Raw genomic sequence first — 134,986 nt, 5'->3', positions numbered from 1 at the left:
TAAATTTGATTCTAAGTTTATGAGCAAACCACACAAAGAAGAAAGCACTACTAGTTACAAAATTCACAGCATTCTGAAAGTTAAGAAAAAATGTTTAGTAAAAGCCTAATTAACACTGTTTCCAAGATGAGCTCAGAGAACAGTTTCTATTGATTCTGAGGACACAGGTTAATAAATAGAAAAGATCCTTTGGACCAGTGATATTCAAACTTCATTGTTCATAATAATTATCTACCTTTTTGCATTAATAAACTTTTTTAGAGCAGTTTTAGGCTCACAATAAAATGGAACAGAATGTCCATTTTACTTTTTCCAGAAGGTCATGTAGTTGAAATCATACATTATGTAGCCTTTCAGATTGGCTTCTTTCACTTAGTTATATGTATTTAAATTTCCTCTGCATTAATCAAATAATTTTATGTATAGAATTCCAGGCTTCACTACCAGAAATTATGCTTTGGTAAGTTTGAGATAAGGCCAAGAAATGTGCATTCCAGAGGATTCTAATACAAAGGTACATTTATCAGTTTTTGAGAAACACTGTTCTAAATGTCCTAATAATAAACACATGATGCTCTTTCCTATAGAGTCAGTCATGCTCATGGCAATATGCCAAATGCAATCAAGCAAAATAAATGATGTGTTACATTTATATATAATATAATACAGTTTCAGGGCATAATTTTCTGATAATGTGGCTATTAAGATAGACTTGTGGATCATGAGGTCAGGAGATCGAGACCATCCTGGCTAACAAGGTGAAACCCCGTCTCTACTAAAAATACAAAAAATTAGCCGGGCGCGGTGGCGGGCGCCTGTAGTCCCAGCTACTGGGGAGGCTGAGGCAGGAGAATGGCGTGAACCCGGGAAGCGGAGCTTGCAGTGAGCCGAGATTGCGCCACTGCAGTCCGCAGTCCGGCCTGGGCGACAGAGCGAGACTCCGTCTCAAAAAAAAAAAAAAAAAAAAAAACAAAACAAGATAGACTTTAGAGTATCTGGGTGTGGAAACTAGGGCCCAAAGGATAAAATGAGAAGGGCACATGTGCCTTGTGTGGCCAGCACAGTGTTTTACAAACAAACAAATCACATTTGATAAATGCCCTTGGGAATTATTCATGCTCTTGATATATATTTTGTGTGTATATGTATATGTACATGTATTTGTATATGTATAGAAATATGTATATGTATAGAAATACAGACTAATCTACCTTTACTTGAGTGGGCCCCTAAAGGCCTTTGGGCTTGCAACCTCAATTATAGCAATGGTTTTCAGATTGTTCATTGCACAGCTGGGGGTCCCACTAAAGACAACATGGTTCAATAGGAGTCCCTGGGGTAAACTCTTCTTTAAATCCATTTTATTTACTGGACTGTGTGAAAAGTCCCATTTGATAAAAAGGTTCTGCTACTTTAAAAGATGTTTGAAAAATATAGATTTAGTTGAAAGAATGGATGATACAATCTTTATGCAGTCTTCTATAACTACTGTTTATCTCAGCCAAGTTTTTGGAAGCTATTGACAGATAACAAGGTCAAGAGTATATTCTTAGGAAGGACCTTCATATAGTCACTTTTACTGTGGGAGTTGAGCGCAGTGCTGTATGCTTCAACAGGCAGTTTTGCTGGGAGTAGGCTGCCATCCTCTTGTAAAAATTAAGAATCCGGAAAAGGATATGTAGCTGACTAGGTGAGGGCTGCTCACCTTTAAGGTGAGCCAGGTAATACCTATTGATAAGAATAAAGTTATTATCAAGCAGCAATTCCAAGTGTGCTCTTACATAGCAACAAGTGAGCAAACAAGCCTTCACAATTCCAAGCTATGAAGCATGACTGCAACTTAAATCATATAAAAATGCCCAATAAGCCATGAATAGTACAAGATGAACCTCCAGGTAGTAACTGCTGCCTGCTAAAAGTTAAATAAAAATCTTGCCTGATATGATAATTTTCATTTTGGAATATTTTAATTGTAGCTCCTCTTTCTGCCAGGGAACAGGTAGTAGGAGCTACTTTCTCTTAAGACCCCCTATTCTGTCCTGGTAATAAACTAATTCATTTTCATACAAGAAAATGCTTATCTTTCAATTATCTCTATCTGGGGATATTCACTTAAAGATGTAAAATATTTGTAGAGTGTGTCAAAAAGAGGGGAAGAGAGAAAGAGACTGACCAGGACACATCTCTATTTTCTTTCCTCTGGAAGGCATTAATAGGCTATTCCAATTGACTTTGATTTCCTTAGTAGTTCTGTATTACAATGTAAATCTTTATACATTGTAAATCAGTTGATACTAATCAGTGAGATATAATCCTTAATAATCTTTATCCACAGATTTAAAGGCTGAAAAAACATCAGTGAAGGCTATAGTCTTGGATTACTATGGAAATGTTTGGCGATAAAGTGATATAAAATGTAACAGAGGTTAGTCCTGGAATAGCAATACATACACACAGCCTATCGTTCCTACAAAATGTTGGCCTGAGATATCCAGAGGTTTACTAAGCAAGAAAATAGCATATATTTTACATTGAAATCTTAATGGATCCATAACTTGTGTGAAATAAAGAGCTACCTTTTAAAAAACTAGGACGATTTACATTCAGAGTTATACCAAATAAGAGAAATAGTGATAAAAGCAACACAGTTATGAAACATCCTTAAATAGTCATTAAAGAAAGAACACCACCACCACCACCAGCACCTCCCCCACGCCGCACATATGAAATGCTACTTGGCTCAATCTTATTGTTTCTACTCAGCTACTATGTAAGTAACAATCAGAGTGCAGCCAAGAATCTGGCAATTGGTATATTATACTGAGAAAATTAAATCACTCCTGTGTGAATTTGTATCTGAGCTTCAACAGCTTACTCACCAAGTTCGTGTTTGGATGACACGAATCCTTATCTGTCTTCCTAACTAGATATAGCCACTAAGTTTGGGTTTTTTCCTACAAAACTATTTGTAACTAAATTACATAGTAAACATGTACATTTTTACATTTAATCAGACCCTGAATGATTGCTTCCAGTTTTTATCTTTCTCCAGAGTTTACCAATCTGGTTGGAAGTTTTTCAGCTGCCAAGTGTTCGTCAAAAGCAAATACTAAACAAAAATTTCCTAGTTTCCGGGATATTGAACAGATAAAATGAGTTTAGGTTATTGACTCTCTATAGTGGTGAAAGAAGGGAATCTACCTCAAGTTCCTAGTTTTCAGTGGTCTTCACCGAAGAGTAGCAGTAAATCTCAAATATGACCTGAAAGCACTTGTCCCTGTTAGTATTTTCTGTGCCCCATCCCTGTCTTTCTCAATTCAAATCTGTATACAGAGAGACCCAAGACTTTGAAAAAAATGTGCTAATTAAAATTATGCTTAAAACCACCCAAACCCCTTCATCTGTTCTGTCTCAAATAGGTCAGTGTCAATATTTTTTGTTTTTCAAAATAATAGAAGAATATTCTTGCCAAGTGTTTAGCACACCGTTGTTATTCAATAACTATGTGTTGATTAATTAAGTTGCTGAATACATGAAAAAACTGCAGTTAATCTGATTATCCACATTCCAGTGTATGCAAGATTTTCTTATATTTTAGGGAAAAAAAGACAAATTTATATTCCTAAACTTCACAAAACCCAAAACATTGTTTGAAAAGCAAAAGGCAAAACTAAGAACAAATGAGTAAACTCTTTGGTGTAGGTGTTTTTGTAAAAAGAAAACAAAAGTGTAAACAGATTTCCTAAGGGTATTAAAGCCTCGTACATACATTTTGTTTCCAGTTTTATGTTTGTTAGTGATTTCTTTTTTGTTTGTTTTTGTTTTTGTATTTTTCCTGATTCGCTTTGTGTTGGAGACTATCTGACATTGGAAGATATAGTCTTTCTGCCGTCATAATAGTCAGGTATTCAGTATGAGCTAGATTTATGTTATGGAGTTTAACTCCTGCATCAAACATATAAGGAAATTAAAAATGTAAGAAAGTGATTTGTTCCAGATCACTGAATTTATTAGTAAGAAAATTATTGATTTATTCCACCCTATCAATAGTTTAGTGCTTTCTATTTTTTAGTGATTTTTAAACTTTTTAATAAAACTATTTTTATTAAAACCATTTTTTCCCTTCATGGTTAATAGAGAAGTTTCACTTGATTTAACCTCTTAGTGCAATGACTGTGTGAAATAGTGATATGTTCTGGTAGCATAAATCTATTGTTGCAGAGAATTATATTATAATTTATTTCAAAATTTTCATGCCAGTCACCAGTATTGTGTTCACTGCATTGCTCAGGGTTCTTTCCCTTATAAACAACAATCATAATAATAATAACAACAACAACAATCATAAGCCTATCTTAAACTAACTTAAGTACACAAATGAATGGATTAACTCATGCACCTAATAAAGCCAGATCAGGTGCAGCTGGATCCAGGGAACCAGAGCCATTGAGTCTAAAGCTCCTGTCCTATAACTTTAGCAATCCTAGCAGAATCTGAAAAAATAGCTCCTGCTTGGTTTGTGTTCTGATCCCTGCACTTGTCACTGTGGGCAGGAGATGAATTACTCAGACTAACCAGTCATGGGTCACATGCAAATCCCTGTCACTGGAGGAAAGAATTTAACCCACCCAAACTACATAGAACCCCCCAATAAGGAGGTGCTTCATTGTCAAAAGATTGAGGAGGTGTGCTGAGTAGGAAAACACACACACGTGTGCACACACATACATACACACACAAAGGTGTCTATCCCGGTCCCTTTTCAAATTTTTTCAATATGGCTTAGTCTAAATTATCAAACTTATTTGGGTTTTGAATAAGAATGCAGTCAATATTCCTCGGCAGAATACACACTGTCTTCTGCTGACAGAAAAACTACAGGCCCGAGGTTCTAATTTCCACTGACATTAATGACTTTTTACAAACATTCATTTACACTGGCTATGATTTACTATACCAGCACTAATAGCTCTTTAAGATTCTTTTAATTGTTAAAATACATCTAATTATGCAATATTAGAAAATCAACCAAACGTTGACTCAGCTAAACTCTAAAATATTATGGGGAAATATCTGCAATAACTGGTTATCTTTACTATGAACAACATATCTTTTATGTTCATTTTAAGGTCCTAAATATAGTTATGTATAAGCAAATGATATTTATTTACTTAGTGATTATATCCTGATGAATTAAGAAACAAATATTTTCTTGCAGGGAGAAACCTGCAACCAAACAAGCAACTACAACAAAAAGATTACAACTGAAAATTTTTGGCATATTTATACAACTATGTTGAAAATTATAATACTGTTTTGAAGGGACGATACAGAGATACAAATTTACATGTCTTAAAATTGAATGAATTCTTCAATGTGAAAGATCTCTTAGAAACAGCATAAATAATAACTCTTTTTTAGCTCTTCAAAGGAAATAAGATTTAATTTGTCTCTCCATTGGATGTCAGTATTGTACCACTAAAATATCACTGCCAGCTTTACCTTGCCAAAAAAAAAAAAAAATGAACTGGACACCTTACTGATGAACTCAAAAGTCAAGCTGTTTTACATAATTTTACCTACAACTCAATTAATTATATCATTGTTGCTGCCTGGTGTATATGACTTTGTGATACTCTCTTTCAGCAGCTACAAAGTCCCGCTGGTTCAAAAATGAATGCATTTGAAAAACGACTTGAAAATGTCACTACCACTTTGAATAACCTTCAAAACTGCTTACAAGAGGTCAGTACTCTCTCTAGGTTGGTGTACAAGTGAGGATGATTAATTTTTTTAAAAGGATAATAATCAATTTTAAAAGATACACAGTTACTCACCTTGTATGCAATAGCCTATTTGTACATTTTGGAGGTGGTTGGCAGGAAGTTACACAATGATTTCTAAAGCTGCAAACTGACGTATATAGCATATCATAATATATTTATTAAGGACTAATGCAAACCACATTGAGTTATAGGAAGGAAAATGTATTCCCCAGTGCTTAGAATTTACCGAACATGAAGAATTCGAATGAGATTGTTTAGTGAGAAGGGGAGGAATTTCCATGCCTACCTCCCCAAACAAATAAATCACTGCTTATATCCTGGGAATGTTTCCAAATAGTCTATGTTTAATGATATAAAGAGTATTTATAACCGAGTTTATATTCACATGTCTTTTCTGTCTTACTTTTCAAATGTATACTTCAGACTGAGGCTGCGAATATCAAATATATGTTCAAGATAGAATACTAGGGTACCAAGGTCAGTTGTCCTTGCATTGTTCTTTTACGTTTTAAGCCAACAGCAACATTGCTCCACTGAATGGTTACCTTGTATTCATCCATAAACAGCCCAGAATAATCCATAGAACAGCATAAGAGTAACTTTGAAATCATCCTTATTCCACTGCAGAATAAAAAGGATCAGTGGACTAAACAGAAAAAAGAAGACTTCCTGTCTTAGATCGGCCATCTGTTCAGGCCATTTCATTGAACACTTTTTTTGTTGTTTTTGTTTCTGAGTCAGTGTCTAGTTGCTAATTGATAAATGTTAAAAGCCTCACAAAATATGCACTTGGAAAAAGTGCTACATTGTAAAAGTGAAGCTGGATTTTCAGAAGTCCTTGCATGGTACATCTGAGATCAAACATATTTAGGAGAGATTTGAACACAATTACATTGAAATGAGAAAAGGAATAAGTAAAATGTAAAAAAAGCAGATACCTAAACTTGATGACAGGAGGTTTGAATGTCAATTAGTTTATCAGGTGATAAAACATATTAAAAATTATAGCCATTCATTCAACTAATATTCATCAAAGTCAGGATGGGGAAAGCATGCAAAAGTGTAAAACCTAAGCAAGAAGAAAAATGTCGCCCTAAACAAGATAAGGGTCCTGCTGAACATAAAACTTTATGTGACAAAGAAAATATCACCATGATAGAGTGAAGAAAGCATTATATAATAAGCAGTACTGGGACAATTATTTAAAATTTGGGAGCAAATTAATTCAGGTAAATATTTTACATCAAACACAAGTAAATGTAAGTGGATTAAAAGGTAAAGCTTTAAAAATGAAATAGCATACAACTAAAAGAAACTAGACCCAAATATTTTCAATATCCTGGAAGAGACAGAGGTGCCTTTGTACATTTGAAAACAAGGGGAGAACTCATAAAAGAAAAGACAGATAAGAAAAAAATTAAACTACCATGCAAAAACAGTAAAAGGCAAATAATACAGTAGGAGATATATCTGCCAAAATTTTCAAAGTTTATATACATTCTGAAGACAAATTTTAAATAGCAACAGAAAGTACAGACAGATATCTTTTTCTATTAAAGAAATGAAAATTCAAATCAAAATGAGATACAGACTTCACTTAGCAAACAAGCAAAACAAGAAAAAACAAGTTTACTTCGTAATAATGATGCATGGTAGAAAAACAAGTACTAGTGATATTGTAAACTATTAAGTCTTTTTGGAAAGCAGTTTGGCAATGCCTACCGAAAGCTATAAAGTACTCTTATACTTTCATCAATTCAATTTCAGTTCAGGACTCTATCTTAATAAAACAATGTGAATATTGCAGAATTAACAAACACAAAGATATTCCTGAAAGCATGTTTTCAAAACAGTCAACAATTATGTTTAGCTGATGTGATTATGCTCCATTTCTGTGTATAAGCACCACACTTGTTCTGATTAGGTGAATTTCAGTAATATATGAAAATATATTACATATAGTAATATATGGTAACATATATAGTAATATATAGTAAATATATACACATAGTAATATATGGAAATATATTTGGAAATATATAAGAATATTTAAATGAAATTCAAGAGAAAACTTGTGTATATATTTTCCATTTATGATAATCTATCATTATTTATATTTTTAAATGACTGAATAGACATGTCCTTATAATTACTAGCAGCAAATTTTGTTAACCTAGGCTTATTTTATATGTGTTTTAAGCAAAATAACATCACAAACAATGAAGTCTGATCTTTGCTAGGTTTGCAGGAGCAAAATTATCTATACTTTTAACAAATCAACTCAGATCTTTAGTCAGCATGTTTCAGTGGCACAAACGTGCTGGAGACTGCTAGGGAAAAGATACCACAAAACAAATTTTATCAATATAAAATTTTTTGCTGAGCACATAATCGGTACTCAGTAAATATTTTTTGAATTAATAAAAATAACTGACTATAACATTTTGATCATGTATGTCAAATATTTTATTGCTCATTTGCAGTGTGATTAACACAACGGAGCTTATCTAGTGTAAAGAAAACATATTTCCCCTGAGAAACTATACTAGTTTACATTGTTATGTACTCTCTTATTTCTCTGTCAGTTTACAGGCTAAGTCAACATAGCAAAGTGCAGGCTAAACATTTAATTTAGTCAATATAGACACAATAATGTAGGTAAATTAGGCTATGACAAATTGAGTCTGAATTTAAACACTAATTAAATTAACTGGATAATTAACAAAATTCCAATTTCACTTGTAATTTGTAAACAGAGTCTTAGAAATATAATTGTGACACTTTCCCCCTACTCCTTGGTAGAACTTTGTTCCAAAGAGTAAATAAAGCATATAGATGATCATATAAAAATCAAAGAATGTTTGGATTCAAAGAGAGACTGGGGTTTAATCCAATATATTCATTCTGAAAATAAGTTTCAGGCTTAATGATATCAAATAATTTGCCCCAATTTCTGCTAGTATATATATGTCTGAAGACAAAATTTGACAGTCTCCAGCATGTTTGTGCTGCTGAAACATGCTGATTAAAGGTCTGAGTTGATTTGTTAAAAGTATAAATAATTTTGCTCCTGAAAACCTAGCAAAAATTAGAATTCATTGCTTGTGATGTTATTTTGCTTAAAACACATATAAAATAAGCCTAGGTCAACAAAATTTGCTGCTACTAAGTATAAGGACATGTCTATTCAGTCATTTAAAAATATAAATAATGATAGATTATCATAAATGGAAAATATATACACAGGTTGTCTTTTGGCTTTCTTTTAAATTTTCTTAAAAGTCCATATATTACTGAAATTCACCTAATCAGAACAAGTGTGGTGCTTATACACATAAATGGAGCATATTCACATCAGCTAAACATAATTGCACGAAGAAATATATTTATATTATAAGCTACAGTTTTAAATTTTATTCTCTACACAAATTTCTCAGAATTAAAATGTAAAAATGTTTACTAAAGGTTGTTTATCTCTTTTCTGCCTACCCCTTTGTTCTTAACCATTTTAAGGTATCTTTGCTGAAGACAAAAATTACCAAATTTCTCCATTTTATTCAATCTCCAACTTATCTCAATGTCTCTCAAGATATATACAACATTGACATCTTAAAACTTTGAGAACAGTGAATAAATAAATCTACATTTCACCACTAGATGTCATCAAAGATCTGTTCATCAGAACATCAGCCATCCAGCTTTTGGCCATTTGACCTCTGCCAGAAAAATTATTGTATTTCTCAGCATAATCAGGAAACGATAATTTTAGTAAAATAGTCTATCTAATTCCTCAATGTTTAAATAATGAGTTTCCATATGCAGCAATATCTTAAAAATACATAAAAATAACCCAAATGTATATTAATAGAGAAGTTACTTTATCATTTCAAAACTCCCAATAGATCTAATTAATAGGCATTGCCAGTGTGAGAGTAATTTTATAATTTATATATATATTTATCAGAAATATACATGCATGTAATTTCTCTGCCATTTTTATTGGAAAATAAGTACAAGTTGTCCTCTTTCACTCTAAGATAACTCACCAGTTGGGAGGATTATAACACCATTAGCAGTTGAAACTGTTCATATCATTTGTAACTATTATTATCAGCCCCAAGATGGAGAATCTGATAATTGAGTTTACATGTTTAATTAGCTTAAATAATTTTAATATATACTTTTCATTCATTGTATTTATTCCCACAAGAAATAATAATGAAATAATTTGCTTCATATAGTTTTATGGTAGAATTCCTTTAAAAAGCAAACTTTCATGCAACATGTATAATTTTATCTGAAAAACCCAATCTAATAATCTACTTTTATTGCTTAGAGTAAGTTGATGTTCATCTGAATTGGCATACTTCCAAACTGAAAGAGAGCAGGAAGGAAACATTCATAATAAAATAAATAATGAATACATTCTCTTCAATGTAGACTTTTTCTTCATAATGTGCTATCAAATATCACTTTGGGTATTAAATATTTTCCCTGAATGTGCTTTGTAGTATCTTTTTTTTCAAGATAAAATGTAATATAATTGGAACCATTTTGATTAAGCATTTTTATTCTTTTTTTGAACACTCATTAATTATACTTTGTTTTCTAGGACCTGAATAATGTTTTTATTGCAAATTTCCCAACTTAAAGATAATCTCTATGTTTTGGAGAATACATTGACTATGACCAGGATGGAAAATTTAAATTCATATACTAAATCACCAACTCAATCCTTCCAAGAAAAAGAAAAGAAATCATATATTCCAAGGCTGTCATATATAATGCCGACTCAAAATTATGATATTTCTGATAGGTCGATCATACTAATAATTTACTTTAGTATGATATTCAGAAAAGAGTGAGCATGGTATATATTTAGTTCACTGCATATCTTCAGGTATATTTCCTGGCACACATTAGATATTCTGTATGTATCTGTTGAAGAAATGAATAAATGCATGAATAACACATGGCAGTAATCATGAGAAGAGAGACTTTGGCTTTTTCTGTACTAATCTCTAATTCTGCAAGTAATACCTATGCCACTTGTAATATTAATGATAGTAATATATTGGCAAATTTTAACGTAGAGACATATCTTATTTTTGCAGCTTATACTTGCAGGTAAGCAGAGATTATTATAAACAATTCAGGAGTGAAGAAAATAAGACAATTGACCAACTAGTCATAGCAACCGGAGATAAATTGAGAAAATAAGTTACTGTTTTTAACAAACCTTTCTTAGAAACTTTCATATGATATTCCATATTCCTTATAACCCAAATATTTTATAGTATTCAAGTCCATGTTGACAAAATGTAGGGGATGGCAGAAATTGTCATGCTTTTATATTGTTAACTTATATTTAAGGAAAGGATATCTATAAAATTCAGTTTTACCGACAGAGAGGATATATGAATTGCCCTGGCTTGCTCTCACACTTTATTGGGAATATGCCTTCTTAAACATTTACTTATTCAACAATATTTACTTACCAAGTACCATGTGCCAGGCATTGCTCTGGTCACTGAGGACTCAGCATTCAAAGATCTCTGCCTTCGTGGAGATTGCCTTCTCATTGAGAGAAGTAAACACAAAACAAGTAAAGAAAGAAATACATAAGTAACATGATTTTAGATAATAGTGAGAGTTATTAAGAAAGGGTGATCCGATCATAAACCACTGGAGAAGACCAATTTAAATTGGTTGATCAGGAAAGGCCTCTCTGAACAAAAGGCATTTAGACAGAGGCCTGAAGGAGAAGAAAGGGCATCCACATGAAAAACTGAAGAAAAAGTATTCCAGGAAAAGTGAACATGCACTGCAAAGACCTCTCAAAGGAAACTGGCTTAGCATATTTGAGAAAGAAAAAAGGTGCAGTAAGGCTGAAGTTTAGTGAGTAAAGACAAATGTGGTAGAATATCAGATTGAAAATACAGACAGTGGCAAGAACAGGTAGACACCCGTAGGCCTTGGTGGGATGCTTAGAAAACCCAAGCTTTTTGAGAGAGAAGTGAAACGACAGGTTTTACGGTTTTTGAAGAGGGCTTTGGTTGTTGAGTAGAAACTTAATATTAGAAAGCCAAGGATGGAAGGTGGAAGATCCTCCAGGAGCTTTGTGCAGTAGGCCAGGCAAGAGATGAGCATGGCTGGAGGTGGCAAGAGATGAAGTGTTTTAGGAAAACTTATAGGGGTAAAACCAATAGGACTTAATTATTTGATTGTATGTGAAGACTGAGAAAAATACAGCAGTTGAGATGTTTAAGTAACTGGAAAAATATTGGTATCATTTACAACGTGGAAAAATCTTGGGGGAAATTATGGATTCTGTTATGGTATTTTAAATTTGAAATCCTTATTACACTTAAAAAAGAGATGACAAGTAGTTAAGTTGGGAACTCGAGAGATAGATGAGAGGTAGAGATATAAATCTGGGATGTTAATGTACATATAATAATCAAAAACATGAGGCTCTGTGAGATTATACAGGGAGGAAATTAAGACAGACAAGAGAAGAGGGCCCAGCCCTGAGCCCTGCTCCATTTATAGGTCAGGCAGCAGAGGCACAGCCAGAAATCAAAACTGAAACAGTCACTGAAATATCAAAATAGGAGAGGGAACAGGAGAGTACCTATTTTAAAAACAGTAACAGCTTTCATTTTTTGAGAAATATCATGTGCTAGGCACATTTAATACTGTTTATGTGTTAGTATTAACTCCTCCATCCTCACAACAGCCACATGATATAGGTAAACATAAGTACTTAACTCCTTTTATAGAAGAGGAGACCAAGAAAGAGAAAAATTAAAAGCATTTTAAGAAAGGAAACTATGTCAAATATGCTGCAAGCTTGAGCTTGACTAAGACAAAGACATAAAAATGAACCTTTTATTTAGCAAGAGAGGTCATTGGTGATTTCAGAAAAAACAGGCTCAATAGGATGAATGTGTGAGTTCCACAAAAATGTGCTTTATAAAAAGTAGTAGTACCTTATTGAGAAGTTTTGCTATAAAAGAGAAAGAGAAAACATAAATTTGTTGGAAGGAGACACTATATTAAGAATTTAAGATATGAGAGATACCAAGAAATATTTTTATTCTTCTATTATCCTATATATGGAGATAAATTACATAGGAAAGATAGTGATTAATTACTGTAGCAAAACCTTGAAAAATCAGAATGTGATCCAAACTATAAATGGAGAGGAACTAACTTTTTGTGGGTGCTGAGACATTGTGTATTTTAACAGGAATCCGGGCAAAAAGAATATAAATACTGAAGCAGGGAAGGTGGGTAGGTTTGATGGTGAGTGTAAGAGGATGTTCATGACTATTTCTATTGTCTGAAAGAAATATGATGGTCATCATTTGAATATGAGAGGGAAGAGTGTAGAAAGATTAATGGAAAATGTTGGGTGCAGTGGCTCACACCTGTTATCTCAGCACTTTGTGAGGCTGAGGTGGAGAATTGCTTGAGGACAGCAGTTCGAGATTAGCCTAAGCAACATAATGAGACCCTCATCTCTAAAAATGGTTAAAAAAAAAAAAGTTGGCCATGGTAGCACATGCTGGTAGTACCAGCTATTCAGGAGGCTGAAGCAGGAGGATCACTTGAGACCAGGAGGTTAAAGCTGCAGTGCACTGATTGCACCACTTTATTCCAGCCTGGAAGACTCTGTCTCAACAACAACAATTTAAAAAAAGATTAATGAATTAATGAAAGAGAATTTAAAAATAGCAAATCTATTAAGAAAAGGTAAACAGATGGATAGCAGTGTTGAGAGGCCATTTAAGATTGCAGTCATAGGTATAATGAGCAAACCAGTCAGCACTGTAGTGTTCTCCAGCAGTATTCAGCTGTTCTGGTGCAGATGTACAGTAGGCAGATAGTTGGGTTTTCCCAGGGAATTTTGATGAAGAGCCACACCTGGGAGTTGGTGCAGTGATTAGCCCAATGTATAACATCTAGAAGTGTGCCTCTGCTGAACTAAAGTGAGATTTTCTTGTCTTCACTACCTGATTCTGAGCAGGAAAAATTACATTTTGTATGCATGATGCTTATAGAGCCATGACTTTCCCAAAGTCTGGCATTAGAGCAGTGTTGTATTTAACAAAGTTTGGGATTTCAATTTTAACTCATATTACATGAAATGAACCACAGCAAATTGTTCTTATTCTCTACCACTCTTAAACTCCAGGGGTCTTCCTTTCTTCTGGCCTAATAGGACTCTTTCGTTCATGCCACACGGTATTTTATATTTAGTCAAAATTTATCTTAGGCTTCTCAAATGATTACCTGTTGCTTGATTTCTTGAGTACTTAAGGTAATTATTTTTATGTTTTTCATTGTTACCATGGCTCTTTTATCAGAGAATTGGATGAAACTACCTTTGAGAATATTAATTGTACTAGAAATCTCAGCCTGGGCATTTCCCACACATCACACCTTCAAAAACCTCTTGTTTTCAAACTTACCATTAGACAGTAGGGTCTTTGTGCCAAAGACCATGTCTTTTTCAGCTTGGTCTCCCACAACACATAGTCCTGTGCCTAGCACAGAGTGGGTGCTCAGTACATGTTTCTCTGAATGAACAAATAAGTGTATTATCCTGCTGAGAAGTCTAAATAACATACACAGACAAGCACTAAGCAAGAAGAGAGAAGAAAATGAAACATTAACATGTGAAAATAGGTAGGTTTTTAATTGTGTTTACGACAAAAAGAGCATGGAATTAAACATTCTGTTCCAGATTACTTGGTGAGATGATTATAAAGTGATAATGTAGACCTACAATTGTTTGCATGGATATACTATACCAAAAATGTGACTATTCATTTTCTCACATCTCTTGGACCAGGGTTACTGATCGTGTTGTTTTCTTTATAAAAGCTCTTCCAGAACCAGCATCATAAGATACTAAAGACATAGATTCTGCAATATTGAAAGAGAAATCCAAGATAATTGTTTCATTCATAAAGAATCTTACAGGTAAATTTCACGATTTAGTAACAAAGCGGAATGTCCAAGCATATCATCTGAAAATGATTTAATAAGTATGAAGTAGTGTTTCCACATGACTTGCCTTATTCTAAATAATATTTATCCTTTAAATATTATCAAATACTATTATTATATAATGACTGTATGTTGCCTGCTTTTGACAGGGATACAGGTTATTATTTTGAGCTTTCTCCACTGCGTTAAAATAACATGTTTGTATGTGTTTCTGGTTTGGTTTTTAAAAATAACATCCTTGTTGAACTCTAATTCATATCCCATATATTTTAGCACATAGGTTATATATATCATATAAAATCAGTGAATTTATGCTTTAATTTATAAGGGCAACAAGAAAGGCAACTACTTGACAAAGATTCAGAAATAAGTTTATCTACGAAGGATCGAGAACAACTATTCCACTAGACATTCTCCAGAGGAGAATCAATTATTTAGTAAATCTCACAGCCTCTATTGAAAATATCCTGTGCCAGACACTAAGGATAGGTCACTGAGCCTGACAGATGTGGTTCCTGATGTGGAAGAATTTAAAGCCCAGAAGGGGAGGGGGGAAATACATGCATATGCTTAGTACTCAGAGAAAGCTAGCAAGGGGCTCTTATTTGGGTCAGAGTGGCCAAGAGTTAACAGTTAAATATATTTTGTCTCATCTTACATAAATTTAGCTTTATTTCTACCATAAATTCTCATCCTAAATCCTAACATACACAGATATAGAAGCAGTAGGATAAATAATGAATCAAAATGCTTCTTTTGTTCATTCAGCAAACATTTTATGTGGGCTTCCCATATCTGAGGTCTCTACTAGGTGCTGGGAATTAAAATTAAAAAGTCACTGACATGGTTTCTTCATGGTTAGTGGAGAAACTAACGTGTGAGCAATTATAACAACGAGCCATGAGCATAGAAAACCAGAAGAAAACTTGGGAGCAGGGAGCATAACTCAGACTGAGAAGTCTTTCTCTAAAAGATAATATTAGGGTTATGATTTGAAGAGGAAACATTTGGTCAAGGAAAGGGTGACGACAGAAGTGGGAAGAGGTGAGGAAAAAGATGGCAGGTAGTGGGAACTCAAGAAGGAAACAGAGATACTAAAGCTTATGTTTATTAAAAATAGCATAATACATATGAGAAATTGCAAATGACTATATCGAGCAGGTAGGAAGTGTAGAAAGTAAAAAGAAATGAGTTTGGAGATGCAATTAAGCACCAAATAATGAAGGGTGTTATGTGTCAGCCTAGGTTTTATCTTACTGTGACTAGGGAACTACTTGAAGACCTTGAGTAATTATAAATAGAATGACCACATTTGCATGTGTACACAGATAATTCAGTAAGTGGAAGGAAAATAGGTTGCAAGAAAGACAGCCTGGAAGCAGAGCAAACCATTAGGGAACAGTGGCAATAAGCCAGGAAAACATGCTAACCAGCTGCGTGAAGGCAACAGCAACAGAGAAGATACTCAAAAGATATCAGGGAGGTAAACTAACAAGACTTCGCTACTAGTCGAAGATGGTGGGTGTGGAAGGCATCTAAGGTGACACAAGGATTTACTGGCTTGAGTGGTGGTATTAATTCTGGTGTCACTATTTAAGAAAGGAAATGAGGAAGAGGATGAGATTAGGGAAACAGGGACAAGAATAGACTGATATTATTGAGTATATGTGCCAGCCACTGTTCTTCTGCCACAGTTTTAATTCATCTTTATTTGCTGCTGAATTTCAAACATGAATCTCCAACCAGGCTTTCTTTCTTGAGTTCCAGATTTGTATATCAAAATGCCTCCTAGATATTTTCACTTGGATAGCTTGATAAAGAACTACAGAGTAGAATCTGAAAAATGAGATTAGATTTAGGCACTAGAAGAGAATGTGTGTTGTTAATTTTTTGCTATATTATTATTTTTCACTGAAACTATAGAAAATAAGAAAAATAGAGGTATGGATACAAATAAGTTAGGAGAAGTGGCAGCAAGATGAAGAAACATCTTTGGGAATTATTTCTTTCAGTAAGTAAAAAAAGATAATCTGCTGAAACCAATGGAGGTAAATTGGCAAACTAAAAAAAACAAAAAAACTGAGGGGAAAATGGTGAAGGTTTGAAATAGCTACGGACAATAAGAGAGGGAGCCAAAATGGAACATATAAAATGGTGTGCAGGTATCATTGACAGTTCAACTAAGATGAGGACCTTGACCTGTGGGATTTCAATTTTAGTAGCACCAATCCACGTGGCTATTTGATTTCGGTAAAATTTCTGATGAGTCCAGGTACAGGAGTGGAGAACACAGGTGGTTATCCAGGATTGGACTTTTGCTTCATTGAGTGTAGCAGGAAAGTAGAGTCAAGTTTTGTGGGTGTAGACAATAGAACTGCTTAAGTTAGAGATCAAAGGCCCAGAGAGATTATCAAATAAAATGTAACCAGGAGGAATCTTTTAGATTGACAGGGAAAAAAAAAGGAGCAGTTATGAGCTGAACATTAATAGAGTGTAGTGGGAATGGGAACTGGAATGTTAAGAGGCTAAGAACAGAGAGGAAATCTTAGAGCAGAGTATTTCAGAAGTGGGGAGACCCTGGGTGATGCAAAGACCTAGGTTTGGAATGGAGTTGCTGACTGAAGAGGAAGGAAGGAAAAGTCAAGGGCTTGGACAAAACCGTGGGAACTTGATATTAATTTGTCAGATGGCCCACCCAGTATTGGAAGGACTTTCAAGGCCACTAGTCCAACCTCCTTAAACAGAAAAGTATATTAAGGTGTGACCTTCAATAAATGTTGGCCACAGAGCAGGCATCCTGAGCATGAAATAGTCACCCATCATAGAACATCCTATGCAAATGATTTAGCTTAAGTTCTCTAAAGCAAGTATAAAATAAGTCAGTGATAACTTTCTGATTTTTTATTTAAATATTATTTGTGTGCAGTAGTTTGTATTTCTTACTTTTGTTTTTAGAAGAAAATGGTTGACATGATTTGAAGGGAAGGAGCTTTTGATTCCCTCTTGGACAAAAGAACTTCAGCAAAAATCCTAGAGGGAGAAGCAATAGGGGATGTAACAAATGTTCTCTTAGAGTTGACATCTAAATGACTTCTCATTGTAGAGGCATGGAACCAATCTAAATTCTCCCACTTCATCTTGTGTTACCTATCAGTTAAATCCTATTTTTTTAATCCTCATATAAATGTAGCTCTGGGCTTAATATGGAAACATTTTTTGAATATGGATTAAAAAAAAATCTATGTTTGCAGTTTTTAATTTATTTGATTATACCATCATCTGCCTCTAGTGGAAGAAAATTCAAGGTTGTTTGCTTTCCTGGCCTCCTTTTCTCACTTTCTCTCCAAAATGAATCAGGATCAAGGAAGAAAAATCATTTTCTTTCATCCCTAAGGAGGAGGAGTATTGATTATTGCCAGCTCCTAGGATATAATAGACTCAATGAGCTAGAACAATCTAATCAAATCTTTGTAAAAGGGGTTAGAAGGTACTGTATCTGTAGGGGCTCCACACACAAACCTGAAACTTTTCCTAATTCTATTACTTTACAGTCTGTGTTATTTACCTGTTGGTAGAGAAAAGATAATGAATCTGAAAAGAGAGCTATTAAATTAATAGTCAAATGTCATGATTACTTATTTTACCACACTTCATTATTGCTCTCAGTTCCTTCAGCCATACAAAAGTTTGGTTTACCCATCCCTTTCCTTTCAAACATTTGGGAAGCTTTAGAAACCACATTTGATATAATTCTGGGATGTGGGTTTGGTATTTGGAATGCATACTTTTGTGAAATGGAGATTAATAAAAATAGAGTAATAACTACTCAAGCAAAACCAAAAATTGCAGGAAGAAGCAAGTGCTAATTGAATAATGTGTATGGCTAGAGTTAAAATCTCTAAAAAATATATGACATTTGGTTATTATATTTCTTGTATAGTAACTCCTTAATGTAGTAATTTCTCTTTCTATACCAGAGACAACATTATATAGTAACCCATGCACACCTATTTAATTCATGACTGCCTAGATAATTATAATATTATACTTACTCTGTCACAGTTATTTCTTTTTCTTTTCTGTTTATTTTATTTTATTTTATTTTTTGAGATAGAGTCTGACTTTGTTGCCCAGGCTGGAGTGCAGTGGTGGGATCTCAGCTCACCACAACCTCTGCCTCCCAGGTTCAAGAGATTCTCCTGTCTCAGCCTCCCAAGTAGCTGGGATCACAGGCATCCACCACCATGCCCAGCTAATTTTGTATTTTTAGTAGAGACGGAGGTTTCACCATGTTGGCCAGCCTGGACTCAAACTCCCAACCTCAGGTGATCAGCCCGCTTCGGCCTCCCAAAGTGCTGGGATTACAGGCGTGAGCCACTGCACCCGGCCTGTCACTGTTATCTTGAACACGCTGTCAGTCAGTACTCCTAGGCATTTATATTTATTTACTATGTTAAGTAAAAAATGGTTTATAAATTGTTGCAATTGCTGGATTCTTTTATTACCAGATCATATTCCTTTTCATATTTTAAGATGAAAAAATTATCATTTCTCTTCTGCAAACTAGCTAAGAAGAAGCTGTACACACTAAAACTGTTTTGCAGATTTCCTAAGCCAAGCATAAGTAAACTTGAGTGCTATCCTTTTGTCTATCTACAATTTAGCTTCAATAGAGAGCCTTTACATTACATCAAATCATCTGTAACACAAGAAGCTTAACACCAGCTGTTTTGAAAGTTGTGCCATATGGCCAGGTATCGAACACTCAGGAACATAAACAGGTATCTTGGGGAAAGTTACTGAATAGTTAATGCAAAGCAGATTGTGTTACAGTAATAAAGAGCCAAAAGTAAGTAAGACTGAGGTCAGTTAGAAAAGTTTTTTGTTGGTTTGTTTGTTTTTGCTTAGCATAGTGGTCACATCTGTTCATCATGTATACTCCTATCAGAGCAAACTACCTGCAGTTCCCCAATGTACCACACTCTTCCATAACTCAATGCCTTTGACCATAGGGTCATGCCTTCCAAAAATTATCTCTATGTATTTCTTTACCTGGTGAGCTTCTATTTTTTCTTTTTGACTCAACTGAAACAATCCCCAGGTGGAAACTTCTCTCACTTTCCTCTGTTTCAATGGCACATTGTCTGTACCTATATTACAATATATATTCCTTCGCTTATTGAAACTGCTTACTTGCTGGTTTTGTCCCCTGGAAGTCAGAAACTATGGCTTCTTCATCCCAGCATTTCCAGTATTACGTACAGAGCCTGGCACTTCGGAAACAGAAAACAATGTTTGTTTGTGTTTTAATAAAGGCAGTACTTAAAGCAATGAGATCAAGAGAATAATAAGAATACTGACAAAGGAATATTATTTGGTGGTGTTACAAATGAAGAAACATATGATTTTGTATAAACTAATAAATTTTACTAACTTAGGAGTGTAAGAGATATCAGTATGTTCAGAATTGTTAGCCAAATAAGTAGGTATCTTTTGATGTAATATTAAGAAATATTAGACAGAAGGTAGCAAATGAATGTAAACAAGGGAACTGCAAAGACTGTGATAAAAAGGCCATTAAAATGTAGCCAGATGGAAGTTTTTAAACAGTTTTAGGAGAGAAAGAAGATCCAATGAATATATCAAAAACTAGACTACCAGTGAAGAAGAATATTCCATTACAGTGCTTATGTTAAGGAATGAGGCAAACAGAAAACGAAAACACTAGATTAGATATAAAACATCATGAGGATACAGATCACAGAAGAAAAATTATTAAAGTAAATGATCAGATAGTTCAAGTAGAATGAAGAAAAGAGGTAAACTGGATGTTGAAAGAAAGGAAAGGAGCAACTGAAGTGGTAAAGTGATGTGCAATGAAAGCCAAGGTGGAAGCAAAAAATGATCTAGGTATGTTTGAGGACCGGAAAGAAGACCAGCCCCAGGAGGACAAAATGCTGTTCTGAAAGGTGTAGATGTTTGGGTTAACATTGAAAATTTGAGTTGAAATATACCAAACTTTTTTATTTTCATAGACCTTCAAGTCTTTTTCTATGGGCTGACAACAAAGCAAATGGTTATTTAACTTACAGTGAAATCCAGAGCCCTCTAGGAGCAGAGACACCCCAACAAGAACAACTGGAGCTATTTGATGCTGATAATAACAAGATGTACTCCTACTTGGAACTAATAAGAGCATTTGGGCTGACTGGTAAGAGGATTCAAGGGCCGGAATATCAATAATGGTCAAGTGACAAATAGTCTTGAACAATGTTCTGCATTACAGCCCAAAATTAACAGGCAACCCACATTTTCAATTGTTAGTTTATAATTGAAATCCAAAACAAAAGTTTATAGAAAAACCTGAAAAGTAGCAATAAACATGGCATCTCAAGCCATACACAAGGATAATTAGAGTTTTAAAAACTGACAATCATTGCTTAATTGCACGAATAAATGGGTTATTTATTTGCAGGCTATGGAAAGGCACATTATTTAGTCTCCTTTTGTACTTGATAATAGGATTTTAGGATGACACTCTTAATACTGTTAAACTTTTTTTTTTTTTTGAGACGGAGTCTTACTCTGTTGCCCAGGCTGGAGTGCAGTGGTGCGATCTTGGCTCACTGCAAACTCTGCCTCCTGGGTTCACGCCATTCTCCTGTCTCAGCCTCCCGAGTAGCTGGGACTACAGGTGTCCGCGACCACGCCCAGCTAATTTCTTTTTGTATTTTTTTAGTAGAGACGGGGTTTCACCATGTTAGCCAGGATGGTCTCGATCTCCTGACCTTGTGATCTGCCTGCCTCGGCCTCCCAAAGTGCTGGGATTACAGGCGTGAGCCACCACGCCCAGCCAATACTGTTAAACTTTAAAGCCTGAGTATTATAAAGTGGTGATGTAAGGCTACTACTCATTTAACAGAAATAAGAAATTAAAGCAACATAAATTGGATGAAATTTTAAGGAATCTAAAATACCTTTTAAAATTGTACTATTTCCCCCATCTGCTTTTTTTCTATTTAGTTTTCACAGAATATGTTGTAATTTGAACAGATTTACTGTACATATCTAGGGGCAGTTTCTTAACCAGTGAGGAACAGCAAACATACTAGACCTGGCATCTGAAAGCTGGTAGATAAATAGAACACACAACTATAAAATAAAATTCCATGTCACCTAATGCTAAATTTATTTATGATTGGAGAACAAAAAAATATTTAAATTTCTGTCATTTACCTCTGATATAAGAAATGATAGCCAGCAGAGAGATGTTCTGCACCTTCTGTCTTGATATGCACAAACATGTGAGTTGATGCCACCTACACTTCCAGTGGTATAGCCACATTCTCAGGTAGGACACCCATTTATCTTGAAATCTGCATCAATAGAACATGTATGACATAATGTGGCCCATATGCCTATAGATGCCTAGATATTGCCAAAGTCTTGCACTTGCCAAATTCCACTGACATCTTTATGTCTTACATTCAAGACCTTTAAAGGTCTTTGCTTGATTTTTGCTCCTTCCCACCTTATCTCTGATGAAATAATAATTTTAAAAAAGATGGATGACCATTCCAAAACATAGATTGCATAGTTGAGGGACCCACCTATCCAATTCAGATAAGCTTCCCCAGAACATCACTGAAATATACCAGGTGGAATAAAAATACATTTTGAAAAGTATGAGAGGAATTCTGGGTAGTGTTTGATCTGTAACCACTCACTGCTGCTTCCTTCCCAGGTCGTCCTTGCCTTTGCTATCCACACCTTTCTGTTCATTGTTACAGGAAAGACAATTACTGCTGCAATCCTAGCTTCAGATACATTTTTGAGTACCTGCCACCTCTCTGTCTTGGGCTTTTCTCGTGCTCTAGCAGACAGGTGGCTGCAGTTCTAGCACATTTTAACATTAGAGATATGAGTGATGTTACAGAACCAGAGACAGTACTCATTTTCTGGTACAAAAGGATCCTGTTAGGAGCACCAAGAATGAATGTTTGAGACAGGCTTCCACAGGGGAAAACCAACGTCTCTATCTGTACAAGGTAGTTGTCTAAAAATTTTAGCTGACCAAGTTGGGGATAAGAAGATTGTATGTGGCTTGATAGTTTAGTGATCATTGAGCTATGCCCCAAACAGTTCATTCAGTGCCATATCCAGAGCGTCACACAGTGCCCTGAGGGAGTGCAAACTCATTCAGTGGTAGCCCTCCTCCCAATACCCATAAGAAGCACCATATGCACATCCACTGTTTTTGATCTTACATCCTAAATGGCATTCATCTAGTACAGATCAAACATTTTTTTAAAAAAACAGCTAGATATTTTCTTAGTTCGCCTTTGTAAATTACAGTGTTGGAATTTATTTTATTTCCACGTTGTTAAAAAACAAAGGCATCTGGCTGGGCATGGTGGTTCACAGCGGTAATCCCAGCACTTTGGGAGGCTGAGGCAGGTAGATCACTGGAGGTGAGGAATTTGAGAAGAGCCTGGGCCTGGCCAACATGGTGAAACCCCATCTCTACTAAAAATACAAAAATTAGCTGGGCGTGGTGGTGCATGTCTGTAGTCCCAGCTACTCAGGAGGCTGAGGCAGGAAAATCACTTGAACCTGGGAGGGAGGAGGTTGCAGTGAGCTGAGATTGTGCCCTCCAGCCCGGGTAACAGAGTGAGACTCTGTCTCAAAAAAAAAAAAAAAAAAAAAAAAAAATCATTAGATACACATTAGATAGACAGGCACAATCTATGCACCATAAACTTGAAAAGGATAGGGCAGCTTGGAAAATACCTAAGGGTAATAGAAAACCCAAGAGAGGAAACTGAAAGCTTGGAAGCAAGAAGATGGGAGAGAACAGGTAAGGAAGGTTGTGTCATGTCAGTAGTATGAAATCTGGACCTGGAGTATGGCATATTCAAACTCGAAATTAATTGCACTTTCTCAAATGGTGCAACTGGTGTATCCATTCTCTTGGATTCATAAAATTTATTCAGAGGTACCCAAAGTAAATTTCTTTCTTGCCTTCATCTTTGAGATTGCAAATGAGAAGTCATTTGTCAGTTGTAAGAAAAATGTTATTTATACTATAAGTGTAGTTTAAATTGCTAAATCTCAAAATGTTTTCCATTTTAGAGTAAGAAGATGGAAGTACAAGAAAGAATACATTCAAAGCAGTGACTTGATTTTATTTTGTAACAATTTCATCCTATTTATTCCTAATATTTTAGTAAGAAGTGTTACAGAGGGTACATCTGACCAAGTTTCTAAACTTACTAGTCCTTTTGAATTTTATTTAGTTTAAAAAAGATAGTTTTTGTTTCTTAAAAGACTTCAAAAAGTTCATAATACTGTCATTCTTTTAAAAAAATTGAGAGACCATTTTAAATTTTTTAAAAATCAAATTTCGAAAGAATTACGAGGATAATTTAAATGCTAACTACACATATAAATATATATAAATGCTATTAATAATACATATTTTTGTTCAACTTAATATATGTCTTTAGCATTTGTTTTTTCTACTAAAAATACAAAAATTAGCTGGGCGTGGTAGCACATGCCTGTAATCCCAGCTACTCGGGAGACCGAGGCAGGAGAATTGCTTGAACCCGGGAGGCGGAGGTTGCAGTGAGCTGGGATTGTGCCACTGCGCTCCAGCCTGGGCTACTGAGCGAGCCTCTGTCTCCAAATAAATTAATTAAGTAAGTAAATATTAAATTGACACAGTGGAACTGGTCACCTCTGCTCTCAGGAATATGGAATAATCACTGCACAAAATAGGGTTACTGAAAAGTAAAACTAATTATAGATAGAAACTAACACAGAAATAAAATGCTTTCAATTCTATAAAATTCAGCAAGAACTTCAGATTTTATTGGTTAATAAATGAAAAACCTGAGATAATATATTACCTGAGATTAATGTTGATGTTGGACTTCTTTGAGTAGATGGACATTATTATAATTGTTTTATTTGAATAACATAATTCTACAAGTAGTTCTGATTTTTCAGAGTCTGAACTTGGATTATATACTACTCTATTGAAAATAATCTGCTGGTTTTATGTATAATAAGGAAGATCACTAATCTTGCAGGATACAATATAAATGAATTCTCTCTTACATCATGTCTGCCTTACCCAAAAGTGAAGATATGAGTCATAAAAGTATTGTGTGCCTTTGGTTTCCATATTTTAAAAGTTAGGAGTCTTGGTACCAATACTCCTTACCTGCCCTGCTAACCCCAACTCAGCAACCCAAACACCCAAGTGATCGGGGATTTTTAACACTTTGCAGGACTTGTAGAAAAATGACAATATGAATACTTTAATTGTGTGGACATCTAAGACCCTTCTAATTAAATTTGTTGGAAAAATGTTTTTGCTGTCAAAAATATCAATAGTATCTTCACATGAAATACATGTCTTCAAAAGCTGGCTAAAATGTTACCATCTTGGAAGCATGATAAGCAGCTCTTTAATGCATATTTTGGAGAAGTTTCAATAATAGGACTCCTATAATTCTCAAACTTCATCATATGAAATGTAAAATTTTTCTATTTCAGACTGTTTTTGATTATATCAACTGCAAATAACCATTCTTTAATGTGATTTAATATTTACAAGCTGGTTGAATTACTTAGAAGCTAGAATGAAATATGAATTATACTTTCAGTAAAACAGATTGTTGGATTATCCCTTGAGGTTTTTCTTCAACTTATTTTGGTTCTTTCATTTATAAACCTTTTATTTTTGAAGTGGAGTCGTTCAGTTTTAGTAGCATTTGGGACTGAGTAAGTAGCTGAGTTTTGAAGAGAATCTCTAGCTTCAATCATAAACTATTACTTTAACCCAAACATTAGCTCTTTTCAACCCTGGACATCCAAATCCTGCCCCTATGTGTATGTGGAGGGATATTAGAAGCTGCCACTCTAGAGGAAAAATGTCTTAATTCTCATTTGTGTTTGACATGATGATAACCAGTTATGGGAATATTTTAATAGTTGCAGAAACTCTTTCTAAATAATAAATGAATAAATACTTTCTTGAAAACTTTATTATAGAATCTAGCCCAAGTGTGGAAAATTTAAAAATCACCCTATTTACCAAAACTGTCTAACAATAATCTTACTAGAAAAAAAAAAAAAACAACAATGATCAGTAAATACCTACACTTAACATTCTGAATTCTGGAACAGAATTTTAAGATCCATGTCGATGTCCTTGTAAGGTAACTCCCTCTGTTTAACAATAAAAAAAAAAGTCTCACATTTAACACGTGTTTCCACACTCATAAATACATACAAAAGTTGGGAGACCTGTCTTAGAAACATGTTTAAAATGAATATATATAATATTATGAAATAAAATCTGAATAAAAATTTTATTCCAACAACACTTCTCTATTTTAAATCATGTTTATTATTTAAGTTTTTATCACAGTGGAGATTAACTTATGTTTAATCATCCAATCAGTGCCTACTGTCAACTTAATCAAATTCCAAAAAAGTAAAATCAACTCATTCATACACTCTAAGTCCTCTTACTATCCCACCATTCATTGCCTGTGTCTTTTTTCCCTTTTAACGGCAACATCGTAATAAGATTGTGAAAAGGTATAACTAATAAGTTTCTATGTATGTATAATACCATTTCTTCAAGTATTCAGAGAGCAGTACATTTGTCTGCATTGTACATTAGAAAACTACTTGTGACATTATTTCTAAGTGCAGGAGAGCAGCTCCTGGTGGGAGAGTAATGAAGTTGTTTGTCATAGTGTATGCCAAGGATTTACAGCACTCTAGAATTTTCACAACTCTTCCATGTTAGTGAATGACATTAGGTAAATGTTGTATTTGCCTACTCTCAGCTATCAGATGTGGGATTTCAAACTAGAAACAAATAAAGCATACACTCAACCAACAAGGGTAGTGCAAGTGCTAAGTAAACAGAATGACATGGAATAAATTCATAGTTGCCAACTAGTGAATGCTTCAGCAGGGAGACCCTGATTTTATGATGTCTGTGACTTGCATCCCTGTTCTCAAATGAATACTGTCACTGCTCCATGTCAGCTACAATGACCGGAAAAGGCTGCTGGGGTGAGGGCTGAGTGAATGAGGAAGATGACAGGAACTCATTTTCACAAACAAGTGGTTCAATTTATCTGTCACATCTGTATATAGTGTAAAGTCTGATTTGTTAACAAGATCTCAAACCTCTCCAGAAAAAGCAGGTACCAATATGGAAAACTGCAAATGTTCCATTTAAAAGAATTAAATGTTGGCACCTATGTAATATAGATTGTATGGCCCAGACAATAAAAGGGATCAGAAGATGGTTTTTTAAAAGTTAAACTTTGGAAATGTAACACCTGAACATTCAAAAATTACATTATAGAAAAGCCATCAGTTACATAAACATTCAACAATACAATGGTGCTGTTTAAAAATGCCCTAGAAGCAATAATCTTCAGTACTTTGAATAAAGTCAGAATTTCATTGCTTTGTCTTAATTATGCATTTAACATATTGTTACTCATTAAAATGAAATAGAAAAAACTATAAAATTCTTCCAGAGGAAAATTATTGGTAGTGGGAAAACAAAAGTAAAACGTGAAAACCAATGTATACATTTACTTAATTACATGTTTTTCCCCCAGAAGTGGCCATACTCTATCAGAAAAGAAAAACAATACAAACAACAACAACAAAAAATAACTAAAAAAAAAAATACAAAAAACTGTGCCATTTCTTTTTTTTTTTTCTTCCTCTGCATCCAGTTTTGGGGGGAAGTGTTCTTTCATGGTAGTGTTCTGAGTTCACACACATTAAATGCTAGAAAAGAAACATCTGGATCCTGACTATCCTTTTACTTTATTCTTGAGTGTGTTGTACCCTCAACAAATGTAACAAGCAGCCAGTAAAAATTCTCTTAATTAGGACACACACACACACACACAAACACACACACACACACACACACATACACACACACACATTATTAAGAAAAATGAAACCATTCCTGATCCGGGACACGCACATATCAAGATTTAAAACTAAGGTCTGACACAGTCACTGAATTGATTTAAATAATTAAGGCTTCTAAAAGGTTCAGTGCCAAAACTCTCTACATCAGTATTTGAATAAAATACATTTCTGCATTTTAGGTTTGTGCTTTTTACAGCCATCTTAATTCCACAGAATTTCATTAGTAGATCTCATAAGGGCATGTTAGAATTGTTTACTGATGTTTTACTTTTAGTAGCTGTTAGACTAAATAATAGCAATAAAAATTCAATGAGTGAACCAATTTATTTCTATCACCTGGGCTGTTGGCTCATTTCACTTTCTTTTCATGTTTAATATGGCCATTTCTTTTGTACTTGCCATTGAGGATTCCATTGTGGTAATGTCCATTAACTGTGCTATGCTTATTTCTAGACCACAGACTTTTGATTTTTCTGTAGATAAATTTTGTCACCCAAGACAAGAGAAAGTATAACAAGGCAGCACCAAGCAAAAGCACAAAGGCAATATCCAGTAAAAAATACTGACAAAAGGAGATCTGATGGACAGCGGCACGTAGGTGATGGGCTCCATTGTGACGAATAATATAATCTATCCAATAGATAGTTCGATTGACAGGGTGACCAGGTTGATCCTTGTGAATTTCCGAAAGCTTCTGAGCCCTCTGACGGTAGCTATGGAGAGGGGACAAAACACAGAATGATGATGCTTATAATAAAGTTCTATATTTATGCATATCTTCATTTAAAAAGGGGAAATAATTAAAACAACTATTCTTTAGTAAGTACCTTGCATGTACAAGCACTGTGTTAAGTGCTTTAAACACATTATCTTTTTTTTTTTTTTTTTTTTTTTTTTTGAGACGGAGTCTCGCTCTGTCGCCCAGGCTGGAGTGCAGTGGCGGGATCTCGGCTCACTGCAAGCTCCGCCTCCCGGGTTCACGCCATTCTCCTGCCTCAGCCTCCCAAGTAGCTGGGACTACAGGCGCCCGCCACTACGCCCGGCTAATTTTTTGTATTTTTAGTAGAGACGGGGTTTCACCGTTTTAGCTGGGATGGTCTCAATCTCCTGACCTCGTGATCCGCCTGCCTCGGCCTCCCAAAGTGCTGGGATTACAGGCGTGAGCCACCGCGCCCGGCCTAAACACATTATCTTATGTTAACCCAATAAAATGTATTTTAAATTGGTGAGAAAAATGAAAATCGGAGACTAACTTGATTATGTTACAAAGTTGAGACCCAGAATTTTCTGACTCCAAACCCTATGCTGTTTCCACACTACATTACATGTAGTTCTTCTCTCCACATACTTTTAAATAGTATAAATCAACAAGTTTCAACCAGGATGGAAACTAAATTTATTAGATTCTAAAAGAAAGATGGAGAAAAAGATACAGAACTTCATTCTATCACTTTTTAAGCAATAATATTTAATTTTGTTTTAATTTAAAATAACATTAAATATGGGGTGAAGATATATTATTAAAGAGATAAAAAAGAGTTGGGAAACACCATGAAGTCAGATTTGATGTTATATGCAGTATATATGTATAGGTAATGTATGCATGTATATATGTATAAAGAAAACACCCTCTTAAATGATTAAAAGACCAAGGAAAATGGGGAATCACAAAGTGATAAAATATAAGCATTTTATTTTAATCTAAAAACATGTGACTGCACATTCATGTGCCAATCTTTGACAAATGGCTAAATCCCCCTTGCATGAATTCATGACTGAAGTTTGTATTGTTTAGACATAAGAAATAATTTCCACCTCAAGAGATACAAAATCTATCATGGAGGATATAGCACTACTGAGTTGTGCATTATAGAGGAACAAAAGATTGGACATGTGTGAAGACTTGATAAATCAAGAGAAGAGTGTAAACTAAATCATAAAAGTGGGAGACTGAGAATATGCCCAGAACAAATTCATTTGGAAAAAGTATGAAGTTTAGTTAGAAATTAGATTGGAAGAAGATGAGTCTTCCCCATGGGTATTCTGAATGACAAGATATAATAGCTTCTTTCTTAGAACCAAAGAGCCATTATATCAGGGAGACAGGCTGTTAAAGCAGAGGGAAGATACTCGTGATGGAAAGTCCATTAAAAAGACCTCAATAATGACCAATGAGAGACTGACTAAAAAAATGGTGGTGGGATTAGACAGATAAAGGGAAGGGAAATGGTGTAGTAGAAGAGTTGGCAGGAGTTGGTAAAAGTGTGGATTAAATGTGAAGGGAAAGGGAGAGATCATATGTAATTGCAATGTTTCCAGCTTGAATGACTCACATGGCAGAGTTAATTAACAGGACACAGTAACACAGAACACGGGACATGCTGCTGGAAATGATTACAGTTTGGGATGTAATGAAAGGAAAGGTCGAGAGAGCCACTAGAAATGTGAGGATGGAGCTATAAGATTACAAAGCCCAGTGAAAAATCTACTCAGATATTTATGAGTTGATTTGATGAGCCTTTATTTTTTATGATTTCACTCTAGACCTAAACATTAAGTTTTAACAATTATGCAAAAAAATTGAGAGGCAGTGAACAGAAGGTTGTTAGGAGTGAGAGAAAAAACAAATGAAGGCTATTACATAAAAGTATGTAATTAACAGGCACGTTTTCTCTCTCATCAATGCCTCATAAGAAAATTACAACCAAATAATAAATCTAGTTGTATTAAAAGTACAAAAACCTCACCAAATATTAAAAGGCCATCCTCAGTTGCTTTGTAATTTATCATAATTTCTAACTGATGGCAAAAGGGAAACTAGAAAGTTTCTACTACTCCATTTTATGAGAAAATGCTTATGGGGCAAAGGAGTATCTTTAAAATACAAAAATGAAACGTGACATCTTAGAAAATAAAATCCAATCTTTTATTTTAACAAAGATGGAAAAGAAGGATAAAAACAATCTTAAGTCTTCAGGTACCTTAATGTCACTGTGTATATAACCCTTTCTCTAGTGATGATTAAACAGATTAAACAGATGCTTTAATGGAAAATCTCACTTCTTGTACTCTTGAATAAATTATTAACTCATATGGAACTCCAATATGTTTACTTGGTCCTAGATCACTAATTATCAGAAAAGCTCTTGACATCTGACTCAGCTTATCTGAACAGGGACTTTCATCGGTCAGACTCTTAGTCCCACCTAGGAGTAGACTTATAAAGCTGGATTGCTAACTAACCGATTTCATTTTGTATGACTATTCTGTTCAGAGGAGGTCCATGGATCAACTGGAAAGGAATATTGGAGAACTCACAGATAAATTTTTGAGGGGCAGGTATTTTCCATGCTGAAACTGGTCTCAAATTTAATGTAGTGGCATTGTCCCATGAGCATAGTTTATTTTACAACTCAAAATTCCTTCCAGTAAGAATATGAATATTGCAAAAAAATAGTGTGATTAAAAATGGTCACTCCAGACACCTCTAAGTTATTCCAAGAGATCTCTTAGATAAAGCCCCTTTTAATAAAACAATTACCTTGTAAGGGGCTCACATGTACATTAAATTTTACAAAAGTATAAATATCTTCTATTAAAAGTTGACCACAGGTTGGATATGTGCGAAGTTAATAATGATCGATTCTCCATCTTTCTTTCTAACTTATTTTGTAATAATAAAAGCTCCAGACTCAAAGGAATCCTCCCAAACAAACAAAAAAGCAATAGGCCTTTATTAAATGAATCCAAAGCATTAGGAAACAGAGACGTAAGATGTGTAATTTTACTTAAGTTGTGGATTAATAAAAGGAATACTTTTGGGGGGTTTTGTTGTTCTTGTTATTTCTTCTAAAAGAAAATGGAATACATGTGCAGAATGTGCAGGTTTGTTACATAGGTATACATGTGCCATGGTGGTTTGCTGTACCTATTGACCCATCCGCTAAGTTCCCTCCCCTCACCCTCTACCCCCAACAGGCCCTGGTGTGTGTTCTTCCCCCTCTCTGTGTCCATACGTTCTCATTGTTCAAGTCCCACTTATGAGTGAGAACACGCAGTATTTGGTTTTCTGTTCCTGTGTTATGTGCTGAGGATGATGGCTTCCAGCTTCATCCATGTCCCTGGAAAGCACGTTACCTCTTTCCTTTTTAATGCTATATACTATTCCATGGTATATATACCACATTTTATTTATCCAGTCTATCACTGATGGGCATTTGGGTTGGTTCTATGTGTTTGCTATTATAATTGTATTGCAATAAACATACGTGTGCTTGTGTCTTTATAGCAGAACGATTTATATTCCTTTGAGTATATACCCAGTACTGGGATTGCTGGGTCAAATGGTACTTCTGGTTCTAGATCCTTGAGGAATAGCCATACTGTCTTCCACAATGGCTAAACTAATTTACATTCCCACCAACAGCATAAAGCGTTCCTATTTCTCCACAGCCTCACCAGCACCTATTGTTTCCTGACTTTTTAATAATCACCATTCTGACTGGCATGAGATGATATCTCACTGTGGTTTTGATTTGCATTTCTCTGATGATCAGTGATGTTAACCTTTTTTACATATGTTTGTTGGCCACATAAGTGTCTTCTTTTGAGAAGTGTCTGTTCATATCCTTTGCCCATTTTTTGATGGGGTTGTTTACTTCTTGTAAATATGTTTAAGTTCCCTGTAAATTCTGGATATTAGACCTTTGTCAGATGGGTAGATTGCAAAAATTTTCTCCCATTCTGTAGGTTGCCTTTCACTCTGATGATAGTTTCTTTTGCTGTGCAGAAACTTTAGTTTAATGAAATCCCATTTGTCAATTTTGGCTTTTGTTGCAACTGCTTTTGGTGTTTTAGTCATGAAGTCTTTGCCCATGCCTATGTCCTGAATGGTATTGCTTAGGTTTTCTTCTAGGGTTTTTATGGTTTGGAGTTTTACATTTAAGTCTTTAATCCATCTTGAGTTAATTTTTGTATAAAGTGTAAGGAAGGGGTCCAGTTTCAGTTTTCTGCATATGGCTAGCCAGTTTTCTCAGCACCATTTACTGAATAGGAGATCCTTTCCCCATTGCTTGTTTTTGGCAGGTTTGTAGAAGATCAGATGGTTGTAGATGTGTGGTGTAATTTCTGAGGTCTCTGTTCTGCTCCATTGGTCTATATGTCTGTTTTGGTACCAGTACCATGCTATTTTAGTTACTGCAATCTTGTAGTATAGTTTGAAGTCAGGTAGCGTAATGCCTCCAGCTTTGTTTTTTTGTTTTTGGTTGGTTGTTTTTGCTTAGGATTGTCTTGGCTATAGGGGGTCTTCTTTGATTCCATATGAAATTTAAAATAGTATTCTCTAATTCTGTGAATAATGTAAATGGTAGTTTGATGGGAATAGCATTCAATCTATAAATTACTTTGGGCAGTATAGCCATTTTCACAATATTCATTTTTCCTATCCATGAGGATGGAATGTTTTCAATTTGTTTGTGTCCTCTCATTTCCTTGAGCAGTGGTTTGTAGTTCTCCTTGAAGAGGTCCTTCACATCCCGATAGCTGTATTCCTAGGTATTTTATTCTATTTGTAGTGATTGCTGAATGGGACTTCATTCACGATTTGGCTCTCTGCTTGCCTATTGTTGGTGTAAAAGAATGCTTGCGATTTTTGCACAGTGATTTTGTATCCTGAGACTTTGCTGAAGTTCCTTTCAGTTCAATTTTGGGGCTGAGACAATGCGGTTTTCTAAATATAAAACCATGTCATCTGCAAACAGAGACAATTTGACTTCCTCTCTTCCTATTTGAATACCCTTTATTTCTTTCTCTTGCCTGACTGCCCTGGCCAGAACTTGCAATACTATGTTGAATAGGAGTGGTGAGAGAGGGCATCCTTGTCTTGTGCTGGTTTCCAAAGGGAATGCTTCCAGCCTTTGCCCATTCAGTATGATACTGGCTGTAGGTTTGTCATAAATACCTCTTATTGTTTTGAGATATGTTCCATCAATACCTAGTTTATTAAGAGTTTTTTACATGAAGGGATACTGAATTTTATCAAAGGCTTTTCTGCATCTATTGAGATAATCATGTGTTTTTTTGTCTTTGGTTCTGTTTATGTGATAGATTACCTTATAGATTTACATATGTTGAACCAGCCTTGCATCCCAGGGATGAAACCAACTTGATCATAGTGGATAAGCTTTTTTTTTTTTTTTTTTTTTTTTTGAGACAGAGTCTTGCTCTGTCACCCAGGCTGGAGTGCAGTGGTGCAATCTCGGCTCACTGTAAGTTCCGCCTCCCAGGTTCACGCCATTCTCCTGCCTCAGCCTCCCCAGTAGCTGGGACTACAGGTGCCCATCACCATGCCCGGCTAATTTTTTGTATTTTTAGTAGAGATGGGGTTTCACCATGTTAGCCAGGATGGTCTCGATCTCCTGACCTTGTGATCCACCCGCCTCATGCTGCTGGATTCGGTTTGCCAGTATTTTATTGAAGATTTTCACATTGATGTTCATCAGCGATATTGGCCTGAAGTTTTCTTTTTTGTGTGTGTCTCTTCCCAGTTCTAGTATCAGGATAATGCTGGCTTCATAAAAGGAATACTTCTTTTACAGTATTAGTTACTTGGTTTAAACTAGAATATCTCGGACACAATATTAGTGAGGCAAACTAATATTTTCAATAATTATCACCTGTTAAATGTGGAATATTATCACATTGGAAACAAAGATAAGTGACTTCAGTTTATATAATGACTTTTAGCAAAGGACATGCTACACAAATCACTGGCATTTTTACATTGACTAAGACATCTTTCTATGCACAAAATCCTTTCAGTTAAATATTTAAGGTTTTCAAGTTACATGCAGTTAACTCATTATCTGATGTGCATACTTTTGGGAATGATATAAATTTATTCACTGCATTGAATAATCCTTAAATTAAGCACTTACATGTCTTCAATATTCTATAGCTGGAATTTAATTGCCATGTGACCTAAGATTGCAACCTGTTCTTGCTCTGATTCAGCCTGGTTCATGCCTCGCAAAACACAGCTGGACTAACTTCCTGTGAATAACCTAGATTTTTGCTCTTTCCTTTTCATCTGAGCCAATTTCAGCAGTTCTGCAACTGTTTCCCCATAATTCTACTTAGGGCTATATTTTACAAACTTTCCTGAAAGATTGAAGATAGATACATACATACACACACATATATGATACATGCATGATGTATATGTATGTGTGCATATATATATATATATATATATATATGTATATGAAATAACATCATGTTTTGAAAAGCACACCTTTAAAGAAAAACTATAGATAACAGAAGAAGGGATATACTTAGGCAACCCTAGTTATGGAACACATTGCTCCAATGGCAGAGCTGTATCCGACACTGGATCCTTTAAGAGTCCAGAGCATGAAGGTCACCCCTGAGCTCACATAAAGGCAGCATAATGAACTTCAGTTGAATTCAGCATTTTATATGCAAGCTGCATCCTTTTATATGAAATAATTTTTCTTATTATTGGTTGTTCCTTAGAATGTGGCAGTGTTTCTCAAGTGTTTCTCAGTGTTAAGCCATATCCCCTAGGCATAAAAAGAAAAAGCTTATACGCTTCTAATATTTAATGCTATTGGAAATGCAAGGTAAATTAAATATAATATCTACAAATGAAGAAAACTGCTGCTTTGTTTTAAAACTACACAGGCCAGTTCTTCACCCTTTGAGACTCATTGGTGAACTAGCTTAACTCAGGACCCATCAATAATTTAAAAAGCAAAATAAAGATTCTGCTTCATCATTCACCTGAGTAAATAAATCTCCGTATTTCTGCAATACTCAGTGCTAGGGAAACCCAGCAACACCAGGCTTACCATGCAGTACAAAGAACACTGTCTTGGGAATCAGACAGTCCTGGCTTCTAATTTCAACTACAATTGCTGTGTAAGCCAAATTACTCAAGTTCCATGAATATCAAGTGCCTTGCCTCTATAATGTGGATAATAAAAACTGTGATATACAGCTGTTATAAGTATGAAAATGAAATAAAGCACATAACATTTGACACAATGTAGATATCCAAAGATTGTTCCCATTGCAGTTTCTCCCTGTTTGGAAGATCCTTGCAGAATATTATCTGGTGTCATAACATGGCTGGTCAAATGACTGCTGTTTTCATTTTCTAAATAATAGAAAACATGCACAAAGCATTATCACAGGAATCTAAAGGATATTTCCATAATTTGATAATTTATTGACAATCTATTGAAAATAATTGGCTACTGACAATATACTGTGGTATGTAAGTTCATCAGCTTTAATGTTAATTGAAACCTTACCTGGGATTATTGATAACCTTCACTAGTGCTTCATAGAGCTCTTTTTCAGTAACTGTCTTCCATTCTAGCAATATCCCCATGCCTTTTGCCTGTACTCTGGTCATAGTATCATAATGGTCTCCAAAGAGTGGAATTCCCACTACAGGCACACCATGATATATAGTTTCAAAAATACTGTTCAAACCACCATGGCTCAGGAAGGCTTTAATCTTTGAATGCCCTGAAGAAAGATGAAAAAGAAAACAACTTACAACATTATTACTCTACAGAAGAGATTTTCCCAGAAATTCATTAAAAATCGGCACTACAGTAAACATGCATTTCAGATAAAGGATTCCTAAAGGTGTAATTTCACTGATTCCTGCTCTACACCAATTAAAATATTTGTTATATACCTAATTGTCAGATTTTGATATATCAATTAAAAGCCATTTTTAAGTAGTTGAAATGTATATTACTATTTTTAACACAAATATTGCATGACTAACAACACATATTTAAATGGCCAATAATTATTATGAAGCCAATGAAAGCAAGAAATGCCAAACAATACCAGAGTGAAAAAACAGACATCTACTTTCTGGCTACTCAAATGTTTATCAATATTAAAGTCAAAAACACTTTTTAAAAAAAATGTAAAAAAGGGCTGGATTCCAGAAGTCCATGAAGAGTTTGTGTGCTTCTCCAAAAAGAAATGTTGTAATCACTATTCACAACATTCAAGTTCTATCAGCATTAATATTTCACAATTTTAAGGTTTAATTTTACATTTATGTGCTCAAACATGTAGAGGTAAACATTTATAATCATTTGTAAGACATGAGACATCACATAACATTTAGTTGTTATGGGAATAAAAAAGATAATTTGTCAAAATTAATATGGAAGTTCAAAACCTAGATTTACTCTCCTGGTAAATGGCCTACATTTCTATAAAAGGGATCAAAAGTTGGCATAAGAGTTGTAAAAACAAAACAAAACAAAAACATTGTACTTAGGATATATGTTATTGGCCAGAAAGAAATTATAGCTAGCTGAAATGTCGATCTTTTAAAATACACATGTGCCAGGTACAAAATTAATATGTATGGGAACCATGGTCTCAATGGTGCTCCCAGAGCTCTTCCATTCTGAAGACTGGTGGAATTGGTTAGTCAGTGTCTCTAGCCCTTACCCACAAGTGGCTTTTCTGACTCTTAGGTCCAACTAAAGGATCTGCCCTAGAAGTGGATTTCAAACTTTATTTTTAGCAAAAACCCCTCTCTTTGAACAAAACCTACCACCAAACCCAACAGTTAAATAAAGCAGAGCTGCTGTGTAAAGAGGAGGGGCGGCTACGAGGGGAGGGGAAAGACATTGATTTGGTTCCTACTTCTCATCCCGGAAGAATCTTTTGATCATAGTTAGAAGCTATTAGAGGACTCACAAGGATAGTGCCTATTGTTAAAAAAGATACTAATCTTGAAAAAGTCAGAGTTCTCACACTGAGAAGCCTAGAGCAGCTATGGACTTGAGGAGAGTTTTCAGGCATGGACCTTGCAGTAGAGCCTCACAGTCAAAAAAAAGAAAAAAAGAAAAACAATAAGAAATGGAAAACCCACACACAATAAAAGTTTAGATGTTCATACATAACAGTGTCACACTGTCGCACTGAAATAGTTGATAGTCAGGTTATCTCACTTAAACTTCCTGCTTCTTTCCTATCTTCTAAGGAATCTAAGTCATAACAGTAAAGCCATAAAAGATTTAAAAATAAAAAAATACAAGGATCAAGAAAGGTAAATTGCCTTGTATTCTTTTTTCTTTAGTTTTAGCATTTATAGAATAGTATTATAATAAGCTAGATGAAAATAAATTATATACATAAATAAAATTCTTTACTGGTTTTTAGTTAAATTTAGTTAAAAAACTAATTTAGTTAAAAAACACACTTAAAAGATACGCATATACTAATTACTATTTTAATTTTGAGAATCAAAATCCCCAAGATTAAATAATATAAAATGCTTCAAAAATGCCCAATGATTTAGGACTAAACAGAGCAGATAATCCAGTTAAAGTTAAAATAAATTGACTGTTCCCATGGTCTTCTGCTTCTCTTTGGTTTCAGACAAATGAATAACTTCTAATTTCTCTTGGTTCTCAGACCATCTGTAACAAACCTGTAACCTAAATCTACATTCTTATTGTTTTAACTGTTCTACTTTCATCTGATTACTCTAATTAGGTATAATCTTATTCACTACTAATTTATATAGTTCATTAAGTACATAATTTCCAGATAATTAAAATTGATGGCTGGTCTAAAAATTTTAATATAGAGGCCCAAAGGTTTACATTTTACAAACTGTTTTCCAATAAATAAAGACTTAAAATTTTGGCCTCAAATTTAAGATTTGAGATACTGGATAAAAAACATAATAACTCTACCATATACTACATACATACCGTATACCGTATGAACCTCTGAAGTAAAAAAAAAAAAAAAGTCACATTTATGTAATTAAAACCTAACAGCCAAGTAAGTAACCACACATCATTGACTTACCAAGCAGGTCATTTTGTGGTAACCATTCTATGAGTTTAGTGTTGTTTCCTAGATTCTTTGGTTTGGGTCCAGAAAACCTAAAATGTACACCAGACAATTAGTCTTTTAAAAATCAAACCTTACTCATAGTATGGGCTCTCTGATTAAATTATGAGATTTAAAATAAATGTTTGATGATCTTTTGTTGATATTCTTAAGAATGAAACCATGCTTTGGTAACAGCAAATATTTGATTAAGTTTCTTTTTAATAAAAACTTTCACTGGTTGGAGGAAAAACAAGAAATAATTTGCTTACATAGAGATCTATTTTCCATTGGTTCCTCACGCCTATACACATACAGAGATGGGAAAAACAAACAAACAAACAAACAACAAACAAATAAACCTACACTAGAAGTTATTCCCCACAAACAGCCAGAAGCTGGAACAAGAAGGAGCAGGGAGAGCTGCCACTGCTATGGCAGTCAATATCCCTAAATCCTTAACACCCTGAGTCTGAGGGAAGGCAGAAGTATTGAAAAAAATCAGTAAGTTCTCTTCTTTAGCTTCACCAGAAATAAAAGTTTTGTGGGGTGAAGCACATAATTAGGTTGTTTCCTGCCTGATCTTTAAAAGATAAAACAGAAATATGCTTAACAACTAAGAGGGTGACAAAAGAGTCTGAATGGAATAGACATAAACTGTCCTAAATGAAGCAGAAGAGGTACTTTCTGGGGTTAAGCCTAACAGAGGAAACCCAATGGGACTCGAATCTGAAGGGAAAAGTCCTGAACAGTTAGAATAAAATAAATATCACTGCATAGTTCAGCCAGGAGAAGTGGGAGCTAATCCTTACTCATTTGCTATAAAGGGAAAATCTCTATTACTCAAAGCCTACTTGCAATGGCTTAAGGGGCACTTTCTTCCACTCATGGTAGTAACTATGGGACCGACGTTGTATCCCTAGAGTTCAACAGTGGTAGTACGTGCTCAATAAATACACGCTAAATAAAGTGTTCACGTCTGATTTTTCAGCATTGGGCTGGAAATTCCAAAGACAGTCATGTGCTGGCAATGCCTTCCAAAAGAAGCTGGGGTCAATCTATGGTTCTGTCTTAAACCGTGTTAAATGGTACGTGATTGTGTTTTTAAAGGCCAGGTTTCTTAAATAAAATAAATCAAAAACATAATGTAAAGGAGACAAAGTGGGAGCCCAAAAGAGTCCACGGTATTTTAGGTATTCGTTAATCCATCATTTTCTTCCTCATTTCAAAACTGATTTGAAGGAGTATATAAAAAGGCATGCAATTAAAACTAATTTTTAAAATCATAATAAATAATAAAAGAGTAAACGAGGGTAGAACTCTGAGGGAAATGTAAGTATGCATCTGACACAAGGAAAAGTCATTCTGAATCATATCTTCTTTCTGTGCTATATAGGTCAGAGGTTTCTTTAACCATCATAGAGCCTTATGAATTAATTCCTAGATTTCAACAAGCTAAGAAACAAAATGAAAGTCAAGGGCATCTTGCTAATCTTGTCAGGGAAACAATGTGCTGTGCTTTACTGGGACCTGTGCACTAAACAAGGAGATATTGATTGTCAATAGCAAAGAAACAATCTACATTATTACCTTACCTCCAAATCACTTTTTGAGGCAATCTCCCCAGAGCTCCTGCCAGTTTGTTAGCAATGTCTTCTGACAGATACTTGACACCAGCTCCAAAAGACACCAAGACAAAGCCATGTTCATTAGCACCATTTACCCATCTTTGGAGATCCTGTAAATCAAAACATGGCAGTAAGTTTTACGAAGACCAATGTAGTTTATAATTGGTGTTATTAACAGCCCAGTTAAAAAAAAACCTTTTAAGTAATTTTCTTAAACAATTAGAAAGTAAAGGATATGATATTTTCTTCTAAATAACTGCTTTTGTTTACAACATTTCATCTGATAATGCTAACTGAAATGAGGACATGTGGTTTATTTGGTAAGATCTGTAAGTAACAAAAACAACTTAAAAAATCAGTTGCTAAAGGCTTAAAATCTCAGAAAAAGGTCAAAAATTGGAAATGACAACTGATGCATGTTCAGAAAAAAATTTGTATGCAGACACAAACAAAAGATGTGGATTAAACATATGAAAAATCAATCATACTGGCAAAAATTTGTTAATGTATCATTTACAAATTTTTGCCAGTATGATTGATTTGTGTTGAAAATCAAAGCAGTTCATTTTAAGAAATACCATCCTTACTTCATTTTGTTCTATAGGCACAAGCTTGTTTTTAATGATGCCATCCTTTTGAATAAATCTTTGCCAAAGACACCCAGCTTCAGTTTCCCATAGGAAAATAAATAGAGCCACGGCACGTTGAGGAACACATTAATTCCACTGTAAGAATGACACACTTGCTGTGCATTGATGACTCCTATGCCATAATGCAGTCATGAAAGCAGAAGCCTGACCCATTCTGTGTTCATAATGTGTAGAGTGAGCTGCCACAGTTATATCTCATAGACCCTGCAGGTCTCTAGCTCAGGAAGAGTTATTGCCATGCCTGTGTCAGCCATGCTTCTGCATTTGGCACCACTTTGTAGCATAACGTGATTTGTAGCTAAGGAGTACTGCACAATAAGAAGTATCATCACGGCCAGGCATGGTGGCTCACGCCTGTAATCCCAGCACTTTGGGAGGCCAAGGCAGGTGCATCATGAGGTCAGGAGATGGAGACTATCCTGGCTAACATGGTGAAACCCCGTCTCTGCTAAAAATACAAAAAAAAAAAAATTAGCTGGGCATGGTGGCGGGCACCTGTAGTCCCAGCTACTCGAGAGGCTGAGGCAGGAGAACCTGGGAGGCGGAGCTTGCAATGAGCCAAGACTGTGCCACTGCACTCCAGCCTGGGCGACAGAGTGAGATTCTGTCTCAAAAAAAAAAAAAAAAAAAAAAAAAAAGCATGGTCACAATGGCATCACTGCACCCCTTAATTAAGTATTTAATGGAACATTAAGCCTAAGTTTTCCTTCCTTTCCCTTTTTCCCTTTTCTATTCATTTTATCACCTAAAGAGATCTGTATTAACTTTCTCTATTGTACTCAGCAGGGGACAGAGAGACCACATTTTGTCTCTCAAAAATTAGCGAATAATGTCACTGCATGACCGAGACTGATGACAGAAAGGAGGTACATCCTTCTAGCTACTGAGTAAGTAAAATAGGCTACCATTATCTGGTAGGGAAGAAAACCTTACCAAAACATTGTATTTTCCAGGAAGCTCTATTTATAAATACAGATAATCCTTGACTTATGATTTTTCAACTTTATGATGCTGTGAAAGCGATACTCCTTCAGTAGAGACTGTACTTCAAATTTTGCATTTTGATCTTTTCCAAGGCTTGTCACATGCCTGGGACAGTGACAGTGAGCTGTAGCTCTTACTCTGCAATGTAATCATGAGGTTGAATGGCCAAAACACAACTGTGTACTGTCTTGGCAGATGATTTTCTCCAAGTGTAGGCTAATGGAAGTGTTCTGAGTACGTTTCAGGTAGGCTAGGCTATGACGTTGGTATGTTAGGTGTATTAAACACATTTTGACTTAAAATATTTTCAACTTATGATAGTTTTATCACGACAGAACCCCACTGTAAGTCAAAGAACATATGTATATAAAAGAAATAGAGACTATATCAATTTTGAATTAAAACTTTTATATTCTGCTACATTTACCAAGTATATGTAAGATGCTGAAAATTTAAATGTTATCCGTAGATTGAAATAAACAAGAGCAGAATGATTTAAAATTTTATGTACAGTCCTAAGTTAGATGTACTTAAACATAAATGCTACACGGTAAAATCATATGAATACACATGGTGTATGTAAGCACCATATATAGCCTTTACTGATACGTGAAAGAGTAGAAAAAATTATATTCATCATGTTTCCTTCAGGAAAAAATCTCAGTACTTTTAGAAGATATTATTCCACTTGGCTTAGAAGGAAGAGTGGGAACCAAGGTGACATGCAAACTCCTATTTCCTGAGTTAGAGATGAAAGGCTGGAGCAGAGACAGTGAGCAAGTGGATGCCTTACTGTCCCTCAATGTAACCCCTCCCCATGATCTCTAATCTTCAGCCTAAATTCACAGAACATTTGGTGTGATGGATGCTTTATGAGAACATTGAAGGGGTTGGATTTTGGATTCGGTTGACAAGCAGGTGGTTCTGGAGTCATGAACAGATGCAAGAGCCAGAAGTTGAAGCAATCTTAAATTTGCTGAACTCACGGCAAAACTTTGAAATTGGAACTTCACGATAAGAATACTGATATCGTCCAGTGGTTTGGGAGGCCCTCAGGATATCTTAGCCATATATAAACATACAGGATTTTTTGGAATTTAAGACCCAGTTATAAAAAGCAAATTTATTTAATAACAGCTCTTAGAAAACAAACTCCATGGTAAATGTGTTCAACACACACACACGCACACACACACAAATCCTAACTCCAGAAATGTAACATTTTTACAAGTAAAAGTACTTCTACTCCTGGTCAAATATCTTCTGCTCCTGGTCAAATACCAAATTTTAAAACTGGACTAAATAATTCATTTATAATAGCAACAAAATTCATAAAGACCTACAAATAAACCTAACAGAAATATACCAAATATACCAAATATACATGAAGAAAACATGAAAACTTTTCTAAAGGACAAAGAAGGAAGGAAATCTGAATAAATGGGGACAATGGAACATGATGACAGAGACAATCAGCTACTGATTGAAGAAAAAAATATGAGGTTCTATCCCTCCGCTAGTAGAAGTCAAAGAGCGATTAAAAGTTAAATTGAATTATAATTTTTTTTTTTTTTTTTTTTGAGACAGAGTCTCGCTCAGTCACCCAGGCTGGAGTGCAGTGGTGCGATCTCGGCTTACTGCAGGCTCCACCTCCTGGGTTCACGCCTTTCTCCTGGCTCAGCCTCCCGAGTAGCTGGGACTACAGGTGCCCCCACTACGCCCGGCTAATTTTTTGTATTTTTACTAGAGATGGGGTTTCACCGTGTTAGCCAGGATGGTCTTGATCTCCTGACCTCGTGATCTGCCCGTCTTGGCCTCCCAAAGTGCTGTGATTACAAGCACAAGCCACCACGCCCAGCCTAAAAGTTAAACTGAATTATAATTTTAAAAAGACATTTTAAAAATCAACAAAATAATTAATAGACTGGCAGAAATATTACAATACACATAATAAAGGATTAACACTAAAATAAAATAGGGGGAATAAAACCACAAACACCACCAGAAAACCAGAAAGCACCCAATTCACAGAAGACAACTTAATGGCATAAACATGAAAAGAACCTTTGTTTCACATGAATAATCAGAGAAACAAATTCAAATTGTTTTCATATTGTCTATATAGTCTGTTTTCATATTGTCTATATCGACTCTGTCGATATTTAATATTTCATTAATATTTAATTCATTTTAAAGAATAGAACCTAGAATTTACCCTTTAGATATTATTTTTTTGTAATTTTCTTATAACTGTTTTTGTTTGTTTGCTGGAAGGATAAATGTCTTTTTTTAAATGGCCTCTGGGTTTACTGTTATTAGCAAGCTTTTCTCACTTCAAGATTATCTTTGAAATGGTCCATATTTTCTTTTCATAATTTTACAGCATCATTTCTTTAATGTTTTAATCTTTTATCCAATGAGAATTTATTCTGAAGGAAAGAGTAACAGTGACATCCATCTTTATTTTTAACCAAATGGTTAGCCAGTCTTGTCAACATTAGTTATTTAATATCTCATCATCTCAATTATTTGAAATGCCACCCTCACAGTCTGTTTCTGAATTCTATTCTGTTCCAATGATCTATCCATCTCTGTGCCAATACCAAAGAGTTTTATTTTACATTTTTATATTTGCAATGTTAGATTTTATTACTTTTCATTTTGGGGATTCTGTTACTCTTATACTTAGCATATTTTTAAGGACCCATCTTTTTTGGTAACTCATCAATGGCCATTTACTACCAGTACTACTACTTCTTAAGTAAGTTATGAATATTTGTGGATAAGGTACAGAATAAGCCTTCCATTTCACTCAATACAGGAATTTAGAAATTGCATCGTCTTGTACGTAGACCAGCACTGCATGCACATTTCTCCACTAGATGGCAGGACAGGAATGGAGCGACATCTGGGCTCAACCTGCTTACATGCCCAATCCCGGACTACTTCTATGGGTATAGGGGAAAAACTGACATCTTCAAATTGAAAAGAAAATGATCACAATAAGGGACCAAATACTGAACCAGAAATCAGCAACACTCATAGGCACTCCCCTCACTATATCAGAATGAATAATTCCATTCCTATGCAACTTAAGTAACAGATATCTATAAAGTAATTTTGTTTATAGCTATAAAGTAATTTTCTATGTCTTTTGAAAAGACAACCTTACAATAAAAATAATCATTTTATCTTCTTGTAGGATTAAGTCATCTGTTTGAAGTCTTTTATGGGAAAAGGTAGCATAATAAGGAAATATGGATAATATACATTCTATTTCCTATAATCAGATGCTATATGTTAAGTATTTGCATTTATTTTAATGATCGTGATCCGGATAGACACTGATTTGTTTCTAGTATTGCCAGATTTCTTATCCTAGAGTAATTATATACCAAATGCCTTGACTGGACCACAGGAAGAATGTAGTGAGGGGCTTGTTGTCCTCCCATGTCCCTCCATGTGGTACTGTCCAGCTTAAGCCGGTAAAGCAGCCTGGCTCTGTGAGGCTGGAGATGGGGCAGAACAGAAGCTAAGCAATGTACCAGAGTCAGACTCGGGGAGCAACTACTCCCAAAGTATAAAATTTTCATTATTTTCAGGTAATGTTTTGATATTAGGGATGTCAAACAATGGAAGATGGTGAAAAAATATTCAAAGAAGTGGAAAGCAAGATCTTGAAACTTTTAAAGAAGACACTCATTGGGTAATGCCTTCTTAAAAATATACTCATCCCCCTATCCGAAAATAAACAATTTTTTTTTATTCATTGTGGCCAATGTAAAACACATCCCAATGCAAGAAAATTGTAAGTAGCTTCTTAAAAAATGAGCTTCAGAAACAGTGCAAGTATAATTAAAAGTTGAACGGTGCAAGCCCACCTCCATCCTTGCTATCCTGGATTCTGAGGACATCAGAGTCTTTTAGACCTCTAGAGAGGATAACAGGTCTGAGGTGTGGGGACACACTAGGCTGTCATGTTTGCACTCCAGATCTCTCCTGATACCAGCCTGCAACCCAAACCCACTCTTTTCTCTCCTCCAAGAATGGGAGCCTTGAGAAGGGGCCAGCACAGTAGAGAAACCTATAACACTGCATCCTTTGTTGGCCCCATCCATTCTGAGGAAAAGAATGCCTGGACTGTGAGAGAATCCTACACAGAGATGATAATGGGAGATGAGGGGGGTGGGTGTTGGAGTTCCTTTTCTTATTCCCAACACCAACATCAATAGGCCTCTTTTCCCATTTAATATTTCTGATACAAAGAATGCTCTGCTTTGGTCAGGTGGGTTGCAAAGAATTTCATTCTGCAAAATTTAGTAGGTAAAATGATAGTGAACATTTTGATAGCAAATGCTCTTAAAAAAATCTTGGGATATCAAATGTGATCTCTGACTACTGCTAATATAGTTAACCAAGACTTATTAAACAACAACAACAAACAACACTGAAAATATAAAGGTCACCATTCAAAATAAAAATGCACCAATCATTGTTTTCACTGATTTGTTTGGCAAGAGGCTTGCTTCAAACCCCAATTCCACAATTTGCTGTATGATCTTAATGATGCCACCTATTCTCTCTGAGGCCCAGCTTCCTCATCTCTAAAAACACTTACGATACTTTACAAGCACACTGCAGAGATTAAATGAGATTAAATATATAAAAGTGCTTTGTCAACTAAAAATTATGCTGTTCTCTTCCCTGGCCATGATATCTGATAAGTAATACACAGATTATGGACTGAAATGATATCCACATTGAGAAAAGGAAAAAAAAAAAGGTCATTCTGCACCAAGATATTTTCTCTCAGTTGTATTTGTTCACTATGTTTTGGACTTTTCAGAATAAAGTTGTTTAAAATACATAAATGAAAAGTAGTACCAAAAATGTTCACATGCAGCATCAAATCTAGTTTTCAGTTTTTCAGAAAACTCAAATGATTTCCCAGATCATCTAGAAGGGTATAAACTACAATTACGCTACAGAAGCAATAGAGAGATCAATGTCAAGGCAATGGTTCTATTTTTAAAATCTCAAAAGATGCCTTCAACACAGTGAAAGTTCAGGAGAATGAAATAAGCACCCAGAAGGGTGTATTCATTTCCACTGAGATTCTGCAGTATCGGTTTTTCTTCATTGTGAGCTTGATTAATTTTGCCAGTACAGTTACAATTAAAATAAGTAAGCAAAATTTGAAACCCTGATTTGACTTTGAAAAGTTAAATTTTCAAGGTTCTTAAGACCTTCAAGGAACTGAACACAAGCAGCAGGGACATCCCGAGGATATGATGATGGCAAGGTACTGAGGAGATATGGAAAGTAACCACGAGATAGAAAAAAAGGACAAAAATAATAAACGGAGGTGAAACTCTCACCAGAAAAAAAAAATCACTACGGAAATGATATCTAAATCTTTCTTACGTTACAAAAGAAATTTGATTAATGGACTTGGAAACCCACCTAATTTCTGGGTCACTATTTGATAAATGATTATTTGATAGCCATGACCAGCTGCTATGTACCATATCTGACACTTGGGACATATCAAAGAATAAATAAACAAAATGTTCTGTCTTCAGAGAGTTTATATTTTTTAATGAGGCCGTACCTACAGTAAGTAGATATGGGGAAATGAAGAGCAGATAAAGTATTGAAACCTGGCCTCAGATTCATCAGGTACCAATATTTTATCTACTCTTCACTCCCCCAAATACAGCCTGCCTTGGGTGCCTGAAACTTCCCCCTCAGGTCACAGTTATTTACCAAGATCACAACAAAGTATCTCCTCTATTGTTCTCCCCTGTGAGACCTGTTCTTTCAACAGGGCACCTACCACACTTCTTGTAGCATGTGAGTTTATTCACAAGACTTTTCTTCTCCTAGGTGTAAGATGCAGTAGGTGCTCAATACTTATTTCTTTTAATAAATCAAGAAAGCTAATAGTAATCTAAGTCTTTGAAAGGATAAACAGCAAGTACACTGCTTTATTTTGCCATTCAGTTAACAGGATAAATAACACTGTCGTTTCCCTAGAACTTTAAACAAATTATTGAGCACTTTAAAGAAATGTCTCCTTTCAAAAATCAAGCTTAGCTACTAAATTATGTGACCTACATAAACAAAAGAAAGGCAGTCTTGCTAGCTAATCTGTCTGCCTCCTTTCTTTCCAGAAAAAAAAACAAAAACAAAAAGAAAACACTCAATTTTTTTCATGATAATCAGTATTATGCCATAAAGACACAGAGACTGATGAGAAATATTTACATAGCTTCCAATTCTGACTACCAAGTAAAATTAGTAATGTGACAGCAAAGAAGTCTTGTAAGTAACACCTTAATCAAACGATTAAAGTGGACATCATCAATAATGAAGCAAGTCAAAATCACGTACCACCTAATCAGATGCAACATGCAGAATATAGCATCCCTTCTGTGATATTCCTGTAAGGATGCAAAACCTGAATCCAATTATGAGGAACAAATGATAAACCCAAATTGAGGGACATTCTATACAACAGGCCGATATCCTTCAACAACATCAAAACAATGAGAATCTAAGAAACACTGAGTAAGTGTTCAAGAAGGAGCCTAAAGACATAGCAAATAAAGGCCACTGATAATTCTGAACTGGATCCTTTCCTTATTAAGGACATTATTAGTGGCTCTCACAAAACTTCATTGAGGTGTAAAACTTAGATGGTAGTAATATATCATTGTTAATTTCCTTATTTTTATGGTTTGTATTGTGATTATGCAGAAAAATGCCCTCATGTGCACAAAATATATATCAATGTTTTGGAGGGTGACAGGGTATCATATAGAAATCTTATTGTCAGATGGTTCTGGTAAAAAAAATAACTTTGAACTGAGTTTGCAAATTTCCTGCAGACTTAATATTGTTTTAAAAATAATGTAGTTGGGGATTGTTATATTACAAAAGAAAAATTAAATAAAAAAAGACAGCTTTCAATTTAACAATTCCACATGAGAAACATGGTTTACTATCAACAAGCATTACCACCAAGTAACAAACACCACCACCTAGAATAAGCCCCTGTAACCAATAATCTTTGTTTCAAAACAACTTATGTGGACTTCTTTTTGTCTCTAAAAGCTTCCCCTTACTCCAAACCCCTCACAGATGCATCCATGGTCTGCAATGGCATGCATATCCAGCATTGCAGACCCTTGCTATTCCCAAATAAACTGTTTTAGAGAAAAAACACACAAAACAAACAAAAACAAATATCCCAGGATTCTGGATGATGCAAACTAAATAAATAAAAGTTTATTGTGGAAAAATCTAGATAATCGATTTTTATTTTTAAATTTAAACTTCCCTCCATCAATTTCAGCATCTAAATAACATAATAAGCTGCAAATTACTTTACAAAAAAAAAAACAAAAAACAAAAAACTAGGTACCGGGAATTGGTAAGTGGTCTATTTTGTAAAAACAATGTAGGGAAATATAAGTTATCAGTCATACTTGAAAATTATAAAGCCATTGCAAAAGACATAGGAATTATATTGTGTGGCAGACTGTATGTTCCCATAAACAGCTAAATTAGTATTTCCAGTCCCACATGTGTTTTCAGAAAGTCCCCATCAAGAGGTGCTACGTCCACACTGTATAAACTTGGGCAGGTAAGCTTTGGCTGACTCGTGACTTCTCTGGTCAACTGATTACAGAAGAAGTAATCCTATGTGAGTTCTAAGGTTAGATAACAAAAGATACACTTGACACCTACTTCTCTCTCTCTTGCAAAATGCACCCTTCTTTTCCAAACACTATGCCATATCAGTAAAGAAGGCAACATGAAGACAAGGGAAGGTGTTGTAGCTACTAGCTCAACTAAAGTCTCAGCCAACAGCTAATTTTAACTGTCAAACATGAGACTGAACAAGCCTGAGGATGATTCCAGCCTCTAGCTCTCAAGTGTTCTAGCTGATTCCCCAGACAGTATAGAGCACAGAAAAGTTGTTCCTGCTATTCTGTCTGAATTCCTCAACTATAGGTATAATAGGTGGTTGCTTAAACGTTACTAGGGTAGATTTTGCAGCTCTAGGGGCTGAAATGTCTCTAATGCATCTTCATTTGGTTTCTTTCTCAAGAGTCATAAATGGAATCTGAAAAACAGCACTAAGAGATCCACATGAGGTCCCTAACATTTTTTTTTTCTCATAAAGATCAGGGAGAATAGAACATAACCAACAGTCACTGAATACCTACTTTGTGACTTTAAACACATTAAGTTATCTCTTCTAAGAAAATACGAGAGTGGATAAAGTTGAGGCCAATAATACCAAATAACCTACTTCTAATCCATTAACCTATGGTCTTCATTAATACTCCAGCAAAGAAAATGTAATACTTACTACATTTCCAAATTAATTTCCAAAATAATTCTGGTAGCTATATTCCCTTTTGAAGTCCACTGATATTACCAACAAAGACAGAGCGCAGTGCAGATCTTGTTTAACCTGCATGCATATTCATTTCATCAATAATTCAATATCAGTTAACAAACTTTTGCTGGTCACCTTCTATGTGCCAGGCACCAGGTGTCAGGAATATAAGAGAGCAAGATATGGTTTCCTCCTCAGAAGTTCATAGTCCATTTCAGATTCATGAGCTTCATTAACAGCACATTAATACTGCCTCTGCCCTACTTCCTCCCTGAAGACTGGGGAAATAAAGAGCCTAAAAATAAATAATAAATTTTCCAAAAATGCACTTATATTAAATCTCTGTAAATTGTAGCCCAGTTTTCTCTTGATTTCAGAGTTGAATTTCTAAAGGAACAGTTTAGTGACAGGCAATTAAAGGTTGCACACCAACATTTCCAAACCAATTAGAAATACATTTATAATCAGTTAAATTATATGTCAAAAATTCATTGGCAACTAAAGAATCCCTTCTTAAAGAAAATTTCTCTTTTTCTAATGTAATACTGATATTTAGCATTTCTAGATTATACATCTATATAGAGAAAGACAGTAAGTGCAGGACTTGGCTAAAACAGGTCAAATTCACATAATTTCCAGGGTAAATCACTCAAATAGATCCTTCCAGGTCAATGACAATATCAAAGTATACTTGAGTCAGCTTCTCTTAAATGCCTAGTGTAGTATGTATAAAGCTAGGCAAAGGCCACAATATGCAATAAGGTCATATTCTACGACTATAACGTCATGGATATTTTCATTAGCTCTAGTGTTTCTATCTTATGAGCATGAATAGCATATATGTTCAAGGGAAGAGAAGTCTTTAACTTTTATGGGGTAAGTGATTATATAGACTAGAAAACTAGGAACTTGATCACCCTTTCTCCTTCATCTCACTCCCCACTTTTCATAATCTATTTCTACAACTATTCAGGAAGTAAACTCGTTTGCAACAAAGTCAACGATCCAGAACGGTATGGGCAATGGTACATTAATCCTGGGATGAGTGGCTTGGTCATCTCAAGGAAAGATTTTGTACCTTGGGCAGAAACATGTAGAGCCATGATACAGTGCCTTCTAGACTGTGTACTCTTCCATGTACTACCTTACATAAAAACAATTTAAAAATATATCTTATTCTTTTCCTGCATAAACAATGAGATCAGAATAAGATAAAAATCCTAACTGGACCCAGCAAAGACTCCAACGTTAGAATAAACATCAGTTATCAAACATAGCTATTTGGGGTTGCTATGACCCTCAGCCTCCCCTAAAGGAACTGACCTGCCAAGAGCACTCTTTCATCTCATTATATTCTATACAGCCAATTCTGTGGAACTAAAATTTGGATTTATGTGCTCTTCTAATCCTTCAATACCATGACTTTTTTCCATTAATACAATTTATCACTATGCTCACAGAGAAGTCTGTAATAGAGGTATGTCTTTGAATAAGCAGCCCAAAATGTACTTTCTCACCAATTTCTTTTTATCTTAACTCCTAGACCCATCATAAAAGTGCACTTCCCAATGCCAACCAGTTTATTTTAAAAGACCTATTAAAATACTCTCCACTCAATGCCAATGCTCAAGTTCTCTACACTAGTTACTTAAAAAAAAAAAAAATACCCATGAGAAAAATCTTGAAATTTTCATTGGTCCAACTACCAGCTGACATCCAAGGTCCTTCTGTTTCTTACTTCCTCCTTTGATCAACACTACATGGTTCTACATTCCCTTAGCTTATCCCATCCCTGACCACTCTGGTGACTTTACTCTCTCTGATTTCCTTTGTTAGAAGTACTTCCATCTATTGAAATTCAACAGGTCCTTCAAGCTCAGCTCAAATGCTAACTTCAACAGATCCTTCCAGGTCAGTTGAAATGTCACTTACTATATCAATTCATGTCTAATTATGCCAAATTTAAGAATTTATCTTCTTTGAGAGTACTTTATAGCTTCTTTGGTTCTGTTCATATTTGAACGTGTGATAAAATTATTTGTATACATATGTCATTTTTTTTTTGCAGACTATAAATTCCTTTAATTTCAAGGCATCCCAAATAGTGTATTCCCCATAATTTGTGTACACTCAATAGTCATCTGATAGCTTATAATTTTCATTGTTTGCTAAATCAAATCCATAAAAAATCCATCAACTCATAAGAGTTTATTCCAATAACTCATTTGTAAATCTTTTCAGAAATCTATGCACATTTTCCCAAAATGTTATTGTTATACATGATAATTTAGGATAAAGTTACACTTCAGTATTTCAGGTATATTTTGGATTAATGATTACTTCAAAAGACTTCTGGAAGATAACTTAAGGTCCTGGGTACCACAAATTAATATTCTCTACTTCTAATCCTGGGTGTCAGAGAATGACAGATTCTCTGCATATGCTTAACAGTGAGCATGTTAAAGAGCTTATGAATCTAAGATATGTTTGTAACAGAGAGGGCAGGAGGAAAACCCTTATCAGTGTATTTCAGCAAGAAGGCAGAAGTGGTGTATATATGGAAAACTAGTTTGTTCTTGCTTTTAATCTTGAAATTGCCTTAAATTTCACATAAAATTAAAATGACATGTGAGACTTCTACATTTATAAAAGAGAAACATGTATAAAGAAAAAAGCTTAAGTAATGCTTACTAGAAAAGAACACTTGAAGTATTCCCAATTGTGGAAAAATGGAAAGAGCCAATCGTAACTTGTCAAGTCTTTTCAAGTCAAACTGCATATTTTCTTGGTGTACTTTATTTTACTATGTAACTTCACAGGAAAATTGGTAAGAGACACTACTCAATAGAATGAAAATTGAAAAAAATGAGGAAGTAATTTTTCCCCGCTAAGTTAACAGCTACAAGGAAAAACTATGCTGGCAAAGGTCTCAAATATCTTGTCAAGTTCTAAAAACCTGAGTCTAAGATTAGGCAATTGGAGAACACAAGTACAGAAGGAATGTTAAGTAAAGTAGAGATAAGATCTTTCCAGGATCAATCAAGTAAGGAGTTTCTGAAAAGGTGAGTTTCAGGTAGGAAAGTCTATATCAGAGACAGGAAATGGCAGGATGAAAAAGGATGTTTTGGGCAACGGAAATGACATGTTCTATGAAAAAAAAAAGGTGTTGCAGGATAGAAAAAAACTTGCATATCTGCAGAATCAAAACCTTTGTATGAAAAAGCAAGAAAGAAATATATCAGTGAAAGAGTAGGCGCAAAAGTTTTGTTTTTGTTTTGTTTTGTTGTTGTTGTTTTTAAACAAAGCCCTGAATTTATGAGTTCTTCTGGATTCCTGTAACCTGAAGACTGATTGTGACAAACTGAATATGCCACAAAATAGATTAAAAACCAATGACCAAAAGTCAGAAACATCCCCAGGAAAACAATTCTTTCTAAGGAATGGGAAATCGTAGTCATGATATTGGACTAAGTATCTCATAAAATATAAGAATACATATATTATACTTTAAATAAAAATTGACAAATCAACTTTAATATATTTGTTAGTTGCAGTAATAGACTGCTTCAAAAGATATGAGGCTTTAAAAAATAGCTCACACCCACTTATGGCTAGTGTTCCATTATTGGAATGCTATGCATGTGGGAGTTATTTATATCCTACTGCTCAAGTCATCACCAAGTTCTGATTTTCCAATCATGCAAAAATTCAAAAAATTGCAACCTCCGGCATAAATGGGTTAAATAGATACAAATGTGGAAAAATTCTTTAATAAGTGCTATTTGCAAAAGGTTCCAGGAAGATAACATGCAGATAAGATGCTTGGAAAAGGTCTCCAAGGCAAGCCAATTGCCAGGCATTCTGAAATAATGCAACTCCAAAGGCAACAAATGTGACTACACAGCTGGAGTCACCCCAAAAGATTTAGCACCTGAAGAGAGGAGAATCAATGATCCTAATACACTTCAAGTCCTCAGGGCAATTGCAGAATCGCCATGTGAGCTCAGGGTGGGTAAAATCTCTGCATACCAATGAAAGTGGTTAAAAAACCCACTGATCCAAAACATTGCTGCTTTTAATTAGCAGCTCACATATAATTTTATATCAGTGTTTATTGAATTTAAATAATCACATAAAAATCAGTACTTCTCAAAGTGAAAAAACACAAAAGTGTACCAAGGAGTTAATACTATAAAAGACATAAGATGAAATTTTAATTTTAATTCATAAAGTTTAAGGGTTTTTTTTTAAAATAAGAAAACAAACATAGGTAGATCATTGTGGAAGACACTTCCTCCACTTCCTTAGTAACAACTTCCAACTTTTAGCCGGGCATACTGCAGCCCAGCTAAAGACTACATTTTCTAGTCTTAGCTGAACGTAAGTGTGGACACATAGCTAGCCAATGTTCTGGTCAATGAGATGTAACAAAAATGCACCATTTGATGGCCAGAATGCAGCAGCCAAGCAGCCATCTTGACCGTGGGGTTGAGGGTTGCACAGGAGGATGGTAGAGCAGAGTGTTGAAGCAGCTTGGGTCCCTACTGATTCTCAGCATTGTCATACCACCCTGGACTGCTTATCTCAGAACTTCCTTTATGTGACACAAAAATAAACTTCCACTGTGTATAGCTACTTAATTTTTTTCAATTATGTGTGTTAAAACATAATCTTAATTGACGCAACCACAAAGAAGAATACAAAACAGGAGACTTCAAATAAATCAATAAATGTTCACGCTTCTGATTGACTGTAAATATGGCTAGGCCAGTATCACTCAAATAGGCAAACTGATTCCTCTGTGGTGTGCAGGTTTGAGAAGGACTGCAATGTAAATTATTAGTATAATACTAATCTCTGTGTCATTTGAGTTGCTTTAAAACTAGAATACTCTACCCACACTACATTGGCAACCTCTAGTACCCTAGGGATCAGAAATTACATATCCAATATGCTATCCAATATTATCCCCAGCATCGTTAATTTTAAAGAAAAGCTAAAATCATATTGCGTTAGTAATTTATTTTCCAGCTGAAGAAACTGAAGAAAGATATTAACTGCTAGGAGGTAATCAGAAGCAGAGTTAGAATTAAGCTCCAGTTCTATGTTCTAGTCCAGTGCCCTCCATCCTAAAATATTAGCATGGCCTTATTATACTCTGTGAAATAATCTAGGCTATTTAAAGTTCCTCAGAAGGATAAAGTTAATAAATTGAAGCAATTCATATGTTTTTACAAATTTGCTCAATGGTAAGAAATTACTTTATATTATATTCCCCAAAGTTACATTTCTTTTTCTTCCCTTATGCCATATATTTGAAGGGACAAACAATGATATACATAAAGAAATCTTAACCAATTTCGCAACTGGTAAACACTTTGTAGTTGCTGGTCATTCTTTTCTTTCCTTTAAAAGAATTTGTTTTATTGCATAGGCATTAATCTACCCTAAGCTCTGCAACTGAAGTTTTAAAAACATGTCAACAGCTTGTTCCTCATAAATATATTCTTATTTAATTATAATCCATGACAAAATTGAAATAAATTATATATACCTGAAGTCTCATTTTTGTGCCATAATGGCAAGATTTAAAAAATAATGCCTTTCCCAAAACTATTACAATACAGCCTAAATACCATTCATTAAGTATCCTGAATCCGATTTGACTAAAAAAAAAAAAAAAAAAAAACCAGATTTTCTGTGTGTCTGAGATCACATATTAATGATACTACTGAACATACATGCTCATGCTCACAGCATTTACAACCCCTCCTTCCTCACCACAGGCAAGAAGTGCATACTGCTCATTTCTCATATGCTTTTGAGTATTAATAAAGCACATAAATGTTATCACATACTGATCTGCTCTGAGTAAGCTGAAATATGTTGGAATGGCATTCTATCCTATACAATGAAGAGAAATAAAGGGAATCAAAACAAGGAATCTTTTATTATATATGAAAAGTCAACTAGGCAAAGGACCTCAGAAGGCAGGCTGAATTAAGTGGATTTTAGAGTCTTCAGGAAATAAGAAAATCTCTCTGGCAAACAGTGCACCGAACTGACATCCACTAAACATAAAAATAAGCAAGAACATGACATTGTCCATGAATTGGAATATCTATCTATGTTCACAAAATTTCTTCCACAGTTATGTCAATTAACCGTCAAGAACAAGGACAAAGCAATAAGAGGATATAAGGGACAGAGGCAAGGTGATGCCTAAGAGCCAGCAGCCTGAGTTCAAATTCTGTCTTCTGCCCCTCACTGGCTGTGTAATCTTTGCAAATTCCAGTACCCTAGAGTCACTTAGCCTCCTTGGACCTCATGCTCCTAATCTGAAAATGGAGATACAAGCAGTCCTTACCTTCTAGGGATATTATGAGGCTTGAAAGAGCTAATTCTGGTGGCTCATGCCTGTAATCCCAACACTTTGGGAGACTGAGGTGGACTGATCATTTGAGATCAAGAGTTCGAGACCAGTCTGGCCAATGTGGTGAAACCCCGCCTCTACTAAAAATACAAAAAAATTAGCTGGGCATGGTGGCAGCTGAGTAGTCCCAGCTACTCAGGAGGCTGAGGCAGGAGAATCGTTTGAACCTGGGAGACTGAGGCTGCAGTGAGCTGAGATAGCGCCACTGCACTCCAGCCTGGGTGACAGAGTGAGACACACACACACACACACACACACACACACACACACAAAAGAGCTAATTCATGTAAATTGTTTAGAATGGTAACTGGTATATAAAAGCATTCAACGAGCATTGGTTGTTATTATTTAACTGTCATTGTAAGTAATGACATAAAAGAAAATCACAAATTATTACTATAGATCCTCAGGAAGGAAGCAGTTGACATCTTTTATAACATCTCAGGCAATACTACTGGAGACTACTTACAAATTAAAGTTATAATTGATATATTTTATAAAATCTCTACAGGTGTCAATATGACTTTCTAAAAAGAATAAATTATTTACCACTGAAATTGTCAATCTGTTTCTAGTTGTGTATACTTCTACAAACAGAATCAAACTGCTTTAGAATGAAGAGTTCAGACTAAATCCGAGTGACGGAAACATGCTTCTTTCCCTAGATCAATAGTCATGTTTCTGAATTCCAAAAGATTTAGCTCTGTCTCAATCTCTGAAACTTCACAAAAGCCTGTCCCCAGTGATTGTGGAAGTGCATTTCTGCAGGACTATGACTCCAACATGAACGTGGCAGTGGCCTCAACAATTTGACCAAATTGAAACAAAAAATATTGTCATTTCTAGGCATATCAAAAAACACTACATCATAATCATGAATTATTAGCATCACATAGCATGGAAATCTATTTCAAGAGACTTGCCAATTTGCTTTCTCATCTCTGGTTTTGTGAGAGAATTAGAACTAATGCCCTATCCAAGGTGTCCATTGTGTACAATGAATTAACTTCTCTTGAATGCATCTGGAAATGGTACTATCTGTGTGTCTTTCTGCAGGGCTTAATTCTCCTGTGAAACCCCAGTAGTGAAATGCTACTTTTGGAAAATAATTTTTTTCATTAAAACAGAAATTATGCCCATGATACTCTTGATGATTATTATCATAATGATGACAACTTCACTGTTTATCACATTGTTTCTATGACATTAAGGCTGAAGTGTTTTATTATGCATATATATATAGATATAGATATAGATATATGTATGTATATACAGATATATATATATAATGTTCATCTGATATACCTTAAATTAGCAGCTTTTTTCACATTGAATTTCAAACAAATAGTTTATGTTGCTCTTTTGTTCAAATAAAGATATCTGATTCGGGGTTCTTTTAATTGGCAATGAAAACAAACTAGAATTTTTTCCCTGAAAGGCACTTTTATTTTGTCACTAATCAATCCTGTGGAAGTTCTTCTTTAAGTATCATATCAGACATAAATCTTGCAAAACAGTATATCTAAGTATATCTCCTGAGCTAATTCACTTTGAAAGATCAATAAATAGATACTCTGCAATACTTCTTATTACATATACTACATAATATGGAAAAAGATATTCCGTCTCTGTGCAGTTATCTATTTAATTGCTTACATCTGACTTCCTGCTTAAAAATGTACATTATTGTTTCATTCTCTCTTCTGTCCCTTCAACCTAGACAAGCTCTATCTCACAGTATGCACTCAGTAAACATTTGCTAAATCAACAGAGTCCTGAAATGTGTAAAATCTACCTATTTCACTAATCTATCCCTATACAACTCAGATAAATAGAAGCCATACATGTGTATCATATCAAGGCACAAATCTAACAAATCTACCTTTGTGAAATTGTCTTTTCCCAGATGACATGTCAACTTAAGGTCATTGGTATATATTCGATGACTACTTCTTTAGTATAAGCAGGTTTTTCTATGATGACCATAAGAGAATTTTCCTTCTTGTCTCTATTTCTCTTTTCATCTTGTATAAAATATTAGAAATGTTAGTACACAGTTACCATTTGTGGTATTTTTCTAACAATGTGATATAGAAGCACAAAAAAATATTATGTGTAATATGGCGTGATGAAAAAAAATTAACTCTATAGTGTCCAAAAACAGTGGTTAGAAATACAGGCATTCAAAAAGACCTGAGCTTGATATCTCGCTATGCGACTTGAATGATATTACTCATCTTCTCTTACCTGATAAGGAAAATGGGGTTGTCAATACTTCTTACACCTCATAGGATATCATGAGGATAAAATGAAATAGTACATGTAAAGAACTCAACACTACACTTCTTCATGGTAAGCACTCACCAACCAATCACCACTGGGATTGTTTTAAAGAGAACTTGGTAGTGAAACTCTTGATGCTTATCCTCATTCACGTTCCCATGGCTTGCTAACAACTTTTAACCAATATTTGGATTTGTTAATTTTTTTGCTCATTGAATGTTCTTCAACATAAACACAGCCTGAATTCCCCCTCAAAGTTTCCTTATATTTTCCAAACCTTGAAGATGGTTAGGAAGTCTGTCTGTGAACTGCATGTGTAGAGTGTTATAATTAATTATAGTAGAAGAATATAGCAGAATTAATTATAGTAGAAGAAGCTGAAAGTAGCTTTAAGGAGCTAATAACCAGATTAGGAATATTAAGACATAAAGATTTGAATGTATAACTACATGTGAAAGTAGTGCCTAAGAATGATAACTTAAGAGGCAAGTGGGCCACTTTCAGCTGTAGAGGGACCATGCAGAGATGTATGTTGACAACTCCATGCTCAACACACCCTGCAGATATGAGGCACTCAATAAGCATTAACTGAAAGAGAGGAAGGATAGGTGTGATTTTAATAGGCATAAAGCAAGGGATAGAACATTTTAGGCAGCAAAAGGCTTGAAAGGCATAGATCACAAATTATAAATTGTATCAATTCATCCATTCAGTTTATGATTATGAAAGGACTATAATATACCAGCCTCAGGGAGACAATGAGTGCCTACCTCAAGAGGTCCAAATGAGGGGCCAAGAACTCATCACAGTCCAAGCAGGGAAAGGTGAGTAAAAGAATCATTGCATTTCAATGTGATATGCTAAAATAGGTTATGGGATTCAGATAAAAACATCAAAGGGTCCAGGAAGCCTTCCAAATGAAGTGATGTTAAAAATGGGAAACAGATCAGTTTACCTGAAGTGAATAACTGTGAGGCATAAAATGAGAAGGATACCAATGAACAGGTAGGTCTGACTGCCAGCATCAGATATTCCTAATCTGGTTATTAGCTCCTTAAACCTACTTTCAGCTTCTTCTGCTATAATTAATTATAGCACTCTACACATGCAATTCACAGACAGACTTCCTAACCATCTTCAAGGTTTGAAAAATATAAGGAAACTTTGAGAGGGAATTCAGGCTGTGTTTATCATCATTTACACATGGGGCCCCAAAAGAACTATTTCTCAAGAGAGAAATGGCATAACAAGTGCTGTGTTATTTGCAGATTATTCAGTCACTGTTTTCAGTGTAGATTAGATTCAGAGAAGAAAGGCACCATGGCTGAAGGGTAAAGCCTGGAAAACAGGGTAGTAGGCGCTGCAATTGTTCACACGCGAGGTCACAGCAATTTGCAGAAAATGGGAGTAGAAATAAAATGGAACAGAAAAATATAGATGACATTTCTAAGGAGGAACCACCAGTATTTCTTGAAACCAGAAAGAAAGAAGCATTGAGAGTTTGAGAAATGTGTATTTCATGTTTGATGTGTTGTGGCTTTTAAGGGATCCAAATAGCATATTAAAAAAAAAAATGCCTATGTTAGCCAAAGTGATTCCCTTTCTCTAACTCTTATGTAATATGCTTAGTGTCTTAGTTTTTCCACCACCTGAGAAACTGATGTAAAAACTACAAATGCATTTATTTGTCCAACAGATTCACTGAGTACCTACTGTGCATAATGCCAAATACATACTGTGCTCAGCACTATCAGAAGGAAATACAGTTGGAGTGATTTATCTTTTGTTTGTGAAATACTATCTAAAACAATGCCCTGAAGCTATTTAAAGGTTAACTAGTATTAGCTTCACTCAGAAAAATGTGATAATATAACATTTTTTCTAATCCCCATAAGTTTCTCTTTATCAGTACCAAATGGAAAAGCACAAAACAAGAACAACTTCTTCTGGTTACTATATGGCTCGGTGCTATTTTTTTAAAGGACAGTCCTGCCTAATTATTAGTCCCAACTGTAATTCAAGTGGCTTATTTAGGTGCACTATCATTCTCCAAACCTGTGTAACTATTAAAATTTAAACTTCTGTTTATAGTATTTCTTTCTGTTCTCCTGAATATGACTGCCTAATTACCCAGAAGCCACTGCCATTGACCCGCATCCAGACATTGTTTTTATAACTTAATACAAACAAAAAAGTCAGAGAGTATGTGACTGTGCATCTTAAGTCCTGGGCACTACTGTTTCATAGTTTTTACCTTGGACCTTCACCTACAATTATACAAACTAAAACAACATTAAAATAATAAGAACCAAAAAAGCCTTTGTTCTTCTTTCAAATATCTAAAAAAGCTATGTCCCATTGTGGACAAAAATAATCCTTTAAAGGAGTAGTTGTTTCTAATTTTGTTCTGATTGAGGTATGATACTAATCAGAGATCACATAGTTGATCTCAGAGACCCACAGATAATAATTCACAAAATAAAAATACCATATTCTGCATTAAAAAGAATTTTTCTAAAATATTGTCATTAAACAATTCCACCCTATTTATTTTCTATCACTTTCCCCTTAAGGGCCTTTAAAACAACAATTTTTTTGAAATACATTTTTCTCATACACCAAAAGAAAGCCAAATGACAAGCGAACAAATCCTATTGCTTACAAACTAAAACAGCTACAAGAAAGATGAAATAAATAAAATGAGCTTTTATTTACTGCAGTGATGAGGGCTAGTTTATTCAGCTGTCCATGCTGGGTGATTCAATATACAGCTGCTCATTCAAGTGAAAATATAGGAGGATTCAGGAAGCAAAATAGTCACAGCCTGAGAAGTTAGCTGGTAAAAAATATCAGGTTTAGCTGAGCAGTCTCATATTGGAAGAACACATCAATAAAACTCTACCCCCAAAAATTGTAATCATATGTTAATCTTGCTACAAGCTAAGTAATACCTACTGCTCATTGAGGGCCTAATATGTGCTGAGCATGGCAGAAAATGGTGCTTTCTCACTTTATTATCCCATTTAAACTGCAAAACAACACTATAAAATAGATCGTTTCCCTTAAAAATGAGAACAGAAGACTCAGAAAGTCCCACTATCTCAAAGATATAAATCGCTAAAAAAAAAAAGTCAACAAAGGTTAATATACGTTGAAAAAGCTCATCATCTTTCAGCTACACGTTGCTGCATCTGACCTTACAATTCTATTACATACATAAGGGTCCTGTTAACAATTTTAACAAGAGGAGGCTGTTAAGCATCTAGGTAGCACTAATTCCCATCTCAACTACTTTACAAGGATAATAAGCCCCCTTTCCTCTTTTTATTGATATTTATTTATATCCCTTTAATGTAAATTTCCAACTTATAAACTATTGCATGTCATCTTGTAACATCTCAAATTCACTTTTGAAACTATCAGTCACGTTGATTTTATTTTCAGTACACAGCTATATCGAAAAATATAATGTCTACCAACTTTTCCTTTTTCTGTCAAAGTGTAAAAGAAAATGAGAAGATTAATTCAGGCAATAAAGAAATTTTGATCTTATAATTTATTCAAGTTTGTTTCTGTTTCAGGTTCCAAAAATCTAATAAATTTTTTTTCTGTTCCATTCTCCTCTCTCGTTTTTCTCCAGTTTACTACAGTGGTTTACTACATGGGTTACTACAGTCACTTTACTACAATGGTTAATCTCTCGCTTTATGAATCAATAAATATCATCAATAGATTAGAGGTCTTCATATCACTGTAACCCTGGCCAGATAAACGTATATGAATAAACCTGTGTCTAGCATCCAGCATCCATTAGGGTTTACAGACGCCACAGTTTTTTAAAAAACTAACGTATTATGAAAATTTTCTAGGTCTAACATTTTAAATTATGAAATAACTCTCTCATAGCTTCCGTGAATTGGAGTCTATGATTGGGTCATCCAGGGCAGTTACCAAACTCAAATTTAATATAATCAAAATTCCAAGTATTGCTTTGATTGTGGGAATAAAAACAAAGTGAGACTGAACAAAGAGGAACAGATTTCTCCCACGGATGAAAGGGAAGGAATAAGCTCCTAATGATGCTCTTATTTTAGGGTAACCTTGTCTATGAAGATAGTAATGCCACCAATAGTAGAGCTTTTGTGGTTCTTTTAGCAGCAATTGATTATCAGTTGATAAAGATTCATTACAAATTATTAATTCAGGCTTTAGCTTTAGCTTTTCTTAAGGCTATTAATTTTAACTATTACATTTACATATTGCCTGCCAGCTTTTTTTGAACACAGCACATGCAAAAGTTTAGTAGAACTTCTCCACAGAAATACTCTATGACCGATAACAATGACTAAAATGCCACAAAGATCAGAGATTCACATAAGGTAAGACTAGCCTGTCCTTTTGGTGATATTTTCTAAGATAGATCCTGATATGGTTTGGCTGTGTCCCCACCCAAATCTCACCTTGAATTCTCATGTGTTATGAGAAGGACCCGGTGGGAGGTAATTGAATCATGGGGGCAAGTCTTTCCCGTGCTGTTCTCATGATAGTGAATAAGTCTCACAAGATCTGATGATTTTTAAAACAGGAATTTTTCTGCACAATCTCTCTCTTTGCCTGCCACCATTCATGTAAGATGTGACTTGCCCTTCTTTGCCTTCCACCATGGTGGAAGTTTCCACATTTCCCCAGCCAAATGGAACTGTGGGCTCTCCATTAAACCACTTTCCTTTGTAAACAGCCTAGTCTCAGGTATGTCTTTATCAGCAGTGTGAAAACGAACTAATACAGGTCCTTTGGTGAGATCTCCTAGCATATGTCTTTGAATTAAATAAAATCCAGCTACCTTAGGGTATATCATACATATTTTTTAACTTTAACACTTAAAAAAATCTCTTATTTTATTTTGGATGTCAGCTAGGGCCTACTTGAGTCAATACCTATAAATGTATTCCTCCTGGAAAATATAATAGAAGTAGAAACCTGAGAAACTTTTTTCTTCTAAAAAACATATTTTTGGCCGGGCGCGGTGGCTCACGCCTGTAATCCCAGCACTTTGGGAGGCCGAGGCGGGCGGATCACAAGGTCAGGAGATCGAGACCATCCTGGCTAACACGGTGAAACCCCGTCTCTACTAAAAATACAAAAAATTAGCCAGGCGTGGTGGCGGGCGCCTGTAGTCCCAGCTACTCGGGAGGCTGAGGCAGGAGAATGGCGTGAACCCGGGAGGCGGAGCTTGCAGTGAGCCGAGATCGCGCCACTGCACTCCAGCCTGGGCGACAGAGCGAGACTCCGTCTCAAAAAAAAAAAAAAACAAACAAACATATTTTTACATGAAACTATCAATCTATAAGATCTTAACAGTAAAAAGGAAAATGCACTAAATATGACACTAAACTGAAGTCAACAATTGATGTTCCCTGCACCCAATAAGGCATCCATCATCCTGATTCCAGTTCATTGCTTTCATATGATCCCCTTCTCCTCCAGGCAAGCTCTGTTTCAGGAAGACAACACTAGGCAACTAAGGAGAAGTAGGTTTACTGTGTGCCAAGTACTTAACACAATTTATTTTGTTTATTGTTTTACATTTCATGGATAAGTTGAAGTTCTGAGAAATTAAATCATTTTCCCAATGACTTAAAACTAGTAATAGTAAACCCAGGATTACAACACAGGTTTGCCTTGTGTTAAAACCTGTGCTCATTCTAGTACCAACCAACCTCCTTAGGTCATCTCAAAGATGGTTTCCAAAAGGCACCATGCTCAGTTGTTATGGAAAAGTCAAGAGACAATAAAAGAAGAAAAGGCAAAGCAAAGTAATGGGAAAGATTACAAAACACAGATTCTTCATTACAAATTAACTAAAGGCCAGTAAGGCTACCTTTCATGGCACCACTTTCTGGATACATAATCCCATTCCAACTCTTGGCTTCAACTACACCTAGGTTTAATGAGAATGTGAATGTTCTTATGTTAAACAAGAGAACCAGGGACATCAGAACACCTAGAAGATGAGGCTTGTAGTGGCAGGTTCTTCGAGTATCTGACTGGAATAGGTCCTGATACTGAATATATATTTGCTGAGAGAATTGATGAATGACTGAGTGAATGGAGTCTGATAATGAGTGTGGAAGAGAGTCAGAGACTGCTATTCTTTATTTCCATTTGGGTGTTCTTTCACAAATGGAAAGGACATTGGAATCACAGTGAGCTAGAAAACTTATAGATTGCCTGAAAGATCTTTGAGGGCTTTAAGGTTTACGGCATTTTATTTTGTATCTCCAGCATCTAATGGAGTCTCTTGCAGTTGACAGGTACTCAATAAATATTTTCCAATAAGTAATAGAATAAGCCAACGATATAGGTATGAAGGGCTGGGCATTTTCTTTTACAAGGATAAATATTCTCTACTAAGATCCCCACCATATTAGGAAAGTCTGTGAGAAATCCTCAGTGAGCTTGGAATGGAAGCTAGAAAATCTTCTGCAGTAAGAGATATGTAAAAATACCAGTCAGGCCTGAGTATAAATGGGCCACAACAGACCTACAAAACTTAGTGGAATCACAAAATGATGTAGAGAATTCATAACCCAAACAAGTAGCCAGTGGGAGGAATTAAACTTTCCAATAAAGTAGAGAACATTCAGCATAACCAAAGATCAGAATGACCTAAAATGTCAGTCATGTTAGGAGGAAGGAGCTCCTTGCTCTCTGTCACAGGAGATGAGTTTAAAAGTGACAGTGTACAGTGTCTCACACGTGGTGACCTTCAATAAAATACTATGGAAAGAAATGAAATGAGCAAGGAAAACAGATGGAGGGAGGACAGATGAATGCTCCTAAAATTTGCCTCGTCTGTTAATGAGCTTTAGTTACTGGGCTCTCCAGAGGGTCTTGATGTCAGTTACCTAGTAAACATTTTCTTAGCACAGATCCAAAAGTCAGGGATGGAAAAACTACAGTGGAACACCCTTGGAACCCTCATGTAAAAAGCTCATAATGACCCTGTTCCTTACTCCCAGGCCCTAATGTCATACTCTTCAGCACCCTATGCTTTCCTTCATAGCACTTCTAAATGTTGAATAATGGGATTCGTAGTTCAATGAGGGCAAAAATCAACTGTGTTCTGCTAAATCTTGTCTTCTCAGGAGCTAACACAGTCACTGGATTTAAATGAATACATGATTTACTATTTTTAAGTGTCATTTTCCGGTCTGATCATAATGATAAAAGGGTATTTTTTGCTGTTTTAAGTAAATAAAACAAGCACCACATGTCATTCTAAATGTATATCATATATGTATTCTATGGTAAAGTTAATTTCAAAAAAATCTGCCAGAGGTTTAAAATATATTAATCTGGTAGAAAACAAGTATGAGGTTACGTATTTTAGCCTGTAATTCTGAAGGTTCGTTTAGCCCAAACTCTTTATTTTGCAAATGAATAAAGTGGGCCTATCATGATGAAGTAGTTCTGGATCTCTCTGTTCTGTCAGGTTATTAAATTGTCAGTATTCATTGCTTTCAGCATGCCTGCCTCAAAAATGTACTTGCTGTTTTTAACCTTCATAGGCTTGGAAATAAAATAACCAAGCTGTTTAGCAGGTATATAATTGGAATAAATTAACTCTGCGTGATGAAGGCCTAAGGGCAGCTACTGTGAGTCAAGTAAATAAATGTTAGTTCCTGGACATTTTGGCATTTATTTTGGCCTCTCAAATGTCTTTGTGACTTTCTTTCTAGCTCTTGGTGTCGTTCAGGTAAATGAGACCTCCAGAAAAAGTCTGTTTATTACTGGAGTTAGTAGAAGAAATGACACCAAAACTCTAGATCTTTGGTTTTCCATTAAATGTTCTCTTAAAAATGCAGCTCATTTAAAACTAAGTGTGTACTTACTGAATTTCAGGAAATCGCAACTTCATTACTTCCTAAAATGTATATTTCTAAACAAGAACACATACTCAACAAAATATGTACAGTCTAAACAGCAACATGGGATGTGTCCGGCCTATTTTATTCTCAAATCAGAAAAGAAATAATTAAACCTACAGGAGGATGTTAAGCACCATGCCAGGCACTGTAGCATTGTAGAACTCACAAAGACCGTGAGATGTGAGATGCAGATGAAAATGCTGCCTTACCTCCTTCCTCAAAGTTTGAGCCATAATCGCCCGTAGGAGTGGACCATAAAACTGGTATTAGGGGCATTCATATTGTGTCCTCCTAATCCTCTGGAACCATTACCTCTCTGACTTTTACTAACCAGATTATGCTGCTGGTATTGATTCTTTTGACTAATGCCTCACTGTTACTAGACCTCCAATTTCAGTATAAAATATTCACTACTGCTTGAAAGGTAATATGTTAAATTGCTATCAGCCATTAACACATAGTGTTGAATGAATGTCTTTTCCCTCATTCTTTGCTGCAGCTAAGTGTATCTGAGGTTTAGAAACAAAGCGGTTTAAATTTAAGAAAATAAAAACACAGAGAGAGAGAAGGGAATAGGGAATTTTGGAGCCTGAGCCACAATAAGGTTAACTGAGGATGCTACAGTTGGTTTGTGGCCACAGGGTTCCAATGTAGGGTAAAACAAAGCAGAGTGGAGAAGGCAGCGGGAAGTTTGGGGGAAGGGAGAGGGGGCAGCAGAATGCTGAAATGGAGCAGAATAGAAGAAAGTAAAAAAAGAGAAATCAAAGGCTAAATAGAAACTTAATTTTGATAAGGCTGGCTATATTTTAAAGAGATTACGGATTTCTGTGAAAGGATAATATCAAGAAATTATTTCTAGTGAGTTAAAACATTTTGTTAAATATTGCCACATTCAGCACAAATGCTTATAATGAAACACTAATGCGTAAAGATTATTTATTTATGGTTCTCAAACAGAAATGGTATTGTATCAACTCCACTGGGTATGCTTTGTCCGGTTTGATTTTCTAATTAGCAATTCTTAGCATGATTAAATGCTAAATACACAGCTGTGTAAGGCTTCAGCTGGTAGTAACCAGTAGTGCCTAATACTGACTTTTTAAAGAGAATAACAAAAGTACTCAAATACTGGATATAAACCTTTTGAGGCCTTATTCCCTATTCAGCTGAAAGAAGTAATCAACATAAGCACTGATTGTATACAATATGTGAATAAAGCTTGTATCTATGTATTATTTGACATTTCTGTTAAAAAGTTATGTGGACTAGATGGAAAATAAGCCTAGCTTAAATAATGTATTCAGCTGAAATCACATATATATTACCATGATTTCCATTAAACCGTAATTTTAAAAGACTAAAGTTATTACTAAGCAAGTCTAGAGGGATAAACTATACCATCCATATCAAAACATTATCAGAATCCCATATGTTCTGAAAAATGAGCTTTTTTGTATTCATATGAAAAGTTGTATATAATCTAGTACATAAATAATTTCTCTTTTCATTCTTACATTATCTCTTCTTGTAACATCTAATGCTTCTAAAAATTGGAAACAATGGAGACTTTTCTGTCTTCATAACAGGAAACTGATTCAAATTACACATCAGAATACATTTCTGCTCTTTAAATTTGTAAAGATCTGGTAAACAAGCCTCATTTGAAGTTTTATTTACAAAGCGATATACTTAAAACTTAACTGAAATAAATGGATCTTTTTTATGAGGGGGGAAAGCATTTGAACTTTACCAAAATAAATTTGCAAAAGCTTGAAGCATTTTTCTATAATTTCAATTTTTTCCTTAAAATGTTTCTAAATAAATATTTTACAAAATCTTTTCCACAAATTCTCTATCACAAAAAGCTGAAAGGTATAATTCTTAAAAGGTAAGAAAATTATGTATATGGCTTGATGCATTTCAAAATTCTCTTTAAGATTATAGTTGAAGAAAAAAAGTCTTTCAATAAAAATGGTAATTCAATTATATTCACTGGGGAAAAATATGTACTTTCTGTATTGTACAAAATCAAATAATATGGTGGCTTGAATTTTTTTTTTTTTGAGACAGAATCTCACTCTGTCACCCAGGCTGGAGTGCAGTGGCACAATCTCAGCTCACTGCAACCTCTGCCTCCGGGCTTCAAGTGATTCTCCTGCCTCAGCCTCCTCAGTAGCTGGTATTACAAGTGCGTGCCACCATGCTCAGCTAATTTTTGTATTGTGAGTAGAGATGGGGTTTGATCATGATGGCCAGGCTGGTCTCGAACTCCTGACCTCAAGTGATGGTGGCCTGAATTTTTAATCATTGGTTTTTAAAAAACAAATATTACTTGTCTTAAGTCTATTTCTAATTATTGTTCATGGTTTACTAAAAAAAAAAAAAGCTTCACTAGTACACAAATTGTAAAACTGATCCTTTTCTATGCCTCTCACTTGTCCATCCTCTGCAAGACTCCAGCTTTATGAATTATCAGAGATCTGCCAACTGCACTAGAAATAAGAACGATTTAAGAATGGAAGTCTGTATTTTAATGTATGTATAAGGCTCAAAATTTTCTCTTTCACACCATCACTGAAGTGGAAGCCACTTTAAAGACCGTCCAAGCCCTATCACTGACCCACTCACAATTTAGTGATAAAAAAAGGTAAAGTGATCTTGTCAAGGACTAGATATTCACCTGGTTCCCAGTGAGTACTCTGTCACCTCTACCAATGGTCTGATGCCACAAATGTAAGAAGATTGTTAAAGGAGAGTATAAGTTTAGTCATTTATTACTATATATCTACTTAGCAACAACTAAAATTGTCCAGTGACTCAGGACCACAGGTATACATACCCAACTAACTCATGGAAACATCCAATTCACCAACACCAATAAAGGATGGACCTATGATATCACTTTTTCTAGTTATCCTTTATCCTTTCCTAGTCATGACTTCTCAGAATTCTTGGAGACTCCTCTTCCCTCCTCCTCTTCCTTGGAGAGTCGATAAGCCACTGCATTTATTTCCATGGCTTTACTATAATCTCTTGGAAGGTAACTCCCACAACTGAATACCCAGCATTGACCTTTCCTATCAACTCCATGCTCACATGTTCAAACATCAATTTGACTTTTGAATCCACTCATATACCCACAGGTTTCTCAAATTCAATATGCCCCCAACTAAACAATGTATTTTCCTAAAGAACTTCTTCATCCCTTACTCTTTCGCATCAAGGAAATGCCATCCACCAGTTGCTCAAGCAAGAAAACTGGGTTTTTTAGAACCGCCCATCACTCAACTTCACCCCATTCAATTCTACCTCCCAAATATACTTGGAATTATCCCACTTCTCACCATCTCTGCAGCCATCAATGCACCTCTGAGCTACTGCAACATTCACCCAATTGATCCTGCCTGTCTCCTCTCTTCCCCTTTTATTGTTCTTTTTCCACAAAGCAACCAGAGTGATCCTTTTTTTTTTTTAGACAGTCTCACTCTGTCCTCCAGGCTGGAGTGCAGTGGCGCCATCTGGGCTCACTGCAACCTCTGCCTCCTGGCTTCAAGTGATTCTCCTGCCTCAGTCTCCCGAGTAGCTGGGATTACAGGCACACACCACCACGCTTGGCTAATTTTTGTATTTTTAGTAGAGACGGGGTTTCACCAAGTTGGTCAGGCTGGTCTCGAACTCCTGACCTCTTGATCTGCCCACTTTGGCTTTCCAAAGTGCTGGGATGACAGGCGAAAGCCACCATACCTGGCCCAGAGTGTGGATTTTCTAAAAGTAAATCCAATCATGTTAAAGCCCATCTAAAGCCTCAGAAGGAAATCCAAACCTTGGACAGTGAACAAGGCTTTGCATGATATCATCTCTGTTCATCTCTCTAAGGTCACCTCAGTCACTCTACCCTAGCTCCATGCCATCAGCTTCTCAGCCCCCACTGATCTTTCTCAGTTCTTCAAAATGTAAAGTCCTTCCCACTTTGGGGTGGGTGTTGGTTGCCTGGAATACTCTCCTTCCATCAGCTCTCTCCACTTTCTCAGGAGGCATTACTCTGATTGTCTGAGAAGACTCCTTATTTTCTATCACTGCATTCTTTTGGCTTCTGTTACAGCAGTTTAGCTTTGGAAATATGCATCATATTAATTTGTTTACATCTTTATTATTTCCCCTATTAGACTAGAAGCAACACAAACAAAAAAACCATGAACTGCACTTAACATTGCTAGCTCAGTGCCTGGCACATATTAGGTACCCAATAAATCTGCACTCAATGTATAACTAAATGGCCATCTATCCTTTTTAAGTGTGGCCATCTCTTTGTGATTTGTAAAACCTTTTCAATGTTATACATGTGAAAAAGTTCTAAGAGGACTTTGTAGTGAAAAAAAAGTCAAGTCGGTTTATCTGTTTCTCATCATGGCCTGAAAATGGTAGTCAAGGAATTTAGTTAGCCCCAAGGTTTTAACAATATTTATCAAGTCAATTAAGTTGCTTTTCACTGATAAAAAGTCTGGAAATGCATAGTGTAATAAAAGTTTTATTCCATTTTTGCAAAATAAATTAGGCAACTGTATTGACTTTTGCAACTTCGGATTACGTTAATTCAAAACATATGTATTAAAGCCCATACTGTGCAAGTACTGTCGTACTAGGAATGAAAGTGGGTGGGACATAAAAGTTGACTGACCTGAGATCCCTCAGTATTGCTTCCTCCATTATTTGTTTCTGAAATATTTAAAATTCCTTAGAACCTAATGTTTTTCTTAAAGATCTGTGCAAATCAAATCTTTTTAAATGCTATCAGAAGACCTTTTCTCTAAATCTAATTCAGTATAAAATGATTCAATAGACATTCATTAAGTAGTTACTATATTCAATGAAGTAGAACCAAGTCAGCTTACTTTGTAAAGTTTATTTTTACTCTATCACATATCAAGGAAGGAAAAAAGCAGAAGAAAATCAAGGGAAGTTAGTATCCACCACGTGGTCTTAAGTTTCCCCTCCTGCATTTGAACACCATAATTTTTCTGAAAATCCACCCTGTCAAAAGCCACCCAAATGAAATACTATATGTAAATGACCACTTTTATAGGAACTTCTTTGAAGTTTTAGGACAAAGGAAGACATGCTTGTCTGTCTCTTTTTCTCTCTCCTATCTAATAGCATTTTCATCTCTCACAGCTCTTTCTAGAATGGATGCTCTGTTAACCAGCTAATTAACTCTCTATGTTTATATTAATCAGAATTCTTGAATCTTCTCCTAGAAGTGGTTCCTACAAACAGCAATAAATGCTGCTTTACCAAAATATACTCGAAGGCCAAAAGCAAATGGTGAAGATGAATTAAAACAGGGAGAAGAGTTGAAAGTTATTAGTTCTGAGGCCCTTACCTATTACTGACATGGCTGTACATGGCCACTCTATTTAGATCTATATCTTAAAGCAAGAACTGATCATTCAACAGCATCATCTTAGTTTCACAAAGTGGAACTGTAAGGTAATGAGCTGTTCAGATCTACAGTGTAATCCAGGGCTTTTCTAGTTCTTGAAATCTAGATACATATCCATTTGTTTGGGTGCAATTTACACTGAAAATAACTTTCTAAAACAGAGAAAATCTTTAATTACCAGAAAAAAGATTCTCATACAAAATACATTACGCAATGCTATTAAAATTTATGGATCACATGGATTGTATGAGTTTAAATTAATGGTTCTCAAATAGTGGCTGGTCATCTGACCAACAGTATCAGCATGACCAGGTAACATGGTACAAATTATTAGACCCACCCCAGATCTACTAAGTGGCCTACAATCACGTGCCGACAGGAATTTCATGGAATTCTGATCTAAGCAATACTGAAAGAGAATACAATACTGAAGGAAAATACAAAGGATACAATGGGACATTACTTTTCTTTTATTGTTGTTTTTGTTGAGATGGAGTCTCACTCTGTCGCCCAGGCTGGCGTGCAGTGGCACGATCTCAGCTCACTGTGACCTCTGCCTCACGGGTTCAAGCGATTCTCCTGTTTCAGCCTCCCGAGTAGCTGGCACTATAGGCATGCACCACAACAACGCCCTGCTAATTTTTTTGTATTTTTAGTAGAGATGGGGTTACATCATGTTGGCCAGGCTGGTCTAGAACTCCTGACCTCAGGTGATCCACCTGCCTCAGCCTCCCAAAGTGCTGGGATTACAGGTGTGAGCCACTGAGCCCTGCTGGGATATTACTTTTAATGACAAAAACCACAATTACTTTTGCACCAACCTAATAAATAATATAGGAAGAAGTCAGTATAAATATTGGGGTTGGTTGCCGAGTCTGAACCTTAGATCTTAGAAGAAACTACTAAGGCTTTTTTGGCATTTCTAGGTTACTGAGTCTAGTTCTTCAGGGTCTGAGTGTGGAGGAGATTCAGTACAATGCTGGGCTAGAAGGAAGGCAATCATTTATTTGCCTAGAGTTCTCCCTTAAACTCCCTCAAAAATGAGAATCACAGAGTCAGGAGAATGGATAGGTGTGGAGCCAGCAGAAGAGGGGCTGGAGTCCCAGTTCCTCCACTGAAAGGCCTGAAAAATCAGTGTCCCAGAGGTTAAAGAAGCCAGCATTCTGATGAAGCTACTCCCTTAATTCTTCTTTCTACCCTAGAGAAGATATATCTATCAATTTCTGTTCATTTCTTAAGAAACTCCAGGTGATCTAAGAACCACGTATCTCACACAATTGTCATCGTCCTTCTACTTCACTAAGAAAAATAATGGAAGAAAGAAAAAAAAAAAATCCCCAAGATGGAAACAGAAGTACCAGTGTCAACAGCCCGAATGAAGAGAGGTGAAACCATAGATGCTCCACATCCCTCCTACATCTCTATCCACTCTCCTGAGAACCATTCTTCTCCTCAGCATGTGGAAAATAAGAAATGATCAGTGATTCCATACTCTTGGCTCACTGTAAGTTACAAGGGTTATTACAGTAATAATAAGAGTAATAGAGTAATAACTGCCACCACCAGGTATTGTCGTGGCTCTCATATACCAAAAGTCCTCTGAAGTAAGTACTGACATGCTATCCTCATTTTAATTAGGCTGATTCCTTTAACCAAAAGAGTCGTATGAAGATAAGACTAAAAGTCAGGGCCATTTGACTAAAAAAGCCCCTGTTTTTCCATTTTGGTATTTTGTACAAGGAACAATACCTGGAAAGGTGAAATACAATTTTTCATATACAAAGCCAGAAAATAGGTAGTTTGTCTTCAGTGCCACTGATTTGTCACAAGCTCATGCTTACACCACAAAATCTGAGCTCAGAAATAGATCTGACAAACCCTTTGGCAGTAGCAATTTAAATTTCATAAATAGACCTGTTTGGCTTAGAATAAGAGTATTTGTGAAGAATATCATCCCCCAAAACTGGTGTCAACAGTAATTTAATTGAGAAATTTGTCATTTCTAAAAATTATCAGTTAAAAATATTTCCCTTAAAAATATTGCCAGTATTTGACTTAATACCTAAATGAACAATTCTCTAGGGCTTATTAAAGCTTAAAAACTTAACAATGTGTGCTGGAGTTAAAATCATGTCAGATCTTGCAATATCAATTCAAAACAAGTTTGTTTGATTCCGTTCATATATTGGATCTCCTATCATATCAGGAAATCCTTGTAAGCCCATAATGCTTACAGAAGCAGATGACAAGCTATTAAAAACTACAATGTTGCTTAGAAAATTTTTGTATCAGTGAACTGAACAGTTAAGTCATTGATAGTTTCAACAGTGCTTGATTTACTTACTTCCTGGATAGATTTCTTTAACAAGAAATTTGGTTACTTACTATAAATTTGGTTTCTTACTACAAAATAATAAGAAAATACATGATTAACCTATAAAGCATCTGCAAAAACATTTTACATTAATGAGTTCCCTTAGAGAATTTATTTTTTCTGCCAAACTATCATTTAACAGTTCATTAAATATTAAACTTTTATTGAGTGCCAACCACTTTTCAGGCATTCAGGGTATAGAGTACCAACCTTTTGAGGTACTCACATTCTAGTTAAGAGAGCCATCCAACAAACAAACAAACAGTAGTTAAAGTACTAACATTTCTGAACTCAGAATTAGTAACTGGAATGAAATTATTAGTCTCTTCTAAACATTGTCATCCTCAATTTTCTGACCCCCACATAGCTAACAACATAGCATAGTACTACTATATAGATGAAGCTTTACATCTCCAGCTTTAAATTTCATAAGATAACAAATTGCATATGTAATTATTAATAAAAATGGCCTTAATTTTCCACATCTGCTGCAACCCTGGATCAAGTCTTTTACCCCCAAGGACCCTGGTCTCATATCCAAGCCTAGAGACTTCATTCATTAATGGTGAAACCAGCTTTCAATCACCATATGTAATAGGAAGTAATGGCTTCTATGTTAATCAGGAATACCAAGTATGGAAAGTCACTATTTTGTTTCTTCATTTCATTTTTCTTCTCATAAACTTACCTGCTCACAAGTGGCTAATCTAATAACTCTGTTGCTCAATCTCTCATTGTCCCCAAGATCATTCTCTGAGGGAGTTCCAGCAAATAACAAAATGACAAACAGTGAATATCTCCTGGTCTAGTCCCTGGTCCCATGTGCTTTCTTATCTCTGTTTATCTCTTATCTCTCCCCAAGACTATGCTTCCTTAAATAAAAATGTCTCCACAACTGGTGAACTTAAGATGCCATAAATACTCCTAATGTGGAAATATAGTATCTCTGAAGAGCACCAAATGAGTGCCATGCTGCCTCAAATCATCTTTCAAGACAGCAATAGCTGGCCTGACTTTCAGCACTGCCCCTGTTTATATGCATATTTGGAAGAGAGAAAAGACTATTTTAGTTCACAATTGGGTAATGGTATGGTTATCTTCTTTCCTCACTATCAGTAACATTAGAATAGTTATTCTAATTCATTAAAATAACTTAGTACCAGCTGGGGCAGTGGCTCATGCCTGTAATCCCAGCACTTTGAGAAGCCAAGGTGGCTGAATCACTTGAGGTCAGGAGTTTGAGACCATCCTGGCCAACATATCGAAACCCTGTCTCTACTGAAAATATAAAAATTAACTAGGCGTGGTGACATACACCTCTAATCCCAGCTACTTGGGAGGGTGAGGCAGGAGAATTGCTTGAACCCAAGAGGCAGAGGCTACAGTGAGCCAAGATCATGCCACTGCACTTCAGCCTGGGTGACAGAGTGAGACTCCATCTCAAAAAATAAAAATTAAAAAAAAAACTCAACAACTTAGCATGGATTTTTGGGTTGCTTAATGGCTAGGACAGTATACAGACACAAATTTAGAACAAACAGATGATAGTTATAATATTAACATTGTTGCACTAACTGAATCACCTATTTTTGGCAACTATTTCTATTTGATACAGTTCATTAAATATTAAAGTTTTATTGAGTACCAACCATTTTTCAGGCACTCAGGTTATAGAGTATCAACCTTTTGAGGTACTCACATTCTAGTTAAGAGAGCCATGTAAAACAAACAAACAACAACAAAAACAGTACAACAACAGCAAACAGTAGTTAAAGTGCTATTAGGTGCTATAAGAGTTCAAGGCTGTAGAAGTTGAAAAGTGGCAGAGAGCAACTGCCTGGCAGCGTAGGCCATTTCAGCCAATGGGAAATCATCTAAAAAGTATCACTTGAAACATTTATTTTTAATAACTATTAGATTCCCTAAGTAAACATGTACTATTCTTTGGTGGATTATCTGCTAATAAAATTAATAAAAATTAAAATCACTTTCCAATTAGATGTCATTATTTCATTCACATTTAATATTTAAAGGATCTATTTGGCCAGGCGCGGTGGCTCACACCTGTAATCCCAGCACTTTGGGAGGCCGAGACGGGCAGATCACAAGGTCAGGAGATCGAGACCATCCTGGCTAACACGGTGAAACTCCATCTCTACTAAAAATACGAAAAATTAGCTGGGTATGGTAGCACTAGTCTGTAGTCCCAGCTACCTGGGAGGCTGAGGCAGGAGAATCACTTGAACCTGGGAGGCAGAGGTTGTAGTGAGCTGAGATCATGCCACTGCACTCCAGCCTGGGTGACAGAGCAAGAGATTCCATCTCAAAAAAAAAAAAAAAAAAAGAATCTATTCAAATAGGGACCTGTCTACAGACCTCCTTCTTGATCAAAGCATTTTTATTTTTTAATCTTTATCCATGTTCTCTACTGGCCTGCAATGATAGAGTAGGTAAACCACTATATGAATGTGATCCAACTCAGAATTCTTCCCCTTAGTCCACATTGTTTAAAGACTCCTATTAGAGGCAGCCAGGTAGTAGATGATAAGTTGTCTTTCCAGGCACATTTCTAACATGGATTTTAAAATGATTTCTACTATCAAGGCACACAATTTCTTCACTCTACACTGACACAACATTTTGTAATCAAAAGCATTTGAACTTAGGCTGATTTAGTTTATCAAATCTCTAAAGCATAAATAAGAGTCCATATGGTTTCATTTGACTTGAGTATTAAGCCCTGACAATCTTTGAGAGACATAAAATAAATAAGATTCAAAAAACTGCTGTCTCTGCATGGTTTTATACACAATTGTAAGTAAGTAAATGACTAAAATTAGTGACAAGAGATGCAATCACCTTGAAAAAACACCTAATAAATAGCAAAACAATCCACATTACACCTGACTTTGCCACAGACTATCTGTGTGGCTTTTGATGAAGTCTTTGTATCTACTATGTGAGAAATGGATGGACTATTCCCTATCTCTATTCTACCTACTTTAAAGGAAAGAATAAATAAAAGGAATGGAGCCGAACTATATGCTCTCTACAGGATTTCTTTAGGATCAAACATTGTGAAAGCTTATTTAAAATGTCCTTTATAAATTTTCTCTGCCCTTTCATCCCAGGTTGTGAAATTCAGTCCCACTGTAAAATCATTTACAGACATCTGGAAAACCTAATCTATGCCCAGTGTAAGATACCAGGGCAATTAACAATTAAGCTGCTATATGTGAATCATGTGTTCTACGCAGCTACTTTCTGGGCCTTCCTGTGTTACTGTCACAACAATGCCCTGTAAATAATACAGGCATTTGAGAAACTCATTAACTTTTAGAATGAAAAGGTACAGTTTATTATCTCAAATAAATCTACTAGAAAAATCTCAGTGGGAACATGTGTTCATAAGCATATAAAACCACACCAGAATAAGGAATACCTGAAAGAGTACTGCACATCATTCTTCAAAATACTCCCTGCTCAAAAACTATAAATAACATTCTGAAATGAAAACAGCCCTTCACAATGATAATCTAATAGACTTCCAATAATAATAATATACTTATCTATGTCCACATACTATATATAACACATGCACACATGCCATGTCTGTGCATGCAACCAAACTAACTGGCACAAAGCAAACTTTGTAAACAAAAAACGCATTTCAAAAGAACCACTACAAATAGCCCAGAGGAAAAAGAACTCCACAAAGAAAGTCAAGCCAGTGTCAAATGAGAAATTATGGCAAATTAAAGGATATTTTGAGTAATACCTTATGTCGAGCACCAAAAACCACTAAAAAGATGTTTTTCATGTAAAACAAAATAGTGACACTAGTAAGGACATCTGTGTGCAGAGGAATCCATGACAGAAAAAAATGCTTGGATGGTAGAAAAAAAATTATCACATGCTATGCATCTTTTTGAAAGGTAGAGTATTGAAAATAAAACATAAAATATTTTCCTACACTTATACTGTGTCATTCAAGTTGCTGCAACTCAAGACAAATATACAGCAGGAACTGGAAGGAAAGAAAAGGCAATCAGGACAGGACATTCCTTTTTTTTTTTTTTTTTTTTTTTTTAGACAGGGTCTCACTCTGACACCTAGGCTGGAGTGTAGTGGTGTGATCTCAGCTCACTGCGGCCTCGACCTCCTGAACTCAAGTGATCCTCCCACCTCAGCCTCCTGAGTAGCTGGGACTATAGACATGCATCACCATACCCAGCTAATTTTTATTTTTTGTAGAGACAAGGTTTCACTATGTTGTCCAGGCTGGTCTCGAACTCCTGGACTCAAGTGATCCTCCTGCCTTGGCCTCCCAAAGTGCTGGGATTACAGGCATGGGACACCGCGTCCAGCTCCTTTTCATCATATACTTCTTCTTCAATCAAGTGACTGAAGAAGAGAGACATCACCCAGATGAAAACCAAAGGGAGCTGGCAGAAGGGGAGTGTTCTAGCTCGGAAAAGATGATGACCTAGAGAGAACAAGGATGATTTGTGTAACATTTTAAATGACTCAGTTAAGGTAAAGACACACCTTGATTACCAAATCTTTTAGAAGCTACTTCTAAAATCTGATTTTAGCTACCTTTAGGAAGGTGACTCTGCCAGAGAAGATCTGAGGATTCAAAATGAGCTTGGATAAATTCAAGAATGGCTAAGATAAGCTGAGATTAATCCCTATCCTTTACAGTTGACGTCAGAGAGAACAAGTGTGCCCTCATGGCCTCCAGTGGCTGTATATATTTGAAATGCTGTGGGTGTACAGGCCATTTCTGTTTCCATGTTATATGAAATATATCGATATATTATTTATTAATTATAACTCTAATGGCCATATTAGAAAAGCCTACAGGTCGTATATTTCTAATCACCTTATTGCCTCACGACAAAATTCAGCCATGTGATTGTCCTCATCTATACGAGAAAATCTGGATTTACTCTTCATCAAGGCCCTGATAGAATTTTTAATATGTAGTACCAGAACTAGAAATCAACAATTTAGCAAAATTGTTTTGAGTGGCTATTTCCAGAGGTAGGATTAAAAGTAACTTGAATAAAGTCCTGCAACAAGCCCTACACTTCCTAGTAAATGGGATCTGATGTTGAGGTTAAATTGAGAGATTCAATCTGAGGTTAGAAAACTCACTACAACAATAGGTATGTGTATGGCTTCTGCTAATGTGGGATACCTAATAAAAAACAAGGATGGTGAACAGAATACCAAGGGATTTACTGTTGGCTCAATCAATAAAAAGAATTTAAGTTTCACATAGAGAACAGAGTTTCTTAAAGTGCCATTGATTCCATCATTGAAATGAAATTGCAATAGAGCATGCTTTCCTTAAAACCATTACATTTACTTACTAGCTTAAATTAACCAACTCCCTACTTTGATGGAAGTTACCACCTCACTTTCATTATTGGACATAAACTAGTGGTAATAACCTCCCAGAGAAGAACCTCTGTTCACTGACCTGAAGCTAAACATATATACCTGTTAATTGTGCTATTTGGGGCAGAACAGAGGGGATTCTGTGTGTAATTAAAGATAAAATCACTTATACTCATTAAAATTAACCATTTAACTATATTCTCCTCACATACTATAACTATTACTTAATCAGAAAACTACTTCCCAGGCAGTCTATTGACCATATGGCATAGTGGTCTTTTCAGTATTACAGAAATGCTCATTCAAAGCAGGAATGTTTCCCAGGGAAGTGGTGGACCCACATAAAGGGACTTTGGAGGCCCCATGTCCTAATCACCTTTTAGTGTACTGTATATATACAATATATATAAATAACAAATCATATCTCTTCCAAAAATCAAAATTGACTTTTACATTAAAAAAGAATTACCAAGGAATTCGGCAAACCTTACTTCTGGTAGTGGGCTGGCTGGTTTGGTTAGGATTCCTCCTACATAAACAACATTAGGCAGAGTGGGTCTTGGGAATTCCAGTGCTACGTCAGTACACAGCATCCACAGGCTGGACCCATGAACCAAATCATACATGGACTTCTCTGGCAGCAGGTTGTACTTCTGCATTATCCTTTCATATTTGGGAAGAACCAGAAAGCTGACCCCTAATCTGGAAATGAGGTAAACACCGGTATTTTTCATCCTTTGCAGCAAGTTCATGCGGTCTGTGAGGAGTGAGTTAAACTCTGGGACGTATGCTAATGGAGCAGGAGCACCCACTTCAGCAGGATACCAAAGGCCAGTTGAAAATACAGCATATTTAACCCCTAAAAGATGAGCTATCACAAATCCACACATATCATTAGGGTCCACCAGCAGCAGGTCAAATTTTTCTTTCTTCAGACCCTGGATCAGGGCATGGTTGCCAACCATCAGGTCACAGTTCTTAGTATAGTGATCCAGTATGTCAAACAGTTCGATTGCTGTCAATCTCCCAGAGAAAATATTCCGCATCTTGGACTGTAGGAAAGCATCTGAGGTGGTACTGTTAAAGATCCCTGGGTAGCGCTGGAGGCTGTAATGATTAGATGGGGCGATGTCTCTGCCTTCAGAGAGGAGGAACACTGTATGGTGGCCTCTCTCGTGCAAGGCTGAGGCTAGCGTCTTGAAAATGTACATATGGCTTTCAAACATAATTGGCGGCACGATGATGATTTTGGCAGCCTTCGCTATCCCAACAGCACTCCACAGGAGAATGAAATATGGAGTGTAAGACTTCATAGCTGTAATAACAACCAGAAAACAACTTAAAACAAAATACAATGCTCACCATTCAAAACAAGCAATCACAAAGCATTTTTCCCCAAAAATATCTGATCTAATACTTTGTCTAAAAAAAAAATCATGAACAGACACTTCTCAAAAGAAGACATTTATGCAGCCAAAAAACACATGAAAAAATGCTCACCATCACTGGCCATCAGAGAAATGCAAATCAAAACCACAATGAGATATCATCTCACACCAGTTAGAATGGCAATCATTAAAAAGTCAGGAAACAACAGGTGCCGGAGAGGATGTGGAGAAATAGGAACACTTTTACACTGTTGGTGGGACTGTAAACTAGTTCAACCATTGTGCAAGTCAATGTGGCGATTCCTCAGGGATCTAGAACCCAGCCATCCCATTACTGGGTATATACCCAAAGGACTATAAATCATGCTGCTATAAAGACACATGCACACGTATGTTTATTGCGGCACTATTCACAATAGCAAAGACTTGGAACCAACCCAAATGTCCAACAATGATAGACTGGATTAAGAAAATGTGGCACATATACACCATGGAATACTATGCAGCCATAAAAAATGATGAGTTCATGTCCTTTGTAGGGACATGGATGAAATTGGAAATCATCATTCTCAGTAAACCATCGCAAGAACAAAAAACCAAACACCGCATATTCTCACTCATAGGTGGGAATTGAACAATGGGAACACATGGACACAGGAGGGGGAACATCACACTCTGGGGACTGTTGTGGGGTGGGGGGAGGGGGGAGGGATAGCATTGGGATATATACCTAATGCTAGATGACAAGTTAGTGGGCGCAGCACACCAGTATGTCACATGTATACATATGTAACTAACCTGCACATTGTGCACATGTACCCTAAAACTTAAAGTATAATAATAAAAAAAAAGAATGCATTCTATAGTATTATACACTAACATACAAAAAAAATCACTATTAAAAATTATCCTGATATTTGTTCTAATTACCTCTTTATTTTTGAAAGATCAATTATGTTTAAGTATAGAATTGAAAGCAAAGTTGACATAAACTGAAATATATTAAAAATGGATCTGTTTGGGAAGAAAATTGAATCAGTAAACTATTTTCAAACATTTGAAATAACATTTTGATAAGGCTGAATGACACATAATATATCTTTTTGGAAGAATATCTATGAAATATCTATGGAACATCTGTTCATCTTCTAATTGAATGTCAATGTTAATCCCAGGAAGAAGAGCTGACCTTTTTAATTTCCAGGTATATCAGCACGTGTCTCTTATTTAAATCATTTTAATTCAATGGTTACATTTGCAGTTATAATCAAAGCATACCAAAGAAAGATTGTTTTAGAAAATAATTATTTTGAATGGTAGTTTGGTAATTCTGCAGAAAAGACTTTTTTCCAGAGGAAAAATGATCTTTAACATATATTTTCCCTTTACCTAAATACCATAGTTGTCCTAGCAATCTATATTTATGTAATCTATGTCAATTTGCTGATGCATTTCAGGGCATTATGTAAAAGAGAAACTTTTAATAGAAAAGCTCAAGAGGGTTAATGGATCTCAGTAAATACTTATTGAAAAAGGACTGATGAATGATTATGTCTCAGACCACACTTCTATGTTGTACCTTTAACTCAGGTGCAAATGTCAAGTCAGAGGATGCCTGTACACTTGAGGGCCAGTACTTCTCCTACCTTTTCATGTTAACAGATATGTGTAATAAAGTTGTCTTTTATTGTTTTTAGAGATAAATATACTATACGTGGGGACCATATAGTGTGCAAATACACCCACCAACCTATTCAATATAATGAATTCTTAGACTCTAAATTAGACCCCCAAATAGAAAAAAGATCTAAACAATTGCTCATGCAAACTGGACACATTTCAAAAATCTCAAAATAGATTTATACACACATCACCAACACACATATAACCAAATTGATATCTATTTTTACTCCTTAGAATACATTAACCCTCCTATTTGTATAAATTCCCAACATCTAAACGCAGTTTTAACAACTATACCTTCTAAACATTCAAACACTACAAGCAATGTAAAGAAATCAATAGCAGGCAACTAATAGATTCTTCCAATAACAAGATTGAACTCTAAAATACATATATTTCCAGATGCTTTTTTCCTCTCCTACTCTAAGGGAAGTTTCAAACTATTTGAAAGTTGAAATTATACCATTAAGAATAAGTAAAAGTAATGCACATTACAAACATATAATATAAATGTCACTTACATTATTATAAGGCTTTAAAAATAATTAACTTTGGAGAAGATACTGATTCTATAGTAAAGTTGACTACAATTACAAGATCAGTGAAGAAAGAAAATTAAGGAGCTGATCTTAGAAAAACCTTCCAAATGTTTATTCTACTGTACTGCCTCACCTATGTGTCTCTCCAATGTTGCCTTCTCACAAATCTGAAGAAGGAAAAATGAGATATTTTACAAGGAAATATGAACTCCAGGGATAAGACTAATGCCAAAACAGGTAGGTATTCCAGCAGCTACTGCTCACTGCTGTCACTTCTTGCATATTCGAGAGGTGAGTACTTGATGATGGAACAATGGTAGAAAACTGGTCTCTCCACTGGGTTCTGGATCTAGCTGAGCAGACCATAGGTACACTCTGTTCAGTTACAGTTAAAACTACTTTATCTATCATAAATAACTTAAAACAAAAATGATCATAGAGAACAAATGCTTTCACTGTGCTTTTGTTTAATTCTTCCTTTTTAATTTTAATATTTTATTTCAGTAATTACTACAAAGTAAAAAGAAATCACATAATTTTTAATGAACTGCTTATATTTTAGAATAGCATTGTCAAGATATAATTATCTTATATTTTAATATAATTATGTTATTATAATAGCCAATATTATTTATATTAAAGAAACCTGAAAAATACTCAATAGAAAACAAACTAAGCAATACAAATAAAATATGCAGACATATCAAATGCACCATAAACAAATATAATGACAAATGATATCTCAGAAATACAACCTGCAACATACATAATAGATATTTCACTTCCCTAAGTATTCTCCTGATTTCATTTAGTGCAGGAGAGGATTATTACCATCTGCAAATCTTGAAGTTATGTTAAATTCTCAACAACTGGGGATTGGTTAAATACACTGTCATTCATTCATATAATGCAGCCACTAGAAAAATCTTATAAAAAGAATATGGCATAAGATATTCAAGATTAAATGTTGACTGAAAATTAGGATACTAAACATTATAAACATCATGTAGCACTTTGCAAAATATATACATGTGTACACATATGGGAATGATACTTGCCAAAATAGTATTGTTTTTCTCTGGATAGTGTGAATTATAAGAGTTTTAACTTTTCCTTTTATGTATTCACAAAGGAATCCACAGTGCGCATGTGTTACTCTCACTGAAATAAAAATAAATATTATTTTAAAGTAACATATGATGAAAAAATACTTCATTCACAATAACAATAAAGTGTACAATATACCTTTTACATTACCAACATAGAATATTTGTTGCCTGTAACATGGCCAGACTTCCCCTGAAGATATATACACAGGAATATTTTCTAAATGTATAGAAACACTTTTGTTTTCACAAAAGAAAATATTCTAAAAGTTAATCCTTCCCATGTTATAAATAGACTGATACATTTCTTCCAAATCCCACTGGATGATTGTTGGGTTTTGTTCGAAATTTAATCAAAATTATACCTATGTTCATTGGAAAAATATAAAAAGAAGAGAGAATACATTTTTGAAAAAGAAACAGTAATGATTTGGGATATCCATATAAATCTTAAAACATATTTTAAAACCCAATAATTAAAAACTGGAATTAGCCCAAGAATTCTACATGAAATCAATGCATCAGTGTAGGAAGCCTATTGGAATTCCCTGAATAAATATAAGCCTAATAGATGACGAAGGAAGTACCACAAATAGATGAGGAAAGAAAAACTTATTCAATAGTGTTAAAAATTTGCTTTATATTTGAAAAATAAAATCACTATATTTTTTACCTTAAACCTTCCTTAAAGTAAATTGAATAGCACAGTGTTAAAAGTTTTTAGATAAATCCATTAAAAATGTTTAGCTTTAAAGGATTATCTGGAAAGAGAAAAAAATAAGCATAAAGCAAAGCAAACAATTGCTTTTACAAATATTAGATTTAAATGCACAATCATTAATATTTTTGGAATGTTTAGAACATCTGGAGCAAGCAGAGGTTTCCAGTTTAAAATGGCAGATTAAAACAAGTGTTTCCATTCCTTTTCTCCCGAAGCTCCACTGGAAATTTGAGTGAAGAATATAAAAGAAAATAAATACACATGAGTTCTGAAAAGTGGTATGAGGCATTGACAGGGCTACAGTGGAATGACTGAACAAATGAACAAATTAGACTTGTCTCTTATAAAACCGGCAAGGATGTTATTTTTAGTGATAATGCTCAACTCTTGCAAAGGCACAGTGTAGTCTTAAGAAGTTGGTGAAAATGTAAACTGGTGTAAATGTTATGAAATACAACTGGCATATTATTTTATAACACTACAGAGATACCAATACTTATGTAGAAAAATGTCCATTGCATTCATAGCCAACAGCAAACAGCCAGAAACCACTATAAAGCCAACAGTAGATTAATTTAATTACACTATATTTTTATCATGGAAAATTATAGAACTTCAAAAATAATGTTTGAAAATAATTTTAATATCAGAAAATACTTGTAACATAACACTAAGAAGATCAGAAATAAAATTATGTATATGATATATATGTATATATAAAGTGATTATAATGATAACAAAGTAAAGATGAAACTGATAACAATTTTAAGGTTATGGACTTGAACAATTTTCTTTCCTTTTCTTATATTTTTCAGGATTTTCAAAGATTTCTACCAAAAGTAGGTAATTCTACAGCTTTCAGCTGGCACATCCCTGGAGCTGGAGCCTTACTCTCATCCTTCCTTTGGAGTTAAGCATCTTAAAACATCAGTCTCTATTTGCTGGTCTCCACTTACTCCCCAGATGTTTACTGTCAGCCTTTGAATCCACCACAATTCTAACCAAATTCTTACTGTTAAGGGCACTAACGCTTCCCAAAATTCATACAAATGCCCATTTTCCACTTATCTGTTTGGACTTCCATTTAACAGTAGCCACTAGTGATTCTCTCTTTCTCTAAATTCTCTTTTGGCTTCTAGGATACTACTACTATTTGACTACAAGATTCTGGCAGTGGAGTAACATGCTGCCAGAATCTTGAAGAAAATCCAAAATTCAAAGAATGTACAAATATTTGAAGACTCTACACAAACTGCATTATCAGTCTACCCTTTTTTCTTTCTATTAAAAATTATTTCTATGCTTGCTTTCAAGAGAGGAAGCCAAAAGCATTTTAATAGGTGTGTCTACCACTCACCACAGGGAAGTCATTTAACATTTCAGTGTGAATTAATTTGGGTGAAACAGTAAGATATCAGGATATTGGGGTGCACATCCAAAACGTTCATCTGTAAAAGTGATTTCTCCAAGGCCAAAGGAAGGGTTTGTCTGTTTGTTTTGTTTGAGATGGAGTCTTGCTCTGTAGCTCAGGCTAGAGTGCAATGGCACAATCTCAGCTCACTACAACCTTCACCTCCCAGGTTCAAGCAATTCTCCTGCCTCAGCCTCCTGAGTAGCTGGGATTACAGGCACATACCACCGTGCCCAACTAATTTTTGTATTTTTTTTAGTAGAGACAGGGTTTCACCATGTTGGTCAAACTGGTCTCGAACTCCTGACCGTGTGATCTGCCTGCCTCAGCCTACCAAAGTGCTGGGATTACAGGCATGAGCCACCATGCACAGCACAAAGGAAAGGTTTTAAACCCTTAGAGCTCCAGAAAACAAGTTAGATTAGCTACAATGCTTCTGTGCCTAGGTATCAATGGTTCATATATGCTGAAATTTGATACAGGAACACCCCAATATACTACTGAAATATTTTAAAGATGAAAATAGAATTTTATAAATCCCCTGTATTTCCCATTTTTCCAAAGAGACTAAAGCTAAAATACCAGAGTTTAATACCATACATGGGAGCCAAGATGGCCGAATAGGAACAGCTCCAGCCTACAGCTCCCAGCATGAGTGACGCAGAAGACGGGTGATTTCTGCATTTCCAACTGAGGTACTGGGTTCATCTCACTGGGGAGTGTTGGACAGTGGGTGCAGGACAGTGGGTGCAACACACCGAGCATGAGCCGAAGTAGGGTGAGGCATCGCCTCACCTGGGAAGCACAGGGGGTCAGGGAATTCCCTTTCCTAGTCAAAGAAAGGGGTGACAGAAGGCACCTGGAAAATCGGGTCACTCCCACCCTAATACTGCACTTTTCCAACGGTCTTAGCAAACAGCACACCAGGAGATTATATCCCCCGCATGGCTCAGAGGGTCCTACGCCCATGGAGCCTCACTCATTGCTAGCACAGCAGTCTGAGATCAAACTGCAAGGCGGCCATGAGGCTAGGGGAGGGGCGCCCGCCACTGCCGAGGCTTGAGTAGGTAAACAAGGCGGCCGGGAAGCTCGAACTGGGTGGAGCCCACTGCAGCTCAAGGAGGCCTGCCTGCCTCTGTAGACTCCACCTCTGGGGGCAGGGCATAGCCCCAAAAAAGGCAGCAGAAACCTCTGCAGACTTAAATGTCCCTGTCTGACAGCTTTGAAGAGAGTAGTGGTTCTCCCAGAACGCAGCTGGAGATCTGAGAACGGGCAGACTGCCTCCTCAACTGGGTCCCTGACCCCCGACTAGCCTAACTGGGAGGCACCCCCCAGTAAGGGCAGACTGACACCTCACATGGCCAGGTACTCCTCTGAGACAAAACTTCCAGAGGAACAATCAGGCAGCAACATTTGCTGTTCACCAATATCCGCTGTTCTGCAGCCTCTGCTGCCTGATACCCAGGCAAAAAGGGTCTGGAGTACTTCAGTTTGGCATATAGCCAAAAAGACGAAAGACAATTTTTCTCTACCTCTCTAATAGCTTGTTTTAGTCACATAAATAAGTTCTACTTAATGAGAGTGAAACGGAAGCAGAATTGCTATGTGCAATTTCTAATGTATGCCCTTGGAGTTTCACTTTTCACCTTCCTGCCAGCTGGAATGAGACATGGTAATGATTAACATCCTAGACCATACAGGCAGAATTATAAACCAGAAAAGGTGTAACAACAAAGACACTTGGGTCCTGAGACTGCAAAACCATAACACCAGCCCTGCCTGCTTATGCCCAAATTATTGTGTGTGAAGCAACTAAGCTACCTTTCCTAAGTCACGGAAGCCCTAGGGGGACTCAGGATCCTGGTTTGCCTAGAACTGGGTGGGGAGGGGGGAAGTTTCCCAGGATGTGGGATTTTCAGTGCTAAAACTAGGAAAGTCTTGGGCACACGGGGACGAGCTGGTCACCCTATTGCTTTGACTTAACATACAAGTATCAATAAACAGCAGCTGTTTTTAATTGCTACATGCCTTCCCCCTGCATTACCAGCTTTCTAAACATTATCTCATTTCATATTGAGATCACATGAAGGCAAGAAAGTGGCTCCCACTTTACAGATAATAAGACTGAGAGTATAAAAACTTGACAAAGATCTAGTATCTAGTAAATTAATGTACTCATATCCCACCATGTGAAGAGAGAAAAAAAAGAAAGCTTAAAAAAAGTTGTTAACTGTGGACAAACTGGGAAAAACTAAGCTTTATATCTACTTGGTTGTTAAATAGCCCTCGTTTTAAACATGTATCTTTCATCTGTAGGCAATTCTTGGTAATCTTAAGTTATTTATGGTGGCTATTAGCAAGTAAACTACTAAAAGCAAAGAATCCCCTAAAATCACTAGAATGGGAACATACTGATTTGAGGTAGGAGAAGAAAGAATTCAGAAAATTGAGGCCACCTGTTGTTGGTTAAAACTTCCACCTGCCCAAAAAAAAAAAAAAAAAAAAGTCTGGCACCTTTAAGAGTACAATCTGAGTGAAAACCTTACACAGAGAGAACTCAGTTTGGCTGTCAGCAGTTAATAAATATAAGTAACTCTAGATTTTCAAAATCCTCCACATTACTAAATTAATGTTTTTCATTCCATCAGAAAAATTATATTTATTTGTATAGAAGCCCACGGCTTAACTGCAGAAATAAAACTGAAAAATGCTGAATGCAAAGGAAGAAGGAATTTGGTTCCATTTCACAAACTTAATGAAATAAATTAATCCAAAGTTCCCTGTCAGAAGCTTTTGGTCAAAATTTCTAACACAATCACTTTTGCTTTTAAAATATTGCTTTGCCTGATAACAAACTCATTTAAAAGAGCATAAAGAAAAATATTGTGTTACTATTCCATTCCTTAAACTAGTATGCCATCTTATGAAAAATAAGATTAATAGAAATCTCTACGAGTATTACAGAGGCAGACCTTTCTTTACACACATGAAATATGAAAGGAAGAGACCATTAGGAATACCACTCAAAAAATTCAGTTTTGCACCTGGAACATTCATGAGTGCCAAGAGAAATACAAAAGAACCTCTTCTTGAAGGAGAGGTTATAAAGACAGTTGTTGTTGCTGTTGTACCATTCCAAGCTAGTTGCACTTACCACTTCTTCAACACAAGTATCTGCAGTTATCTCTTTTCAGACATCTACAGTACAGGTGGTGAAGCTGTAATGAGAAACTCAACCCTATTCGCTTATCAGTGATAGCTGGCTTAGGCCCACCTGGGGAGTTTCTCTGAAAACATTAAGCAGGAAGGTAAGATAAAAACAAAAATATAGTGAGAAAATAAAAATAAGATAATACGAATATCAACAGACTGCACTCAGTACCTTGTACACAGTATGTATCCAATTAATGCCTGATGATGGTGATTAAATTTAACTATTTAAAACACAAAGATATAATCACCTAATGAAGTTGTTTTCAAATTCTGGCGTCCAGAAGAATCACCTCAAGTACTTACTAAAAATACAGGTTCCAAAGTCACCTCAGCAAATAAGCTGTTATGGAGTCTAGGGAGAAACCCAAGAATCTGCATATTTAGTAAGCAGCTGGGGATATTTATGCAATTCTCCCACCGAACTGACAGATAGGGATCTAGCACTCGTTACTTATGTGCATAAGAGAAATACAGGTAATACAATGAAGGTAATGTGGATCCAACTATCGAGACCTGAATTAAAGCTCAATTATCTTGGGAATTTAGAAAAATATAATGCACATAGCCCCAGATTCCCAGGAACTCAGAACAAACAATTCCAAACAACTTTCTGTTTAAATTTCTATATACAAAGTACCAGCAGTCTCTCAGAAGCACATGACTATTTTTAGTACTTAATAAGTAGTAAACACATATAGTAGTTCCTTTCATTTTCATGTTGTTTAATAGTCAACTTCCCCATTATTACTTAATTAATTAAATTCTAAACTAATTTGAAGTAGTATGTTAGAAAAGCATTATCAAGATCAATTTAGACAGATAATTAAAATAATTGTTAATGTATATATAAAATGTTGAGGTTTTTTGGACATGTATGGTACTTGGTAATCTAAGACTATCTTTTCAGTTAGCTCACAGTTCAAGTAGTTTAAATTACAAAGATATCATTTTAAGTGACACATAATGAAAAGAAAAATAAAATGATTGCAGCATGCATCTATGGATCCCCAAATCAGTACCCTTTGTAATTTAGTCCAAGTCATTTAATTTATGTCCCTAATTTTCTTCACCTGTCAGGTGGGGCTATGAAATTTGATAATTTAAAATATCCCTTACTATTCTAAAACTTACTGGGAAAAAAAGGGTTTAAGAATAGGTTTAATGAGATTGATATCTTTGGTTCATAAAAAGCAGTTAAGATCAAACCAATGAATTCTAAGAAACAAAATGAAAAGAAAAAGAATTTACCTTGATTTTAAATTTTAAGTTATAGAGGATCATTAATGTGAAGACACATTTTATAGGGACACTATTAAAATGTAAATTGTGGTTCAGTAGACGTAGGGTAGGGCCCCATCATACTTATTTATGAAACAAGCTCTCTAGTAATATGGGACTACTGGTGCTTGGAGTGCATTTTGAATAAGCAAGGACTTACAGCAAAACCAGGAGGCTGAATAAAGAGTAATAAAATGATCAATAACATGGTTAAGCAAATCAACAATACCAATAACGTACTGGAAAAGAAAATATTTTTAAATTAAACATAGATGAAAGGACAATTTGCTTAAAATAATAAAAGAACCTAATAGATCTAATGTGCAATTTTTTTAATGGACCTATACGTGGTAGATGGGCCAATCTTTGAACGTATGGCTATAGTCCAACTGCACATAATAATCACCTGGGAAGCTTTGGAAAAATAGAGATGCCTGAAAACCTGCCATCTACAATGTAGTTCAATCAAATCAGAATTTCTGGGGATGAGGCCTAGGACTAAGGGTTTTTGGCTTTTTTAAACCCTCCTCCCCTTTATTCCCTGTGATTAAAAATTAAGAAAATCTAGGCTACACTTGTACAATGTCATAGCAAAGTATACCAAAATAAACAACTAATTCAACCCTGTTTTTTTTTAATAAACTGAGAAATGTGTGGGTTTATCTGAACTAAGAATATTTGTTGATGCCTCAATAACCAATTAGTAAGTAAAATAAGATACGAGTTTAGGTTATAAAACTTACCTGGAAAGCATTTTAAAATCTAAACTAAATTTTTCTTTTGTCCTTAAGATGATCAGAATTTTTTCATTATGTGAGAAAAGTGAATTGATGAGATATCTGGTATCATAGATAAGTGGGTCTCAAACTTCAGCAGGCATCACAATCACCTGGAGGTCTTGTTCAAACACACATGTGGGGCCTGCCCTCATGGTTTCTGATTTTACAGATCTGGGATGAGCCCAAGAATTTCCATTCCTAACAAGTCACCAGGTAACACTGATGCTTCTGTTCCAGAAACCAAATTTAGACAATAAGGATAAAAGTTTGTAATTTTTAAAAAATGCAATTTTCCTTTTTAATAAAGAAAACAGTGGTATTAAAACTTTCGTCTTGATCACATACCTCATTTTAAAAATATATATGTATACATATTTATATATATGTAAATATGTGTCTTCCAAGTATCTATGATTATACAGGTAAGAATCTATGTCTTCCAAGTATCTACAATATATGTCTTCCAAGTATCTATGATTATACAGGTAAGAATGTAAAGTTTTGTGTCTTCTAACATCTGTGTGTGTGTATATATATATATATATATGGATATATACGGCTATCTTATATATAGATATCTAATATATAATATAGATATTATATATATCTAATATCTCTGTGTGTGTGTGTATATATATATATATATATATATATATATATATATATATATATGGATATATATGGCTATGTTATCCTACAGAAAAAGATGTGGGTTTCTATTTCTGAAATTCCCCAAGACTAGCCTGGTACAGTTATCTCCACGCATCTGCAGCATGTGATAAACATTCAGCAAACAATATGGAAATTAATTGTTTTGATTCTGATCCCATCTTTACACAAGTGAGAAAAGTTTCACAAATCATACAACTGAGATTAAGGCTTTACAGTCTAACGTGTATACGTTTTATTTTTAAAAAATACAAAAACAATGATTGACATTTTAAAATGTTTTGTTAGGACTCTTCATAATTCTCTTTTATTGGGATTTTAATTAGTAGAATACAGCAAGTGAATCTGGAGAATATCCAGATCAAACTTTCATCTTCTCCTGCAATGAAACATATTCACATGTAGGAGAAACAGCTTTTCAATACAACATTAGTAGAGATTCTTAAGGCTACAGTAATGTTGTAGAATCACAAAAGATCATGGGATTATTTCCCCCACTAATTAAGATATTCTTTCTTTACTATCACTAGTTTAAATGTATTTTTAACATTTATATTAAGAGTCACAAAATAAATTTTCATGTAATCTCTCAAACATATTTTCAGGACAAAACTGGCCAAATATAAACAAGCAAATCAGAACAAGAAACAAAACTCTAGGTATTTTCCTATTCAATTCCTTGAAGGTCTTCACAGGTGAACAAATAACAAACTTCCCTATTTTATAAAATTCTACCATCATCACTAGGACAAGGTTGTATTAGATAGGTTGAGTATTAGATAAAAAACAGAAGTTATCTTAATCCCCAGAAGTGGAAAAATTTTGATAGTTTCTGCAGAAAAACAGAATGAATTTCTTTGATGTTCCTTTACTAACAGGTAAGAATGTATAATTTTGTGTCTTCTAAGTATCTATGATTATAACCGATATTCACCACAATGAGGCAAGTCCAGAGAAAGTCTTTTGTATATCATTGCCATTGTCTTGTGAAAATAAGATAAATATATTTAAACATTGACACAATATATTTGTACCAAAATGATATCAAAATTTTAAAAACCATATATTTTCATTAAATAAATGAGTCACAATTTAAAAACTAAAGATAGGTGATTTCAAACCCCTCATTTGTAGAGAAAGGGGCAAAGTCTCTATGGGGTGGTTGTCTTTGCATTACACAGCTAGTTCAGTTATTCGCTGGCAGAGTCGGAACCAGCATTCAGGTTTCCTAGGTCCTAATCCAGCATCTTCTATTTGTACCATATAAACACCCTCCAAAGTTGTCACTGCCATATGTCAGATAATAGTTTGACTTTTTATTGAATTCTGTGATACATGAATCAAAATAGCAGTCTTTGTAAAGCCTTGGTCATGACTTTATTAAACTTTTATACTGTAAAGCCTTAGATACTTAGACCATGAAAAAATTACAATATATTTTGGCTCTAAGACAGAAGATTTCTAGCATATATTAGGTTACTTATTAAATGAATGACTGAATTAATTCTAAATGTTACAAAATACTCACTGTACAGGCCACCAGGAAATCAACATGTCTGGTTCAAAATGTCTCCCCTTCAGTCTCCCTTTGGATGGAGTAGTAGGGGTAGAATAAGGACAGGACTGCATTTAAGTAGTATCAAAATAAGCTACATCATTTTTGCTGGCAAAAATAATGGTCAGAAAGTATAAAGCATTTAAAGCCCATATAGAGGCTGGACAAACAACCAAATCCTACTGATGGGCAGATGCCTATCCCATCTCCACTCTATCCAATCCCTCCCCCACACAAATTTGTAAAGCCAATCACTAGGATCCCTCCTCTGAATTCCCTACAAGAGGCAGAAAAATTATCTCCAGAAAAGTGAAAGGGAGAGAAAAAAAGCAAGCAGAAAGCAGGACAGCCAGAGGACCTTGTTTCTGTATATTGCACATAGTTTAGAAGTTTGAAGAAAAAGTATATTCCAAAGCATATATTCAGATAAAGTCTAACTGATTAAAAGAATATAATGACCTCTCAAATGCCTTCAAGAATTATTTAAAACTGGCAAATTAAACAGACAAGCATTACTTCTGATTAATAATCTTACCTAGCTTATCTCTCTTTTCTTTTTACTTTAGCTGAGGAATTTTCTTAAAATATATTCTTTTTTTAAGAGACAAGGTCTCACTATGTTGCCCAGGCTGGAGTGCAATGGCTATTCATAGGCACGATCTCCACAGCACACTACAGCCTGAGCCTCAACTCCTGACCTCAAGCAATCCTCCCATCTCAGCCACCAGAGTAGCTGGACCTCAGACCTGCACCACTTCACCTGGCTTAAAATATATTCCTATTCCTATTGCTCTGCTCAGAGGGAGATGGAAAGGGAGATATTCTGACCAGAAGAATTCAGCAATTATCAAAGGAGGAAATAGGCACAAAGAATGGAAAAAAGAATTATTCCTGGGCTGGTGCTTTGATTTAATTGTTATAAAAGGTCTATGGGGAAGTGGGGAGTTGGACAATTAGAATGCTTCCTAAGTTATCTTCCTCATGCATATAATCATTATTTTCTCCAACTATGGTTTCATGACATTAGGCATACTTACATTGAAATGTAAATACAAAATAAAAACTAAATACAGTTAATTATCACCGTGATTATTTTCTTTTATTAGCATTACCTAGAATTAGTTGTGAATGCACATCCACCTATAGAAGCCCCAGGTAAATTTAAAAAAGAAAACCCACTAAACCATTATAATTTTATAGTAGAGTTCCATGTAACTATTATATAATCTTTCTATATATCAAACTTTTTTTTCCATTGTGACTAAATAATGTAGCAATCCCTATAAGATATGTTGTTCCTATATAGAACACCTTGTTAAAAAAAAATAGGGGAATGTTTCAAGTTTGAATGATGCAGTTCTGGAAAAAACAACAGGAAAAAATCAAAATACGTATAGAAAATTAGGAAACTTACCCTTATTGCCTCATGACAAACTAAAGATACCATTCAATCATGTTTGAATATCTTCTCTCTGATCAATAGTGTTTGTCCAAGGTGTATGAGGAGACAAGAGACTCCACCCTCTAAGAGTTCATACTCTCCTTAGAGGGAGAATGAAACCTAATTGCTAACATCAATATATGTACAAATCAAAGTCACAGAAAAGTGACAGAGACTGGGAAGCCACAGTCTGAGGTGGGACTTGAGTGTCAAAACCTTGGGTGAGAATTTGGAAGTGCAGAAGAAAAAAAAGGCAGGACATCTCAAGCGGGGGGATATCCTGAAATGAATGCCCCAGTGGGTAAACAGGATAGAATCCTATTGAGCAATATGAGAAAATAAATAAGTCTGATCAGAAAGCAGCTAGACAATAGACAGCCTCGAAAGCCATGCTAAAAATTTTGGATCCCCATGTGAAAATAAACGCATAGTCAAATCACACTCAAAGAAGGCAAGTGGGTCAGTAAGGACAAGTGACTGATGGTTGTGGGCAGTAGGAGGTGATGGAAGGCCCAGGTAATGGTGAAAATGAGTCATTTAGTACCACTGGTGAAGAAGTGATGTGGGACTACACCAAGACATCAGGAGGTGAATGGAAAGACTCAGGCAAGGGAAGAAGGTCTTCATGAAGGACATAGTGATCAATTAGGAATAGATTAGATATAAAGGGTAAAAAAGTGAATTCCACAACACCAAAATCTGTCTTCGAAGACTGAGGCAAATGGGGATGTCAGATCTGAGTTAGGAAGTTGAGCTGGGAACTCTAAGCTCTTGAGAGTATAGAAGAAATCACAATTAGAAATACAGCTTTTTGAATCATCTATATATAAATAAAAATCCAGTCTATGGGCATGAATAACTACACCAAAGGAGTGAGAATAGAGAAGAGGAGAGGTGCTGGGACAAAAGATGTTAATAAAAATGCCAGGAAGGAAGAAGAGGCACAACCAAAGATCAGATGGGGAGTTACCATTACAGATGAGAAAGGAGAAGGAACTCTCAAGGAGCAGGGAAGAAGCATGGAGCAAAGGAGGAGATTACTGAGGACTACAGAAAGACTACTTAAAGGTAATTTCAGTGGGATCAAGGTTCAGCATTCCCAGAACATGAGGCAGGTGGTGAGCTATAGTTCCAAAACTTGTTCTAGGCAAGAAGCTTTAGTTTTAACATCAAATTCCCCAGACTGGATTGTCATTTTGACTTCCAAAGGTTACTTGGGACTCTACCAAGTTATGAGCTGTAAAATGCTACTACCTATAGGGCTATGCTTCAGGGGCAGAATGAGAACTAAACAGTAGAAATATATGTGTAATAGATTTGCAAACTACAATAAAGCTGTATGACTCTAACACTTTACTAGGGGAAACCAAGTATTATCTCTAATATAAGATTAGTATCAGAGATGGTTAACTATAACATTTTCCCACCAATATTCCTAGTAAACTTCAGCCCTGCCCTGGCAAGACGCTCCCTATTTTGGACATTGAGGATCACAGGCATGTGGGGGTTTTTTGTTTGTTTTAATTAAATTCATTCTCAGATCAATACCATGGTTTCCTGCTATAACACACCCAGTTTACATAAAGCCCAGATATGACACTGAAACACTATTCTTTCCTTCTTGAGCTTATTTTGCCTCCATTGTTTTTCCCTTCCTTCTCCCCATCTTGTCCTTATCCCCTGCTTCTAAACTACTTCCCCTTCCAGTTTCTCTCTTACTTTATCTCCATTAAGATACATTCTCACAAATGTCTACAAAGTATTTTCAAAACCAACAGTCAGTGATTAGCATGAATATTACTTAAAACAGTTTTACTCTTGGCCTTTATCCATACATTTCACCGTTCTTCCCTCCTTTTGAATAGACAGGCAAACCTGTTTGACTAGTTTTCCCCTAAGAGCTACTCCCCAGATTGGCTTGGTGAGAACAACTCAATAGGGACAGCAGCACAAATGCAAAATCTATGTAAAACACAAAGGCCTTCTTCATAAAGAGAACCCAGAGGAAGGGCCTGCTGTGGAGCCCCTAGACTAACTGCCTAGTCTTAGGCCTAAGACTAACTGCCTAGTCTTAGAACAGCTCTCTCAAAGCAGGAAGACACCACCACTGAATCACTCATTCCGTTGCTAGTAAAAAATTTTTATTTAAGTAAAATTGAATTCTTCCTGTTGATGCCTCTCCTCTGAATAATGAATATTATGAGGATGAGGGAGAATCAGATTAAGACTTAAGTGTAGAAGTTTAAAAAATTCCAACAGATGAGACTATATTCAAGATGTGTTACAGAAGTGTGTCCAAGTTTTTTGTTGTTGTTGTTGTTGTGTGTGTATCTGCTTAATTAAACCCATTAAAAATTCTGAATTTGCAAAACAGGTATTAATAAAATCAGAATAGGATTTTTTCTATGGTAAATTGTATGTTGATATTGCTTTAAATTTCAAAGTCCCTGAGTATATTTAATATATAATGTGCTTTAATGTCACTAACCACAATTTTTTTCTGTAAACTATTTCTAACATACAGAAAAATATAAAGATTAACATAACAAACATCTGTATGCCCATCACTTAATATTTAAGAAGTGTTAAATGTTTGCCCTATTTTCTTATTCTATAAATATGACTCAACTTATAAAAGCTGAGTTTATATACAGCTTTTCAAGAACCTATTACAGAACATATAGCATATTTGCACACTTGATTCTACTTTGTAAATTCATGTGCACATTATTTAAACTTGATGTTTCACTTGGAAGAAAATTAGCCCCACAGTTTTTACTCATTAAAGCAAGTTATAGCTTAATGTAATAACTAAAAAGTCATGATTTGGTGTCTTGAAATATTTTGAGTATTAAATTTCTTCAAAACAATTAAAAAGTACAAAATGATTTCACAAATATTTTGTTATATAATATTCCCAAATCAAGCACATATTTACCAAATCAGATACGAATGTAAATTTCTTTAATGAACTGGATTCCTTGCAGATGCATTTCTGTTATTTATATCAAGTCAATGGAAATAAATTATATCTTCAAAATAAAATCAATATAGTGATTATTCCAAATTAACAATTCAGATAAATAGTACAATGCTACAAGGAAACAGTATCTCTGAAATGTTCCTACTATACATCTTTCCATCTAATCTAAATGTTTTAATATTTACATAAATGTCCATCCAGAGAATACGAACTGACCTACACTGTCCTAGATGCCCTGCCATTCATAAACCAAAGGTACCATTTTTATTTTGGCTATGCACTCCTAAACACTTACCTAAGTGTGGCATTCTGTATAAGTCAATTTCAACTTGGCATCTGTTATCTCTGTAAGGGAGTGCTGAGCATGACAATATATAGTCTAAAACTGACTTGGTGAATATACAACATGGAACTAGAAGAAATCCTAAACTGAAAATCACCTGCTTAGATTACTATGCTTTACAAATAACAGGGCCATAAATCGTGAAGGACTAAGCACAGTGGGAAAAAAAAAAGCACTGAAACACAACTGCAAAATAGAGAAGTGCTGAAAACGAAAAGTATGGCTAGCGATTTTCAGGTAAAGAATATGATTAAATATTAAAACTACAGATATAAAATTCATTTCATCTTAAAAATATGGAATATCTAATTTTGTTTTATTCAACAAACATGTATTGGGACAACAAATATTTATTATATGCCTTATAACCAATTAGTAAACAATATGTACTATGTGCAATTGTTGGTTGACTTCCAAACCACTGCATAGATGTAAACATTTTCTCAAATTATGCAGTAATTACAGAGTAAAAAACTTATACACATATTAAAATAGAAATCTAATTTAAAATGTTTATTAATCTCTAATATAAAGCATCACTTCATCCAAACAGAAAATCCTAGGAAAAAAGTAGGTATATTTAAATATTACCATAGTAGTCTTAATTGGGGGAAAAAAAAAAAAAAAGCAAACAAACCTCTACAAATCAGTCCTTCCCCTATTACACAGGCTAATAATTATTTTTCACATGTTGATTTTTAAGACCCTATGAGGTATAGAGGTGCCTTTGGAATCATCAAATATTAAATTACATTTTGTTAAATTTTGAAATCATCTGTATTGTTTTCTGAGTTTATTTTCAGCTAATACTAAAATGTATAATCAATGTCCTTATAGATTATCTAAGGAACTAGAACACACTTAAAATACTAAGAGTACTTTAAACAAGACATTAGAAACCTGGAGGTTTAATTACCAGGTGCTTTTTAAACACAATGCATATGCCACCAGACCCTCCTGACTGGCGGAAGCATGGATTGTCCTGAGAAACCCAACATCTCTGCAACGCTCTTGAGGCAACTTCCACTCTCTCTTCAAGGACTTTTGTTCAGTTGGCTCCCTCTGCTCCCTTCAAAACTTTCAATGGCTGCTATTCTACTGGCCTCTAACCAAAAAAGTTAAAAGTATGATCAAATTTTCATCTTAAAAATATATTTTCAATCACTCTCTGTGAATTCTGAGAGCGAGTACTTGTGAAAGCAAAAATGACTACGGACCTTCTAATCACAAATCCAAGTCCTGGTTTCCATAAAACAGGTAGCATTTGTTAAACACAAAGGAGTAACCTCCCAGGCATTGTGCTTGATAGATTTTATCTCATCTGATCCTCACAGTAGCCCTATAAAGTAGGTGCTTCTCCCCTCATTTGCTAAATGAGGAAATGAAACTAAATTGTGAGCTCAAGGTCACAGAGCTATTCGGGGCTCGAGAGGGGGTGGGAACCGAGACTGTCTAACACCCCCTCATTTCAGTACCTGACCTTCTCACTTTCTGAAATTTTCTCAGTTTTCAGCTGCTTTTAAAAGTTACACCCTCCTAACTCTCCTCTTGCCTCTCTTGTTCTGTACCTTCTCGTTTTTCTTTATTGCTTCCTATTTCTCTACCCAACTCTTAAATTTTAGGATCTCCCCAGGCCTCTGTTTCCCTATTAACTTTTGGTACTTGCCCTGGAAAACCTATCAACTTTCACGGTTTATAATTACCTATACACTGAAAACTCCTAAATGTTTCTGTGTGTCTATCCATTTATCTACCTACCATTTATCTACCTGCCTATCTAGCCCAGGACCTCTGTGCTCAGAACTCACATACAATGATTCACTGGACACACATCTCCAGTTCGATTTTCTATAAGCACTTCAAGTTCTACATGTCTAAAACTGAACTCTATCACTCTTGCTCTCAAATCTGGATCTCCTTTTAAGTTCCCATCCCATCCTCCTATACCACCCACTCCCAATCCTCCAACCAAATTGGTCACCTAATCTTAGAGGTTCTACCACCTGAATATCGTTGTAACCAAACCCCTTTTTTTCATCCCACTGCCAACACTTTGGTACAAGGACCTCAACCTCTCTTACCAAAGCCACCCCAATATCTTCTAAACTACCATCCAAATCTCACATTCCTCAGATCCATCCTTCTAGATTGCTTGCTGTAAGAGCTGTTTTCTCATCACATAGCTCCTCTGTTTAAAACAACCTTAAACTGAAAATAGTCCATACTCCTGAGAATGGCAAACAGCCCTCCATGATCTTGCTCCTGCCTCCAGTGATTCATCTTTTATGTCACCCTCTAAGAAACCCTCAAATCTCCTGTCCCCACACAGAATTGACCACTTCCAAATTTCTGCTCAGGGTACTGTGTGTGTATCTCTATCACGGCACTTACAGAACAGCCAGCACTATACTGTAGATATTGAAAATAGCCTGTTTCCTCCTTGTCTCCCCCTTTTAAACCTAGAGCCCTCCCAGGGCCTTAATTGTATGCACATCCCCAGAGCACAGTGCTTGGCACACAGTATGCTTTTAACAAATATTTGTTGAATAAAAGAATGAATGTTTGTGAAATGCTTCAGATTAAGGAGATATGATTACCACTGTTTTCAAGATCAAATTAAACCATTTTAATCATATGTATTTGATTATGTACCTCCTCCATAAGTAGATTTGCAAAATAATATTTAAATAATTCATGTAGCCTCAAGTATGGTTAGCAGGATTCTCAAATCATACTTCTTATTCTGGACTTCCGGGGTAGAAAAATATTAACTACACTACATTATAGTTAGTAAGTTTCAATGGCAGAAAGTAATATGTAAAATATTCTAGTATACATATTCCTAAACAAAGACGATCTGGGCCTATCATAAGAAAGTAAACTTTTTTTTAAAGGCTGCTTCAGTTTCTCAGAAACACCAAGATATTCCAGAAGACTGAATTGTCTGAAATTAATACACCCTCCTAAAGATCTCATACACAAATTTTTTCTATAAAAGGTACATTAAAACCTTTTATATAGAGGTCACCCTTCTGGAAACCTAAACATTTCAGTTCACAGTCCAAACCACAAATAAAGCACGTAAACTGAAAGTGTCTGTCACAAAGTCTACAGGATTTACACTCGGGCAATAGCCCACATCATTTGATGGAAAAAAAGACAACAGATAATAGAGCAGCAGGGCCCACTCACAGTCTGACAGCAGCAGAAAGTGATAGCCAATAACAGAAAGAGGACCCAGAAAAAAAAAAAAAACATAAAAAGAAGAATGGTACTTCTGTCTCTATTCTAGTATTTCAACCCAGCAGGCTGAGACCATTTACTATAAACAAAAACAGCTCTATACACCTCAGCGAATAGCACTATTCAATTCTTTATGAATTCATAAAGACAACCCAACAAGAAAGAATAACTTATATCCAATATTCTCCAAGGGAACAAGGAAGACAGTAAGATTTAGAAATTGCTTGTGGGTTATAATGGCTCTTTTTTTTTAAGTTTCAGTAATAAACGGTGTGAAGAGTCAGCTACCGAGAAAATGTGCTTATGTAAATAAGTACCAATGCAGATGAGGTCAAATAAATGAGATACTATATCTTGCATAAATAATCAAAGTTCTCACTCTCCAAGGATATCTTAGAAATTCCCAGGTGTATGTTGGAAAATCCTAGTATGAATTAAAAAGCAACAAATTGATATTATTTGATAAACAGGTGCATGATTTTAAAAAGGATTTGAGGATTGAAGATGGGATTTTTAGCAATATTTAAATGGTAATGAAGCTGATAGTTGTTCATAAGGTGCAATAAAATGTTTTAATTTAAATTATTGGGAAATGTAAACTGTCAAAATCTTTAAACGAAAAGTAGTTTTTATCCAAAAAAATTGTCATAAGCATCTTTATTTACTGCATTGGTTTATTTATTCTAAGACGCGTACCAAGCTTAAATACAACAAGCATAGTCCTCTGGAAATCTTAGATTTAAAAAGAGTTTGAACCTGTATAGTAGTATTACCTGGAAAAAGTCAGAAGTATAGTTTCTGTTCAGTTATGCCCAACCTCCTAATAGAGTATCAAGCCTTTACTAAATATCGGGGCACTATGCTTTATTGTAGTTTTTAAAGACTTGTATAATACTAAGTCACACAACACTAGATGTCAACTTAACCTTGTAGGTGGCAGGCAAATCATACAATACTAGAGTGTTTTTCTCTGGCATTATCTAGAAGAGTTGCTGAACACAGACACATTCCTAAAGCAAAACCTCAAACCACCAAGAGACAGTTTCTATAGGAGAAAACTAAGCTGGCTAAGATTTAATTCAAGTAACACAAAGTTCTGGTCTCCTTTACCATATAATATTAAGATGCATGACTCTAATTTTAAAATCTCCTGGGGACAAAGTATGGTTACTCTTAACACTATTAAAATATTGGTTAAAGATAACCATTGGGTACTGGGCTTAATAACTGAGTGATGAAATAATATGTAAAACAAACCCCTGTGACATGTGTTTACCTATGTAACAACCCTTCACATGTACCCCAAAACCTAAAATAAAAGTTTTTAAAAAAGAAAAGAAAAAAGGGCACTTTCTATCCTTCCTTCAAATGGTGGTGATTTTTTTCTGGGGATATGTCAGAAGCACGCCAATTTTGAGTGAATATAGACGTTTTTGAACATGAAATTATCAGAAATGATAACAATTTGGCATCTAGCCAAACTCCCTAACATTCACGTCATTGATACTGAAAAACTGGTAGTACAAGGTGACAGCCTGAGGGGACTGAAGATTTTTGGAGTATTTGGAGTAGTGTGGTTTTTTTCTAATTTTTACCAATAGGATCCCCAGAAATAAAAGACTCTATCGTCACTGCTAACACTGGCTCATAATAAAGGTGATTCTCCAGAGCACGCCTGGTTTGATACCGCCACCCACTCCTTCCCTTGGCGACATTTTCCTGCTAAGAACGCCTAGTTAGCGCAATCCAGCCATTCGCGTTAGTTCTCAGAACTCTCTCAGAAGTTCTCTACCTTCTCTCCTCTCCCCGCCTAGATGCTGAAAGGTGATGGGAACTCGCGGTACAGGTACAGAGGCTATTCCTTTCCTAAGGAAGTGCTGCACAATGGCAGGTTTACCGTACTCAATTTTATAAACCCTCAATTAAACCAGAAAGCTTGTATATAGAGATTGGGTACCCCGCCCACCTCCTCAGATTGTCCTTTTGCCCCGACGCACTGCATCTACTTGCACTCTCCGATGCGGTTTGCCTCCTTCAAATCCAAAACACACATACCAGGCTCCCTCGCCGCTCCTCCAGTCCATGGAAGGCGCCCTTCTTTTTGCCAGCAGCGCGTCCTTCTCTCCCCGCCCGCAGGCGCTCACCTCTTCTCTAATCCCGGGGGCCCGCACAGGCTTCTCTAATGCAAGGGCACCCCGTACCATTCCCAAATCGGCGCGGGGACCCGTGAAACCCTGCCACCACTGTACACTGTCCATTGTCGAGAGTCGCGCGGGCACGCGGAAACGGCGGGCCCCGAAAAGTCTCAGCGAGCTTGTACAGCCCCAAGACATTCCCCACCCCCAACACATCCCGCTCTTGTTCCTCCTTAGGGGGAAGACGGAGTAAAGGGGAGTTGAAGAGGTCCCGAAGCTCCTCCTGGTCCCCCACCTCCATCCCTGCCCTGGCAGCTGGCTCTGGCCTCTGGGCTCCGCGGTGCCCATCCCTTCAGGGGTCAAGTACAAGGTCCTCGGCCGAATCGCCTCCCCGTTATACCCTCCCTCTGCCTTGAGCGCACAAACGCGAGAGAACCCTCGAACGGATGCCATATGGCAGAAACAGGATCGCGGGCGCTATGAGGGGCCAGCCTAAAAAGATCTCCTTCACACCCCCTCAACCCCTAGCCTTTCTCCCTACCCCGCCAACCCCCACTAACCACTTCTAACTTCCTCAGCCCAACCCTGTCTGTGCTTTCTAATTCCCACCCCCCCGCCCCTGGACAGCAGCCATTCGCCCGGCACTCACCTCAGGGAGCAAACAACGCCCCTCTCCTCCACCCAGACCGCCCCCCCTTCCGCCCTCTGGAACGGCGTGGTCCCTCCGCTCACCTCGTCTCTTGGCTGCCCCGCGCGAGTTTGAGTGTGTGTCTGCCGCGTAATTGTATCCGGGACAGAAGGGACCTGTGTTTGTGCGCTGAATCAGGTGTCGCCGCCTTCGGTGGTTCGGGGGCGTAAGGGAGGCTTCGGAGTTAGCGTGTTGGCTAAGGAGGGCTCTCTGGGTTCACAGTTGATAGCAATGCTTTAACCGTGTCCTCCCTCGGGTCCTCAGCGCGCCTGCTCGTCCGCAGCTCCCAGCGGGCGGCCAGGCCCCCCGCCCCCCAGCCGCGCCCCGCCCTGCGTGCGGCGAGCAGAGTCGGAGCGCGCCGCTGCCCTTCCGCACTTGGCTCAGCGGGGCACGACACGGGCCGCCACGCGCTCAGCCTAGCATCACTCGCCTCTGACTGCGAGCGCCTCCAGCTCCCCGGGCTGGGGCATGGATGCAGACGCGCCTTCGTACCACGCGCTCGCAGGCTGGGCAAGGGGCAGCGCGTTGGGATCCGGCCAGTCGTCCGCTGAGCGAGGTTGGCTTGCAGGCTGGGACTTTTCGCGAGCCCTCTGGGCGCTCGAGTTGCGAACTCTGACAACGGCACGTGGCCCCGCCCACTCTTCCCTCTTTGCGAGGCGTGTCCCGCGCCCTTTCTGCCACCACCCACGTAGTCCCTGTGCCCGCCTTTTATCATCAAGGCGGCTCAGTGAGCTCTGCGTGTTGATGTCGCGCCTTTTCTCATCTTCCTGCCTTTCCTGCCTCACTTCTGCTGAATCCATTCAAAAGTTATACTTGGGCAAGTGGGTGGAGGAGTTAGGAAAATTAAAAGAGGGATGCTTAGGTGAGCAGGTACCTGCACTGCCGCCAACCCAGGCTTCAATTCTGGCTCTCTTGTAGCGGAAAGCCTTAAAAAACGCGAGTTTGGGGATCCTGAAAAAAAGTAAATAGGGTTGCTGGGCTGAATAACATCCCTCCTCTCAGGCTCCTGCTGAAAGGGCCATTCATGATTTGCCTGGTTGAGCCTGTGGCGACTTTATTCTGACGAATCTGCCTTTGCCAGCAGCATAACCTTGCCAAGTTGGCGTCTTGACCAGCAAGCAACTGTGCCCAAGGAAGCCTCTCTGTGGTGCCTCAGACCTGAGAGGCCGAGTGCCTTTGAGCGCCTGAGGTAGATTGTGAGTTTCATGAAAACCGAGAAAGTCTAAGTGTGCATGTGCGTAAGATATTTTATATATATATATCTCATATATATATGAGATATGTCTATATAACGTGGACTGAATTGTTTATTGTTTATGTTTCGTGTCGAGCATAAATTCCAGAAGCTAAGATGCTTCCATAGCACACAAACGTTATGCGTTTAAACGTTGGAAATCAAAAATGCCATGTCAGGTCATTCTGTCCTTGTTCCAAAGTGAGATTCAGAAATAGGTTGGGATTTTCTGCCCTTAGATAAGAAAACGGAAATTATATTTTACTGTATATGTTATCAGTTAATGATAAATTAAAAAACTAATATACACTGCTGTTATTGTAAAATCCATATGCTCAAGAATGTTCATGGATGGAGAGATCTTCAAATGCCATTTCAAAAAAGAAAATGCACTTTTCTTCTTTGCAGATTAGGAATTTGAACATATTCCCTGTGCAAAATGCAGGGAATATTTTCACAGCCTTTGTACCTGATTACCATACTCTCTATTTATTTCTTATTTAAATTGCACTAGAAAACCTAAAGTAAATGAAATGTAACATAATAAAGAAAAGAGAATTTAGACATTTACTTTAAAAGCTTTATTTCTCAAAGGTCAAGCTTCAGTTTCAAGCTACTGTTTGATGATGCATATGTAAATTCTTGGTAAAAACTTGATCATTAGCAATTAAAACAACTTTTTTCTTTTATTATATAAAAATGTTTAAAATTGTTTCACCACATCCTTGTCCTTAAAATGGTGTAAACTGACCATTGTGTAAGGTTTTTGTCAGATTTTTGGATAGAAAAGGAGTATATATTATGTGTAGATATGTCCATGTTTATTGTTTCTCTAATCTATCTATTTTTGTCCACATTAAATACTGATTATTGAATTTCTCACAGCTCTACACAGTAAGGGTGTTCCATAATGTAAAACAAGTTTATTCAATCATCATATGAATAGTTGAAATACACTTTTGGAGTTTGAAATGATAAAAGCAAGAAATCAGTGAGGTTCATTTCACCGCCCCACCCCACTTTTCCTTTTTTTAATGCTCCCACCTTTAATTGTTAACATTATTGGCTAAGTGGTTGAATAAATGAATAATGAAAACATTTGCTACTTCTCTTTAAGGAAGGATGCATATTTTCCATATTTAATGTATCCTTCAAGCTCCCATTCAGATTAAACAAGATTCTCCCTATCATCTTTAGTTTATAGAATGTTGAATGGGACAGCATAGCCTGCAGTGAGAAAGTTTCAGCCAATGTGGAGTATGGTATTAAAATTCCCTCATTATTTCTGTGGACTATATATATCAGTATTCTCAATTGTTATTTTTTTCAGAAATACTTGTTATAATTATTCACCCCATATAACTTTATTGGAAAATATAAACAACCATATGTGAGATATTATATAAGTTTTGTAATCATTCACCATTAACTCTGGGATCAGACTTCCTAGAATTTGAAGAAGAAATTAATGAAATCAAACGTAACTTAATAGTAGTAGTAATAGAAATTTTAAAATCCTCTTAAAGTTTCTGCAAAGTGTGATCCCTGCCCCCTTACACTCAAGTTAAAGGAGAATGTTAACAGCCTGTCCTGTCTCTGTGGACAGTGGACCTTATCTATACTCCCCAACTCCAAATTACTCAAGTTTATTACAGGCCAGCAAGCTCCTGCACAGCTGCAGTCACAAGACCAATAAGTTTAGGTTGCAAGACATGTTTTTCTCAAGATGTAAGAAATGTTGTAATGCTTGATTAACTGCCTTTGTTTCTCGCTTCTGTAACTTGCTTCCCACCTCATGTAGTTCCTGCCTTAAAATGTTTAAAAGTAGGAAAAGCCCTTAGTTTGGGGCTCATACTTTCTGGACATATGTCCGGCTGGGCCGGTGATCACCTTAATAGACTCTCCTGAACCTTTTTCAGTCTCTCCAGTCTTTGATTGTCTTGTAACATTTCTGGGGGCTCATCCGGGATTGGAGAGGGAACATTTTCTGTCTCCTTTGCCTGTGGGCTACAGCCCCAGGACATGGGAGATCTGGGGTCCTTGGCACCACCAGGAGAGTTTCAGCCCAGAAGGAGAACTGCCCTCCCGCGTTCTGGGGCCTTCCCCCGACAGCACAAATGGAACCAGTGGAAGGGGTTGCAGGATGGTCACGGGAGCAGCGCACAGCCATCTGAACCACGGTAAAGTTTGGGCCCTAAGGCAAGACCCGTCCCATAAGGACGGAAGGGGAGCCTGATCATCTCCCAGGGCATGATGACTGATCTGACCCGAGGGGGTTGGGACAATGGGAGAGGCCCATTGATTCAGACAAAACTCACGCCCTAACCGACACCAGATGCAGGTGGGGCTCGCACGTCAGTCAGAAAGGAAAACAGTTTCAGGGACGGGGGAGGTGTGTGAGACAGTCTCAGGAGAGACCAATGCGGGGTGTGACATGGGGAGGCACAGATCTCTTAGCATGCACTGTGTGCTCTGAGGCGAGTGTGGGAAAAACCAGACCTAGAACACTGCATACAGCCCATAGGACCAGCTGTATGGCTGCAGCTAGCTGTAACAGGAATTAAGGTACTCTCCTGGCTAAGCAGCATCCACCATGGCTGCAGCTAGCTGTAACAGGAATGAAGGCACTCTCCTGGCTAAGCAGCATCCGAACCTCCCATAATAGGACCTGGTCTGGTGGATCCAAGAGTGAAAGTGACAGTGAAAGCATGCCGTGAGGGAAGAAATGGGAGGAAAAGCATCAAAGCCTACTCCACTGGAGTGCATGCTGAAAAACTTTTACAAAAGGTTTAAATGGTGATTAAATGGTTAAGCTAACTCCACAGAAACTGAGAACCTTTTGTGAGATAAACCGGCTGTCTTTTAATGTAGGGTGGCTGGCCGAGGGGACAATACACAAGGAGATAATTGGCCAAGTGTTTCAGGTGGTCACTGGGCTTGGAGAATAGCCCAGGCACCCAGATCAGTTCCCGTATACAGACTCCCAGCTAAGTGTAATTCAGACCCGCCCTAAGTGGCTGCAGACCTGCTTTGAGACCTACCATAAGACTTTAATGGCTTGGACAAAACCAGGAACAATAGAAAGAGACTGCAAGTCATCAGAAAAAGAAAAAGAGTCACAGGAAAAGCAGAAAAAACCTGTCCTACAGGCCCCATCTGAAGAGTTAGAAACTCTACCCCCTATGCACCAATTTATCCATCCTTGGCAAGGCTTAGACAGGAGGCTGCCCTGGCTGCCTCTGGAGGCTCAGACTCAGAAGAAAGCATCCCTCAGGCAACACCACGCAGACAGAAGTCAGAGCCCTTACCTGAAAACCCAAGGGAGGAATTCCAGGGGGATGAGGTTGGCTATCTTAGGTCAGGTCATGCCCAAGCAATGCAGATGTCCCTCCGATAAACATGGGGACAAATTTATTTGAATGCACAGAATGAAGTCCAAGGGGGAGAATGGCTCTTCATTTATCAGCCCTTCTCTACTACTGATCTCTGAAATAGGAGACAACATACTCCCTCCTATACAGAAAAGCCTCAGGCTCTTATAGATTTAATGCAGCCCATTTTCCTAATGCACAATCCTACCTGGGTTGATTGCAAACAACTTCTTCTGTCATTATTTGATATGGAAGAGCACCAAAGAGTTATACAAGCTGCTCTCCAGTGGCTCGAGAACAATGAGCCTGCAGGCACAGGAGATATCAGGCAGTATGCACAACAAGCACTTCTGATAGAGGCTGTCCCAGGCTGGGACCCTAACCAGGCTCAAGGGCCACAAAGTTTGCAGTGGTATTGAGAGGCACTCCTAAATGGAATAAAGGCTGGAGGGAAAAAGGCCACCAATATCAGAAAGGTCTCAGAGGTCCACCAGAAGCCAGATGAAAGTCCCGGTGAATTTTACGAGAGGCTCTGCGAGGCTTATCGGCTTCATATGCCATTTGACCCTGAGGCTGCTGAAAAACAGTACATGGTAAATATGGCATTTGTAAGGCAGGCCCAGGGAAATATCAGGCATAAATTCCAGAAGTTAGAAGCTCCACAGGCGTGAGTGATACTCAGCTTACTAAAGTGGCTACAAAGGTGTACATTAACCGAGATCAGGAGGCAAAGAAGGAAGCTAATTGGAAGCTTAAGGAAAGGCAGATTTACTAGCAGCAGCCCTCACGGGAAGGGAAGCTGACTTTGCAAGGAGGCGTGGGTGCAGTCATGAAAGAGGCCAGTCTGGACAGGGATTTAAGAGCTGGCCAAGGCTAGAAAAAGATTAATGTGAATGGTGCAAAAGGAAAGGACACTGAAAGGATGAATGTCAAGAGAATAAGGAAAATGGTCAGGACCATGGTATAAGAAAGCCACTGGCCAAGGGCTACTGCACCCGGGAAAAACCCAAAACCTTCTGCACCTGCTGTGGAAGGCAGGATATAAAGTGTCAGGTAAAAAAGGCTCAAATCTGCTTTAAAAGTGTCCAGTATTTAGGCTTCTGTATAAGCCAAGGGAAAAGATGGCTCGGTGGTGAATGAAAGTAGGCTGTTTGTGCGTTTCCTACTCCAACCACCCGGTGCCAGATAAGAAAGTTCCTAGAGGCAGCAGGGTTCTTCGCATTTGGACCCTAAATTTCTTGCTCATGGCTAAGCCATTATATGAAGCCACAAAAAGGGGGAAAAGGAACCCCTCCTATGGGGAAAACAGCAGGACATGGCCTTCAAAGAAATCAAGAAGGCTTTGATCCAGGCCCCAGCATTAGGACTGCCAGACATGAAAAAGCCTTTTTACCTATATGTTCATGAAAGTTAAGGAATAGCTACAGGAGTCTTGGTACAAATACTAGGGTCATGGTATTGGCCCATGGCATATTAGTCCAAAGGGCTAGACTTGGTGGCTATGGGATGGCCACTGTGTTTCAAGGCATTGGCAGCCACTGTCCTGTTAGCAGAAGATGCTAACAAGCTCAAATTGGGACAAAGGTTGATAATTCGGGTTCCCCACACGGTCATCACCCTGATGGAGCAGAGTGGGCATCGCTGGCTTTCTAACCCTAGGATGTTAAGATATCAAGGGCTTTTGTGTGAAAACCCCTACATAACCTTGGAGATTGTGAATACTCTAAATCCAGCCACACTGCTGCCAATAGAATGGGTAGAGCATGGAAAGCCCATGTTGTGTGGCCCTGGGTATGACTGTTGTGTGGAAATACTGGATGAGGTTTTCTCAAGCCGAAAAGACATAAAGGACCAGCCCTTAAAAGACCCAGATGTCGAATACTTTACTGATGGGAGCAGCTTCATATCTGAAGGTGTCAGATGGGCTGGATATGCAGTGGTAACACTGAATTCAGTATCTGAAGCCCACCCTCTGCCAGTCGGAACTTTAGCCCAAATTGCTGAGCTAATAGCTCTCACTAGAGCGTTGCTCTTGGCAAAAGGAAAATCAGTAAACATCTATACTGACTCAAGGTATGCTTTTGCCACTTTGCATGCCCATGGAGCCATATATAAGGAAAGAGGGTTGTTAACTACTGAAGGAAAGAAAATAAAAAATTAAAAGGAAATAGAGCAGCTCTTAGAAGCCGTATGGGTTCCAAAAGAAGTAACAGTCATCTATTGCAAAGGGCATCAAACAGAAGGAGGTGATGAGGCTAGAGGAAACAGAAAGGTGGACAGAGAAGCCAAAAGAGCTGCAATGACAGAGGTAACTAAGAAGGAAAAGGAAACCCTTACTATGCCTTTACTGGAGCTTCCCCTTACAGAACCCCCTAACTATTCTGCTAATGAAAAGGCTTGGTTTGAGCAGAAGAATGGAATTTACCAGAAAGGAGGTTGGTGGAAGTTCTCAGATGGGAGGCTCGCCATCCCAGAAGCAATAGCACCCCCACCCCAGTTCATAAAGCAGTTTCATCAAGGAACGCATATGGAGAAAACTGCGTTAGAGACTCTTGTAGGATGGCATTTCTATGTGCCGCGTCTAATTGCCATCACTCGAACCATTTGTGAGCCACTGCAGGGGCCAACACAGCCCCCGGGGATTCAAAAAACTGAAGCTACACCTTGTGAAAACCTGCTTGTGGACTTTACCAAGCTGCCTCGAGTTGGAGGCTACCGGTACAGGAGGTTTGTCTGCACTTTCTCAGGGTGGGTCGAGTCATTTCCCACCGTGACAGAGAAAGCGCGGGAAGTAACCAGGATCTTACTAAAGGACATTATTCCTAGATTTGGACTGCCTCTAACTTTAGAATCAGACAATGGCCCAGCATTTATGGCAGAAAATAGTACAACAGTTAATGCAGATGTTAAAAATCAAATGGAAACTGCATACAGCTTATCACCCACAGAGTTCTGAAAAAGCTGAAAAAATGAACCAGACATTCAAACAGCTGTTAAAGAAGTTTTGCCAAGAAACTCATCTAAGGTGGGATCAGGTGCTCCCCATGGTCCTTCTCCGAGTCAGGTGCACCCCTACTAAATTAACTGGTATTCACGCTATGAGATAGTATTCAGCTGACCACCCGCAATCATAACTCAGATAAAAGGGGATTAGAGCAAGACACTGTCTCAAAAAAAAAAAAAAAAAAAAGAAAGAAAGAGATTGGGGGATTAACCTTAAGAAGGCAAATGCAAGCCTTAGGTGAGGCCATGCAGGAAATACAAGGGTGGGTAAGAAAAAGAATACCTGTTAGCCTCACAGATGCAGTACATCCCTTCCAACCTGAAGACTCTGTCTAGGTCAAATGATGAAACCCAACCACCTTAGGGCCTTTATGGGATGGCCCCCATATTGTGATCTTGTCTACCACCACTGCTGTTAAAGTTGCAGGTATCACACCTTGGGTTCATCATAGCCAGCTGAAACCAGCAGCAGCCACTGCCCAGAACCAGTGGACCAGTCAACAAAATCCAGACCACCCGACACTGGTGAAACCAAGCCACGGCTGACAAGGACAACTGCCCTGCTCTGATCACACTGGAAGCTGGTTGGTCCACGCACAACTGAAGCTTGAGAAAACATCAAGCCCTGCTCTAGTCACACAACCGGAAGCTGACTAGTCTACTCATGGCCGAAGCCTGAGGAAGTCAATGGTAGATAAGTAAATGTGGATTGAATTTACAAACAATAGTTATACTCCTACTTGTACTGATTTATTTTGCTGTCATGTTATCTTTGTAAATGCTGCCAAGCTTGTTGCCCAGAAGGGTGCCCATGCATAGTATAAGTTTAATCATATTAGTAATACTGAAGGCACTGACACTTTCACCTATGGTCATAAAAGGGGAGCAGGATGACTGTCATCACTGTATGATAGAAGACTGGTCCAGAAAAGGTGTGACTAAAACTCTGTTATACCAGACCTACTATGAGTGTACAGGGACTCATACAGGAACTTGTGTCTATAACCAGACTAGTTACTCAGTCTGTGATCCTGGAAACAGGCAGCACCAAGTATGTTATGACCCAGAGTTCTTGCCCTATGACTTCTGGTTTGAAGTCCAAATTGGCGAACCCGTAATGCCATCATACACAAACCCCACAGAAACCGGGGTCAGTAAACTTGTAAACAAAATGGAATTATTCCCTTACTCTCATAAAGGGCCTGTCTTCATACATTTTGATGCCTGCCAAGCTGCACATCTCAGTAAACTAAATAATATTGGGACCATCTGTAAAAATCTAGGACAAGAAAGAGTCAGCACAGAGCCACCAAGGCTGTAATAGGAGAGTCCAAAAAAGACTGCCATGATTGTGATAATCAGTGGACCACACATGAATTTAATCAGCACCTATACACAGGAAGGGTTGCTCTATTTGCCAGCCAAGAGGCAACTATAGGGTGCACAACTGGAACATGCAACCCACTCAATCTGACAATACTAAAGCCAAATATGCCTTTCTGGACTAAAGGGTATAAAGGGTTACTAATTTTTGATCGGGGGGAGCACTCCTAGGACTTGGTATTCCTCTAGTCATCACAAAGAAAACCCAAAGGACCCAAATTCAAGTTAGCCCGATACAACAGTTTAGATTTTATAAATCTTTCAGTGAACACTTTAATCCTGAAATATCAGAAATTCAAATTCCTCCTATATCAGCTGAAAATCTGCTTGCCCAGCTAGCCAAAAGTATTGCTAATAATTTACGAGTTACTTCATGTTATGTATGTGGAGATACTAATATGGGAGATCAATGGCCCTGGGATGCCAGAGAATTGATGCCACAAGACAATTTTACCTTGCCTGAATTTGTTACAAAATTCAGCAAATCCAAGTGTTTGGCTATTAAGGAACCCCATCATCGTAAAATACTGTATCACCCATTGGGGCAAGGCCTTTCAGAACCAGGTAGGGGAAACAACTTGCCTAGGTCAACAATATTTTGAAGAATTTGAGAACAGAACACAAGGGAGAAGCTTTATAGACAATTCCTCTGTGTCAGATTTTAATCGCTTTTTGCAGTTCCCAACACTAAATCAATCATGGTACCAATTAGATGCTCCAGCTGTTTAGAGAGAACCTGCAGGGTTATATTGCATCTGTGGAACAAAGGCTTATCAATTACTACCAGATAAATGGACAGGGGCATGTGTATTAGGAAAAATATAGCCATCCTTTTTCCTACTCCCACTGCAGCAAAGGGAAAATCCAAGCTATTTGGTCTATGATGAAGGCAGAAAAAGAGTCAGAAGACAAGTGTTTACAAAAATAAGTACTGTGGAAAAAATAAATACTAACATTAAAAAGGACACTGAAATGGGGAGCTGGAACAATAATAAATGGCCCCCTGAAAGAATTATCAAATACTGTGGACCAGCCACCTGGGCACAGGATGGGTCATGGGGATACCGTACTCCTATTTATATGTTAAACCACATCATAAGGTTGCCAGCAGTTCTGGAAATTATAGTCAATGAAACAGCCCGAGCCTTAGGCTTGCTAGCCATACAGGTGATCTAGATGAAAGATGCCATTTGTCAGAACAGGTTAGCACTGGATTATCTTTTAGCTTTAGGAGGAGTGTGTGGAAAACTTAATTTAACAAATTGCTGCTTACAAATTGATGACGATGGAAAAGGTACATTTGTGTCAAGCACCAAAAGGGGAGAATGAAGAAGGAATTAATGAAATCAACTATAAACTAATAGTAGTAGTAATAGATATTTTAAAATCCTCTTAAAGTTGCTGCAAAGTGTGACAACGCCCCCCCTTCCCCCGCCGGCCTTACACTCAAGTTAAAAGAGAATGTTAACAGCCTGTCTTGTCTCTGTGGACAGTGGACCTTATCTATACTCCCCAACTCCAAATACTTCAAGTTTATTACAGGCCAGTGAGCTCCTGCATGGCTGCAGGGTCACAAGACCATTAAGTTTAGGTTGCAAGACATGTCTTTCTCAAGATGTAAGAAATGTTGTAATGCTTGATTAACTGCCTTTGTTTCTCGCTTCTGTAACTTGCTTCCCGCCTCACATAGTTCCCGCCTTAAGATGTTTAAAAGTAGGAAAAGCCCTTAGTTTGGGGCTCATACTTTCTGGACATATGTCCGGCTGGGCTGGTGATCACCTTAATAGACTCTCCTGAACCTTTTTCGATCTCTCTGGTCTTTGATTGTCCCACAACAAATTGAACTTCTGCCTCACCATTTGTTAGATGTGTGATTTTTTGGCATGTTACCTAACTTTTCTGTGTTTTGATTTCTTTATCTGTGAAATGAATATAATAGTAGTGTCTATTTCATAAAGCAAGACATAGCTCCTGGCACCTAGTAGTGCTCAATACATGTTAACAGTATTCTCTATCTACAACTCTAACTGGTAATGGAGAAAATTATCCAGCTTTCTAAGTTTTGTTGGGGTTGTTATATTTATTGACAGATTTAATTGGGAATTTTTCTGTTACTGGAGGCAGCACAGCATAATGGAAAATGTCCTTTTTTAGCTTCCTTGCTACCTTTTTTGTGACTGCAGGACTGATTTTTCATACAGTGTTCTGACAAGACCAAGTTCTTCTAATACTTTGCCTTTTATTATAGTAAGTAACCTAGTATCTCTTTAAAACAGTTCTTACATTCATTTTATTCATCTCACTAGCTGTACTGCATTCATCCATCTAGCAAATGTTTGTTAAACACCCAATTTATGCTCAGTTTTAATAAACACTGTAGAGAATTTGCTCCCTTAACCCCCAACAAAAATTATTTTATTGATTCTGCCCTTAACAAGCTGGGGAAAGAAGTAACTTAAAAACATTTTGAAAAAAATGTAAGTATATAATCATACTGTATTTAAATGTAATCAACTGTCAAACACGTAATAAAAACAAGTAGTGAGAAAGAAGAGAAGGTGATTAATATTAGCTAGACTTGTTAGACAAAGGATATTGGGAAAGATTGTACTTGACGAGGGCATGAAGAACAGGTAGGTTTTTCAGTTCTTCAAGAACTAAAGGGTATTTTGTCTGAGAATAAAATAATGTATTAGTAATACTTGGACAATTTTATAAATCAAGTGAATAAACCTACCTTAAAATACATAATATTACAATTTTAAAAGTACTTTCTATATATTAAACTAGAAATATATTGCTTTGTTAAATTGTACTTTTCATACTGTTTCAATCCAAATGAATAAACAGTTGAGCACTATAGGTGTAGGCCCTGTTAGATAGTCCAGCCACAAATATGAATGTGTCATGATCCTCTGATCCTCAAGGAACTCAGAATTGTGGGAAATAAGGGTAAATATATTACACATGTAAAAATAGAAGATGATGAAAGCATGGAAGTAATACAGAGGAAGTACGATAATTGTGTGAGAAAGTTTCAGAAGACTTCACAAATAATTGACATTTGAACAGTGTTTTAAAGGATGAATAAAAGTTCTATAAGTCAAAAAAAGAAGGAAAATTCAATTAGAGGGAATAATTTAGTTATTACATTTCACACTTTAATGAACTTCATCCATTTTTGTCCATAGTTACCTTAATATATTTTGACTCAAACATTTTCTGATAAAATTACTACATTGATTCTTTTTCTCATTTTCAAGTAGAAATAGTAGAGACATTACCCACTGACAAAATAATATATGAATGAAAGAGTAGACCGTAATATTGATAGATACATGTATTATAATACATGTATACATCTTTTTGCGGAAGAAGAATGTGGAAATGGGAATAGGTTTTGTTTTGGTTGGTTGGTTTTTTCCAATTTTTATTTTAGATTCAGGAGGTAGGTACATGTGCAGTTTTCTTACTTGGTTATATTGTGTGATGCTGAGGTTTACAGTATGATGATGTTGGTAGTTTGATAGGAATAGCATTGAATCTGTAAATTTCTTTAGGTAGTATGGCCATTTTAATGGTATCAGTTCTTCCAATCCATGAGCATGGAATGTTTATCCATTTGTTTGTGTCATCTATAATTTCTTTTAGCAGTGCTGTGTAGTTCTCTTTTCACCTCCTTGGTTAGATGTATTCCAGATATTTTATTTTGTGTGTGTGTGTCTATTGTATGTAGGATTGCATTATTGGTTTGGCTCTAAGCTTGAATGTCATTGGTGTAGAGACATGCTACTGATTTTTGTACAGTGATTTTTTATCCTGAAAATTTATCCTGACTGAAGTCAGGAATAGGTTTAAAATGAAGACTTTTTGAAAAAGAATACTAGAGAAAAAAGAGTGTGCTCAAAGCTCTACATGAGTTTTAGGCATTTTATAGTAAATGCAACATGGTTTAAAAAGTTTTTGTGTGTTCAGATATTAAACTACTTGCAAGAATATACTTTTGTAATGTCATGATTAATGAATACTTTAAAAGTAATATACAAATTTTCCTTTAATACTTTCAAGAATGATACCTCCTAAAATAAATTATTAATGGTACACTTTTACATCAAGTGACCCTGTAATGTAGACCATGTAAAGTAGAATAGAGCAGAATGGATTTAAATTCAATCATAGAGAGAAATATGGGTGGCTGTACATTCCAACACCCCTTTGCTAACAGATCCAAGTATTTGAATATATTGTGATGGGGCACCTTATAACTCTGACAACATCACTGACTTCACAAACCGGCTCTTCTCTTTGAGCTCTTTAAATGTGATTGTCTATTTTGGAGACCTGAGGAACATAGAGCATCTAAATGTACACAAAGATTCATTAGGTCTAATTTGATGCTGCTCTCCATAATAATAATGATAAAAATTATGGCTTCTGCATTGAATCCTAAGTAGTGTTTTCCAGGTGCAATTACTGTGTAATTTTAATTATAAAAATCCTTGAGGTAGGTACTGTTATTATCCCTGCTTGAGGTAGAGTAGCAGAGAGTTTAGGAATAAAACTTATCTAAGGTCACTGCTGGAAAGTTGCAAAACTGAGAACTGAATTGAGGTCTGTTTGAGTCAATGATCATGCCCTGAACTCTGCAGGCCATTAAGACTGGATCTCACAGCACAGTTTAAATCTTGATGGGAGGAAAGGTTGAAGAGCATGACTCCAACCTGGCCATTTGAGAAACCCTACAAATTCGAGAAGCACATAATCCCAGATTGCCTTGTTATGTCTCCTTTTTTACCCCAGAACAACTGCTTTATAAATAAGTCATGGTCCAAAAATGTCCATGATAATTGGGCCTTAATTTCCTATATATCCAGTTTTAATATTGTGCCATTTTTTGTTTTAATTCCCATTTCCTGCAGATTCTGGCTTGCTATATTTATAAGAACACTAAACCTGATAGTAAACAGAATGAAGATCATGCACAAAGTCCATATGATAACAAAATATACCATCACATCTTCACCTTCTCTTTTTGCTCTTTCATTCTTTCTTTCCCATCATCTCTTATTTTCTTCCAAACTCTAGTTTCTTGCTTTCAGTTTTAACTATATACTTCAAATGTATAAACCATACACCACAGCACATTTTTATATGTGTTGATTAATTTATGTCATTTCTAATAATTTATTATATTTTGTTAGGCATTAGAGACTACATTAGATAATGTTGATGCATGGATCAAATTTTATAGAGAAGGATCAGAGAAGCAAAAAGGGATTTCTAGATCTTTGAAAATGATAGAGATAGCTGTATTGCCTGACAACTTCTAGACTCTCATTAAATATTTTATAAACAGTCTAAAGGACTATCCCATAAAGGATCAAACCAAAAATGCTCATATTTTTAATAATTTTAATTACATGATTATAGACATCAGGTAGACATAGAGACATCTATATGTCCTTCTAAAGCAATATGTATTTTCATGATTAGAAAATAGCATCAATGAAACTCTACTCTCTAATCTAATACCTAGTAGTTGAATCTTTTTAAACAATTTCAAAAACTTCATGATGAACTCTGGTGAGTTGTAGAAAATCTATGGAAATAGAAAATCTATCTTATATAACCCTTAAACCTTTCAGGACTGGAAAATTTGCTATACTGGATTGTTAGATAGCCTATATTGAGTCTCTGATAATTCAAGACCAATCAAGATTTTAGAGGAGAATACTGCATGAGGTCAAAGTTAAGGCTATACCCAAAACACAGCTTTCTTCTCATTCATTTTGTGGGTGTTACTTATTATTATAGCCTCTCTGGGTTTGGGCTATAATACCTCCTGAGAATAAAGAGCTTCATAATATAATACCTTAGTGTCACCGTAATTTATTTTATTTTATGTAAATAAATTGCAAGCTCCAGGAAATACCAAGTAGTTCTAATATTGCAGCACTAGGTGAATGAGGTCACAATATCCTCTTTTTATTTTATAGATGCTAATCTTCACCCAGATCTTCTTTCAATTGTCAACTTCTATGGCAGCTCTCAGTTCCATTAAGCATAATTCAAAAATATCAAAACTTTCTGACCTATATCATATCCCCCCAGTACCATGGTTTCTGTGCTTCCCAAAACAAACAGTTTCTCACATAGTCAGCTTACCCTTTTTTTGTTTGTTCCATGAGAGAGTTTTGCTCTGTCACCCAGTCTGGAGTGCAGTGGCATGATCTCGGCTCACTGCAACCTCCACCTCCTGGATTCAAGCAATTTTTCTGCCTCAGCCTCTCGTGTACTGGGATTGCAGGCGCCCACCACCGCGCCTAGCTAATTTTTGTATTTTTAGTAGAGACAGGATTTCACCATGTTGGCCAGGCTGATCTCAAATTCCTGACCTCATGATCCACCTGCCGCAGCCTCACAAAGGCTGGGATTACAGGCATTAGCCACTGCGCCTGACCTAGTCAACCTAGTCTTATTGGAAACTTCTGTGGTTTGAATGTGTCCCCCAAAAGTTCATGTGTTCAAAACCTAATCCACAGTGCAACAGTGTTAAGAGGTGAGGCCTAATAGGAGGTGATTGAGTCATGAGGGCAGAACTTTTATGGATGGATTAATGTTGTTGTCTCAGGAGTGGGGGAGTTATAAAGTGATTTTGGCTCCTGGTGTCTCTTTAGCATGTACTCACTTGCCCTTTTATCCTTCTGCCATGAGATAATGAAGCAAGGAGCCCTTCATCTGATGCAGCTTCCCAATCTTAGACTTCTCATCTTCCAGAACTTTGAGCTAAGTAAATGTCTCTTCTTTCTAAATTACCCAGTCTTTGGTATTCTGTTATAGCAACAGAAAATGGACTAAGGAAGGTTACAGAAGACTTCAAAATCCACTATTATTTTTAGGGCAATACCCTCTGCTTTTTAACATAAAAACCACTTGTATTAGTTTTAAGAAAGAAGTAAGGGGCTTGCCCTGGCAAATCGGTATAAGCAATATTTTGTGTCCATGATTTCACTTGGTTATCTTAAAATAATGATGCTTAAGTAGTGACTTTCTCAGGTCAGGCTTTAGCTCCCAGATGAAACTACTAAGTATATGTTTGTTTGTACATGTCAGTCCCAAGCCTGACCCTCCCTTGGTCCGCAAAGAAAGTAGTTTCTGTATCCATGAGAAAAAATAAGCACTAAGGACTTTGCCCCTAGTGTTCAGACTTATTATGTTACCTGTGTGTATTTTACTTTATGATTGGAATCTCATTGTGAGTATCTCCATTGCCTTGTTTCTCATTCATTGCCTCCCTTAGTTTCTGTAATAAAGGACTATGGCATAGTAAACAAACTGTCTAAAGGAATATTCCACATAAAAGGGCAAGCTAGGTAGAAAAAGCCTGGCCAGTTATAGCATATTTCTGTTACATAAGGACATCAGTTTGCATATGTTTTTCCAAGGTGTAATCAGAATTTGAAGTTCTTACTGTAAACCAGATACAGACTACTTTTACAAATTGGTTTTTTAAATGTGATGGCTACAGACTGTCCATCCTAAGCTGATTGCACTGAGTGATTGCTGACCTGCATCTTTCTAGGGTAAAGCCCCCAGGGGACAAGCAAAAGACCCTTGGTCACAGCCACTTCTAAGGTCCTTTCCTCTGCTGCCTCCAAGTTGAGGAAGGAACATATACCCTGAAATTGTTCTAGAGCTACAGCAGGCTGCCCAAGAGTTCCAAGCCACAATCTCCAGCCAGCAGTCAAAGGGGACAGGAGCCCACAATTTCAGAGCATTGAGTGGGCACACAGCTGCAACTATGAGGAAAGAAAGGAGAGCCACACAACCAAGCAAGAGTCTACCAAGAGACCAGTATACCTAAGCACCTCCTACTGGATCACATCCCAAAGCTTCAACTACAAATATACCTTGCTAACATATCCCACTGTGAAACCAAAGACAACAAGTCAGTGAGAGTCAAATAAAGACTCTGCAAAAAGCACTGGCCCTGTGAAAACATCCGTAAAAGAAGTCTCTTGACTGTACTCAATCTATGCCTCCTTAAAGGAACACTCACATACAGAGGTGAGAAAGAACCAATGCAAGAACTCTAGTAATGCAAATGGCCAGAGTGTGGTGTCGCCTCCAAGCAACTGCACCAGTTCTCCAACAAGAGTTTTTTTTTTTTTTTTTTAGACAGAGTCTTGCTCTGTCGCCCAGGCTGGAGCACAATGGCACCATCTCAATCTCGGCTCACTGCAAGCTCTACCTCCCAGGTTCATGCCATTCTCCTGCCTCAGCCTCCCATGTAGCTGGGACCACAGGTGCCCGCCACCACGCCCGGCTAATTTTTTGTATTTTTTAGTAGAGACGGGATTCACCATGTTAGCCAGGATGGTCTTCATCTCCTGACCTCATGATCCGCCCGCCTCAGCCTCCCAAAGTGCTGGAATTACAGGCGTGAGCCACTGTGCCCGGCCAAGAGTTCTTAACTAGGCTGAGCTGGCTGAAATTACAAAAATAGAATTCAGAATATGGATAGAAATGAAGATCAAAATTTGGGAGAACAGCAAAACTCAATCCAAGGAAACTAAGAATCATAGTAAAATGATACAGGAACTGAAGGACAAAATAGCTGATATAAAAAAGAACCTAATGAATCTGACAAGGCTGAAAAACACAATAAAAGTATTTCACAATGCAATCAGAAGTATTAACAACAGAATAGACCAAGCTGAGGAAAGAATCTCAGAATGTGAAGACTGGCTCTCTGAAATAAGACACTCAGACAAAAACAAAGAAAAAAGAATGAAGAGGAATGAGCAAAACCTCTGAGAAGTATGGGATTATATAAACAGGCCAAATCTATGAATCACTGGCATTGTTGAAAGGGAAGGGAGAAAGCAGACAACTTGCAAAACATATTTCAGGATATTGTCTATCAAAAATTTTCCAAACTTGCTAGAGAAGCCAACAGTCAAATTCAGGAAATACAGAGAATCCCTGCAAGATTCTACACAAGATTATCCCCAATACATGTAATCATCAGATTTTCCAAGGTTGAAATGAAAGAAAGAATGTTAAAGGCAGCTACAGAAAAATGACAGGTCACTTACAAAGGGAACCCCATTAGGCTAACAGTTGGCCTCTCAGCTGAGATCCTACAAGCCAGAAAAGATTGGGGACCTACATTCAACATTCTTAAAGAAAAACAGATATTTCATATCCAGGTAAACTAAGCTTCCTAAGTGATGGAGAAATAAGATCCTTTTCAGGTAAGCAAACGTTCTAGGAGTTTGTTACCACCAGACCTGCCTTACAAGAGATTTTGAAAGGGACACTAAATACAGAAAGGAAAGACCACCACCAGCAAATACAAAAACATACTTAAATACACAGACCAGTGACACTATAAAGCAACCACACAAGCAAGGCAGAATAACCAGGTAACAACACAGTGATAGGATTGAATCTACACATGTCTACACTAAGCTTGAATGTACATGGTCTAAATGCCCCCAGTTAAAAGGCACAAGAGTGGCAAGCTGGGTAAAAAAGCAAGACCCAATGGTACACTGTCTTCAAGAGATCCATCTCATGTGTAATGACACCCATAGACTCAAAGTAAAGTGATGGAGGGAAATCTACCAAGCAAATTGAAAACAGAAAAAAAGCAGGAGTTGCAATCCTAATTTCAGACAAAACAGAGTTTAAATGAACAAAGATCAAGAAAGGCATTACATAATGATAAAGGGATTAATTCAACAAGAAGACCTAACTATCCTAAATATATATGCACCTAACACAGGAGCAGCTAGATTCATAAAGGAAGTTCTTAGAGATCTACAAAGAGATATAGACTACCACATAATAATAATGACAGACTTAAAAACTCCAGTGACAGTATTAGACAGATCATTAAGCCAGAAAATTAACAAATATATTCAGAACCTGAACTCAGCCTTGGACCAAATGGATCTGATAGACCTGTACAGAACTCTCCACCAAACAACAACAGAATGCACATTCTTCTCATTGCCTCATGGCACATACTCTAAAATCTACCACATAATTGGATGTAAAACAATCCTCAGCAAATGCAAAGGAACACCAAACACATTCTCGGACCACAGCAGAATAAAAGTAGAAGTCAAGACTAGGAAAATTGCTCAAAACCATGCAATTACATGGAAATTTAACAATATGCCCCTGAATAACTTTAGGATAAATAATGAAATTAAGGCAGAAATCAAGAAGTTCTTTGAAACTAATGAGACTAAAGATCCAACATACCAAAATCTACAGGATACAGCTAAAGTAGTGCTAAGAGGGAAATTCATAGCTCTAAATGCCCAAACAGTTAGAAAGATCTTGAATTAACAACCTAACATCACAACTGAAAGAATTAGAGAAGCAAGAACATATCAACCCCAAATCTAGCAGAAGACAAGAAATAACCAAAATCAGAGATAAACTGATGGAAAATTAGACATGAAAAACCATTTTGAAGATCAACAAATCCAGGAGTTGGTTTTCTGAAAAAAAAATAATAAGATAGGCTGCTAGCTAGACTAATGAAGAAGAGAGAAGATCCAAACAAACAGAATTAGAAATGATGAAGGGGATGTTAATACTGACCCCATGGAAATAAAAATAACCATCAGAAACTACTGTAAACACCTATATGCACACAAAATAGAAAACCTAGAAGAGGTGGATAAATTCCTGGACACATAAACCCTCCCAAGACTGATCCAGGAAAAAATGGATTCCCAGAACAGAACAATAATGAGCTCCATAATTGAATCAATAATAAATAGCTTACCAACCAAAAGAAGCCCAGGACCAGAAGGATTCATAACCAAATTCTTCCAGACATACAAATAAGAGCTGGTACAATTTCTACTGAAACTATTCCAAAAAATTGAGGAGGAGGGACTCTTGAGTAGGTTTATTCTATGAGATCAGTCTCATCCTGATACCAAAACCTGGCAGAGACCCAGCAAAAAAAGAAAACTTTGTGCCAGTATCTTTGATGAACACTGATGCAAAAATTCTCAACAAAATATTCTCAAACCAAATCCAGCAGCACATCAAAAAGCTCATTCACCACGATCAACTTGGTTTCATTCCCAAGATGCAAGGTTGGTTCAACATATGCAAATCAATAAATGTGATTCTTCATATAAACAGAACTAAAGACAAAAACCACATGATTATAGATGCGGAAAGGCTTTTGACAAAATTCACAATTTCTTCATGTTAAAAACTCTCAATAAACTAGGTATTGAAGGAGCATACCTCAAAATAATAAGAGCCATTTATGACAAACCCAAAGTCAACATCATACTGAATGGGCAAAAGCTGGAAGCATTCCCCTTGAAAACTGGCACAAGACAAGAATGCCCTCCCCTACCACTTCTATTCAAGATAGTATTGGAAGTGTTGACCAGAGCAATCAGTCAAGACAAAGAAATGAAGGGAAGCTGAATAGGAAGGGAAGAAATCAAACCATCCCTGTTTGTAAGTGACACAATTCTATATCTAGAAAACCCCATAGTATTGGTCCAAAAGCTCCTTCAAGCAATAAACAACTTCAAAAAAGTTTTAGAATACAAAATCAATCTACAAAAATCACTAGCACTCCTGTACACCAACAACAGCCAACCTGAGAGCCAAATCAGAAAGGCATTACCATTCACAATTGCAACAAAAAGAATAAAATACCTAGGAAGACAGCAAACTAGGGAAGTAAAAGATCTTACAATGAGAATGACAAAACACTGCTCAAAGAAATCAGTGATGGTACAAATAAATGCAAAAACATTCTATGCCCACTCATAGGGAGAATCAATGTCATTAAAATGGCCATAACTGCTCAAAGCAATGTACAGATTCAGTGTTATTCCTATGAAACTATCAAAAACATTCTTTACAGAATTAAATAAAACTATCTTAAAATTCATATGAAACCAAAAAAGAGCTCAAATAGCCAAGGCAATCCTAAGCAAAAAGAACAAAACAGGAGGCATCACATTACCTGTCTTCATACTATACTACAAGGCTACAGTAACCAAAACACCATGGTACCAGTACAAAAGCAGACACGCAGAACAATGGAACAGAATAGAGAGCCCAGAAACAAGGCTGCACACCTAACGACTATCTGATCTTCAACAAAGCTGACAAAAACGATAGGGAAAAGACTCCCTGTTCAATAAATGGTGCTGGGATAACTAGCTGGCCATATGCAGAAGATTGAAGCTGAACCCCTTCCTTACACTATATAAAAAAGTCAACTCAAGATGGATTAAAGACTAAATGTAAAGCCCAAGACTATAAAAACTCTGGAAGATATCCTAGGCAATAGCACCCTGGGCATAGGAATGGGCAAAGATTTCATGACAATGACGCCAAAAACAATCGCAACAAAAGCAAACATTGACAAATGGTATGTAATTAAACTTAAGAGCTCTGCACAGCAAATGAAACTATCAACAGAGTAAGCAGACAACCTACAGAATGGGAGAAAACATTTGCAAACTATGCATCTGAAAAGTATAATTCCAGCATCAATAAGAAACTTAGACAAATTTACAAGAGAAAAACAACCCCATTAACCACTGGACAAAGGATATGAATAGAAACCTTTGAAAAGAAGACATACATGCAGCCAACAAGCATATTTTAAAAAGCTCAATATCACTGATCATTAGAGAAATGAGAATTAAAACCACAAGAAGATACCATCTCATGCCAGTCAATATGGCTATTATTAAAAAGTCAAAATAATGGATGCTGATGAGGTTGCAGAGAAAAAGGGAACACTTGTACACTGTTGGTGGGAGTGTAAATTAGTTCAACCATTGTGGAAAGCAGTATAGTGATTCCTCAAAGAGCTAAAAGCAGAACTACCATTTAGCCCAGCAATTCCATTGTTGGGCATATACCCAGAGGAAACTAAATAATTCTACCATAAAGGCACATGCACACAAATGCTCACTGCAGCACTATTCACAATCACAAAGACATGGAATCAACCTAGATGCCCATCAATGACAGATTGGATAAAGAAAATGTGGTACATATACACCATGCAACCATAAAAAAGAACGAGATCATGTCCTTTGTGGACGGATCTAGAGGCTATTATTCTTAGTAAACTAACACAGAAACAATATTAAATACCACATGTTCTCACTTATAAATGGGAGCTAAATGATGAGAACTCATGAGCACAAAGAAGGGAACAACAGACACAAGGGTCAACTTGAGGATGGAAGGGTGGAAGAAGAGAGAAGAGAAAAAATAACTGTTGGGTACTAAGCTTAACACCTGGGTGATGAAATAATCTGTACAACAAAAGCCTGTGACATGAGTTTACCTGTATAACAAACCAGCACATGTACCCTGAACCTAAAATAAGAGTTTTTTAAAAAGTGATGGCTAATTAAAGATGCCCCTTGTTATGTTTATCTAATCTCTCTTTTTTAGACCAAAAATAATCCTCTCTTCCAGATCATCTTCCCCAAAGCATTTGGCTAAAAAATTGCCTGCCATTGAACATACCTAGGATTTCAGAAATCTGTCCTAGCACAGATCAAGTGAAAATTTGAACAAAACACAGATGGAATAAGATGGCTTTGTAAGTTTATGTTTTCATGTAACCTTTCTATTCCAAACGAAAATGAAGAATGATAAAAAAGGAAAAAATAAGAGAAATTAAGAAATGAGGTAAACATTTTCATGAACTAGAAATAAAATACAAATGCAAAGCAAGGAACCAAGCTGAGGCCAAAGGCTGTGACTTCTGGGACAGAACATAGATGGTGATTTTGGGACTAAGGGTGCATATAGCAGATGGACCCTAAGGTGATTCAATGATTCTCACCCCCTGGCATTCATGCCTTCTGTAATTCCCACCTTATGTGTGTAGTGGGAATCTGTGACTTGCTTCTAGTCACTAGAATATGGTAAAGGTGTGATATGGTTTGGCTGTGTCCCCACCCAAATCTCATCTTGAATTGTAGTTCCTATAATCTTCACATGTCGTGGGATGGTAATTGAATCTTGGAGTGGGTTAACCTCATGCTGCTGTTCTCATGATAGTGGGTGAGTTCTTATGATAGTGAGTGAGTTCTCACAAGATCTGATGATTTTATAAGAGGCTTTTCCGTCTTTGCTCAGTACTTCTCCTTCCTGTCATCATGTGAAGAAGGACTTGTTTGCTTCCCCTTCTTCCATGATTGTAGGGATAAGTGTAAGATAATGAATGTGTGTTGTTTTAATGTGCTGAGTTGGTGGTTATATGTTATATGAGAATACCTAATATAGTACCTTACACAAGAAAAGGATCAAGGCCAGGTTCACTGCTTGAAACCAGGGCAGAACCAGCACACCCACATATGCGAACAGTGTCTGAATAAAAAGGCTGGTTACCTGGTTAAATAGAAAACTATGGCTATAGATAAGTATGAGAACTTAAAACCAGGAATTGAGTCAAGTTGCTAGTAGCAGCTGGATCTTTGAACCCACTCCCCACACCTATCAGTGCCCTTAAAAATGCTGTTATAGGCAGGGCATGGTGGCTCACACCTGTAATCTCAGTGTTTTGGGAAGCTGAGGCAGGAGGATTGCTTGAACTCAAGATTGAGGTTACAGTGAGCTATGAGCTATGATCATGCCATTGCTCTTCTAAGCAACAGAGCAAGACACAGTCTCTAAACAAAAAAAGAAAAAGAAAGTTATAAAACTTGGTTCTGGATTGGTGGATCAGGAGTACCAAGTGATGGCAATTTCAGGTACTTGAAAACTATTAGTGTAGGAAGCTGAGACCAAATAAAAGAAAATCGTTCCCTCCAGTCGAAAGAAGACGTATACCTAAATTCAAAGACTTATGAAGAACGCTACTGCTAAGGAAGGCAAACAAAAACCACAGTGTCCCAGCATGAATTCCTTGCAGGAGAAATTAATTATATGGAACAGTTATGCTTAATGAAGAAATAGCATCTATTAAAAGTCATTAGAATTTGAAAGCAGAAACACGTCCTAATAAAAGTTTGAACATGAAAACGAAAATGGAAATCTTAAAAATAAAAGTTCATTATATGGAATAAATTCTACACATTTATGAAGAGAAATTAGCAAATTTGAAGATGAGAAATTCAATCCGGATGGAGGAAAGGAACACACAGAGACACACAGACACATACACACCAAAAGGCCTGAAGAATATATTGATTCAATGATATATGTAACTGGAGTTTCAGAAGAAAAGAAAGAAGGAAATATCAAAAGAAATAAAAAATATTAACTAAGAATTTTTCCAGAATAGAGAAAAGAGTAGGTCCTCAGATGTTAACTAGTATCTGCTTTTCACTAGACAGACCAACCAGCACCTACTAGAAGAGAAAATGTCATCGGTGATCCCTGAGGAGACTTGAAAAGTTTTAAATTCTCAGGCACTACTCCAGATTCACCAAATTAGAAAGAAATGCACCAAAAAATCTCCAGTCTTCCCAAAATTGATAACCCCAATCTAATCATGAAAACAATCATCAGACAACCGTCAATAGAATATTCCTCAAAATATCTGCCCAGTATTCCTCAAAATATGTCAAGGTCATCAAAGAAAGAGAAAAAGAGAGAAAGAGAGAAGAGAGAGGAAGGGAGGGAGGGAGGGAGGGTAGGAAGGAAGACAGGCAGGCAGGAAGGAAGGCAGGCAGGCAGGAAGGAAGGAAGGAAAGAAAAGTATAAGAAAGTTGCATACAGAGCAACCCAAGGAGGCATGTTGACTAAATGCAATGTATCCTGGATGGGATCCAAGAACAGAAAAAGGATATTAGATTAAAAATTAAGAAAAGGTGAATAAAGTATGGATTTAGTTAATAATCGTGGATTAATATTGGTTAATTAATTTTAACAAATGTACCACATCAATGTAAATAATAAGATGTTAATTATAAGAGGTGATAAATGTGATGTATATCAGAATCCTGTACTATTTTAACTAGTATTCTGTAAATCTAAAACTATTCAAATATTTTTTTAAATTGTTAAACATAGAAGCTTTCAATTTTATTTTGATTATCAGCCAGATTTAGATTTATTTTATCCCATCATGTTGCAGATGAGAAAACGGAGACACTTGAATTGTAAGTACTCACCTGATTCTAATAATTTTAGAGATAATATAATTATTAAATTATAATTGTAAACTGTGATTACAAGTGTTTTTTTGAAATACCTTAGAATTAAACATAATTTGTATTCTGGAGTTTTAACTAAACTATAGCAATATAACAGTGGTAGTTTAATTGCAACAAATGCTTATTTTTAAAGCCCTTAAAATGGTACTGAAAAATGGAGTGGATTTCAAAATCAGCCCCCATTAGTATTAAATAAAGTAAATAAAAATCATCTTTTTCTTTCTTTCTTTTTTTTTTTTCTTACAGAATCTCACTCTGTCTGTTGCCCAGGCTGGAGTGCAGTGGCATGATCTTGGCTCACTGCAATCTCGGCCTCCCGGGTTCAAGCAATTCTCCTGCCTCAGCCTTCCAAGTAGCAAGGACTACAGATGCGCACCACCAGGCCTGGCTAATTTTTGTATTTTTAGTAGAGATGGGGTTTCACTATGTTGGCCGGGCTGGTCTCCAACTCCTGACCTCAGGTGATCTGCCCACCTCAGCCTCCCAAAGTGCTGGGATTACAGGTATGAGCCACCATGTCCAGCCTGAAAAGTATCCATTTTTAAAAGAATAGGAATCTATTTTCTGTTTCTTCTTTTCTCCTTAAGTCCTCCCTTCTTAAGTATTTCTTAACGTTTTCTACTTTTCTTCACACCCACTTCCTGGTAGTTTTCCTAGAAGGGAATCACCTCCACACACAAGTTCTCGTCCCACCCATCACACTTACAACATACTTTATTGTCAACTGATTTTTCTTATTATCTCTGTCCTCTAACATGCCTCCCTTTATATTTGGCTAGCTCACAGAGACAGCTATCTCTAGTGAAAAGAGCTTTGGAATTTTACAATGGTACTGTCCCTTACTAAGTATGTGTGAACTTAAGTATAGCACATACAACCATTGCCTCAGTTTTCCAACTTGCAAAATGGCTACAGGATTCCCACTTCACAGAGGTGTTGTAAAGATTAAATGAAGTAGCACATATATGAGAATATTCTGAAGTATCTGGTATATTATGGATGTATGTCACCAAATTCCACTTCCGAGAATACTTTGCAGTTTCTAAGGACACCCATACACCAGCTGTCCCCAACCTTTTTGGCACCAGGGATTGGTTTCCTTGAAGACAATTTTTCCATGGACAGGGGCTAGGGGGTGGGGGATGGTTCTGTGATGAAACTGTTCCACCTCAAATCATCAGGCATTAGATTCTCATTAGGAGTGTGCAAGCCAGATCCCTCACATGTACAGTTCACCATAGGGTTCCTGCTCCTATGAGAATCTAATGCTGCTGCTGATCTGACAGGAGGTGGAGCTCAGCGGGTAATGCTGCTTGCCCACCACTCACCTCTTGCTGTGTGGCCCAGTTCCTAACAGGCCACAGACCAGTACTGGTCTGTGGCACAGGGGTTGGGGACCCCTGCCATGCACTATATAGGAAAAAATATAGTTACTTCTTAATTGGCCTTCAATGGTCAAATCAGTTTTTTCTAAATTGATTAAGCCTTGGTGCAGAGAACTTGGATATAGTAGACACTACATTAACTGAAGTCTTGTAGGTTGTTGCTACTCAACTTCTAAATGTTATTCTTCCCCAATATATTTAGACATGGTGAAAATGAAGTACACTGTTCAACAATGCCTTCCTTTGCAACTCAATTTTAATTTCGTTTCTAGGAAACAACTTCCTTGTATGTTTTCCCACAGACTCTCAATACAACGTAGAATAGTATGATGTAACATAGGCACAACTAGATAATACATAGCATCATTACCAACTGTATTAACCTAAAATCATAAAAACTCCCAGCTTCAAACCATCTGAAACATTTGGAGCAATTGCCTACATTTCCCTCCAATATAATTTTAAGAGTTTTGTATCTTATAGCCCAGAGGTTCAAGCTAAAACACTGTTACTGCTGACTGCTAATTAAATCTACCATCAAAGATTCATGATGTATTATGGAATCTCAAGTTTGTTTCATATTCTTGGAGCTCCATATACTGAATGGATTCTATTCAGTGCATTCTATTTAAGTTTATGCATTTCCATGAAGTTGAGAAGGATCTTGCTGAAAAGGCCCCAAAGTTTTCACAAATAGAGTGGATACTGAATATTTGCTATATTCATTCACTTACTTATAAATATTTATTGAGTATATTTTATTTTAATGCAAAGATTATAAGATATTGGTTTTTGTCTTAAAGTAGGTGACAGCCTATTAAGAGGGGTGAAGGGAAATAAATAGGAAGGAGAGAGAGAGAGAAGAGCAAATCATTGCTATAGAGAAAGAAAATTCTAGTAGTGCTAACAACAGAGTAATATGGGAACAGAGCCAAAAAAGTGTTTGAGAAAGTTTTCTGGAGAAAAATCACATTTGAACAGAATTTGATAGATAATTTGTTTTCAAACTAATAGAAGCTACCACAAAATTTAATCTCCATGAGTGGAGGGACTTTGGTTTTTATATTCACCTTTGTATCTTCACTGCTGGAAACCTACCTGGCTTGTGGTATGCTAAAAATCCTGTGTTAAATGGATGAATAAATGAATGGCTACTTGGCAATAGGAGCAGCTGAATGAAAACATTTACTTCCTAGAGAGTTAAATAATATCTTTTATGGCAACTCCTGACACCATTATGTTTTTTCACATAATTTGAAATGTAGCATGAGTCAAGCTGATTAACCAGATGACTCCATCTTAGATCATTCAAATTTCCATGGTGGCTATGAAGAATTTTAGGAAATAGGAAGGATCTGATAATAAGAATAAATAAAAAGTCATCTTAAGTTGAGGAAAAGGCAAGCACACCTGCTTATTCCACTACAATTCCCCACAAATACATACATTTACATGGCTTGCACAGGTGGACCAAATATTTATATGATGAAAACCTCTTACAGAATTTTTTTTGGATCAGATGAACATAAATAGAATGAGGAAAAATTAGAAACTAATTGCAGACATTCAATAGGCATTCAATGCAGACATTGAATAGACATTCAATCTTTGAGTTACAACCTGAACTGACTGCATCCTTTTGTAAAACCTTCACTCCAGCAAAACTAAAGAGTCTCCAAGCTATGGACATGTGCTGTATGGTAAAAAAAAAAGTTGCAGAACATATGCTTCCCCGTTTCCATTAAAAAGAAATACTAACCATCTTTGAAATGTCAGCTCCGTGGTGAGGCATTCCTGAAATGATCTCCCCGACTTCCATCATGCACCCATAGCTCTTTGGTCAGGTCTTTCTCTTGAAATTAATAGAGTCTGTGCTGATTTAAGTACATCTCAAATTCCTTTAAGAATGTGAGTTCCTTGTAGACATGAATGATACCTTTTCATTCTAATATTTGATCTTACCTCTTATAACTTCCCCTCAAATCCACATACTCACACATAATCATTTCCTGAGTGAATGTTGAAAGAAAACTATAACCTGATATACTTACAGAAAAAGAGACTTGATGTTTTCTAAAATAAGAAACCATAAAGAAATACTGATACAAGACTTATGATGGCAATGCAAGATGTAAAAGATGCTATGCAAAATAAACAGAAAGGTAATCAGAATGTGTGATATAAATATGTTGCAATGATAAGAGTACTCAGCCTGTGCAACATGACAAAACCCCATCTCTACCAAAAATACAAAAATTAGCAGGGTGTGGTAATACATGCCTGTCATCCTAGCTACTCAGGAAGCTGAGGTGGGGGGATTGTTGAAGCCCAGGAGGTTGGGGCTTCAGTGAGCTGAGATCGTGCCACTGCAATCCAGCCTGGGTGACAGAGAAAGACCTTGTCTCAAAAAAAAAAAAAAAAAAAAAAGTCAAAAAAAAATACTTACTGATTCTGATAGACATATTTTATTAAAATCAGGGAATTCATGTTAGTTATTTATTTAGGGGAAACTATATCTCTGCTTCTGATAGCTACAGAATCAATAGCTTTTACACATCATCAAAATGCCTTTTGATCATCACTTGAAAGTTGCTGCATGCTTCTTATTCCTTGTATCAGTTAGGATGCTCTCATCAGCAAATACTGCATTACACATCTACAGTAGCATAAATAATAAGATCTTGATCTCATATAGTAAGAAGCCTGGAGGTTGGAGATCCGAAGTTTGGTGCAGTGATTCAATGGTGATATCAGGATTTAGGCTTTTTCTATCTTCTACTTTTATGGTTGCAATATGAATGCCATAGCTGCACATCTAGTATTCCAAGCCAGAAGGCTAGGCAAAGACAGGAACAGAGAATTTTTTTCTTGAGCACTTCTCTTTTATAAGGAATGTCTTTATTAGAAGACTTTTTTTTTTTTTGTGAGATGGAGTCTCGCTCTGTCGCCCAGGCTGGAACGCAGTGGCGCAATCTCGGCTCACTGCAAGCTCCGCCTCCCGGGTTCACGC

At 36.5% G+C, this 134,986-nt stretch overlaps 1 protein-coding gene and 1 non-coding gene across 10 annotated transcripts, besides 1 other annotated feature; both read right to left on the bottom strand.

Moving 5' to 3' along the window:
• Positions 1 to 26,203: 26,203 nt before the first annotated feature.
• Positions 26,204 to 106,027, bottom strand: UGT8 (UDP glycosyltransferase 8). Of its 9 annotated transcripts, none has more exons than XM_047416134.1 (7): positions 105,372 to 106,027; positions 84,904 to 85,006; positions 80,727 to 81,550; positions 40,292 to 40,434; positions 38,673 to 38,749; positions 36,125 to 36,344; positions 26,204 to 28,504 (listed from the first exon to the last, which is right to left on the bottom strand). In XM_047416134.1, exons 3-7 carry the CDS (start codon positions 81,546 to 81,548, stop codon positions 28,141 to 28,143), a joined length of 1,626 nt encoding a protein of 541 aa, XP_047272090.1. In that variant the 5' UTR covers positions 81,549 to 81,550; positions 84,904 to 85,006; positions 105,372 to 106,027; the 3' UTR covers positions 26,204 to 28,140. The 9 variants fall into 9 exon arrangements, with proteins under 9 accessions (XP_047272090.1, NP_001309041.2, XP_047272091.1 ...); NM_001322112.2 differs by having other exon boundaries at positions 105,455 to 106,027; XM_047416135.1 differs by having other exon boundaries at positions 104,554 to 105,374.
• On the bottom strand, positions 47,575 to 47,670 carry MIR577 (microRNA 577). Its single transcript, NR_030303.1, has one exon. It is a non-coding gene; the product is annotated as a microRNA 577 (primary transcript).
• Positions 100,924 to 101,133: an enhancer, noted in NCBI's record as "active region_21840". NCBI's record gives its function as "activates an Ori minimal core promoter by ATAC-STARR-seq in GM12878 lymphoblastoid cells {active_cell/tissue: GM12878}" and the evidence as "EXISTENCE:reporter gene assay evidence [ECO:0000049][PMID:35858748]".
• Positions 106,028 to 134,986: the final 28,959 nt, after the last annotated feature.

Source organism: Homo sapiens, chromosome 4 (assembly GCF_000001405.40).
Source record: "Homo sapiens chromosome 4, GRCh38.p14 Primary Assembly".
Lineage (NCBI taxonomy): Eukaryota > Metazoa > Chordata > Mammalia > Primates > Hominidae > Homo > Homo sapiens.
Note: the sequence above shows the minus strand (reverse complement) of the source record. Positions and strands in the feature narration are given on the sequence as shown.

Excerpts from the sequence above, each read along its gene's own strand:
- UGT8 (XM_047416134.1), bottom strand. The coding sequence starts at position 81,548 with ATGAAGTCTTACACTCCATATTTCATTCTCCTGTGGAGTGCTGTTGGG. Across the intron at positions 40,435-80,726 it reads CAGCCAGCCCACTACCAGAA|GATCTCCAAAGATGGGTAAA; the intron begins GTAAGGTTTGCC and ends TTTGATTTACAG. Across the intron at positions 36,345-38,672 it reads ACCACAAAATGACCTGCTTG|GGCATTCAAAGATTAAAGCC; the intron begins GTAAGTCAATGA and ends ATCTTTCTTCAG.